General features: G+C 39.0%; 2 protein-coding genes across 5 annotated transcripts in view; both read right to left on the bottom strand.

The window, feature by feature from the left end:
• LOC132112783 (protein quaking-A) overlaps positions 1-20,402 on the bottom strand; it is a 77,197-nt gene extending 56,795 nt beyond the window's left edge. Inside the window, exon 1 of one of the 4 annotated variants that reach the window (XM_059520443.1) lies at positions 19,983-20,402. In XM_059520443.1, the coding sequence (XP_059376426.1) occupies positions 19,983-20,127 (145 nt within the window). In that variant the 5' untranslated portion in view covers positions 20,128-20,402. The remainder of the gene's footprint in view (positions 1-19,982) is intronic. The other 3 variants (XM_059520445.1, XM_059520442.1, XM_059520444.1) reach the window with 3 other exon arrangements.
• A 6,409-nt stretch (positions 20,403-26,811) lies between these two features.
• On the bottom strand, positions 26,812-141,178 carry LOC132112788 (parkin coregulated gene protein-like). The gene is made up of 5 exons (XM_059520450.1): positions 140,960-141,178; positions 113,195-113,329; positions 66,569-66,740; positions 64,692-64,841; positions 26,812-27,185 (listed from the first exon to the last, which is right to left on the bottom strand). Exons 1-5 carry the CDS (start codon positions 141,050-141,052, stop codon positions 27,025-27,027), a joined length of 711 nt encoding a protein of 236 aa, XP_059376433.1. The 5' UTR covers positions 141,053-141,178; the 3' UTR covers positions 26,812-27,024.
• Positions 141,179-144,179: the final 3,001 nt, after the last annotated feature.

Below are 144,179 nucleotides of genomic sequence, written 5' to 3'. Positions count from 1 at the left end.
GGGAATAGTGGCTGTGATATTTAAATGCACCAATATTGTTACAGTCAAGCAAATAAGTGTTTCAAATATTGGAACAAAAGTGTATAAACCTCAGCACAGTGAACAAGCCTTGGTTTCAAGGGTCTGAATTTCCCATTTCTCTTAAAAAACCCTTAATTGATAAGGAAGGGAGCATGTAGCGCAGCGAACAGCGAGAGTTTAAAGAAACGGTGATTCCGCTTGGTACTTTAGTAGATGTTACACAAAAGGATGGAGAGTGCTCAAAGCTCTTTAAGATTAAAATAAAAGAAAGAGGTGCTTGAGATGAAAGTCTGCTGATGTACAAGTTTTTCCACTTCGAAGCAATGCACTTCAGCTATCATAAAGCACAGCTAGTCTCTGCAGCCACAAGATTCCTGCTTAATGCATTCTTTGCTTTATTCAAGCTGCAAACAACTTTCTCAACAGACAATTCAATTCTGCACTTACATTCCAAACTGAGAAAAGAGGGGGCTCTTTTGGGGGAAAAGAAAGCAGGGCCTTTGGAAAGTGTGTACATTTCTTATCAAATGCCCACACCTCTTTTTGAAAGAGTAAAATCCTTTTCCTCCAAAACCAGAATTCAGTATATTTCACTGCTGACGGCCAGCAAGTAAAAATCCTTTCAGAAATGTTTGCTTCATGCATGAATTCTGTGAACTCAGCACTGCATTTTCATGTTTTGCCAGGGAGAATATTTTCCTGCAGCATTAATATGGCTCTTCTAGAGAAATATGCTGTGGAGTTTAAAGAGATGCAACAGCTTGTCAAAAATCAGGTGAAGGGAGCTTGTTTATACAGGTACAACATGCAAGAGATTTTCAATTTCCTTGAAGCATTCCAAATTTGATACTGCGAAGAAAAAAAAACATTACGTAAATATGCTATAAAAAATTCATACTGTGAATAATAAATTAAGTTCAGCATGTACAGGTTCTGGTCATATAATTAGAATATCAAAAAGTTGATTTCACTAATTCCATTCAATTCAGTATCTCAGAAAATTAGAATATTGTGAAAAGGTTCAATATTGCAGACACCTGATGCCACACTCTAATCAGCTAATTAACTCAAATCACCTGCAAAGGCCTTTAAATGGTCTCTCAGTCCAGTTATGTTAGCTACACAATCATGGGGAAGACTGCTGACTTGACAGTTGTCCAAAAGATGACCACTGACACCTTGCACAAGGGGGGCAAGACACAAAAGCTCATTACAAAAGAGGCTGGCTGTTCACAGAGCTCTGTGTCCAAGCACATTAATAGAGAGGCAAAGGGAAGGAAAAGATCTGCTAAAAAAAAAAAAAAAAAAAAAAAAAAAAAAGTGTACAAGCAATAGGAATAACCGCACCCTGGAGAGGATTGTGAAACAAAACCCATTCAAAAATGTGGGGGGGATTCACAAAGAGTGGACTGCAGCTGGAGTCAGTGCTTCAAGAACCACTACAGACAGACATATACAAGACAAGGGTTTCAGCTGTCACATTCTTTGTGTCAAGCCACTCTTGAACAACAGACAGCGTCAGAAGCATCCAGGAACTGACTGCTGCTGAGTGGTCCAAAGTTATGTTCTCTGATGAAAGTAAATTTTGCATTTCATTTGGAAATCAGGGTCCCAGAGTCTGGAGGAAGAGAGGAGAGGCACACAATCCACGATGCTTGAGGTCCAGTGTGAAGTTTCCACAGTCAGTGATGGTTTGGGGTGCCATGTCATCTGATGGTGTTGGTCCAGTGTGTTTTCTGAGGTCCAAGGTCAACGCAGCCGTATACCAGGAAGTTTTAGAGTACTTCATGCTTCCTGCTGCTGACTTTATGGAGATGCAAATTTCATTTTCCAACAGGACTTGGCCCCTGCACACAGTGCCAAAGCTACCAGTACCTAGTTTAAGGACCATGGTATCCCTTTTCTTAACTGGCCAGCAAACTCGCCTGACCTTAACCCCATAGAAAATCTATAGGGTATTGTGAAGAGGAAGATGCGATATACCAGACCCACGAATGCAGAAGAGCTGAAGGCCACTATCAGAGCAACCTGGGCTCTCATAACACCTTTTCAGTTGGCCAATATTTAAAAAAATCCTTTCTTTGTATTGGTCTTAAGTAATATTAAAATTTTATGAGATACTGAATTTAGGATTTTCCTTAGTTGTCAGTTATAATCATCAAAAAAAAAAAAAAAAAAAAAAAAAAATTGAAATATATCAGTCTGTGTGTAATGAATGAATATAATATACAAGTTTCACTTTTTGAATGGAATTAGTGAAATAAATCAACTTTTTGATTATATTCTAAATTATATGACCAGCACCTGTATGTGTGTCCATCCCAAGTGGCAACTTCCTGGTCTCTTTCTTGAAACCAACACGGAAGTGACTAAAACTGCAATTTATCAACTGGCCGCTAGAGGCTGGCCATAGACCCTCAATATTAAAATGCCCAACTTTACAGCAAAAAATATAGGGTTTCCAGCCTGGTACAAAAAGTGGTTCTGGTCTATATAGCTAATTTTGCCCTTCATGACAACTGTGACTCACCCTTTTAAATTATATTTAGGGTTAAAGTTCAGCATAATTAAGGGCATGGGCACTTGAGTGACGGTTGGATTGTCACTGCGGTCACCACCGTCAAGCTAAATGGGTGTGGTTTCAGCAACCAGCTCCCGCTTCTTTGGCCATTTTCGATTTGTCTGAGAGTGAGGTCTCAGCTGCGGGTGTGTCCGTTTTTAATTCGGCTCCCCTGTTAACAGGTTAGAGCTTGCAGACTGCCTGCGTGAGACGTGCGTCGACGGATCGATCCGCACGGAAAACGCGTGCATGCTAGAAATAGAACCGACGCCTATTTTTCACGCGACACGCAAGAGTGTTGGAAGTGTTTCCAGGCAAAATATAATAGGAAAATGTCATTTTGTACACAAATACATATTAATTCATGACATTTTGATGTTTGAAAGTCTATAGGTTGACAAATTCAAATGTAAATGTAATTTAAAAAATAAATAAATAATGATCGATTTTCAAATATTGCACCTGTCAAACAGTCTATTTTGCTGTCAATACTGTTAATGGTGTCCTTTATCAGTAGGCTTTATATTTATGCTCAACATGAAGTATAGATATTGTTGTTGTGAAGACAAGAGCCTGGTCTGTCGGCGGCCTCCCTCTATGTCACCTACGGCAGCAGAAGCGCGCCTGCGCAGCGTCAGGCACGGTTCTGGTGTGTAAAGACACAGAAAATGCGAGGCAGCCGCCACGCTACTGACACGCAGCAGAAACGCCACGATCACGCCACGCAGCCAGTGTGTCACCGGCCTGACGCGCTGATGGTGAAGATGGGGAGCTTTGAGCTTCAGAAATGCTCTTTAGAAATCTACGGGGACGTCATGGACACTACGCTCATGTTTTTATACAGTCTATGGTCCATCCCCACCAGGAAATAACTAGATACACTGTATAATAAAGAGTCATATCGATTCTAATTTTAACAGGGGTGAGAAAAGTAGTAAATGTAAGAAACTCAAGTATTGTCAGCGAGCAATGACTCGTCCCAGGGTTATAAACTTTTTTTTATTCCAGTTTCTCTACGTTAACTGACAAGAGGCCCAAAGTAAAAACTGCTCATAGAACCAGATTTTCACAGAGACTGTGTTCTGTAAATATTAGAGCTGAATTTCATACATAAACATTCATTATTTTGGGCAGCGCCTCGGCTCCCTGTCAGGAGGGGGAAAAAAGAATAAAGACCTCTGCTTCTGAGAAAAAGGAAGGGAGAGGTGAAAAAGTCAAACACAGAAGAAGAAAAATCTCTGTCTCTCTCATTCAGAGCTTACATGGTTGGGGCTGCCACACACCAACTCAAATGTAATCAGTTACCAGAGACCGAGCTACAACACTCCCACTGAATCCTACAACCTACAGAAAAGAATTTACTGAAAGGAATTTAACAACTCTGTTTCAAGTTTTCACTGAGTTTGAACATGACACATAAATCCTTAAAGGTTCACCCAACAACACTCATTACTTCGCCTCAGTTTGTACTTTGTAGGTTTTTGTTGTTGTTGTTGTTTTCTGTTTGACATTTCGAATAATGTTTTGGCTGCTTTTTTTTTTACTTAGATCATATGGACAAAAAAATTTAAATACTGAGCATTTTCTCAGTAACTACTTGTATGTGCACAGAAAATTAGGTTTGGAATATCTTGAAAGTGAGTAAATTACAACAGTGATTTCATTTTTGATTAAGCCATTCCATTATGTATTTATATTAGATGTTTTAGTGAAGAATTAATGCAATTGTTTTTTTTTATATAAATACTGAACAAGATCCAGGTCTGAATTCCAACACTCGAGTGCTCCTTGCACACAGTAATCGATTTGTGGGGGTTATGTCTGCAAAGTGTCACACTGTAATTGTTCGCCTCAATTCAGTGGAAGTGCTGGCCGATGCTGAAAGATTTCCTGGATGAGGAGCAGCATCAGTTCAGTGGAAAAGAGGTAGTGAAGGCAGAGGTGGGGGCTCTCAAATGAGCACACAATCACTGAACACTCTAGAATGCATGAGAGGCTGGTTAGTCAAGTTTACACACACCTACACACACACACCACTTCACTAAAATACCATTAAACACCAAGATTTGGAAGCATGCAAAAACTCACAAACAAGTCCCAGATTTTGATAGGAAAACAGAGTGCTTTGTTTTAAGCCAGGGACTGAATGGAAAAAGTGATGGATCCAAGTACTTCTGCAGTTCTCACCAGCCACGAGGAAGCACATCAGCTGTAGAAACTTCAACACGTCATCAGATGGGCAGGAGGTAGAGGGTAAAGGCATTTTAGAAATAGAAATCTATTTCAGAGAGAACCAACATGTCTGATAACAAACAGGTCACAAAGATTATTAGAGCTGAAACAACGAATCGATTTAATCGATTAAAATCGATTATTAAAATAGTTGTCAACTAATTTAGTCATCGATTCGTTGCTAAATAACTTTTATTTGCCGTAAGCGGCTCATTTCGTGCATATTTCAAATCTGCGGTGACCAAAGTGTGGCAGTAATGAGCCACCGGAGGTTTTACTCAGCCAGTACAACAGGAGAAGTAGCGAATAGCCAATAGCTGGCCTTGTTTTATGTCACGTGCTTCCCGAACAGCGTCTCTGCAGCCTTTAAAAAAAGAAGAGTAACCTGTAAACTCTGCACTACTGCATTGTTTAAGGGAACGTTCACATATCGCGTCTTTTGCGCGCTCAAGTTCGTTATTTCCAACACCGCACCGCATCGAGTTAAAAACATTTAAACTTTTCAGAATGCAGCAAGCGCACCGCGGGTCATGTGACAAGAACTAACCAATCAGCTTCATCCTTTCCCGTAACAACGTTAAAAGCTCAGTTAAGATGAAGGAACAGCTGATCATAGCTGTATATGGATTTCCATTTTGAAATAAATTTAGTAGCAGAGCTACTGCAAGCGATTTTTTGAGCTGCAAATCCATTTATCCTTTGCTGAAATTTCCGCGTCTTCAAGGAGAGAGCACGTCATGGTTGCTTAGCAAAGGCAGACGCCTCAGGGGCGCTTCTGCCTGAGCGCTTTGGAAAGGAGGAGAAAGCGGTGCGCCTAGCGTTTTCCACGCGTTTTTAGGCGCGATTTGTGAACGGCCCCTAAGACTTTCATTTGTGCAGATTCTCCAGTACAATGTTGTTTGCAAATGTTTAGTCGTAAAAGCTGATAACATTGCTTTTTAACAGTTAACATTTAAAGCTTTACAAACATGTTCTGTGATCAGTTTGTCGTTTACCAGTTCAAAATTCAGTCGTGCAGCCTAATTATTAGGTAAATGTAGATATTTGAAATGCACTTTTTTTTCTAAGTATTATTCACTGCTCTTTTTCACACAGCAGGTTTTTTTGTGTGTGTCCTATTTTTTTTTCTGGACAACCTTCTGATGGATTTTACTTTAAATTGTGAGTTCCATTCAGGTTTCATGCCATTGGCACTTTTTTTGAAGGATTGTTTACAATTTCACAGCAAAAGCTATAAAGCTTTTTCCCAGTAAATAATAAAATACAATGCACTGCAATTTTATTCTGTTTTATCCTTATTCTTCGTGAAAATATTTTCTGAAAGATTCCTTAATAAGCTTTGTTCGGGATGTTAAACTACTTTAGGAGCTCTAAGGACTGCCATGGTGAAAACATTATTTGAAATCTCCTTGTGAAATTTGCTAGAGTATGGGTCAGTGTTCTGATTGCAGAAGAGTTCGACAAAGGATTACTAACACAATAAAACAACTCCAGGTATATTTTTGATGAGGATATGACAGTGCAAAATGGTTAAAATCTCTTAAATCTATGCTGAATGATAAAGACCATTTATTAATAATTTACTTGGGGAAAAAATGGAAAAAACTAAAATATAAGTACATAAACCGATTAATCGATTAATCGTAAAAATAATCGACAGATTAATCGATTATCAAAATAATCGTTAGTTGCAGCCCTAAAGATTATACATATCCCTACCAACAACAACAGGTGTTTCGAAGTTATATGTAATCAGAAAGACTGAGGATTAAAAGATTAGAAAGCTGGACATTAGTGGAATGAATCTGATCCCTGACCTAACACACGCTCCGATCTCTCCTTCATCTCACTGCGCATTCCCAGGCTGTCCTGCTGCAGTCCGGGTTTCCGCAGAGCCATTATGAGGAGCTAAATTTAGCAGGGAGGCTTGTCACACTTGATGATATGGTGCAGGGTTATAGAGTAGAGCTGTTGGGGAGGGGGTGGGTTTGGGTTATCATTCAGGATGAGAGCACAACACAGTTACTGCGGTGGTTTAATGGCTGCCCGGCAGGGCGCAGGGTCTAGCCACAGCCTGTAGATTTCTTTTACACCCAACCCATACGCTGCACAGGGAATCCAACAGCTTCAAAGTCTATGGTTACAAGAAGAGGCTGGTTACAGCTGGTCTGTTGAGAAGCAGGTGAGTTCGGGACACGGAGGAACAAAAGAACTGACACAGCCCGACCGATCCAACCAAATACACATGAATGCACATTAGGGCTGAAACGATTCCTCGAGTAACTCAAGTAACTCGATTACAAAAAATGACTGAGGCAAATTCCTCTGCCTCGAAGCCTCTTCTTATTTATTTTAAATCTCACGTCAGGTTCTTTCGCAATGATTTTTTTTAATGTGACACAATGCGTTTACGTAACCCACAAAGGGGAGCGCTGCGTCCGAAATTCGCATTCTGTAAGGAGTCAGCAGTGTTTTGATTTGAGGGCACGGGCAAGCGTAAAGAGAACGTCGTGGCGTGTGTCCATTGCAAAATAGAGCTGCAATACCACAACTAGGGCCATATGATTTCCGCGATGCAGAAAACACGGAGGGAATATCCAGTCATAAAAACGGATTTTAAAGTTTAATGCAGAATGGCACGGAATTTGCCAAATGTTGAATGAATTAATCAAAAATAGGTCATTGCACTTACATCAAATCACGATATGGACTATTATCTGTAAATATAAGGCCGGGACAGTCTTTTTAAATATCCGTGTCTGTGTTTATGAATGTAGCAGTAGCGCTTCTTCCTTTATTAACACACACTGAAGCGCGCGTGACGCTCCGGTGATTTCAGCTTCCGCTGTCTCACTAAATAAGACGTGAACACACGAACAACATCTCCAGAACTGCTCTGACAGCCACTTCATGAGCATTTGACCTTTTGATTGGAGTAAAACTAGCGTCACATCACATACACAGAACTGTAAAGGTACGTCAACCCGTCAAAATAAAAGTCCGGTTAAAGACTATTGTTCAGCAGAATGTATATAGCCTACTACAAAAAAAAAAAAAGTTTTTTTTTTTTTAGGTTTAATCACACAACATTTTTTCCATGTTTTATTTTTAATAGTAAATCCCATTTGTTTACCAAAAAGTTAAGTTAATTTTCAATAATTAAAAGATGAATTAAATTAATGTTTTATGTGTTTAATGTGCATCTCAGAAAATGCTTCATTTAAAACCCCAACTGAATGGCACTTAATTCATCTGTCAACTTTATTGTCATTGTTCACAGTACAAGTACAGACAGAGAAACAATGGGTAATAATTAAATGTTTATTTTTGATGTATTCATTGAATTCTATGCATTTAAAAATATATATATATATTTTTTTTAAAAAGGAAACTTAGTTGTTCATTTTAAGAGACCCAGGAGTCTTATTTTCTCTTGCATAATTAATATTGCACTTTAATTAAGCAAAAGCACATTTTATCCGATTACTCTGTTAATCGATGGAATTTTTGGTAGAATACTCGATTACTAAAATATTTGATAGCTACAGCCCTAATGCACAAGCGTTTTTCCTGTATCACTATTCAGCAATGGTGCTGCTGTTGAATCACTGATGCAAAATAATTTAGTTTTTGGAGTTATTAGTTTGTAGTTTAAAATAAATTTGACTGAAGAGACACCATGACATGATACCAAATAAATAAATAGACAACACTGTGTGTCTATTGCATTATTTTTACTGGATGGATTTTACTTGTACTAAAATAATAAATTTTGGATTTAAAATAAATACAAATCTGTGGCTTTTTCATTAGGAAAAATGTCAACCAATACTTTTCTTTTTCTCAAAGTACAATGAGCAGACAGATCAATATGCTTCAAGGACTTCGTTCTCTCTCAGACTCTTACTCAAACACACACACAGTCAGAACAGATGTTTCTGGAATTAAACAGGTTGTAGTAGAGATAAGAGAAACTGATCATACGATTTAGAAATTTACAGATAATTCACTTAACTTGCCATATGAATTTCTGACTGTACGCCAACTGTGCACACATACTCGAACAAGGGAGCTTCAGCAGGATGTGGATCAGAGGAATAACAGGAAGTAAACAGAGGATGCTGAACTGGTGCAGAAAGAAAAAGCCATCCATGTTTTAACAGACCATCAACTGAGTGATCAAGACTTCCTGAGAGTGTGTGACTGTTCAGAAACCATGTTCAGATCAGTAACAGGCAACATGGAAAAAATATACTCATATCATGGTTTATACTGAAGACTAGTATGTAGATTCAGTTGGGCATTAATTATTTATTAATTCTTCAGGAATGCCTTCATTGACAGACCCCCCCCAACACACACACAGAGAATGCAGTAAACTTGCTAAACAATGACAGGAAGAACTGAATGACAAGCAGGAAGGAACCAGTCAGTAAATGTGCTTAGAGTAGATAACCAAACACCTCTTTCCATTTCCTCCTGGACCGGACACCTCCCTTATCCTCCTGAAACATGGCAACAAACTTGATTAGTATGACAAACAAAAAAAAAAAAAAAATCTAAATGGTCTTTGTTCCCTTTTTACATTAAAACTGAACTCATTCAAAGTTTTCTTTAAATAACTCACTGTGGTGTTGAAAACACCAGTATAAGCACTAATCGCTTGCTAGTGGTGTGAAGGAAAGCAGAACTGATTTGATTCTGTGGTTTGGGATCTGATGAGGTGGTGGTCAAAAGCTAGCCATGCAAAACTCGTCAGCATGCGTCTACATTGAACTAATCTTCCTTTTCATAATTTCTTTTTTCCTGTCCTCTAACAGTGCGAGATGGAGTGGCAAGGCTGCATTCCTCTGCTTTTAATTAGCAGGAAATGAGGGCAGCCAATGACAAGGACCATTTACACCAGTGAACGAGAGAGAAGAGAGAGAGTGAGATCTCAAGGTGCTAGTTTCACTATGCAAGTGATCTCATAAGTGATGCCTGGGGACACAGGATGGCAGAAAACACAAAGTGCCATCCTTCACAGGAGCAGTAATGACAGCAAAGCACTCTGGGTAATAGCACCACAACAACAGAAGCTCCTAGACAAGCCTGAGCACGACCGTGTGCGAGAGGAAGGAGACTGTCTGCCAGTCTTGAAGACAGGTTAAACCAATTTTATTAAATTAAAGAGCAAGATGGAAGTATATTATAGAATGTTTCTCACTCCGGCACTTTGATGGTTCAGTCTAATATTTAGGTTTACTGTGCCGCCCATGTCACTAGACGAAACCTCTACCAGGAACGATAAGGTAGATACTTATCAAGGAACTTTTCAGTCATGCAGTACAGATCAGCAGATGTGCAAAACCAGTTCATTGGCATTCTAAAGTGAAACTCTGCTTCAAAATCCAAGGACCAATCAGAGAACAGTGCAACCCGGAGGATCTGTAATTAAAATGAGGGTGCCTACGGCAACTAAGATAAAAACAAATATTTACAGAAATGCTGTGCATGTGTGTTAGAGAGTGGGAAAGAAACGTAAACTGATTGAAGCTCCAGCATTAGATGGACACCTGTAAGGTGGTCTTCACACACGTACATACACAGGCCAAAAATAAAAAGATTACAATTTTTTTTTTTTTATCATTTCGGTCAACCGCAAGCTTTCAGCTGATGGTCTTAAGGACAGGAACAGAAAGATGCAGAGAGAATGGAATGAAAGTGCAACATACTAAAAGCAGCATATTCTGTCTTTATTTTTGTGAAAACCATGACACATTTTGTTCAGAATTCTTTGATAAAACATTCAAACAATCATTTATTCTAAATTGAAACTTACATTTTAAATGTCTTTACAGTCACGTTTAATCAAAATAATGTATCCTCGCTGACTAATAATAGTAATTTAAAATCGTATTTTTGAAAAATCTCATACTGAGCCCAAGTTCTTTAACAGTACCGTATTTTTCAGACTATAAGTCGCACCTGAGTATAAGTCGCACCAGTCCAAAAATACATCATGATGAGGGAAAAAACATATATAAGTCGCACTTATTTAGAACCAAGAGAAAACATTACCATCTCCAGACGCGAGAGGGCGCTCTATGCTGCTCAGTGTAGACTACAGGAGAACTGAGCAGCAAAGAGCGCCCTCTCGCGGCAGTAGACAGTAATGTTTTCTCTTGGTTCATGTCAAATTAATTTTGATAAATAAGACGCACCTGACTATAAGTCGCAGGACCATCCAAACTATGAAAAAAAGTGCGACTTATAATCCGGAAAATACGGTAGTTCAAAATCCCTTACTATATAAAGGCATTTATTTATATTCATACATGTTATATGTATACATGCGGTTTACATTCTCAAATTTGTTGTGCTCTTCATAATAAATATCAATCCACTGAATCATACCAATGAGTTTTACAAAATTTTCCACCAATGCCATCACAATGTCAGACCTGTTTCTGAAAACCCCAAAAACAGCAACAGTTTAAAGAGAATCTTGCCAAGCTACCTGAATAACATCATTTTATTAGCACAATCATCTGAAGGTCTGTGGTTTGTTGTAGAGCTGAAACAACGAATCGATTTAATCGATAAAAATCGATTATTAAAATAGTTGTCAACTAATTTAGTCATCGATTCGTTGCTAAATAACTTTTATTTGCCGTAAGCGGCTCATTTCGTGCATATTTCAAATCTGCGGTGACCAAAGTGTGGCAGTAATGAGCCACCGGAGGTTTTACTCAGCCAGTACAGCAGGAGAAGTAGCGAATAGCCAATAGCTGGCCTCGTTTTATGTCACGTGCTTCCCGAACAGCGTCTCTGCAGCATTTAGCGGGATGTGGGAGACTGGGAGTACTTTACTTTGAGCCTTCAAAAAAGAAGAGTAACCTGTAAACTCTGCACTACTGAACTGTTTAAGGGGACGTTCACATATCGCGTCTTTTGCGCGCTCAAGTTCGTTATTTCCAACACAGCACCGCGTCGAGTTAAAAACATCTCAACTTTTCAGAATGCTGCAAGCGCATCGCGGGTCATGTGACAAGAACTAACCAATCAGCTTCATCCTTTCCCATAACAACATTTAAAGCTCAGTCAAGATGAAAGGAACAGCTGATCATAGTTGTATATGGATTTCCATTTTGAAATAAATTTAGTAGCAGAGCTACTTCAAGCGATTTTTTGAGCTGCAAATCCATTTATCCTTTGCTGAAATTTCCGCATCTTCAAGGAGAGAGCACGTCATGGTTGCTTAGCAAAGGCAGACGCCTCAGGGGCGCTTCTGCGCGAGCGCTTTGGAAAGAAGGAGAAAGCGGTGCGACTAGCGTTTTCCACGCGTTTTTAGGCACGATATGTTAACGGCCCCTTAGACTTTTATTTGTGCAGATTCTCCAGTACAATGTTGTTTGCAAATGTTTAGTCGTAAAAGCTGATAACATTGCTTTTTAACAGTTAACATTTAAAGCTTTACAAACATGTTCTGTGATCAGTTTGTCGTTTACCAGTTCATAATTCAGTCGTGCAGCCTAATTATGACTGAATGAGAGAGGTAAATGTTTAAAGATATTTGAAATGCACTTTTTTTCTAAGTATTCACTGCTCTTTTTCACACAGCAGGTTTTTTGTGTGTGACTGTCCAATTTTTTTTTTCTGGACAACCTTCTGATGGATTTTACTTTAAATTGTGAGTTCCATTCAGGTTTCATGCCATTGGCACTTTATTCGAAGGATTGTTTACAATTTCACAGCAAAAGCTATAAAGCTGTTTCCCAGTAAATAATAAAATACAATGCACTGCAATTTTATTCTGTTTTATCCTTATTCTTCGTGAAAATATGTTCTGAAAGATTCCTTAATAAGCTTCGTTCGGGATGTTAAACTACTTTAGGAGCTCTAAGGACTGCCATGGTGAAAACATTATTTTAAATCTCCTTGTGAAATTTGCTAGAGTATGGGTCAGTGTTCTGATTGCAGAAGAGTTCAACAAAAGGATTACTAACACAATAAAACAACTCCAGGTATATTTTTGATTAGGATATGACAGTGCAAAATGGTTAAAATCTCTTAAAAATCTATGCTGAAGGATAAAGACCATTTATTAATAATTTACTTGGGGGGAAAAATGGAAAAAACTAAAATATAAGTACATAAACCGATTAATCGATTAATCGTAAAAATAATCGACAGATTAATCGATTATCAAAATAATCGTTAGTTGCAGCCCTAGTTTGTTGCCACCATGTTAAAATAAAAACACAGGTTATCTATATACAACAGGTTGGCACAGTGTGCATCTGCAGCTGAATACGTGTTTAGATTGTGTTTATGGCTTCCTTTAACTGGAAGAGAATGCTTACACATTGGCGTATCATACTTATCTAAATTACTTCAGTTATAAAGACAAATTCATTTATGGTCATGATAAATTATCTGTGTGGCTACTGTTGTGAGGTTTGCGGAGCTCTTAATGAGTGAACGAATGCAAAGCCTCACACGCTCATCTTTGTGCTGATGACACCGGTGGTGTAAAAAGTCTCAAACAGGAAGCTTTAACCAAGGTCACATCTCATATGCCTGAGCAGTGATGTCATCTGTGTGCGAAAGGGTAATGTTGAACACACAGTGCTTCATTGTCCAAGCGCAGACACCCTGTGAAACCACTCACCCACCCCCTCCATGCAGGCTGACCTCATTCACAACACATTCTATTTGTCTTTCTATGTGTCTTTCCCTCTCTTTTCTGCCACCCTGTTCTGTTCGACCCTACCATCGCTCTCCGTGAACACAATCAATCTGTTGACCCCACTAGCACAGTAAGCCTTCTCACAAAGCCCAGTCGTGACATGGTCTTCCTCGTCCATGACGCGCTTTTGTTTTTTTACACATTTAAGAGCTAATTGAGCACAAATGCAGCAGCATAAGAAGGAGCTAGCAGACAAAGACAAATCTTTGTGTAGCGCGAAGGGATGGCAATGGCTTCTCTGTTGTGTTTGACGGGGATTGATGGAGGCCGATATAACATCCGCAGCAAAACAAATCTCTCTCTCCCGCTCTCCCTCTCTCACACACAGTTGGCTGTAGTGGAATGTTAAAATTACAACTGGTGACTAATGGCTCATTTCCACGGAGCAATAAGGTTCGGTACGGTACAGTACAGTATGCAATTATTTCCGTTTCTGCATGTTGCCAAAATAGCAAACCGTACCACTTTTTGGGTACCCCTCCGTTGGGATACCTAGCACAGCAAATGGTACCAAAAGGATGGAGCAAAACTCACTGCAGAATGTTGATTGGTTGAATTAGAATCGTCACATTTGCATGATACATGGGGATAAAGCGTCCTTCACATATAACAAAATATAATTTTAAAGAAAGTAGATACAATAACAAACAGGGCACTCAGTATTCTGGGAGGTTTGTGCGCACTGGCAATCATATTTTTAAATAAAGCCAGGGTAACCCTCATTTTACATACAGCACAGGGAAAATGACATGAATATGGCAGTGGGCAAATGCATAAAGCGCAGCACTAGTTTAAAGTTTAAAGCATCCAATTCACACAGACCTACTGTCACAGAGAACACGCGTTCATGCTGGTTACACATGCACACTTCACAAGATCTCACAGCTGGATTCGACTTAGTTTGAGAGGTTTGTGAAAATGTTCATTAGTCATTCAAAGATTTGTTTAAATTATATAGATGCGCATTTGCTTAATGCTGATGGCAAACAAGAAAGTATTATAATGTTTGCCTTTCTATAACTAGGTCTAATATAAAAGCAATCGTTATAATACTTTCTGTATACATTAATTCCTTTGTTTAACCGTTCTATCTGATTATTAGACAAAATAAAAGTCCCGCCTTGAACACATCGACTAAGGAGAAAAACTTATCGGCCTAGGCGATATATCGGACGACCACTACAGACAATAGCCATTTCTGACAGAGTGAACTGCAAGAACACTTCCTGTGTGTGTGAGCGTGTGTGAGAGAGAGAACTGTTTTAAATAAGAATGAACAAATTTTTTAATGGAATCAGTCTGACAACATTTGCTGTAGAAAATAGACAAATAACCCACTTATATCACAATGACATCTGCGTTCTTCCATGAGGTCTGGTGCATGGCTCAGTCTGATTGGTCCTCTGTTAGGCAACACTCAAAACAGACAGAGAGGGTGAAAAATCAACACATTGGTTTGGAGACTCCAACTTCTGCAGTAAAATAAAGCCTGCAGTGTTGCTGAGAGCAAATTGGAGGTGAATAGTTGAAATCACAAGGTGAGACAATCAAACAGAAGCACCTTTGGCCGAGGCCACGGTCCACGTAGATCAATTCAAGGACCATTTTCTAGCCCTTAAGAAATGATCATGATCATAATTACGCCAAATTAAAGCATTTAAAGAGACAGAACAAACATTAGACGGATTCAATTGCTTAATGAATGTGTGCGCTGAGGAATACCGCGGTCTGATTTTGTCAAACAATTCCTCTGTTGCTCAATTAGAGAGTGTAAGAACTAGAGAAAAATGCAAAGGCAAACACAGTGTCTCCAAGCTGCTGGTTGTAAAACGGAGAAAAACAGTGCAGAAAAGGCATGAAAGAGGAGTGTGAAGGGGTGTGGAGATATTTCAGGCAGTTGTGGAATGTGAAAGGGTGAGGCCCTTCCCCCGCTCCAGAAAGAGAGAGAGAGAGCGAGAATAAACACCAACCGCTCCTGGACAGATTTTCTTAACCACAGTAAAAAACTGCAGACACACATGCTATAAAGCATTACTTTTTGCTTTTCGGTTCTTACGAAAAGGACTCCTCCTCTTCCAAAAACACTGAATCAGTCTGTTCTTGTGCGAGCTGGCCCATCAAAGCCCTGCTGTTCTCCTACGGGAAGCACATGAGCGTGAGTGTAGTAAGGAAGTTAGGGACCGTGTCTGAGTCATTGAATCAGCTTCAGTCTATCACGCCCTCAGCTATGGTAGCCGAAAGAGAACTTGTGATCTGGTTCAACGAGAGCCAAAACAGTTCCAATTAAATAAATACTTCACTGCATACAAATGGAAAAGTTGTTGAAGGGTGTACACTGGTGTCTGTGTGGCATCAGACGGACAGCAGTGCTGGCAGGACAGAGTCTGATAAGAAACCCATGCACTCGTGTGAAAGACCCCTGATAAAGGGGCACAGCCTGACGCACACAGACATGACTTTATCAGGGGCCACACAAGGGCCAGTCCACACACACGCCACCACTGGGTGAAAATGAGCGAGACTCCTCTGTTCCCAGCGCTAACCCTGTCAACCTCTTCCTGCTATCCAATTTATCACCGCCCAGCAGGACACAGAAAATGAAAGAGAAACAAAGATAGAGAGAATAAAATTATCTGCACACACACTCTCCTGAAGCCTGGCTCAAGCAGAGTACCTGAGCTAATGGATCTAGCTAGCTAATTAAAGTAGATGTTGTAAGGGGTCCCATGGGTCCCAGCCTGTAAGAATCACCTCTTGTTAGCACCTGGAATGACCTCAGATATGAAAGCTGCATCTAAATGTTCTGAATTTAATGAAGAAATCACTTCTTGATCATCGATGTGGGGAATTGGTACTAGTGCACGGACCAAACAGAATCAAGATTTAATATTTATTCTAGAGGACTGTAAAATAAATTCAGCTACACTAATGAGAAAAAAAAAACAGGCCAGTAAGATATTTTTTGTTGTTGAAAAATAAATACTCATTTATTCAAGGATGCATTCAATTCAAAAGTAACAGTAAAGTAGCATCTAAAATGCTACGAAATATTTTTATTTTAAATAAATGCTTTTCTTTTAAACTTTACATTCATTCAGGAAAAAAAATGATTAAGCATCACAACTGTTTAGTGTGAAGCGACATTCAGCCAAGTATGGTGACCCATACTCAGAATTTGTGCTCTGCATTTAACCCATCCGAAATGCACACACACAGAGCAGTGAACACACACACACTGTGAGCACACACCCGGAGCAGTGGGCAGCCATTTATGCTGCGGCGCCCGGGGAGCAGTTGGGGGTTCGATGCCTTGCTCAAGGGCACCTAAGTCGTGGTATTGAGGGTGGAGAGAGAACTGTACATGCATTAAGAAATGCTTGAACATCAGTTTCTGAAGGATTGTGTGACACTGAAAACGGGAGTAAAGGCTGCAGAAAATTCAGCACATATTTCAGAGCTACCGAAAACAAACCATTTCAAGACTTGTATGACCGTGCGAAATCAAGATCTTTAACCTTGACTCGTTCCTTCCATCGTTGTGTCCATTTCTGAACACCGCCTGCATTGAGCTTTGGCACTGGACTCAGCTGCCACTGACTTATCAAAGACAGCTCTAAAAACACCCGCAGGGTCACCTCTGAAGATCACAAGCACGCTGCAAACCTGTCTTTCTCTCGTCAGCCTGACACACACATTCAAACAGTGCGGGGAGAGGGAGGGAGAACAGTTGTCTTGTGTGGGGAACAGAAAGGGTGATGAGGGAGATGTAAGGGTGTTGGTTTTCCTTTGCCATGACAACAGCTGCAAACACACGATCCAGTCAAGTTATGAGCGTTTGTGCACAGCTGTCATGAGAACTCTTACAAGATGACAACTGAGAGAGTGTTCCCACATTTCACCTCCAAACCTCCACACACACCATCTCTCTTTCATCCAGCAGAAAAATGTGAAGCTGCATTGAGACGCTATCAAGTCTGCGCTTTATTTACACATTGAACAATCCACAACAATAACAGTCATGGTTGATGAAATACCTAAAATACTATCGCCTGTCTATCCTTCTCAGCTCAATCTCTGATAATGCCTTTTTCAACTGATCTCGATTCTCTCTCTCTGATCTTAGATCAATGCAATACACATCCTTTCTAAAACTCGTGACAGACCAACACATCATTTTGTGATTATTCACATCAATAACATTCTCCGTCAGTTTGCAGAATAATATTGCACATTTTACATCCTCAAACATGTTTTTGGATTTTCACAAATATTATTCATTAAATATACATGTTAAAAATGGCATTATATCACCCTGCTGTCTAGACATCAGTATCAGGCATTTAAAGACCCATATCAATCTGATGTAAAGCAGAGGACAGGAGAGATAGCAGCCGCTGTGTGTAGCTGTAGAAATTTCCCTCCCTACGCATTAAGTCTGAGTATTTACCGTTACAAATACACGACTGGCCCACTTCACCCCGAGCTGCTCATTTGCATTGCCAAATCAGTATGCAAATTCAGCTGAGCGCAGCAGAGATTTTATACCTTGTCCAATCCATGTGTGTGTTCAAATAAATGCGTGTCAGAAGAAGAAAAAAAGGGATGAAGTTGTCCTCTGCGGTTTCAGCTCATTTTTGAGTGGATTGAGGAGAACAGATTACAGCAAGAGAAGAGCAAAGTTCAGGTAAACAGAGCAGAATGAGTCCAGATACACAAACATGAGGCTGTATCACTGCAGGAGGAACGAACACCTCGCTGTTTGGTGTCAGAGCACACAGCTTCATGAGAATTCTCTCATGGAGACACTAAAGGAGCAAGAAGACGACTTCTTAAGGTAACACATCTGTGCCATTTGCGTATATAAAGAGAAGAAAAAGCCCTACTGTAGATGTAAGAACTTCAATAGTTCGGTAGTTCAGTGTCTATGTACTAAAACTATAAGACATGAAAAAACAGTTTATTATATGTATATTATATTTAACTCTCCTGCCGTTCCAAAGCTAATCTAGACTTGCTTTTGTGAAACACAAGTGCATAATTTGAAAAAAATTGAAAAAAAAAGTGTTTTATTTTCATTTTTCACAAAATTTAAAATTTTGCAAGAACTATACCTTTAAAACGCGTTTTCTCCTATAATAGAACCCAACTAACAAACAAAAAATTTAATCCATATTTAACATGTAAAAAAATTAATAATAATAAGTCCCGACCTTGGCAGAGGTTCAGTTGTGCGTCTGGAAAAGTCAAAACCCAACCCGAAAAACCCCAATCTAAAGTGTGGTTTCTGAGGTTGTGTGTTGGAATGTGGAGTTGAGATCAGTCAAACCAAACTAGTTTATCGGGTGAATCACAGGGTGATTTAGCAACACCCTGGAAGAATACGAGCGCAAACAAAGCTGATAATGGATAACATTGCCGCAGATTTTGCGGCTGCTCGTCCCTCTTGTTTCAAGACAAACAGAGACGCGTGTTTGCATGTCAATAGCACGAGCTTTCGTGAACTTCATGCATCACCGTATCGGAACATAGAGAGGAGATTAGACAAATGCATTTTAGACAAACGGCGCGTGTAAATAAACGCACGACATGTGTAGAAATAGAAATAGAAATGGGTGACGGTACAGATACACAAGCTGCATTGAGAGAAACCCGCTGCATATCTGCCACGGACACTCTTTCTCCCTCACATGTTGCCAGGAAAAAAATGACGCTTTATACATTAAAGATATGTGGAATAAACCCGTAGTTTATGTTGTACTGTTGACACAGACGGGTATAGGCACTCTTGTGTGTGTCTCTCAAACTCTCGGACGCGTTCATGCCAAACTCAACCGAATGCCTCCAGGGGAAAAATCTTAATCTGCAAACAAACAGCTAATTGTTTTGATTAAATCCCTTGTGTTGAGTACATATATAGTATACCCGAGTAAATTAGCATATAATGAAGCGATTTCAATCGAAAAATAAACGATGTTTCTTGTGTGCAGCTAACGTTACTATTTTTGGCTAACGTCACTCACACCCAAATATAAGTTAGGAACCGTTGAAACGCCTAGTAATACGCGATTTACAGCACAAAATAAACATTTATAGAAAGAGTTAACTCTTAAAAGGTCTTATATTTGACGTTAAAGGTCTTATATTTGACGTTAAAGAAGTGAGAGTTGGTTAATTTGACGATGAGTAAAAGTTGTTGATTTAGCAGACTGCTAACAGCGCTAGCGACCCTCAGACACGAACTTACGAGAAAAAAAATACTTTTGAAATTTTGAAAATTGATTAAATACGGTGCAAAAGGGGTTAAACGTTTAGAACCAGACCCAAAACCGCAAGGGTAACCATAACCGTTGTTAAGAGTTTCTTTGGCTGAAGACAGATAGTTTGTGAAGTTGTGAAACACCACGCACACACTCGCGGTTCGGGCTTACACACACGTACCTTCGTCCAAGAGTCTCTCCAGGTGTGTGAAGATGCCGCACAGGTTCGGTAAACTCGTCATGAGCTTCTTCTCGTTCAATAACTGCATGAGATAGTCGGGACTCGGCCTCGGTCTCTCCTTCACCTCCATCTCCCCGACCATCATCTTTGCACGCAAACGATCACAATCCTTCCCCCCAAAAAGAAATAAAGAAAACACAAAAGAAAAAAATAACGGTGCAGATCAAATCCCTCGTTCCCCCTCCAGGCTGCGGCGACCCTCTCCAGATATAAGGGCTGATTTTAAGGTGCAGGCTCTCTCTTTCTTTCTCTTTCTCTCCCTTCGCTAGAGTCACGAGATATGAACTCGCTGGGTTCTCTTCGTTGTACTGAGCTCGCGCTACCGCTCCGGACTGAGGAACCTCCGAGAGCGCCAGACCCGCCTCGCGCGCATTGGCTGCATGTGCGACGAGGACGCACAGTGTGGCCAATCAGCGCATAGCTCTGGAGAGGCGGGGCTAGTGTTTTAACCACATGAATCAGCGCCTGAGATGATGGAAAGAGATCAGAGCCAATGGAATGCAGACTCGTGAACGCTAGGAGTCACCGATGATATATTGTGAAACGCTGTGACAACATGTCTGTGACAACAAGTGTTTTCCTTGTGTTTTGATGGGGCTTGGCATTTCATGGTGTGTTTCTTTTCATAATTAAATCGTTTTATGTGTGTTTTTGATTTGCACAGTCGGTTTTGCCTTGTAATGTGATTCATTGTTTTAGACTCGAATATACTTCACGCAAGTACGCGAATGTACGTTGCGTTCCAAAATGCGTGCAACTTCATTGCCGTATGTTTCTGGCCGTAGAATGTAAATGCAATTTTCAAAATATTCACTATACAACGATTTTATAAAAAATTGCCCAGTGATTCTCAGTCTTAGTGACTGGGAAATTATTCTCCTGTATTTATGACAAAGCTCATTTCAAACTTTTTTATTTAATTTTATTTAATTTAATTTTTTACATAAATTAAGAGTATTGGTATATTAAATTAATTTATCGTGATTGTGATTCCAGAGGTTTCAAGAACGCCATATTTTTTGTAATAAAAATAATAATACCGGTAATAAAAAATACTGTTAAAGGATTAGTTCTCCCAAAAATGAAGATTTGTCATTATATACTCACCTTTATGCTAATTTAACACCAAGTCTTCATGGTTTCTTCACTAGTTATGGATTTATTTTTATTATACTTTTATGAGGTTACTTTTATTTCATTAAGTAGATCAATCCAGTTTGTCATATGAAAATGAACCTTGGGCACTTTTTTAGATACAGCTATGTTTTTTGACCAATCTTGAGAATTCAAGCTGTTCACAATGAAGAGATTAAAAGGTCTAACATTTTAATGGTAAAAATGAATATAACATCTCCAATTATAGTTTCACATTCATTAGTATGGAAGACAAATTTGAACAGATGCTATATCAGCTTGGGACTTCATGCTCAGCTGAGGAGATATGATACACTCTCAGAAAAAAGGTATAAGCTGCTGGGACAGAGCCCTGTTGAAAGGTACCAATATGCCCATATGTATAGCATTTAGGTCTTAAATTTACTTGTTTAGTGGTAAATAAGGTACACTTTTGAAAAGGTACCACTACGGTGATTTTTCTTTTTTTTTCCTCCCAAAATGTATTTTATGATTCCAGAGTGATTGGTTCCAAATAATATCCAGATGCACATGAGCAAAAATGCTGAATGCAAGTTGCATTTTTACATGTATGGGAATGATCCAAGTGTTACAGACCTCCTCGTTTGTTCCATAAACAAATATTCCACATGATTCATCATCCTTTCTTTATTTAATCTCATTTTTCAGCTGCATCACTTTCTTAGTATAACAGAATGAAAAAAAATCACCAATTTCTGAAGGCAGCACAAAAGATTCAGCATTTATCTCGGTCTAAGATAAGAATCCTTTACTCTTATCAACACTGCCACATACATTTTCATTTTACGAGGCACCGCGTCTGAGACAGGCCACACGTGTCTGCGTGCTGATTGTGTGTGTGTGTGTTTTGTAGTGTGAGTATTAATCCCCGCCCAAACCCTGTATTTTCCTCCTCTATTAATAACACGGGTTTCATTCTACAATTAATCCAATTAACGACACTTTAGATAAAAAGTGAATATGAAATCGGGTGGTTGTGAAGCAGCAGAGACAGGAGGAAGATGGGGCTTCAGAGAGGGCATCAGTCATGATCCCGTGGTCAGCGCCAGCAGCTGATTAGAAAAGCAGTAGGTGGCATGACTGTGTCTGGAATATAACGCAAGCTCCCTCAAAGCACAGACACTCTTGAGTTATTTTGTCTGAAGAAAGCTTGAAGGCTTTGAGTATGAAAATAATACAAAAGCATAAAACAAAAGCAATTATGTGTGGGAGCAGGAACACCAGAGAGTGAAATCTGGGTCAATTGTGAAATAAAGAGAGAGAGAGAAATCATTGTTAAGGTGAGGCGAAGAGTGGGACTTTCTCAGAGTGTGTGCATGAGTGCCATTGAGTATTTATGGGAGTGAGTGTAAAAGCATGTAGAAACCTAACACATGCTGATGACTGTTAAATACACAAATTATTGTATGTGCCGGTCACATGTTGGGTGTTGTTTGTTGGACTGGGGCGCTGACAGCACTGATTGATCTTGTTCTCTCCACCCAGTATAATCCCACCGTGGGCCGCCACGTCATTCACGGCTCCCCAGGGGTCTGCAGTGAAGATTACAGCAAACTCACAGTCCTTCATCATTCACTCAGGGTCCGTGGCCTTTATACCTCACGTGCTGACACACAGTTTCTCCAAGACATACTTGAGTCAATGACACATAAGAATGTTCATGGTAAATCAAAAATATATTGTCAAGATCTTCTGAATATTCAGTCAAACCACAATGTATTCAGACATCTTCAACATTTCTCACATTATCACAGTTTATTCACTATAGTTTAGAAATTTTTATTTTTGGGTATAACATGACACAGTTTATTTTATTTTGCTATCCTCACTTACATAAATTAACTATAGTGTCCTGCACCCACTAGTACAAACAAAAAGGGAAAAAAAACATATCTGGTGTCTGAATAATTTTTGGTTTGACTTCCTATTTATGTTTGTTCCATTTCATTTTGAAACATGTTTCAATTGAATAGTTCTTGAAGAATTTTTTAATAAATATAAAAAGAAATTTAATTTTATGCTTATTCGTAAATAATGTTTAAAACACTCAGGGTAATTCAGAACTATTTTACATTTTGGCAAATTGGTTTGAAAATGTAGTAATATGTGCTTATGCTCCACTGAGGGCTAGGTTTAGGGGTTGACATTCATGCTTGCTTGCTTGTTTTCATTAAATTATGTTTAAATTATTTGAATTTAGTATTACATTAAATAATATTTCTTCCTTTTAATAACACTTAAAAAAAAAAGATTATATCAGCATAGTACTTATTTATACAAAATATAAATAAGTAAAAGCTTTAGAAAATGATACATCAACATTTATTTTGAGGCAGAATTGATATTTGTGATTAATCAAAGTAATTAAAATGGAATGCATTTCAAAGGACTTCACAGAACTGCTGTACATGCAGGTTTTAAAAGTACATTTTAAATTTCCAGGTGAATGTGTGTTTATGTGTGTTTGATTGGTTCTCACGGTGGTCAAAAGGATAAGGATGGTGCTTGTTTGTGTGTGTGCAGGGCAACGGCAGATGTGTTTTGGTCTGATAAGAGCGTCTGGCTGAGGTAGAGGAGGAGCGAGGATCAGACAGCAGAACCCCATCGATTCAGTGCTGGAGAGAGAGGAAGATCGCTCCAGTCTCCCGCCGAAAAACCATCGGCCTCCTGTGAGCCTTCTTCAAAACACACCATGCACTCACACGCTACACACCAGCACCACTTTAAAGAAACTCACTTTTCAAACAGTCCGATATTAGAAAAGACTGCTCAACGAAACAGCTCTATTCTGCTGCTTGGAGAAAGACAAAATGTTACATTTGTATAGATGTATAGCATTCACAGCCCATTTTACTGCAATAATCTGATGTATTTATTACAGAATCTTTATTTTATGAGTTTAAAATAGAGTGGGATTTGATTTGGTCCACAAGGGAAATAATTGGATGGTGAAAAGTGGCAGGGGTGGAGCAACTTGTTACATTTTGTAACATGTTTTTGTTTTCTTCACCACATCCTATAGGAGGCCTATAGTAGTCCAAATCAATGACGTTTTTGAGTCAAATTTTGGAATAAACACCAGAACTTCAGTCCGTTTTGTGGAGTGGTGGTCTGGGGTTGAGAGTTGTGGGGGGACACCTCGGAAATAAATCTCCATTGAGCTCAGGGCTCTGCACATGCTCACTGGCTGGCGTTGGGTTTCATGCGGCCCCTGGCAGATGCGCCGAACAAGAAGAATAGATCCCAGAGGGCTATTTATTCCTGCTGCTCCCTCCATCCCCTCTGCACTGTCGCTCCTAACAATCTGGCATTCTTACACTCTAATGTTTTCCCTTCCCTCTGCTCTCCCATCAACATCTCCATCCTTGTTTTATACCAATTTCATTCATCAATTCACCTGAGAGGCAATTAGAACCAAGCCAAATCAGGCAAATGAAAAGAACAGTTGATCAAAAAAAATTTCCCTCATGCTTTTCCAAACCTTTCTTCTTTAAAACAAATATGTCTCACTCTATTCTGTCCGCTCAAGAAAAGATGTACTGGGAACCCAGTGACTTTCAATGTAGGGGCAAAAAAAAAAAAAGAGTTCACACATTCTTAAAATATCTTTTTTTATGTCCCACAGAAGATAGAAAGTCTTACAGGTTTGAAAGAATAAGAGTGAGTAAATGATGACTGAAACTATTCCTCTCACCATCTCAGTTTCTCGGATTCGAGCTGGGACTCCAGGTTTCTTTATTGACCCCGATTGTTGCAGTAAAACTGATTTGAGGGCAAATCCGGCCTCAATTCCCTCTTGTGTCTGTTCAGAGCTGTAATTTACAGGCGTGTGATCAAATCCAGATTGAACTGAGTCCAAATGTTTCAGAAATCTCAGCTCACTGTAAACATCGGCTCATGGGACTCACTTTTAAAAACACACCAACACTGATTTTTTTCCCCTAGCAGCTGCTAAAAGAAATACTTTGGCAAAATGCTGCACATCCTTCATGTTACGGTATGTTCTTATGACGGCATGATCCACTAGCGTCAGAAAGGAATATATATGGGGCAATTATGGGGGCCTGGTGTCCAAAGAAGGACTCAGAGCCCTTCTAATAATCCCAGAAAGGAGGAGATCTACAGATGGCTGCTTAATCTGATTGTAAAAGCATTAAGTGAAAAGACTCAGAGGACATTATATGCTATAAAATCGCTATTTGGTGAAAGGAATAGACCAACACACACTCGAGGCTTCTGATTTCACAGGTAGGAAAAGATAGAGGCTGTTAAGCATGAGGGAAGCCCCCGACTGAGTGCGTGTGTGTGTATGCGCTCTGATAAATGAGCGTTTCATTCAGACATTGTGTTCTGGCACACAGCCTGCAGCTCATACAGGTTCATGGATTTTAAATCATGTGTCATGTGTTATTTTTATTTATCTCTAGGTCCCTTCAGGTCCCTTCCAGTGTGAGTGTAGATATGTGTGTATATGTAAGTGTGTATTCTTAGGAATAAACACCTTTAGAGCTAAGACCAGAGACTGTTAGTTCATCTATGTTAGCTTTTGGTAGGTTTTTTTCACCACTGCCAGAAAAAAAAGACTTAAAACATTTAAATATAAAACAGAAATATCCAACAAAGAGCTGACCTGAATAGACAGAGATAAAGAAAGCGAGAAGGAGATAAAGAAAGCAGGAGGCAGGGGTGTTGAAATCATCTGAAAAGTAGAAAGGCATATTAAAAAACTCAAAGCCTATAAAATGCCTAGTTTCCACGGATACACTCATATGAGATATTTTGAAAGCATAATAACTAAACTTCCTAATGTCAGACACTAGTGTTTGCCAATAAGGTTTATTAATTATAAAGAAAGTATTGTTGGCTATGAATATAAAACTGCATATTCTTGGCAAACATGACTTTTCTTCTCTTCTGAAGTTCTCATATAAATTGGTTTACTTTCTGTCAGTGGCTCAGCATACCAACCATGGCTTCTGAATATTAATTAAGTGATGATCACTCTGATTTGCTGAAAGATGAACACTGGAATGTGAACTCCAGCCAAAGTGGAAATATGCATTATTGTAATTATGGGAGCAAATTTATTCTGTTACAGTAGGTGCAACACCCCTGGTAGAAGAGATGAAAGGGGGAAAAAAGAGAGATTTCAGGTGATGAATGTTGGAAGGTGAGTGAACAGCCAGAGGGGAGTCTCAATATTTTTTTTTTGTTTTTACTTTTTATCAGGAACCACTGAGAAAATTGGAAGAAAAGGCAAGAATATGTTCATTATATCAGGAAAGAGAGCTACATTAGATCAGTGACCTTCTGAAAATGATCTGTAATTGGAAGAAAATTGTGCGGCAAGATGAAGCTTTTGGAGACAAGTAAAAGTTTTAGATGTGGTCGAAATTATATGATGAGATATATATAAATGCTCAAAATATAGATATATGAATTCTTACTCTGATATTAAGTCTTCAAAATCTAGATCATCATGATAACCATTCAATTTTGTTACATACAAAACATTGTTTCCTGTACCAGTGGCCAGCTTGTATTGGATATGTGCACATTTTCTGCCTTTCTCTTTTAATAATTCCTCACAGACTGAAAATGAAATGCAGGTTAGTTGCAGTCGAGAGATTTATTGGCCCCCAAGCTACCCGTGTCTGTTTTTCTTCACAGGAAATGTGTGTGTGTCTTCGCTGATACAGACCGCCGTTGTGCACAGACTCATATGCATTATGACTTTAATAAAGTCCAAAATTAGGTTTGTAACTTAAGGTGGGTGTGTTTACATGTTTTTATAAGACAAACTCTGTGAGTGAGCTCTCCTTTCCATTTAGTTGAGAAGGCAGGATTCATAGGTGGGCACCATGTATTTGATGTTGATGAAGGCGTCCTCGCCCCCGTAGCGTTCAAACACTTCTAGCGTCTCCTGAATCAGGTCTCCGATGTTCTCTCTCTTCTGCTGGCTGTAGTCAATACCGTCACCTGAGTTTTCTGCACACAACACAAACACATCGCATCACATTAGCACACTTTGTGATGTTTAAAAGTTTAAAGACCTAATAAAGTGTGGAAGACACACACGCAGAGAGAGAGAGAGAGAGAGAGAGAGAGAGAGATCTTCTGAAACCAGTAGATCTAATGAATGTTAAAGATATTCAGCAGGAGTGTGTGAACAAATCTCGAATAATTCATCAGGAGGAGGAATGTGTGTGTTTACTGGATGTTCTTGTGCATATCTCTGCCGCTCTCTGACATGACATTAGAGAAACCCATCAATCACTGGGTAAGCTACACCACACACACACACACACACACACACACACACAAATCAATATGTTCACACTCCTCCAGCATCACTACCTTCCAAACAAACTTCCTTCTGAGGTCACAGGCCCAATTACACCAGAAGTCTGAACACACACACGTGCACCTCTCTGTCTCTCTTGCCTGCTCATTAAAGGAAAGGATGACAGATGAAAAGAGAGCAGGTAAGTAGGGAGTCTCTCACTTCTAGCATGTGTGTTGTCTGTCTAAAGTCTCTGTAACTATATGCCTTCATCTGACAGACTTGTGGATCGTTTCCATGTTCTCCCTACACAACTCCCTCACACAGGTCTCAAAATGCACAGCCAGTCAAAATGGAGTTTTACTGATCCACACTTAAGGTCTGTTCAGACCAAGGTCCAGCACAAAGGTCTTTTGGCATTAAAATAGTACTGTCATGATTTACTAAAGACATGCAGTAAAGAATTAGTGCTCAGTAGGCATGGACACAGTTATTTTAGCACCTGCCCATCAGTGCTGTTCTGGAATGGAGCGTTCTCACGCTAATTTGCCCTGTTTAGTAAATCTGGCCCCAAGAATAACGATAAAGATAAAGACAGTTCTAAAATTGCTCTCAATGAGTTCACACCACAGCAACAATGATAAAGGCACAGAGAGGCACAGATTTTCTTCCAGCTGATGAAATGATGGCAACTGTAAATGATGACAGAAATTTCATTTTTGGGTGTACTATCCCTTTAAGGCTTCATGTGGCCCACCTGTTGACTAGACAAGTCAATTTGGATCTAAAAATAAATGCTACAGAGCACCCTATGTTGTCTGGACCCCAGACCATCATTTCCAAGGTGTGACCAACTGCCTGCTGTGGATCTGTAATGTTGTATCCCATCTGCCGCACAAATTCTGTGCTAACATGCTCAATTGGCTTGACTCATGGGCGACACCAGAGAAAGCTGCCAATCACACTGCAGGGCACTGCTTCATTTACACACCAGTACAACCCTCAAACACAGGAAAATAAAATCAACTCTGTCCGTTAATCCTGCCTTCAGGCATCCTACACTTTCTCTCCCTCTCACTCAGCATCTTTGTCAATCTATTTTCACCAGAGCAGGAGAAAGTAGGGGGTTAGAATGAGAGCCTGAACAGAAAAAAAAAATCCTCACCAGAGGCTTTTAAAGAAGTGAGGTATATGGAGAATGCTTTGAAGAGGTAGGAGAGCTTCATTTGCCAGCTGCGCATGAACTGCAAAGATATGCTTCTGTTTGGAATCATGTGGAGCCAGGCTTTCGATTCTACAGAGTTCAGGGGTAACGAGAAGTTCAAGCAGGAAGGAGGATTCAGCATCTTTCAGAAACCAAAATCATACCCATAACCCCCCAGATAGAGACTGCCTAAAAAAACTGAGAAAAACAAACAACACCTAAAAAACAAACATACCTATTTCTGTATCAGTGATTAAGATAAAAAAAAAATTCTCAGCCTCAGATGGCACATCCATGCACTGCTTAAGAACCCTCTGAGTACACTGAGAAAATAGCAAGAGCTTTCAGAAAAAGAATAAAAAAAATTACAATCTGGTTTATGCGATTTCTGGGAAACAAAGCACATAGATTTTTATCAATCTGCCAAGAACCAACATTGTGTTTACAAGTTCCCATGCAGGCTGCAACAAAGAGCATTTCTGAGCAATAATTAGTGACTGAATTTGCCAAAGTTTACAAGGTTCATAGCATCCAATCTTTGAATAAGTTTTGCTGGACACTGCTACAGACTTGTGCATTCTGTTTTGTTCTCTTTGTTATATCACATTTCCTTGGGACCAAGGAATGATTCCTAAAGGTAAAAAAATATATACACTATATAATGATAAATATATCATTCGAAAGGCAAGGGTGAGTAAGATTTTATGTTTAGAGAGAAATTATTTGTTTTTATCCTGTTCAAAGTTATATTTAATTTATCAAAACAGTAAAAACTATAATATTGAGAAATATTAATACAATTTAAAATAAATTATATCTTCAGGGTCACCGAAATCATTCTGAATATGCTTTATATACTGAATATGCTTTAAGATGATTTTATTGCTCAAGAAACAATTCATATTATTATTAATGTTGAAAACAGTAAAAAAAAAGATTATTATTATTTCCTTGCTGAAAAAAAAATGTTTTCTGATACCAAATTTTTGAATGGAAATGTATTGAAAAACATAATTGTGAGAGATAAATTAACATAATAACTGAAGTCACATTGAGATAAAGGTATATAAAAAATTGCACAAATGTGATGAATAAAGTTGTAATTGTTAGGGAAAAAGTCATATTGTGGGATATGACTTTTTCATATAATCTGATATTATCTTTCAAGCTTCTATACATTTCAGATTTACTAATAATTAAAAAAAAAATCTTGGCCACATGAAATGGTCAGACAGTCACTTTCTGTGTAAGTGGGCAGTTCGGCCAGATAAAGTTGCAATATGGACCAGACATTAGTCACAATCTGGCAACGCACATACATTTAAATTTGAATCTGTTTGTGAACTAGGGTAATGTGATTTTGTCTTGAACAAATATTTATCTTTACATTTCTCAGTAAAAATGTTAATCATGAGGAAATCCACTTCCATCTGTGAGACTGTCTGTACTCTTCCTCTCTCTCTCTCTCTCTCTCTCTCTCTCTCTCTCTCTCATTTGTTCATTTTGAGTGTGAGAAGAGTTTCAAACGCTGTGTCTTTTCCGCCCCCCCCCACTTCAACTCCTTTTCCACACCTCTATTCTTACACCATACTCCATTCTTTCTCTCTTACTCTTTCCTCTTCACTTCTAAGCAGACAGGTTGGCGTCGAGAGGGTTGTCACGCCACGGCACAGTCTACACAACTAATCCTTCTCTCTTTCTCACTCTCTCGCTGGACGTGTTCAGGGCTGGACGTCTACACTGGGGCAGCAGCTGGAGAACTGATGGTTCTTGTGTTTGAGTTTAAACTGGACTGATCCACACACAGTGTGTTGATATTGGATTTCACTCCCATTAACAGCCGACAGGGTGTAAAGAGAGTACAAACAGTACAACACTGTGAGGCAAAAGGACCAAGAGAACTCCCGTCCTGCCAGAATGAACACAGTTCAGATCACTGTTCATCACAAAAACCTAATTGGAAAAAAAAATCTGCTTTAATTTAAAAAAAAAAGTCAGTAAAATGAATGTGTGTGTAACAGATGATGAGAGAATGTGTGTCATACACACCCACACACACATCAACATCACTAACTCAGCACTACATCATCTCTGTCTCTGTCATCTCTATCATTAGCTCCTTATTAGCAGATGATGTAGCTCACACATACTGTCCATTCTAATAAACACCTGTTGTTCTTTAAACACTCAACATATGCTTAAACATACACTAGCTAGCTCTGACGTACACATCACAAGCCACTACACCTTACTGTACTCATACACACACACACATACACCCATAAAGCAAGAAACAAAGATGTCAAATTAGAGCTCACCCTAAATAACACATAAAATGTTCTATTTTTTCTTTTCTTTAAATGTTCTCAGCGTTTCCTCTCACAGGTCCTGACCTTGTGTGAGCTCTGCTAATGGTGCTAGCGTTAATATTCATGTCCAACAGCTTGATGAAATGTACCTTTGTACTGTGAACAGGTGTGCATATGTGAATAGCTCATTTACAACTCATAATGGCTGTATGAGCAATTGTTCATGCAATGACAGTACTTTAATTTGTTTGAATTATTTGTTTCTCAATGCAGAAAAAGAGAACAGTTGGGCCCTGGAAGAAAAAAAAGACCTTTTTCCTTTCCTTCTTTTTTCTTTTTTTGGATTACACACTGATTTTGCTAAACACATCATATATCTATCTGTCTATTATGTAATGATAAAACTATACAAATAATTGTTTTGATATAGCACAACAAAACAGCCAACAAAAGGGCAAAAGACAGAATGAGACAATGACCTGGCAGTAAAGAAAGAGGTGCTGTGTAAAGATGGCGTCTTGAGTAATCAGTGGTGTTATATAGAAGCAGATTAGTCTCAAATATAATTCACGCAAAAAACACGATTCACACATGCGTAGACAATTTCACATGCATGAAACCTAATTCACGTACACACAAAAAAAAAATCACGTGCGTGAAAAAAAAATATATTCACAAAAAGCAATTCACAAGCGCAAAATAAAATTATATATTTATAAAATACATTTCACAAATGCAAAAAACTATTTGTAGATATACAACTGTGAACAAAAAACTTTGAATGTTTAAAATGTACGAGTGTCTGAATGTACGAATCGTCATTTACTACGAATCCACTCGGATTTGTGTGTGTGTGTTTTTGAGACTTTCCTGGCAGAGCTCTCTTCCCACGTGGGTGTGTCGTACTCTTTAGCCAATCAGATGCGAGCTTACCATTCAACCAATCATATCATAAGCCACTGAGTGCATTCAAGGAGCACGATTCTGCGCACCTTTTGCGCAATATGGATTCATTAGAACGGAAATTAAGCCTTTACATCAGTAATCCAGCATGGCGAATGAAGAACGGGAAGCACGGGTAAGAGTTTAGTTTATTTCATAAAAGTCTGAGTTTACACATTTTATCATTTACACATTCAATCAAGACAGTTTTTCTAGTTAGAAAACTAGTTAGAAAAAAATACAGTTGTAACAGGACAGTTGTACAGTAATTATAAATTAAACTGCAATCAGGATAGTAAAAAGAAAGACCTGTAAAGACAAAAGTAACATTTTGAGAGTTGTGAAATTATAATTCTAAATAATAATGTTTTATTAATTGATGTCTGTTAGGTCAGTGTGTACTTACAGTAATACATTTTAAAACATGTAGCCTAGTCATTGTTAACCACTACGTTGAAGCAATGTAGTTCGATCAAGATAAACAACATCACATATTTAGAAACGTTGTTTAATTTGTAAATATATTGTCTGTACATTGAAATTAATTTTCCATACAATAAAAAAAACATGAACAGTAAACATTTCCTTTGTAATCGCTTTTATTTAAAAAAAAACCTAGAATTTATTAGTTTTCGATGGAAACGTAGAAGACAGATGCTGTCTTCAACGCACTGTTCTTCTTTTATGTACTGCAGGCTAATATGCGTGCCAACTCGTTTCATTCATTCCATAATATATATTATAAATATGCTTAACTGGCTGAAATCAGAGAAACTGTCAAGTCGGACATCTTATGATAAAGTTGTTAGTCAGGAGGAGAGGGGCCAAGAGAGAGTGAGGATTTGGAGGCAACAGAGACGAAGAGAATAGAGAAAGAAAATGAGGAAATCTTGAGGAAATCTCTCTCTCGCTGCAGGCTGAGCGACTTTTGCGCTGCACTCGAAAAGTTCCAGATGCATCCTCTTTCATTTTATTTTATGTTTGAGCCTATGCTCTTTGCAACTTAATTATGTTGTGGATCGTGTGTAGGTTATTTATTGTCGCGCTTGAAAAGTTTCAGATTGATCCTCGTTTTTATTTATTTTATATATTTCGGAGCTTATTCTCTTTAATGATGTGGATCGTTTGTAACTTCATTGCAATTTAATTCAATGTACTGTCGTTCTAATTTCCATAACCGTTATGTTATGCAGCGGTTCCCAAACTTTTTTTCCTGTGCTCCCCCTTCTATGTCCCAACCGGGTTGGCGCACCCCCAATCCCCACTTAAAAAAAACGCAACAAAGCTGTCTTTTATCACCATATAAAGAGTCATGAACAAAGAACATCAACAAAGTTTCAATATAATGCAACAAAGCACAAGCTTCCACTTTTAAGAGGACGAGTGACAGACACAGGCTCAGTAACAGAAAGCACGGTTATTTTCAGCCGCATAAAAGAAACAATATGCTAGGCCTATTAAATGACCATGGAGCTAGCAGCAGCATCATCTTAACCTGCGGCCCGTCACGAATTCAAATGCGTCCCACAATGCTGAACACAATTAATTTTTTTTTCAGTTTTACAATTATTATTATTTTTTACATTAATTTAAACATTTACTTAAGAAATATAAGCTATAGCCTAATGTTTTTTTATAAATAATGTTTCATATATTATTTTCAGACATGAGCAGACCTACTCACATAACATTACTCATTTAACGAATACATACAAGCGCCCACTTTGGCAGAATTCAATCAACAGCCATTAGTTCGGTAAAATTGAGCGTCATAATGGACAAATTTGTTTTTAAGGGAGAAAAAAAAGAAATGTGAAAAATGCCAGCGAATGAACATGTATAAAAAATAATAGTCGCAGTATCAGTAGTGAAGGAGAGTGCTGGATTTTCGGTTTGCCCCGCATTTTACTTGAAGTTCAGGCAAATGGGAACACCATATATTACATAGCAATCATCCTTAATTGAAGAAATGTGGCAAAACATCTCTGGAGAGAACCTTATATTATTAAATTCGAATGTGCTTTCCATATTTGGATCAACATAGGCTACATTTGTGAATGCACATTTTCTGCAATGTCGCGTCAAGTCATGCTCCCGTGCGCGTCTTACAGACTGCATCTTAAGCCATATGTTAAACTTTCCGCGTCAGTGGGGAGACCGTTATGGACTGCTAGGTAGGCGTGACGTAATCATCGTCATGGGAGAGTGTGTGCGGAGGCTCTGAGAGGACGAACGCGTACCTCCCATTTTTTTATGACCGCGCGGACAGGTGCGCGTGGTCAGTAGGCTTCAAAAGCACAATTGCACATGTGGAGGCAGTGTGAAGAAGCCCATTGCTACTCGAACCTGTGCAATCCGCTTGCACTTGGACTTGGACCATAGTGCGGCCCAGTGGAAAAAAAGGTTGAGAACCACTATAACATATATAGTTACAAATTAAACAACGTTTCTAAATATGTGATGTTGTTTATCTTGATCGAACTACATTGCTTCAACGTAGTGGTTAACAATGACTAGGCTACATGTTTTAAAATGTATTACTGTAAGAAAGTACACACTGACCTAACAGACATCAATTTATAAAACAAGATTATTTAGAATTATAATTTCACAACTCTCAAAATGTTACTTTTGTCTTTACAGGTCTTTCTTTTTACTATCCTGATTGCAGTTTAATTTATAATTACTGTACAACTGTCCTGTTACAACTGTATTTTTTTCTAACTAGTTTTCTAACTAGAAAAACTGTCTTGATTGAATGTGTAAATGATAAAATGTGTAAACTCAGACTTTTATTAAATAAACTAAACTCTTACCCGTGCTTCCCGTTCTTCATTCGCCATGCTGGATTACTGATGTAAAGCCTTAATTTCCGTTCTAATTAATCCATATTGCGCAAAAGGTGCGCAGAATCGTGCTTCTTGAATGCACTCAGTGGCTTATGATATGATTGGTTGAATGGTAAGCTCGCATCTGATTGGCTAAAGAGTACGACAGACCCATGTGGGAAGAGAGCTCTGCCAGGAATGTCTCAAAAACACACACACAAATCCGAGTGGATTCGTAGTAAATGACGATTCGTACATTCAAACACTTGTACATTTTAAACATTCAAAGGTTTTTGTGCACAGTTGTATATCTACAAATTGTTTTTTGCATTTGTGAAACGTATTTTCTAAATATATAATTTTATTTTGCGCATGTGAATTGCTTTTTGTGAATATATTTTTTTTTTCACGCACGTGAATTTTTTTTGTGTGTACGTGAATTAGGTTTCATGCATGTGAAATTGTCTATGCATGTGTGAATCGTGTTTTTTGCGTGAATTATATTTGAGACTAATCTGCTTCCATAGTGTTAAGCTTCCCAGAAAATGAGCTGTTTAGGCTGAAATACACACAGACACACATCCAGACAGAAATGGGGAAATGTTCTACATGTAAAATGAGTGCTGAGAGATTCTCATGAGCTGCTTTTTATGAAAGATGAGCTGGGGGCCCAAGACAGCTGGGAATCAGAGGAATTTCTCTATGAAAATAAAGAAAGGTTTTAAACCCAGATTTATGCTGGGAAGAAAGGGGGGATATTTCATGTTAGTCTAGTCATTGACCTGGCTACAGCTTTTGCAGACAAAACTTCAACTACAGTCCAGATCTTCGGGCATTAAGATGAACACACTCCAGGAAGTCTCAGACTGATATAACATGTATATGTGAACAGTCCAAATGTTCTCAGGCCACCATAAAAGGATGTTTTGGGGTCTGTTGTAGTGACCTGTTGCATTCAGAAAATGACTGTGGTTGCACCATGGTATAGTGATGGTTATATGGTTACTATGCTCGTGTACCACAATATTTACCATGGTTATGATGACTGGCCAACTATTGTGGTATGTGTTTATTGTTGTATAATATTGTTTTGTTGTGTATTTGATTTCCAAGGTGACTTCCATAATTGTTCAAATTGTAAATTTGTTCACCAAACTAAATTAAATTGAAGCATTTGACATAAATGCATGACATGCTATATCCTACTCTCAAACATATTTATTTCACACTTTTAACAAAAACTTACATAAAGCTTGCAAATTAAACAAATAAGTTTGATTTAATAGCTCTGATACAATCAAACCATGTTTATATTTTCCTCATCAACAAACCCAGTTTGTTTCAGTTCCATATATTATCTAAGTAATTATTGCTTGTTCCACAGGAAGTTGTTTTATTATAACGCTCATATTGTTTAACTGAAAACATTCCATTATTCTCACAGTGAACAGATTATGCTCATTCATTAATTTTAATAAATGCTGTTTCTTACCCGTTTCGTTTATGAATGACTGACAAATATGCATCAAATTAACTGTATTGAGTGCAGGTGTATATTTATGTTAAAACTGTTTCAATCAAATTGATGGAAATTGTATAAGCAATTCAAATACTTATATCTTAAATTCAGGGCCTAAATACTTTTGAGTGTATTTGGTTTGAGAAAAAAAAATCAATCAAAAATGTAAAACAACTAAAACAAAAAACAATCAGTTCTAGGGATTCAATATTTCCTTATAAAATAATTTCTTTGTTGCCCATTTATAGTCTATATCAGCCTCTAGTATTTAGCAACTGGGACTGCCTAATAAATGATGGCATCACATATCCCAGCATGCTACATTCAGAGTGGTTAGCCAATCACAAAAGAAGGAAGTCACATATGAATGTTTTAAAGGTACAGCAGCAAAGCCAACTGAGAAAAGATCAGTGAAAGAGAGAGAAAAGGTCATATAAAACTAGATTATGACAATCAGACTAACATTACAAGTGGAGTTCTGATAAAAATAAATTGAAAGTGTAGAAAATGGACACTTTAAGCACTTTCCAGTTAAATTGTATATTTTTGCTGAGATGTAATAAATACTAAAATGTCCAACTTTTACTGTCCCCGTGTTTGCTGTGATTGGTATTTCCTTACAGTGATCAGTTAACTGCATGTCATGCTAATGAATTAATGGTCTGGAGCACTTCTGAATGTCTCCTCGTGTGTCCACGAGTTAAACTGCTCTCTGCTCCCTCCATTAGTGGGATGAAGAGCCTTTAGACAGAGTATCTGATCCGTCTCTCCACTCCTCTATCTCCCTCATGGGGCTTATTAGCATTCCAATCCATTCCACTCCGGGGGTTTTCATTGGTGGAGGTTATTCATTTCTTTAATATGATTGGCTGTGGGGGGAAAGGGAGGGCGGGAAAGGAAACCATGGCCTGTCAGAGTGATTAAATGCATAGCCCAACCATGACACCAGCGCTCTGATGAGCTTTCACTTTCTCTGTCTTTCTTTCTCTCCCTCTTACTAAAATCCAAAGCTATGTGACACAAAATGTTCGGAGGGTTTGTGTTCTGTCTCTCACTGGTACAAGAAGAGGTGCAGCTTTCCAGTAAATGAGTGTTTTATGGGTCTTCAGGCAGGAGCTCAGTGTGTTTATGGACAACACACCTCCTTAACCAGCAGAGTTTAAGAGTGCTATTTACATAAAGCCCAGTGTGTGTATGTGTGTGGGGTTCTTGTATAAATTATAATTAGTGTTCTGTAAAAAGAGCAGCTTTCCAGGACCACATAGGGAATCATGAGAAATAAGGTAGCTTCTGAGATCAAAACAACCTACTGTGTTAAACCAAGTCAAAACAAACCTGTTACACTGACAGCTGACACATCACTTGATAGATTAGAGATTAGATGTTTTTGTTCCCATTCAAGCGGAGCAGATTCCAGATTCCCAAAGCAAGAAAACTGCTAAAACATTCCATCTTTCATTCTGTGCGAGCATGTTTGAGAGTTATTGAACCGTGTCGGAGTCTTTAGCGCATATGTTGGTTTATTGCTAGCAGATGTCCTTTTTTTTTAAAGGAAGAGGAAACTGAGGTTACATTGAAGTTTTCTGTAAGCTAGGGTAGTACTAAGTCTGTCAGCCTACATTTAGTTCCAAGAAAGTTCATGTCATGTCCCAAATCCGACTTAGTTTCTTACGAGGAACACAAAAGTAGATATTAAGCAGAATGTTAACATGAGGAAAAGAAAAGTACATGTTCAGAACAATTTTAAACACGCTCGTAACATGAAAATGAATTTCCACAAGACATGAAAACAATGCTGTTAGATGTCAGTATTGTCAAAACATTCATCGCTGGCATCATTGAATTCTGAATTCTTTTATAAATTCTGAATTCATTTTTAGTGCCTAGTTGACAATGTGACAAAAAATGGAGCACTATTCTCTTGAGCCCAGCTAAAACTCTGTGCTGAACCAATCCTATTCACTTTTCAACTCTAAAAGTCATTACATAAATACAGACATGTTAAATAAGTTCACTTACTCAAATATTGTAAAATAAGTGTTAAAAATAAATATAGTGAGAGAGAGAGACCACTGGAAAGAAGCAAAAAGCATTACAGTAAGACAAAGAGAGCCATAAAGAAAGGAAGAGAGAGAGAGAGTCCTGTGTCGGGATGTGTTTTTTCACTCCGTCCCACATGACTACCTTCCTCATCAGTGGTGTAGTGGTAAAGGAATAGCCTCTCGCTGCTCACCTCATTACCGTCTGTACACATGACATAGACTCACATCTCCCTCTCTCTCCTCCCTCAGGGTGGATGCTTAAATGACAGCTATTAGCCAAACACAGTGCTATTTGTTTTCATGTTTCCTGGCCCCGTGCTATCTGACATGATTCTATTTGTGCCTGCAGTGTTACACTGCATGTGTGATGACTGATGGGGCACCAGGCAGAGCTGGTTTTGCTTGGCTGCTAAACTGGGGCATTCGTGGAGATGGAGGGGCACAGGACACTGCTATAACTCATTCATCATATGGAGAGATGGCGAGAAAGACAATTTATAGATTCCATTTTGAGGAAATATTGTAATTTGTACAGGCAAACTAATAAAACTCTTTGATTTGATTTGGACTCTAGTGAGAGAGAGAAAGGGATGCATCCTGGTACCAAAAAGAGGCTCACAAGCATGGTACACCCCAACAGATAAGGGGTCTATCAAAATGAAACTGTATTTTCATTCAAATATCATTAAATATGTATATACTACCACTCAAAAGTTTGTGGTCAGCTAATTTTTTAATATACATTTTTTAAAGAAATTAATACTTCTATTCAGTTTAAGTGTATTGGAAGTAAAATCAAGTGTATTAGAAGTACAAAGTAATGCAATGTAAATATATTACAATATAATATGATAATTAAGTGATATTTACACATTATATTAAAAATTACTTTACTTTTATTATTGTTGGCTTAATAATAATGGAGACAATGCATATACATTTATATAATAATGTAGAGAAAAAACATTAAAGTTACTTGCTGAAGCACATTTTTACTTACAACCAACACTTGGAAAATGTTCATTTTGGCCCCTGTCTAGAGATTTCTAGTCTAGGCTCCCACTTTCCCCACATCATTTATACATTAAAACCAGTTTTTATGACCACATTGAAAAAAATTATCCAGTGTAGAGTAAACAGCAGAGCTTTCCAGAGTAAAGACTGACCTCTGTAACTCTCTCAGGGGTCACATAACTAAAGTAGCTGTCATTTCATGCTATCTAAAAAAAGTGTTTTTAGTAGGTGTGCTTTATGAGTGTAATCAGAGCTGCAGCATTAAACAAAAGACTGAATAAGTCTTAAAATAATTTATTACATCAGTCAGAATGAGAGCAAGAGAGACAGATGGGCCACCAGAGGCTACCACACACTTCCTCACTCTATCTCTCTCATTCACTTCAATTACCCATCTCTCTCTTTCATTCTGTTTGTCTTTTTCTTACATCACACTCTGCTCTTGTCATGTAAGTGTATGAGAGCAAGTAGGTGCAGGTTGTGTGGGGGACTTGTGTTAAACTCTACTAAAGGCACTATTATATCCCAGGGGTTGATTTTTATGAAAACTAATAGATTATTTACTTATTTGTTATTTGAAAGTCACATTAAAACAGTATACCATGCTTTATACCATCCATCAAATTACAATTGTCCCACAGTCGTGGCATCATCTACTCAACATGACCATTAATGTCATGAGTTTAATCAGTGTGTTAAATGTGACGTGCAAAGAAAGTGAAGAAACATTGCAGCAAATATCACCTGTCAACCAACTCGCAAGATGAAATTGTGTCATATTACAGAAATGTCTTACAATTTTGTTTAAATGTGTATTTAAGGTATATAAAAATGTTAGAAAATGAGCCTTAGCAAGTAAAAGGAATCTGACATTTTTATTATGGTAATGTTTAAAATGTCATCATCATTGGTAGTGAATAAAATATTGAATAGAAGCACCAATTTCTTTGGAAACAGAAATGAGAAAAGTAAACAAAGGTAATAAAAAGACGAAACCTCATCGCTGTTCATAAAATGATCCTCTCCATCAACGACACCAGACAGAAGCAGTGGATAATGTAAGAGACACAGAAAGAGAAACTGCATTGATAGAAATTAGAGGAAGAGAAGGAGGACTGAAAAAAAACAGACAACATTCTTACGATAGAGTAAACTAAATACAACATGCTCTACAAAACACACATAAGGGTGAGGTTATCAGTGTGTTTAAGGAACAGCACACAGAAAATATCTCTTCCAACTGACAGATGTCCAGCACAGGCTCATTGCAAAATTGCTAAATTATGTTGCTTTTTGCATGTTTTGCAACACTTTTAAATTGAAATGTCCAGAGGCAGTAAAAAGTGTGTTTGTTTTATTACATTAGTTGTACATATTGTTACAGTTCAGAAATTCAATGTCCAGAGAGTGTCGCTAAACGATTACTTCTCTATTGCATTTGAAAATAATGTACTACCGTCACTAAACAAAAAACAGTAGTTTAAACAAAAGCAAATGTGAAAAATAATTCAAACGCATTTACTGAAGAAACAATGCCATTTTAACTTACTACAAAGTCTTTGAGCTCTTTTATCAGGTGAGCTACTGAGCATGTTTACTATGCTGGAAAAGCTAGTTATGTAATGCAAATGTCAAAATGTATTAGTTTACAAATCATGCAGCATTGCAAAAGTTTGTTGAGGACATTGCATAAAAATAAATCTTTATAAATCAATAATGTTTAATGATATTTATGGGAAAAGGAATAAAACCTGCTGTTTTATTGCCACTAGTGTTCTCTAGTGTTAATTTAGGCCCGAAACTGCAGTAAGTGTATGTATAGGTAAGTTTGTAGATTTTTTTTTTTTTTTTTTTATGTAGGTAGAGGCACATTTTCCAATGTGATTATGTTGCAATGCCATAGGAATTGTGAGATATGAAATTTTTCTGTTTGGATGCAAAATCTATCTGTCAGGCATTTTGTGTTTGATTTTGAGAAAATTTGCAGAATGGCTAAATTATCACTAAAAGCACTTTTAAAGGGATAGTCCACTCAGAAATGAACATTCTTTCATCATTTATTCATTCAAGCAGGTTTGAAACAACTTGAGGGTGAATAAATGATGACAGAATTTTCATTTTTGGGTAAACATTCCTTTAAGCAAGATGACAACAGATTAAAAGTATACATAAACGCAAAACACATAACAGCATGCCTCAGTTTGTGTTTGTGCATGTAAGTGTATGACTGCATCAACCAATCATGTCCAAACTGAGATAAATGGTGCAAACCAAGACTATTTACTTATTTATTGTGTATCTGAGTGTGCTCAGAGCATTAGTTACATATATATATATATATATATATATATATATATATATATATATATATAAAAGATTCTTTGAATTAACTACATTTTTTAAGGTAAGTGTTTGCAATCAATTTATTTCTAGCTACATTTAAATAAACAGATTTAGTTGACTAACTTTTGACTTTTTTATTTTATTTAAATGAAGCTAAAATAAATTTAAATTTTAAATTTAAATTTAAATTTAAATTTAAATAAAACTAATTTGTATAATTTTTTCTGTGTAAGGCAGCACAACATTTTCAACATTAATGTTAATAAGAAATGTTCATGCGCTTCATGACTTCTGAATGGCACAGTAATTACATTTTATATTAAAGAGGTCATATGATACGATTTAAATTTATATTCTTTTTGGAGTGTTACCAGCTCTTGGTGCATAAAGAAGATCTGTAAAGTTGCAAAGACTTAAGTCTAAAATCCAAAGAGATATTCTTTATCAAAGTTAAGACTCTGCCACGTCCCCTAAAACGGCTCATACAAACATCCCCCACATGTCTACGTCACTATGTGGAAATATTTGTGTGTGTATATATATATATATATATATATATATACATATATATATATATATATAAAATCTCACTGACTGCAAACCTTTGAACAGTAGTGCAAATATCAACACAGAAAAAAAAATTCTCAGGGAATGAATAGCCTAATCAGTCAAAATATGCATTTATTAATGCTTTGTTGCAGCTTGTGTTGAACTAATAAAAATTCCTCTGATTTGTTACTGTGTTGAATGTGTGTAAGTGGCAATTCAGTAAATTCTCCTGTTCATTCCATTTCAGCATCCTGTGAAGTGTTGCCAATTCAAATTCCAGCTCATGAATTGAAAGCAAATTTTGCTTATCCCCACTGCCATACCATAAATCTTTCAAAGGAACAAACCAGATAAAATGGTAAACCTGAAGTTGTCCCAGCAGAGGCTTGTGTGAGTGTTATTTTCAGCAGTTGTTCTGTCCATGTCAGTTAATAATGCATTTTTGTTACACTATAAAGTTAAGCTGGCTAATCCCCTTTTCCCTGAGAAGAAGAAAGAATGTGTGTAAGTTTTGTTTTGTAATGAATCTGGGGCTGTCATCAGTATTCACAATGTGGTACAATCAGTATTCACACTGTAAGCTTGTCAGAGCTGTTTTTCATGAGTGGAGAGTATCCTAAAGGAGCAAAGCTGCTTTTGACCTGATAAGCTCATTTGAATTCCACATTAATTACTCAAGTACCCTCTAACTCTTTAATGAGACCTCACAGCGAGAGCAAGAGAAAGAGAGAACGAAACGGGAAAGGCGGAGGTAAAAAAGAGATGGTGAAAAAAGGGAGAGAGGGATGGTAAATTAGCCTGCCCGCCTCCAAGCATTTTCTCCGACTTGTCAAGGCTAAACTGAGGGCAGCAGGGAGTGGGGTCCAATGTGTCAGAATCTCCGTGGCAACCAATCCCTCAGCCTCCCTTCTGCACACACACACACAAACACACACACACACACACACACACACACACACACACACACACACACACACAAACACACACACACGTGTGTGAAGCTGCATCCAACTGTGCCCAGGCTGGTGTATGGTTTGAATCTTTGGCCAGATTGCATCTTTTATAGCCATAGACAATTTATGACACATTTCTTCTAATTTTTTTCCCCTCTTCAGACGTTGCTGCTCTTATCTCTTCTCTCCTGTTTCAGCTCAGCTCTCGCTCCACTTGAGCCTAAAAACTACATCTCCCACAACCCTCCTGTGGATTCTTTGTGATTTTATAATGCACTTAAAAAAGATTTGCCTGCTGCTTGAACAAATGAACAAAGCTACATCTCAAATTTCACAACTTAATTACATCATATTCAATCCACATTTACTTAATCATTTTGTGTTGACAACTAAAACTCCAGTATGTTTCTTGTTGCCAGCATGTTTTGGGAACATAAATGTAAGACAGTAATGTCCGAACAGTTTCTTCTTGCTTTATCATATATGTAATAGATTGTATAAATTGTACGTATGCTGTTGCTAGTACATTTTAATACTAACGCTTAATAAAATAAGCTGGAAGAACATAATATAATTAAGGCTTTAAAATGCCATTAATAAATAAATGTAGCCTTGGTGAACATAAGAGACTTCGTTCAAAAAAAATTAAACTGTAGTGCACTTCAGTAATGTGATATAAAAATAGAGGCTTTTGTGGTACGGCCTCCTCGTACCCCTCTAAACCCTCAAGCTCCAAACACAAGTTCCAAATTTAGCAGCAGCCTAAACCATGACCACTGCATTTAGACCTAAACACACATGCACATTTTACAAAGGCACACACACACTGAAACTGTAGTGAAATGCACTGGGGAGTCTGGGAGACTCGCTTCATGAGTTCCTGTGACGTCTGTTTACAGCTTCAGTCGGTTTTTAGCTCTTCCTTGTTATTTCTGTACAGTGTGTACATGTGACATGTGCTTTTTGTGTATGTTGAGTCTTTAGCTTAACTAGAACTAATCATTTTGACATCCACATATGGTCTTGAAAGCACAAAAACAGGCTTTTTGAAAATTCTCCCAGCATGCATCTCTCCCATTCTGCTAAACATTACTCATTAAATCTGGCATACGGAAGATGTGCAATCTATCCGCAGTCTTTTCCCTCTCTTTTCTTTTTGAAATCTCTCAAAGGCGAATCCAAAAGTGATGAAACGTCTTCATTCCACTGAACTTTGTTTAGAACGAACAGACATGCCGAGCAGGAAATGATCCGTTAAACAGCCATGGGCCGCTACACACAGAAATCATTAAAACCCAGGGAAAAGAGCAGAAAGTACTTAACAGACAGTTATAGAGGGCCCGATTACAGAGCAGGAGGGCCCTGGCCTCAATTAGAGCCTGAATATATATGTAGTCTGGACTCTAATGAAAATGGAGCCTTGTGCCAGCCGTAATTTCCCCTATTGAGCAGATACAGGCATTTGAAATCACAGGATTAATCTGTTCTCTCTCTCTCGGAGAAAAAGAGGCAAGCGTTTCGCTCTCTCTCCCTCCCTCCTTCCCTCTCTACCGCTCTCGTCCTTTGCTTTCATAAAACTGTTACCTGCAGCCATTGCTGAGACATCCACTGGGGAGTAGATGGTTAGACCTGAATACTAATGACCCTAAAGCATGAATAGCAATTGTGTGTTTATCTTTGCTCTTTAAACAACATTCCCAATCAATTGTGTGTGTGTGTGTGTGTGTGTGTGTGTGTGTGTGTGTGTGTGTGTGTGTGTGAACATGTAGACTGGCACAGATTTCATGAGCTTCTCAAAAAGGTTTTATAGGTTATGAAACAGAATTTCAGTTGTGTTTGATAATTCATGCGAGTCAAATGCTGTTTCACAACACTGAGTCATTTGTTTGTGGAAGAAATAATATTTTTTTCCTTTTTTTAAAATCTCTGATTTTTTTTGTAACATTACAAATGCCCTTATTGTAACTTCTGATACATTTGTTTCCTTGCTGAATAAAGGTATTAATTTATTTGAATAATAATTAAAAAATCTCATCTTTTGTAATGGCAGTATATACTGTATATAGTATATATTTAAGTAATACATATTCATTTTTAAATATTAAACATGTTAATTATGTCACAATTAACACATTCTTTTCTTTTTTTAGCCAATCTGTTGTAGATTTGCTGGTGCCCTTGGGATCATAGTCCTGTTGCATCACCCAATTTTGGCCAGGCATTAGCTGTCAGATGGGTGGCCTTAGATTTGACTCTAGAATACTTTAATACACAAAGGAATTCATGGTCGATTCAATGAATGCGAGGTGCCCATGTCCTTGGCTACAAAACAAGCCCAAAAACATCAGCCCTCCACCAGCATGTGTAACTTTTGATATGAGGTGTTTGTGCTGAGAGGTGTTTGTGCTGATACACTCTTTACATTTTCACCAAACGTGGTATTGTGCATTATGCCGAAACAACTTCACTTTTTTCCCCGTCTGTCCAAAGGACATTGTTCTAGAAGTCTTACGGTTTGTTCAGATGCAACTTTGCGAGCCTAAACCGTGCTGCCGTGTTTTTTAGATAGAAGAGACTTTCTTCTGGCAAGCCTGCCAAACATACCATACTTATCCTATATTTTTCTAATTGTACTGTCATGGACTTTAGAATTTAACATGTTAACTGAGTCCTGTAGAGTTTAATGTGAAGTTGTTAGGTTGTCCGCCATTACTAATGGCTATAAACAGCCAATATGTTAATAATAGGCATGCTAATAAGCAACAAGTTAATAATGAGAATTGGTCCCTAAACTAAAGTGTTACCCCAGAAATTCTCTAATCGATTCTGAATGGAACACATCCGTGTACAGTTGCACACATAAAGTCCGTGAAGGAGATAATAGTCTGGATTGTACACACAAGGCCTCTATTCAAACTGTTTTTCACACTCATGACAAAAATATTGGTTCTTCCATTCTGGGGAAGCTGTCCAGAAAATGCAACAGCTGCAGAAATAGGATATTTCATTACAGCACGAGAATGTGTGTAATAGCGGAAACTGGCGATGGGATGAGAGAGGAAGATGGGAGAAGTGAGAAGGCAGAAAATGAAAGAATGGCGGCGGGGGTGGAAGACAGAATCCCCCCCAAACCCTCTGCTGCATTTCATGTTTCATTGAGGCTTTCCATCTGTTTCACTGCTTCAATTGAAAAGCCGTCATACAACTTGATTTAAATCCAATCGGTTAGAGTGGCATCTGTGAGTGTATGCTGTGCTTTCCCAGGAAAACAAAATACATTTCAGACACGACAGTCATCCACAGATAAATCTGTGAACCAATATTTCTTACAGTAACACACATCCTTTAACTTACTAAATCTAAATAAGGACAAGATATATTATTTTAATATGAAGTTAATTGTAATCACAATAAACCCTCAAACCTAGATAAAGATACTAAAATAAAATGTTTCAAATTTAAATTTCACACACACACAAAACAAACAATTAACAAGCCAGGAATTTAGGAAATGTCCATCTTGGCATGGAATTGTTGGACTTGGATACTTTCTCTACTGACTGTATTGCATTTTCTCCTTTCAGTTCTCAGTATCAGATGAGATCTGTTTACTCTAATCAGAGCTGAGGTTCAGCCCTATTACTCACCGAAATCAAATCAGCCTGTAAACACAGCAGTACAGTACCTCATAAATGGCAGTGTGTTTAATTATGTTAGTTTGTTTGTGAACGTACAGATGCTGTCTCAACTTTCATGCAGCCACATATGGCGTTGATTAATTAATCTCTCCCTCTCCCGTTCTCTCTGTAATTTCCTCATTCTTCCTGTGCTTAACATCTGTCAAGAGAATCTGAACCCTTATCTGAGAACTTCAATACAAGATGGCACATGGACATGGATGGCACCATTGCTGAGCACGGGTAAAGTTGGGCAAGCGTGCAAACTAACATACTGTTTGCGTTTCCTGCCAGAAGCAGATTTTCTGGAGTATCCTTTCAAAGTCTAAGTGCAGAATAAACAAAACTACAACAGATGTCCAACGCAAGGAAAGATGGCCAAAATGGACCGTCTCTCCAATTGATCCATTTATCATGAAAATGATCAGTTCAGTGAAAAGCTCAGATGGAAGCACACACAGCCTGAGGGAGTTTGGCTGATTATTGAGTCATTCGAGTGTTTGAAACAACAGGAGTTCCCACCGCTCCCAACGAGAGTTTCCCGTCAAACTGAGACTGTGAGCCAGAGGAGTTTAATCAAATCTCCGTTCAGGTCCACATCTGGAATCAGGAGTAGTTCTGCATTTCATTTTCTCAATCTCATCTCTAAATAAGTTTAACCTTGTTCTCGTTCTACATTCTTTTTCTACACCATACACGAATGTCTCTAATTCCTCCATTTTCAGTATCTTTTAAACATTCATTAGATATATGAGTTTCATTTGGTAATAAAGATCCCACAGACTTGTAAGCAACCACATAGTAACCTCATAACAAACTCATCACGCCAAAAAACCTTGGCAACCAGCCATGAAAGAATCTTAGGCTTGCACAAGCCAGAAACAAATCTTACTTCACCCTCAGGGCTCAGTTTGTGGTCAGGTCAGTAGTTTAGATTTTGAATTTGCCCTGTAAATTTTATCAATGCAACAATACAATTTTTGTTTTATTTTTATAAATGTAAAATTTGTATTCATTTACATTTTTAATTTCATATTTAGAATCTTAAACTGATTATTTTAAATATTTTTGCATATTAATAATTGAATTTATATTACCATTAAACTTTTTAATGTTTATGAAAGAAGTCTTATGCTTGCATTTATTTGATCAAAAATACCAGTAATATTGTTACAATTAAAAACACTTTTTTCATATATTTTGAAATGCAATTTATTCCTGTGAAGGCAAAGCTGAATTTTCAGCAGCCATTACTTCAGTGTAACATGATCCTTCATATGATAATATGTTGATTTTGTAAAATTCTATTAAATATAGGTATTTCTATTTTTACTTATTTCTATACACTTTTTTTCACACATATGAACGTTGCTGACATGTATGCAGTTATTATAAATAAACAGGAAACTCCAAGACAGCAGTTATTATTATATTAAAATGTATAATATAATATCATAATTTTCGGTCCATTCCTACTGATGCTACTAAGTCATCCAATCACAAGTGATTCTTGCTAATTTAAAAAACAAAACAAAAAATAATAATAATAATATATAGTAGCCACCAGTTAGGTCATTTTAGCTGACAATTTAAAAAGTCAACAAGCATAATTGACAATAACAGCATTTGATCAGCTGAACAAACATTAGGCTAGGTTAGATTAGCATTTAGGTATGTGCTAATATTCACCCTCTATACTGTACACAGAGGTAGATCATTACTTGCTGATAATATTTACAGAGCCTGTACATTCCAAATAAATGTTTTCCCTCTCTCTCTCATAGTTTGCAATACTCCAGGTTTAATGAGCTCACAGTAGTCTCTGATTATAAACGTCTCCTGCATGTTCAAACCTCAGCCATGCACTGTAGAGAGAAAGTGTGTGTGTGTGTGTGTGTGTGTGTGTGTGTGTGTGTGTGTGTGTGTGTGTGTGTGTGTGTGTGTGTGTGTGTGTGAGATAACTTCATTTTTAAATGGAATCATGATTGAAGAAATATCAAGTGAAAAAAAATCAATGACGATATTCTCTGAAAGATTTGAGGCGGAGTGGGAAAATGTCAAAGTCGACGGCTAATGAAGGGAAATAAGTTAGATAAATTATTTAAAGGTTGTCATTAAAAATGTCCAGAATGAACAGAGGGTTGATACTAGAAAGGTCAGAGCGATGAAGGAGAGATTCATTAACCTCAGTCCACCTCAACCATGCAATTATCACTGCCACTGATCTCTCTCTTGTCCTCTCTCTCACTCTATAAAGTGTTACAGCAAAAAAAAAAAAAAAAAACAGCTCAGATTGCTTCTCAAAGAGAAACCTTAACTACTAAAACGACTGTCCCATCCTCTTCTCTTCTTCATCATACCAGAAACAAACTAGCCTTGACCATTCCACATTGGTCTCTTTAGCAAAGAGGTCCTCCATCTTGAGGTTCTCCATCAACACTGGTTGGTTTTAGAAGGAAGAAAGGGAGTATAGAAAGTATTTTATTTGCCATTCAACCCACTCCCTCTTACTTTCTTAACTCTCAGGGGTTAGTCTTGCATGCATGTGAGAGTGTTTTATGTCTGGATCAAATTGGAAAGGTTTGGGGAGGTGTTCCCAGTGCAGGAATGTTCTCTAGCATTCCTGCTCTGCCCAGGGATTTGGGCTCTAATTGCCAGGCTGTTCTGCTAATTCTTCATTTGTGGGTCAGGGGCCAGCTGTGGACCTCTGGGCATTAAGCTCCGATCAGCCCTCACCAGGCCAGACACATTCTTAGGAAATTCTTGTTTTTATTCTAATCTTTTTTGTTGTTGTTGCCCAGTGTCTTTTTTACTTTCTCTCTCTCACACACAGAGGATACAGGAAATGAAAGTGAAACACAGGATGGGTGGGACATTCTACACATTTGAGTCATGTATCTATTGTTTTTGTTAAAAAAAAAAAAAAGGGTCCAATCTTAACAAACTTTTTTGCCTTGGAAACCATTCTCTTTTGTTGGTCTAACAACATATTTGCATTACTATTTTTTACATTCTATGCCAGAGCACAAACAAAAGTACAAAAAAAAAATGAATGAAGATTAAAAAAAGTGCAATGTTTAAGCCTGGTTTAAATTTAGTAACAGAGATACATACATGGGAGATATCTTCCTCTCACTACTTCCTATATGAAATGAAGATTAATATTCAACTGCAAGCCTAATTTGTCTAATTTCTCTGCTTTAATGCTAAGTCAGAATGCTTGAATCACACCACACTGCTGTGTGACAGATGAAGGATTCATGCTGATATCAAATGAGATCTTTCACAGCTCCACCAGAGGTCTGGTCATCAAAGCACAATCTGAGACTCATGCACCAGCTTCTGAAGACTGTCCTTATCATACACACTCAGATTGAAAACTCATCTTGATGTATTTAGATCAGATTCCTGTGAGAGTTGCACAAAGGTGAGATATTAATTGGCTGTAATCTGTGTGATTGAGGATACAAGATGAGAACAAGAACACTGAACATTAAACTTCTCTAGTACAATCTGCTCTACCAAAACCTAATTCCTGACAAAGAGGCTCTTCTGAAACACAGACAGCTTAATTTTCCTGCATCTTTAGATATAGGGGGGGGGGGGGGCAATTCCGTAAAAAAGAGTAAATAAATAAATCCATGATGCTAGACACAGTGAGAGAAATATTAAATATAAAAGTATTTTTTCAGTACTGAGAAGCATAAAATAAAATAAAATCAAATAAAATAAAAAAGTGCTATAGAGATAAATAAAATAAAAATCAGAATGCACTAATTGTCAGGATCCTGTCCTGACAGTCTTTTTTGTCTTATCTTTGGTTAATGTGTATTTTTTTTGTTGTTGTTGTGCCTGAACACATGGCTGTGTCTTTGTTTGTGTTGGCCATGTGCTCCTCTTGTCCTGCCTCCCCGTTTTCAATTACCACACCCCCTTGTTTAGTCTTATTTGTCTATTGTATTAACCTGATCATCGTGTGCTCTGCTCCCTTTATATTGTGCTCATTTCCCTCTTGTCTTTGTTGGTTAGTTTTGTGTGAGCGTCATGTGCATTCTCCTTGCTTGTGTCTTATTGGAGTTTGCGTGTCAGTGTTTTGCATCTGGTCTGGTTTTGTCCACCCCCACACAATAAATTATAGTTTTTTTTTGTTCCTGAATTAAGTAAATAGCCTAGTTTTAGTCTTGAGGTTCAGCTCTTTATTTTTTTAGTTCTTAAACCTTTTGGTTTGGTCCCTTTTTATAAAATTTTCTAGTTATCAGCAAGGTCGCCGTCTTGTCTTTTTTATTTTGTTTGTAGTTCTAGACCTTTTATTCTGAGCTTTTTCCCTTTTTGTTTTCATAGGTCTCAGTTTTTTATTTCTAGAATTGATTTTATTACTTTGTTGTTTCACTTTCAATTTTCTTTCTTGTTTATCCTCCCTAGTCATTGTTTTGCAAGGTCTTGTCTTTGTGTGTGTCTGTCAAGTTGGTTCCTGTCCTGCTTCCCGAGTCCACCCTGGTCGCTGAGTCTTCTGACCTGGCAGGCATTTCTGTGCTTTAAGTGTTCCCATCTCCTAGGCCTAGCCTGTGGTTCCTTGAGGTGCTACCTAGTCTCCTTTTGCCGCGAGTCAGAACCTATCCCATCTCAACTTGCCTGTTGTCTGCCCTAGCCTATTGTGTGGACTGTCTTCCTGCCTTGTCCTCTTGTGTTCTCATTTTGTTCTTGTGTTTCCCCTGTTCATTCTGCATCTGGGTCCTCCCTCGCCAAACCGTGACACTAATGTGGTGAAGTTGTAAAATATATGAACTGTACATAGTCTTAATGGAATATAACAGTATTTGCAAGTAATATTTGGAAACGTACATTTTATCTCTTTTATTACTATTATTACTTTTTTATATATAGTTATATTTAATGGGTCACACTATGTGCAGTGAGAGGAATGATCTTGAGGTGCTCTTATGAGAGAAAGAGTGAAAAGCTTGTGCACCCCTGTGAATACCCAAATGCTTCTGTGAAGCAAAACAAGATGTAAACATGCAAAGATGTGATCTGTTTCGGCTGTCCATTTGCCATGGGATTTTAATAGCAGGTGTGAACAGGGCCTATCTACTCCAGTCACTATTAGAGAGTCAAGCTCAGTTCTCAGCAAGGGTCGTGCTTTCAGCAAGTCTGGCGAGGGATCGGCAGTCTATTAAACCAAACTCTGCTCAACTCAGAAACAGAATCCACGGCATGAAGTCAATCCAGCTGATTAACGGAGTCCCTGCTGCAGAGTACAGCTAGACGGAAAACTCACAAATCTAATCTAGAGACCTCAACCCTGTGGATGAGATGCTATTTGCATTGAAATAGAACCATCTTCAGCTGCCTGCTGTTAGGAGTTTGTGTGTACGTGTGTGTCTGGGTCTCAGGTGGTAGTGAATGAAGAAGCATTGGACTGGAGGGCTAACACTGAATTAAGGATACACACAGGTGCTGTAGAGTGGAAATGGAGTCTGGATAGTAGCTGCACAGATTTAAAAGCTTTGTCACATGAGACACTGTGTATGTGTGTGTGTGTGTGTGTGTGTGGGGGGGGTTTGTGCAATTGCGTACATATGATAGTACAGGCACAGATGGCGTTGTCAGTGGTGACCGATGTGTTTACTAGCTTACCACAGGAACAGAAGTCATCTATCATGGAGTATTGTGTTTCTGTTTGGTTGTGTGTATTACTGTATATATGTGTGTGTAATTCTCTAGTGTGCTCATGGATATGCTGCATCATGAGACTCAACATTTTAGTAAAGACACTATGGGGATATGTCATAAACCCTTGCTTTCAAGTATAATTGAACTAATCAAATAGAGTTTGGTTTGTTTGATACCTTTGACAAAATTAAATCTACTACTTTTCAAAAGTTGGGGGTCGGCATGTTTTTTTTTAAAAAGAAATTAAAAATTATAAAGCAAGGTTACACTAAAATGATCAAAAGTGGCAGTAAAGTGAGAGTAAATACATTATTATACAATGATTTCTATTTAAAATAAATACTGTTCTTTTGAACTTTATATTCACCAATTTCTGGAGAATCCTGGAAAAATACATTACTGTTTCCACAAAAGAAAATATTAAGCAGCACAACTGTTTTCAACACTCACAATCATATGTAACATTGCTTGAGCAACAATTCAGCATATTAGAATGATTTCTGAAGGATAATGTGACACTAAAGACTGGAGTAATGGCTGCTGAAAATGCAACTTTGCCATAATAGGAATGAATCTCATTTAAAATTTTAATTAAAATAGAAAACATTATTTTAATTTGTAATAATATTTCATGCTATTACAGTTTATACTGTATTTTGAGCAAACAAATGTAGACATGGTGAGCAGAAAATACTTTTTAAAAAAAAATGAAAATATTTTAGCGACCCCAAACTTTTAAAGAGTAGTATAAATTCAAAGACTATATGCACACACCCACATACTGAGTTGGTTCAGGTGTGGAACATTTTGCCCTCTAGAACAGATGGTTTTACTTCTCACCACATATGGAGGCAGGTCTGGTCAGGTGTCAGTACTACTCTCTCTCTCTTTCTCAATAAGAGTGTGATGGTGTGATCAGCTGCTCTTGGGTCACAGGAGATTTTTTACTGTGTCTGCATCAGCACATAAACTGCTGCCATCCCATCACTCCCTACTACTTTACAGTCGTGGCCAAAAGTTTTGAGAATTACATTAATATTAGTTTTCAAAACGTTTGCTGCTAAACTGCTTTTAGATCTTTGTTTCAGTTGTTTCTGTGATGTACTGAAATATAATTACAAGCACTTCATACGTTTCAAAGGCTTTTATCGACAATTACATGACATTTATGCAAAGAGTCAGTATTTGCAGTGTTGGCCCTTCTTTTTCAGGACCTCTGCAATTCGACTGGGCATGCTCTCAATCAACTTCTGGGCCAAATCCTGACTGATAGCAACCCATTCTTTCATAATCACTTCTTGGAGTTTGTCAGAATTAGTGGGTTTTTGTTTGTTCACCCGCCTCTTGAGGATTGACCACAAGTTCTCAATGGGATTAAGATCTGGGGAGTGTCCAGGCCATGGACCCAAAATTTCAACATTCTGGTCCCCGAGCCACTTAGTTATCACTTTTGCCTTATGGCACGGTGCTCCATCGTGCTGGAAAATGCATTGTCGTTCACCAAACTGTTGTTGGATTGTTGGAAGAAGTTGCTGTTTGAGGGTGTTTTGGTACCATTCTTTATTCATGGCTGTGTTTTAGGGCAGAATTGTTAGTGAGCCCACTCCCTTGGATGAGAAGCAACCCCACACATGAAGGGTGTCAGGATGCTTTACTGTTGGCATGACACAGGACTGATGGTAGCGCTCACCTTTTCTTCTCCGGGCAAGCCTTTTTCCAGATGCCCCAAACAATCGGAAAGGGGCTTCATCGGAGAATATGACTTTGCCCCAGTCCTCAGCAGTCCATTCACTATACTTTCTGCAGAAGATCAATCTGTCCCTGATGTTTTTTTTTTGAGAGAAGTGGCTTCTTTGCTGCCCTTCTTGACACCAGGCCATCTTCCAAAAGTCTTCGCCTCACTGTGCGTGCAGATGCGCTCACACCTGCCTGCTGCCATTCCTGAGCAAGCTCTGCACTGGTGGCACTCCGATCCCGCAGCTGAATCCTCTTTAGGAGACGATCCTGGCACTTGCTGGACTTTCTTGGACGCCCTGAAGCCTTCTTTACAAGAATTGAACCTCTTTCCTTGAAGTTCTTGATGATCCTATAAATTGCTGATTTAGGTGCAATCTTAGTAGCCACAATATCCTTGCCTGTAAAGCCATTTTTATGCAACGCAATGATGGCTGCACGCGTTTATTTGCAGGTCACCATGGTTAACAATGAAAGAACAATGATTTCAAGCATCACCCTCCTTTTAACATGTCAAGTCTGCCATTCTAACCCAATCAGCCTGACATAATGATCTCCAGCCTTGTGCTCGTCAACATTCTCACCTGAGTTAACAAGACGATTACTGAAATGATCTCAGCAGGTCCTTTAATGACAGCAATGTGTGTGTGTGTGTGTGTGTGTGTGTGCGCTTGTTTTTGTGACATATCAGGACACAACTCTGTATAATGACATGGGTATGACACAGGTATTAGAAGGAGAGGGTGACTTATGAGGACATAACCCATGTTCCCATTTTTCAAAACGCTTATAAACCATACAGAATTAGTTTTTTTTTGAGAAAGTAAAAATGCACAAAGTTTCCTGTGAGGGTTAGGTGTAGGGTTGGTGTAGGGCCATAGAATATACAGTTTGTACAGTATAAAAACCATTACGCCTATGGGATATCCCCACTTTTCACAAAAACAAATGTGTGTGTGTGTGATTTAGAATACATTTGTCCAAATTATAAAAAATGTATTAAAATAAATTAATAAAAATAAATAACATTTTTAAAATACACAATTCAATTACATGATAATAAAACATAGTTATTAATAAATAATTTTACCAGAGGCCAGGTTCTCTCTCTCTCTCTCTCTCTCTCTCTCTCTCTCTCTCTCTCTCTCTCTCTTTCTCTGTCTCTCTCTCTCACACACACACACATATACTCAAAAGAAAAAAGAAGAATGCAGAGATTTATATAATAGACTTTATATTATAGTAGTGCATGCCTCTGTGGGCCTCCATGTGTGCCATTATGAAATTTAAGTCCTTGTACTGTTTTTTTGTGCAAATTATTGTTTTCAAACAAGGTTTCTCACAGCCTCAGATCCAAGTTCAAGTCAATGGATATGCAAATGGACTATTTAAAATACCGCCCATTCATTTAGCTCATGAAAGCACTAACTATTACACCACATATTTGAGTGTGCATGGAAGCAGCGTCAGAAGTATGTGCTCATACGTATGCATCCCTTATGAGGAACACTGCAGGCACATTCATATCTGTGAGAAGATCAGATGAAGACAGAAGCAGCAGTGTTGGTGCTCTGAATCAGGAATCTCAGCTCAAAAGGTGTCTCAAAAATAAGCTGCATTAACATAGCTGAAAACTTTAGGATAAAAGCACAACAGATGATGGCAGATCACGGATTAATACAAACACAGATCGAAAGTCTTAAAGCTGCACAGTGTTGGGAAGGTTACTTTGGAAATGTAATAGGTTACAGATTACAAGTTACCCTGTTTAAAATGTAATAGTAGTGTAACTTTTTCAATTACTTTATTAAAGTAATGTAACTAATTACTTTTGAGTACTTTTTGATTACTTTTCTAAATTTGTGAAAATTAAAGAATAATAAATAAAAGCATATACATGAACTTAAATACAGTTATCTAATAAGCATGTGACATATTCTGTGTAATAAACTCCTGAAACATTGGTGTCTCTTTGTATATGATGATAGTTTTCTCAAAATAAGTAAAATGCACATGAAGTGACAGAGCAGTTCTAGAAATTATGTTTATGTGCTCGTGTACTCCTACAGTATATTGAGATGGCAGAGGTTGAAAACACTGCGAGCTTCAGTAGGCCAATGTGTAGTAAATGAAACCATGTCTTTGCCATTAATTTACAGGAGGGGCGGACTGGGAAAAAAATTCAGACTGGAAAATTCAAACTCATACAAACAAATTCATGGACAAAACTATTTTTTTGTATGGACCTGACATAAAAAAAGGTTTAAATCTTTAATTTGGGGACATGCAAAATAATTTAAAGTTCTCTCCTGAACTGCACCTTCACTTCTATTTTTCTCTTCAGTCTCTTTATTTTGCCCTGTTATCCATCTCTGTCATGACTTTAATACTCAAGATTGAACAAAACTATACTTTACAATACAATACTCTACAATACTACAATATCTTTATAGAAAAATCCTAATACTGTACACGAGTCATGTTTTTCCCTTACAAAAAATTACCATGCTTTTATTAGCCTATATAAAATAACCTTGTTTTGTTTTTTTGCAAATGGATTTGTATTTATTTTTAAATAAATACATTTGTAAAATAATTTTACATTTTTGGTAACCACAGTTAAACAATAGTAACCATTTTCTCTGGATTTATAGTTAAATATTAAAATGTTAATTTTCGTAAGGGTTGTGTTGTTGTCTGTCGTAGCTCCCCCTAAACCTATAAAAAAAATCTGAATTTTTTTTCAGCTAAATTCCTACTATAACATTACAACAGATAATAATGATGTCCTTTATATAGTATTTTGAGTGATGACTGATGAGCAACGTGCTGCTGCTTGATTAATTAAATAAAAAAACAAAGACAAAAAAGCATCTTTACAGATGAAACGGACCTGAAACCCTGAACAGTAGTTCTGCTTCTCTGCTCCAGCTGTGCGCTTCCACAGTCCTCTCTCTCTCTCGCATTGATTACTCTGAGTCTGATCCAAACTGTTTGGCGGAGGCACGGAGAGCGCGCGAGTCATGACTAACACTTCATGACTTATTAGAGATTTAATTATCAAATGGCGGATTCGCAAATGATCGCTTTAGTATACAATAATGATATTAAATAGTGGGGTAAAATCGGCTGCCAGGCCACCGGGAATTGTCCCGGTTCTCCCGGTGTCCAGTCCGCGCCTGATTTCCACAGACACGCAGAATGTGCAAATCATATATTGCATTTTTGGGGCTTAATATTCACAGACTAGTCGATGTCATGTTTTGATTCAAGTGTACTGACCTACTTTTGATTTAGTCATCCAAAATGTGGCATATTCCGTCCGCGTTAGGCATTCCGTTTTTATGACTGGATTCTACGAACCAGACTGTGTTTCCGCATCCCGGAAATTATTAGGGCGGTATGTCTCAGAATAGTCAGTGCAATTTGGGAAAGAAATCAGTTAAATCTGTATGTGGATGTGTGTAAATATTCAAATGTAATCCCCTTTGTAATCGTTAAAAATTTCATAAGTAACTGTAATTTAATTACTCATTTTTTCGTAGTAACTGTAACTAATTACAGTTACAATAATTTTGTAATTAAATTACGTAACGCCGTTACATGTAACTAGTTACTCCCCAACACTGAAGCTGCAGGAGAGATCAATAGAAAGAGCAAAAGAAAGTGAATGAGCCCAATCGCTCATTTTTAAAAGACCACAGCATTCAAGTCAGTGTTTGAATGTCTAATACACATAATTGCTAATACAGAGAATATTTAATGCACACACATGAACTCCATCATGAACTAACTGCATGCCCAGATAAAATGCCTGTCAGATCACTGGACAACTCAGAGCCCTTAAGTTTGATACTTCTAGATTACTAGAATATTTCTAGAATAATATCAACTAGATGAATTTAAATTAGCAGTTAACAGTTAGCAAACACACTTATTAAACTCACAAAACAGCTTAGCTACTCAGTTCAGAAACGGAATCTCAAATTCTGAATTGTACTCACTAGCTATTGGCAGGAAAAGGAGAAAAAAGGAAAACTAAAGCAGGCAAAACAGAAAATGAACTATAAAAATGAAACCAAAAGTGTGCATAGGCCTAGTTGTTACTTTAATTTTATGGTCGATATCAAAATTACACACTATTTTGTCTAAATAATAAATAAATAAATCTTCTTACCAATTTTAGGGGCTACAAGGGAATTTAAGCGTCACAATATTATATTGTAAAGTGTGAAAAAGTGAAGTTCATTTTGAGATTTGATAAAGACGTAACAGTGTTATTAAATCATTAGTTTAAATCATTAAATAACTTTAAAAGAGGTTAATTTAACTTTTAGATGGCAAAGGCGATCGAAATTTACAAACAGAAAATGTGCATGAACAATTTAATATCCAATTTCAGTCAATATTTATCCAATATGATACAATACTCATAAAATACCCTCTGTGAAGTCTTCCATGGACAGTGTCTCACAAAAGAAAGAGAAATAAAAAAAGGAAATTAAATTAAATTCAGAGACAAAAAACAGAGTAAGAGAAATAAAGGCAGAAACACAGGTGGATGAGGTCATGTGTGTGTATGTGAGCAATAGGCTGATGTATGCAGAGACAGGCAGGTACTCATGAGTCCGGGCTTTTATCAATGGACCTTTAAATTTGAGCCGCTGCTCGGCAGGAAACCTGAGGGGTCCGTCTCATATTTGATTGATTCGAAGCCCCCAGCATAATCCACACCATATGCTTTTATGCATATATATATATATATATATATATATATATATATATATATATATATATATATATATATATATATATATATATATAAATGCAATTTATATGTACAGTAAAATATATAAATTGACTGGCTGTGTTAAAGCAGCATCATTAAGGGCTGTGAGGCATGCTGAGACAGGTCAGGTGTGCACAGGGATAATCGTACGCATGAGGGTGGGCTTGGCAGAGCTGTTCTCTTCTCTCTGGGGGCAGCAGTGGCTGAGATGATGAATTCATCACTGCTGTAAGAGTCCTGCAGGAGACCAGATTGGCTCAAATCCCCCATGAGAGGAAGACACGTGACATAGACGGGAAAATTACGAGCTCATAGGGAGCGGGGTATGAAACTTTTATTGTATTGCTTTGTGATTGTGCGAGCATGTTCTTATGAATATACTTTTTACAGGAGAAGAGGGTATCGTATCAGCAGTGATAAACAAAGTCTCTCAAAAACATGGACTAGCACTTGATATGATAGCAATATGGGCGGATGTTCTCTAGTGAACAAGTATAGGCATACACACACACACACACACACACACACAAGCACACTACAGTCTAGGGATTTGCAAACTGGGGTATGGGGATATCCAGGGGGTCACAAATAGGGGTAATAATAGTATAATATAAATATATATATATATATATATATATATATATGCACTCACAAAATTCTATAAATTAATTATAATTATTATTCTAATTATTTTTATTTAATAACATTTGTTTTCCCAGCATATTAGAATGCACAATTCCACTCTGATTTTTAAAGACTAGTCAGAAACTGTGAAAATAATCAAGTATTTTTACTTTTTTAATTGACTATCATAGATTTATTGTCAAAGTAATAGAAGGTAAATATTTTACAAATATTTATAATATTTGTATATTTTAAAGTATAAATGACTCTTGATACATATATGGCCTTTATAATTTAGGAAAGAGTTCCCTCGCAAAAGGGCCATTTATTGTGGCCTTGAAAAACCTTGGACTAGCCATATACATTTCAACACCAGGCCATGCAATTTTAAACAGTCCTGTTCTTGTCTTTACCAAAAATTCACTTGTGACTTCTGTCTTAATGTATTAAATTCCTTCTCAGAGTTGCATCATTGCCACCTCACTATATATGTTACTGTGTGTGTGTGTTTGTGCTTATCAGACTCATCTGCATTCCCAGCAGGAAGATTCATAGGACCAAAAAGAGTGTATCACAGCAGGTCTGGTGCAGATTAATGTGGAAAGCAGACTAACAGCTCAAAGATAAAGCAGGCCAATAAAAAGACACACACACACACACACACACACACACACACACACGCATGCAGGGAACAGGAGTGAAGCAGAGGCTAACGGCAGAACAGTTCGGGGTCGTTAAGCATCATTAGCGGGACATTTGTTCAGACACATTTGTCAGGAAGCGTCCTGCTAAGCAGGGAGTGTGTTCTCCTCAAGGAGTGTGTACTGGACAGAGGCAAGCAGGCAGGAAATTAAGTTACTGCCGTGTGTGTGTGTGTGTGTGTGTGTGTGTGTGTGTGTAATCTACTGCATGATTGAGCAGATCTGTCCCTCGTAAGAGACGTCACCATGTTTGATTAACAACAAGAATCATCCCAGCCGGAAAACAACAGAAGCGTGTAAACTGCATCTGTGATTCGCATGCATTTAGAGTTCCCGCATTTTCAGTAGTTTGAAGTACAGCAGCACACAAACACGCACTAACACAAGTGAAAATGCTGCAGGCTAATCAGGAGGTAAATCAAGTTTACCTGAGGCCCAAGTGACCACAAAAGTCTTAGAAACCCATAGAAAGTGAAAAAACACAGCAAGATATCAGTGCTACATATTGATTGAAGGGGTTAAACTTCCAGACTCTTAATGATTTAAACAGAGTGGAATAACATTAGGAAAACGCATACAGAAATAGTTCATTTATAACTACTCCAGGGTCAAGGAGTTCTGCCTAGAACAAATTTACCACAAATTTTATTTTTAAAGGAACTGTCTAACCAAAAATTGCAAGGTTTATGTAGCTCTTAATGCCAGGATCAGGGGTTTGATTCCTAGAGAACATAAACTGACAAAATGTATAATTTACCGTAAGCCGCTTTGAACAAAAGGATGTAAAAATTTCCATAGAAATTGGATTCTGGATAATTAATTATTATAAAGCTTAAAAAAATAATTGAGAAACATTTACATATTATAATATAATATAATATAATATAATATAATATAATATAATATAATATAATATAATATAATATAATATAATATAATATAATATAATATAATATAATATAATATAATCACGATGAAATCACGAGTTAAAAGTTCAAAACATTCAATTCACACGGACCGACCATCACACAGAGAACACGCGATCATGCTGGATAAAAATGCACACTTCACAAGATCTCACAGCTGGAGTTTGCAAGGTTTCGGAAATTAAATGTTCATATATTGGTCGACCACTAATTTTTAGCCCAGCTTCAATAAACTGCAAGTCTCCAAACATCTCTCTCTATCTCATACAATCAGACTACTTAACTATGCCACAGAACTAAAAGTTTTTTTTTAAATCTGCAGATAAAAATAGCAACTGCTCATTTCCAAATTCACAAGATGCACTGTGTTTTGTAGTGCCTTACAACCAAAGCAAACCAATTTAACCAGTCCTGATCTTGACTTGTAAACCAGGCATTAAACACTTAAGAGACTTTTCCTACCGCTAATTCACAGAGGAGATTAATATGGAGCCTGGAGCTAATGAGAGAAGCTTTCTCAGCTCCTCCAGTGCTCCTACTTTCGCTCAAAAAACAACATTAGCAGATAATGTAACGGAATTAAGAAGACAAAAGATTCAAATTGGATATTGATCAGAGGAGTGAGGTGCCAGCATTTCGGCTGCTTAAGCCCGTGATGAGGTGATTGATCCACAATGCTTGTCCTCACGTCTGAAGATGTCTGGCAGGTCTATAGTCTGCCTGACAAAGGCAATGAATGGAAGCGTGAACTGGTCCGAAACCAGGACACAATGAATACAGAATGCTCATCAGGCCTCAGGACCATGTTTAAAAGGATGAAAGACATCAGATGACAAAGAGACATGCGCGTAATTTGCACGGGGGTTACGGGGGTCATGACCCCCCCAAAAATCAGATCCAGCTAATATAACCCCCCCAATATCATCACATCATTCAGATTAAAATAGATATGAAATATTCAGAATGAATACTTTTGTTCATTTTCTTTATTAATTTCATTTGCCAGCAAGAAAGATAGTATCATATTTTAAATAATCTGTAATGTACCCCCCGCCCACCGCACCGATTTGGTATTACCAAAGTCTCTGGTATTACCCAACCCGCTTTCAGTACCAAGTTTGTTCACTATTTTGCGCAGTCGATGGGATGAATGGTTGGAGAAAGCTGACGGAAAGATGAAAAGGACACTGAAAGGCAGCCAGACAACGATTTTTCATTGTTTGTCGACACCAGCCAAAAAAAAAGAAAAAAGAAAAAAAAAGAAAACGAAAAATCCTGACCAAACGGAGGTACCCTTAAGTTAGCTGTTAAGTTAGCTCAGCGTTTCTCAAAGTGTGGGGAATAGAAACATGACAAACAGGTTTTGTGCCCATCTTTTTAATTCCTTTATTTATTGACCATACACTCAAAACAAAGACACATTTAAATGTAAGCCTTGACGTTACTTAACCTCTTCACACGTAAGTTTAAAAGTATTTCAAGGCTACCGTTATTGATCGTAGTATCGCTTTATGGTTCCCATGGAGACGCGCCATTCATTGCTTGTCACACCGTAGCCACAATAGTGCTGAATGACTGATGATCTGCTTTTATTTCCTTTTTTATTCAAAATTTCACAAATGTGTTAGCTATAGCAGGATATATCTGATATTTCGATTGTCAAATATGTGCAAGTGGATGTGTTTTGTTGTTCAAACACCTTTATAACGATCGCATTACTTGAGCTGTATGCGCAACGTATTTTAGGTATCTATCTTATTAAAATACCTAAAAAAATACGTACATTATTAGGAATTTACCACCTCTGGTTCAATTTGAGATTATTTTTATTTTTGTTTGTTTGTTTGTTTTTTTGTTGTTCTTTTTGCATGGATTTTGCAAAGTGTCAAAATGAATCAAAGCACAACTAGGTTAATGTTAGTCCACACTTGTATTGATGTTATCAGAGGCTAAATGCAAACACAATTATTATTATTTTTTAATCTAATTTTGAGTCTTATTTCATGCAAAGTGATAATATAATTGCACTTTCATTTTCTTTATTTGAAAATTTTTAATGCTGTTATTTGATGTTAAGTTTTTAAAATGTGATGTTAATAAAATACATTTTAACAGTTAAACTTAAAGCCTAGTTTATTAACATTTTGTTGGGGTGATTGGGGACAGGTGGGGCTCGAAACCCTTTCCTACCTCTGAAGTGGGGAATGGCAGAAAAGTTTGAGAAACACTGAGTTAGCTGATGATTTGTTTTGTTGACTGGAGTTGGCTAGCTAGATGTTCGTTTGCCAGTGTCCTATGAGGTAAAGCCAGAGGGTGCCAGGGACTGTGTAGAACCAATGTCACTGAATTGTAACTGCTGTTTGCTCCAATACAGTCACCCGTTTTGGGGGGGATTGCATAATTAAATTATGCAAATTAGCATGTTACCTTTTACACAAGAAAATAATACAATAAATTAATAAATAAATAAATATGCCGCGAGTTTAACCCCCCCAATGGTAGACCCAAAGTTACGCCCTTGCAAAGAGACACAAATATAACTACACAATCAATAGAAATGCAGTCGCCAGATGATGTAGATTCTTGTATTGGCATGTAGAAAGTCGGCATAAATGTTCAGTAATGATGTAGAATGTTCAATAAGAGTGACTCAGAGCAGTGCCAAAGTCTGCTGATCTGAGACCAGCTTTAAAGATCACAGCTGAAGGCTTGGATCCTGAAAAACAAGCACTGATCTCCAGCAAGACAAGGGCCGCAGGGATCAATGCAAAATCAATGTTAATTGTTAGTGTTTTTCTATGTGGGCAGGTCAGAGATAAAAATTTTTTTTTAAAAAGTTAAACGTAAAACCAAGCAGCAGAAAAAGCACTGAATGTAGTCTTAAAAAACATACTATAGAAATAAAAATTGCTGTTCTATAAAAACAATAAGTCACTTTTCCAAGGCACTCCTCTGTGTATTGTGCATAAAACCATCCCTTTTGAGACCACCATTTGTTTGTTTTTACACAGTCTTGAGAGATTTGTTGATTAAAAATACTTCTGATTCAAATTAGTCTGATTCAAAGGGGAATAGAAGGGTGAATCCTAACTGGATGAGAGGAGGAGCAGGGGACAAAGGAGGGTAATTAGCTACTGAGCAACACTAAAGCAGCTGATACTAATGAAGGACCTTATGTGTGGGTGCTGTGATAGGTGTCACATCCCTATAAGGGGGTTTGAGGAACAGCTGAAGAGTCAGCTGACACGAGCTTGACTAACATGACCTGCCAGAACTAACGCTACACTTGATATACACAGTATATATTTCACAAAAGTGATTTCAAAAGCTAAAAAAACTTTTATAAAAACCAAAAGCAGTTACAGATTTCTATCAGTTGCTTACTGTTCATGTTCTTGAAGATGTTCAGGATGGGGAGGATCTGTCTGTAGTATGGGACCAGCGCCTCACCCACCATATCTGCTGATACAACCAAGTGCTGCAGAACCTTCAGCGTGGTGCAGATGACCTGCCTGCTCCTCGTGTTGAGAGCATCTGCAGACAACACAGAGAGATGAAGAAAACAAGAAAAAGGTCCAAAAACATTTTGAAGTCAGGAATATTTTTGCCATTTTACAACCCTGATTGTAAACAACACTCCCTTTTCTCCATCCAAAGTTGAAAAATCACTTCCTTCACAGGCTCTGTATGCTGGGAAGAAAGCATCAATTCAATACTACAAAAAAAACATTCATCTGCAACCGGCATGATATCCCATATTCCTGTGGTTCAATGGTTAGTGAAAAGAATGACAGACCATTTGAAAGAAGCAGTTTCATTCATAAATATCTATTTTTCCATATGATTTGACTTCTACTGAGAAATAAGCTTTTGTTGTCATTAAATATATATTTGGTTACCCCTTGAATTATCAAAGATCATTGATGTTATGGTGCATTTAAAGCCTGTCTGAACAAGGTATAAGAGTGGCAGCTGTACACTGTACTTTACCAATCACCTCCACTTACTTTCTGCTATCTTATATCTGTATAACACACTATGAAATTCTAAGTACCAAACAAACAGTTTTCAATCAGTGAGACATTTGCACCAAAGGAGTGTTCAGTAATATGTGGTGTGTGACGCATCTGGAGTGAAGATCTGTTTCTAAATCTCTCTAAATAAAGGAACCGTTAATTCCTCCCTAATATTAGTCTCTAAAAATGAACGACCTCACATACCTTTTCCTTCTCTAAATACCACAGGAGCACAACATTAAGACACTTCAGTAATTGCGTTAGTTTAACTCCTGCAGCCATTCCTGTGAGAGAGGGAAGAAAAAGATCCATCCATCTATCTATCTTGCAATCAAGAAGAAGAATTGTTTCATTTAATCATCCCGCAGGAGCTCATTTATTCTTGATTCTGGGCTTCGATTTGACCAGTGCACACCTTTGCTGTGTGTAGGGTCAGTATTTGTTGTGTTTTTCCCCCCTCCAGTTAGCTTAATCCATTCCTTCTTCTATCCATGATGCTAAGTTCTGCCTGAAAGAAGCTTATTTTGTCAGTAAGATGTACCTTGTATGTATAATACCATTTTTTTAAAACTGGAAGACAAACAAAAATTAACCAATAAAAACTTGCATTGTAAAAAATAATAATAATAATAATTATAACAAACAGTTCAGACTTCTATATTACATAAACATAAAAGGGGTCTTTTTGCTTTGCTGGAAAAACATTTGAGTGTTTTTCACAAACAAATGAATAACAAAAATGATATTATATAATTTAAACAGGATCGTAAGAACCCCTGGCAAAAAATAAAGCACCAATGCCCAATATTGCTCTCATCACACTGGATTCTCCTTCAAACTGTTGAGCTCTTCACATGCCTTTGGCCAAACTCCAGCTGTGATATGCATTTTCAGCATTTCAAGGTTTGCTTCTTACCACCTTTCTATAAGCCAGATTTATGGAGAGTGACTGCTTTAGAGTTTTGGAAGATAGCCTCTTGGAGGCCTCCCTTAATACTGTAATATTATTACTAATTTAATGCCATTTTTAGTTTCTCTTTCGCAAGCTGAATGCTTCTCCTATTCTTCCTTTCCTTTCAGTTGAAGTGCATACTCTGTAGGACAGACTGACCCCCATTGAAAGATTTTGTGACTTACAAAAAAAAAGAAATTATAATAATAATAATAATTAGTTACTTTGGACAGTAATTAGTATATTGGACAGGAAGAGCATTAGGGAGTAGATCTCATCCCAATGACACTCACTTTTGATGGGTATGATGAGCTGTGGAATAACAGGCAGGATCTTACTGCCACCATGCTCCAGCATGTCATGGATGCCTTGTCGAGCGAAGAACTCATAGGGGTGAACTGTCTCGCACAGTCCGTCAAAGAACAGGGGGAGGTAGTGATGGTAATCCAGTTTTTCGATCTCCACCTGTTTAAAACACACATGCATACAGGGTCAGCGTTATTTAAAGTGTGTCTGTTCACTATAAAATGTAGGAGCTGCTTCAAATGAGTGGAAGGCCAAAGGGTTTGTGTGTTTTTAAATAACCCCTCTTTGCGTCTGTGCTTTTATTAGACTCAACAAACACTCATAAGCCCCAAGCCGCATAAAGAGCAGCCCCTGTTTTAGTGCCCCTTAGCATGCCAGCACATATTCTGGAGGGGAGACTGGGGGGACAGCTGTTCAGGGGCTTAGAACACTCAAACATGTGACTTCCTGTTGGGTCACACATTCACACCTGTTTTGCTTGGTTTATGAGGATTGAAACATGAATAGACAAGGCCTGTTTCATGTCCTTGAGTATTTGACATACAGTCACACACATTACTGCCTGATTCTTTTCTTCTTTCTGTCACATGTCCGCAGTAGGTTTCATGATATTGTGATTTTTTTAATTGGTCATTTGTCATTTTTTTCCAATCTGAATTCCCTATTATAACTAAATGTATCTATTATATTAGAGTGGTTTATATGAAAGATGTATAGGTCTATTATATTCATAGGAAAGTTTTAAAACAAAATTTTTTGTAAACAAACAACACACACACACACACACACACACACACACAGGCATAGTGTGGATTCAGAACATGAAAAACAAGAGGAGACACATGCAGCTAACCACAGACAGATGTCTCACATCACTGGGGTGATGTCTGTGGAACACAACCTCTGCCTGTAGCATTAATCACTGGAACACTGCGAGTGTATGAGTAGGAGGGTCAGCTTTTGTCTACATTGTGAGTACTAAATGTTCCAACATGGATATTAAAACACTATTATTGTGGGGACCAGGTCATGAAAATGGCTTTACTAAATAATGTATTAATGACAAGATAAACATCCAAAAAGTATTCTGTGGGAAATAGGTTTAAGATTAGAGTGAAACGCATATAATTAACTCAGAAGACAAAAGAAGTCAAAAAGCTCTGCCATGATAGAAAACAAACGTGCATGGTTGAGCAGATCTCCAAGGAAATTTATAAGGCTGTGTTGACCACAAATGCATGTGCACCTGATGTGGGTTCTAAAGGGATATTTTTATTAGTTATTGTGAATTCAGTGCCAACACGTACACTTATTATAACCAAGCATGCTGAACCACCTGTACAAAACTCACACCCCTGCAGGGAAAGAGTCAGAGTCAGTGAATACGTAAAATTTTATAAGATTTAAATGTGACTAGTGTTTTAGCACATCTGATCTCTTCTGGACGCTGATTCCAGCTGCGGGCGGCATAGTAACTAAAGGCGGACTCCCCTTGTTTTGTGTGAACCCTTGGTATTTCTAACTGAGTCTATCCTAATGATCTGAGTGCTCTTTTAGGTTTATATTCAGTGAACATATCTGCAATATATCCGCTCCTAGGTCATTGAGTGATTTATACACGAGTAAAAGTACTTTAAAATCAATCCTAAAAGTAACTGGAAGCCAGTGTAAGGACCTGAGGACTGGTGTGATATGCTCAGATTTTCTGGTTCTAGTCAGAATCCTGGCAGCAGCATTCTGGATAAGCTGCAGCTGTCTAATTGTCTTTTTGGGAAGGCCGGTGAGGAGCCCATTACAATAGTCCACCCTACTGGTGATAAAGGCATGAACAAGTTTCTCCAAGTCTTGACTGGAAACAAAACATCTAAGTCTTGCAATGTTTTTAGATGATAGTATGCTGATTTAGTTACTGCTTTGACATTACTACTGAAACTAAGGTCTGTCTCCAGAATCACACCAAGATTCCTGACTTGATTTTTAGTTGTTTGACCCCTAGAGTCAAGGTATGCATTCACCTTGAAAACATCATCTTTGTTTCCAAATGCAATAACTTCAGTTTTTTCCTTGTTTAAACTGAAGAAAGTTCTGGCACATCCAACTATTAATTTCACCAATACATTGGCAGAGGGAGTAAATGGGGCTGTAGTCATTTGGAGATAATGCTAGGTAAATCTAGGTATCATCAGCATAGCAATTTGGTTCTTTCTCATTATTTGACTTAGTGGGAGCATATACAGGCTAAACAAGAGCGGTGCATGAATTGACCCTTGTGGGACTCCGCATGTCATGGATGTCCACTTAGACTTATGCTTTCCTAGACTCACATAATAGCCTCTCCATTCTAAGTATGACCTGAACCATTTGAGTACCATCGCAGAAATCCAAACCCAGTTTTCCAGTCTCTCTAGTAGTATGTTATGATCGACAGTGTCAAACGCAGCTCTGAGATCTAGCAATACCAGCACTGATATTTTGCCAGAGTCAGAATTTAAGCGAATATCATTTATTATCTTAATGAGTGCTGTCTCTGTGCTGTGATGCGGTCGAAAACCAGATTGAAAATTGTCTAGGTATCCATTTGAGTTTAAGTATTTGTTCAGCTGACTAAAAACAACCTTTTCTATAATTTTGCCTATAAAAGGAAGATTAGATATTGGTCTATAATTGCTCAAAATGGTGTTATCAAGATTGCTCTTTTTCAAGAGAGGCTTAATAACTGCAGTTTTCAGGGAGTTTGGAAATGTCCCAGAAAGAAGTGATGCATTCACCACTTCTAAGAGATCTGCTTCTAAACAATTTGGCGAACTTTTGAAAAAAGACATTGTATCTTTTTGATATTGTGGCCAAATCTGTCTGACCTCTGCATTTCTTGAGGATGTGCCAATCGCCTTCCTGATTCCTTCCTGATTGTCTTTTCATAGTCTGAACTGCTGTTGTTTATTAAAATAAGTTACATTAAAATAGAATACACCTCTTGTCACTTGTCACTATATCTTCCAGAAGAACATACTTAATAAAACCTGCCTGCTTACTAATTAACATTTTAATAAAATGCTTTATGTTTTCTTATTCTATAGTAGGTCTAACCAATTTTTAAAAGCAATAAGGCACTAAAGGCCATCTTGTGGCATCATGCCTAACAAACCCCTTCAGGCCTGTTTCACAACACACACAAAAGCAGTGTGTTTTCATATTTCTACACATATTAAAACATCACAGTATTCAAACAGCCTGTGTTCACTAATCCAATAAATTCCACTTCCTGTCAATCATTTTCCATTTCAATATCCTGTGGGGTGTGGCAAATTTAAATCAAATTCACACACGTGAACAGAAAGACAGCCAGTTCTTAAAAACTGAACTGTGCTCGCTCCTGGTGTGTGAGAACTTGTCCTTTAAAAGGATTTTGATAGCTCTCACATCTATTTGTGTAACATATTGATTTAGAGCAGCCGGGGATGTTAAAGGAAAGACAAATAATTTGTCACTGGTGCAAAAACAAAGAAATATGAGAAGCATCACGCATGCTGCGAATGTGACATACATAAACCACAGAATGAGACTGAACGGCTCAATAGAGACACCACTGGTAAGGTATTTGAAGTAAATAAAACAAATATTGTTTTATAGTGAAACAGAGAATTATTTCTGACTCTTACAAAAATCGAAGCCCATTCTTTACCATTTACCCATGATTCAATTTGCGGTCTATACAAAAGAAAAGGGTGAAATGTCAAGTGGGATTTGAAAAGAGCGAATCTGATCATAAGTGGTCAGTGAAACAGAGACCAGGGTCATCCCATATCGGTTGCTATGAGGACAGCAAAGATTTCAGTGGCAAATAAGTGAGCATTGAAATTACAGGTATAGGGAAAAAGGCAAATATGGGAGTCAGTGAATAATGAAAAGTGCTGGTCTCGCTGAAAGAGTTTCTGTTGAATGGATGCAATTATGATCCTTTTGGAAGCCATTAAAACTGTAACTGCCCATGAGCAGAGTTGTTGAAAGCTCTTAATGCCTGACAGATTGGGCAGAAAGACAGCCAGGTGCGGTTTGAGCTTGTATGGCTGCAGTGGAACGGATGAGGCAGAGCCGAAACTAACAGCCAGCACTCCAGACACACTCTGGCATTGAGGTGAGACATAAGGCTTGATGTGAATGCCAGCAGCACATTTCTCCTAGCATGCCGGGCACAAAGACACCTGTAGGGGGAAATGGCCAACCCGTGGTGTCTATCATGAAGATGAATGACCAAACTGGCTGCTTGATTTTATATCATCCCTAGAAGAGGAAGAGGTACTCGCTGCAGACAGGAGGAACTCAAGGACACTCAAAGGACCTTGTGAGTTCCCTATGCCAAGCGGGACGAGTGAGATGGTACTAAAAGCAATACAGGCATGCTCTCAACAAATACTACATACATTTCCAAGTTGAACAGTCAGCTTGACACACATTTTGACAGTTTGAAATGTGCCATCCATGTACAAGAGGAGGCAAAAATTCAAAGCAATGTCCTGGTTATGAGAGTGTGACCTGTGAGTGAAAAATGTCATTGCATTTCAGGAAACTACAGAGGGAGGAAAATAACTTGACGTCCTCTCTTTGCCAGGCTGTCGCAGTAAGATAGAGGAGCGGTTTTTCTGGCATGAGAGGAGGGGGGAGTATACATTTTCAGGCTCATTCTGCAAGGATGTTTTTTTGTTTTTTGGAGATGGCTGTGATGAAGTCACCTGCTGACACACGGGGCATATGTGGCACAGTAAGGGCTTCATCTGTCCAAATGCTATATATGGCTATATATGCAGGAAAGATACATATTTTTGAATTTTAAAAAAGTTTTTCAAGTAAAGAAATCTTATAATATAATAACACTAATAATAATAATAATAACAATAGCTGCTATTATTAAAAAATCATGCCTGTTAAATTATTTAATTAACATATGTAATTAAAAAATGTGTATGTATAATATTTAATACAAGTATTCTTGTCTTGTTATATGTGCAAATGTCTAAAATTTGAAAACAAAATACATTTACTTGAGAAGTGAATTATGCAGATTTGTTTTATGAAAACAAGAACAAATATCTACCAATGTCAACTTAATTCAACTTAAACCAACCTAATTCAAAGAGAAAACAAGTTCACTTATAGATGTTTGCTCTTGTTTAAAGCATTAATTTTGTTCAGTTTCTCATAAAATATGACTTCATAATGTATTTAGATTTTAGGATGTTTACATATTTATACTGGAAAACAAAGCAAAATAAATAATTATATATAATATATATAATATAAATAAGTGAGCATTGAAATTACTGGAAAACAAAGCAAAATAAATAAATATATATAATATATATAATATAAATAAGTGAGCATTTAAATTACAGGTACAGGGAAAAAGGATATATATATATATAATTTTTTTTTTTTTTTTTGCAGTTTGTAAGATTTAATTCTTTGACTTTATGAAAGTAAGACTTTCTACTTTTTAAGGACTTAATCTGTGAAAGTGTTAAGACCCACAGAAAACCTGTATAAAATAATAATATAATATAATATAATATAATATAATATAATATAATATAATATAATATAATATAATATAATATAATATAATATAATATAATATAATATATTTTTGTTCTGCAATCATGAGCAGGATGATAAAAGAAAACCATATAACATAGGAGAGGCAAAATTTTCTGCTCCTCCAGTCACCTAAGATAAAAAAAAAATCCAAAGCTTGTGTGTGTATCATTTGGCCCGGATAACAGCAATGCTGTATGACTCACACCCAGCTTTCCATCACCAAACAAACACACATTTTCCTGTACTTAAGCTAATGTCAGGAGAAACCACTGGCGGTGGTGCTGAGGAGCTCCAGGATGGTGACGGACTGTAACAGCAGTGCTCCAGAGCAGACAGGCTGGAGTTGCAGCCGTGGGGCTGTGAGAGGCGGGAGAGAGTTGACAGCTTTTGTCAGGAAACTCAGTGAGTGGCCAGCAGACGGAGATGAGCTTGTCTCTGATGGGTTTATTGAAAAAGCTGCAGGCGCAAACTGCTTGAGCCAACATGGCTCTACAACACTCACAATACATAGACATGAATTGCCTTATTTCTCATTCTGCTTAAAGTCTCTTTTAACTCTCTTTTCTTCAGACATTAAATACATTCAGCAGGAGGAAGAGCAGAGACAGAGAAATAAATAAAAAAAAAACATGAACCATGTTCAAAAAAAGAACCATGGTCTAGTACATATACCCCAACATACTGAACTGGTCTGTAAAGACCCATACTCACCAGTTGCAGAAAACAATTATTTATGTACTGTATATCTATGTTTTTTTTTTTCTAAAAAAAAACAACAACATTCAATTCAATAAATGAAATAATGTTAAAAAAATAAAATGTCAACTAAAATAAATTATTAAACACAATAATACAATAAAATAATACAATTATATTTATTTATAAAATTGTATAAAATGTCTGTAAAAAGTTCAATGTTGTGTTTTTTTTTTAGAAAGCAAGTAAAATTACAACTTTCAATGAGAGGGCCAAACAGAACAGGAGGCAGATGTGAAACTGCTGTGGATGAGTGATTGAGAAGTGAAGTGCACATTTGAGAGCTGTATGCAAAACACTGCTGCCCCAGGCAACTGCCTATATTACCTATGCCGGGATCTGGCACTTGAGCTGGTACTCATATGCAATGTGAGTTTGAATATGGTTGAACATATTTCTTAGCCTTCTCTCTCTCCATCATTTTCTGTCACCTCTCTATCTTTGTAAGTGGAGCTTCTCTAGCTAAATTGCTCAATGCATGAGTTTGAAACACAGTTAGCAATGGCTGGTAAAACCAAACTTTTTCTCCTCTATAGTAACTAATGCCAATCCTGTCTAGAGTCAGGAGGAAGATGAAGAAAATAGGGTGTGGAGAGAGGTGGAAGTGGAATTCACTTTTGGGCTTTGCTAATCACTTTTGGGCTTAGGGAAAGATTGGCAGAAATGGAAAAGGAGCGAGTTAATGAGAAAATATGAGGATTCTTGTGAGGCCTTTGAATGAAATATGGTTGATATTCTCTGTGTGCGGTGGAGACAGGGCTGTCTGTCATTAGCACTCTGAGGGCAGAGAATCTAGGCTAAGTGTTCAGGCCATTTCTGTTGCCTTTCCAACTGACTGCATAGATATGAGGATTTCACAGCCTATTACACATGATAATTGGAGAACATATTGAATTGGAGGCAATTTTCTCTTCTTCTTTGTATGCATAAATGTTTACAGTATTCACAGTAAAGGCTTGTCTGGAAGCATGTGACAGAGCATGCTAGATGACGGATCCAGTTACGTATCCAATATTTGTTTCAATAAATGTGCTTGGCACTCTGTCAAATAATACAAAATAAAAAATGGCATAATAGAGAAGGCTATTTAAATGATGAATGTTTTGTTTACATGGTTTATTAGCAATTCCCGGCATGCAGTGATATTCAATAACAGCACTTCACTAAAAGCGCACCTTTATCTCATTTCATTGTTGCCACTTCTCCATATCAATCAACAAAGTGAAAAGGAACAAGTGAAAGAGAAAAGAGATATGCGGACAAAAATGAGAGAATAGGTAAACATTTGTATTAAGCTGAAAACAATTTCCCAATTTTGACTTAAAAAGTCTAACAATAGTCAGTAGTCAATAGTCTAACAACATATGAAGCACAGCTCACAGAGAAGTCACTTTCAAACCAAGCAGCTTTCTGTTGGTCAAAGCAAAGAATGAACTGAAATCTTTCACCCTCACACAAAATTACGAAACACATGGAATCCTATTGAAATTATTGGATTTTGTCTGCAAAAATTCCCCAAATGTGAATGGACTTTAAGACAAGAAACTAGGCTTTCTGAACAGCTAGCTTTGAGTTTAAATCACATGTTTAATGGCTCTAAATCATTGTCCAGTACAGATAAGGGATGCTGATCCCTGGCTGAGGTGGAACAGTCATAAAACACAAGAAATGAAAAGAAAGATGGGAAGACATGAAAGATAGAATAAAATATTAAGTGCTTATTAAATCTCATCATCACATCCATCTGTCATTATAATCAGACGTAATCATGGCTGTCTGTCTGCTGACACACACATCTGTACAACTGACAGCACTCTCATTGCTTCTGGGTTGTCTTTATATGAGAGAGAGACAGGGAGACCAAAGACACATAAACCTAGTTATCAAAAAATTTAAAGCACAGAGATTTGACCAGCACAGAAGATATGTCTCCTTTTAATGTTACGTGTATTGTGAGCAAACTGCTAATGTAGCTACAAACAAAATTACCACTTTAAAACCTAGTGAGCTGCCTTACATAGGGCATCATAGCCAGAGCCGTTAAGAAACAGAGTTGTTACACTCTCAAAGACTTCCAGAGAAACTGAGGAATGTGAAAGTAAAGCGTGTCATGGAGCAGCCAATAGTTCCAGATTTAAACCCCTTCATTTCAGTGTTTCCCATGGACACTTGTTTATAAATTAAAGAAATTACTGCATTTTTTGACATTTCAATGCATTAGTTGACCTTTAGGAAATCTGGACAGTACTGGTATTTTATGAAGTGCATTAAAGTTAATGTTTATCATTAGATAATAGACAGTTATATTATAATTGCAGTTAGATAATGTGAGAAACACCTTTATAGCAACCACAACCAGATGCTAGCTGTCAAGTTTTTTGTATTTCTGCAATCATCCTCTTACTGTAGGCATTTCACTGTATGCATTTGGTTGCTTTGTGTTTTTAAACATTATTTTAAACTTTTTTCGTTGGGTTATATTCTGTATTTGCATACCCTTTTTAATATTCACTTATGTTGTATGCTTACGTGAATATTAGGGTGTACCTGAATGTCCCTGATGAATCGTAATTTTCGAATCTTGCTAATAGATGACTAATAGTCGATTCATTTGTTTGGGGACAGGGCAAAATACATTACCAAGAGTTAAGTCATTCGATAGTCATAAAACTTACATTAACACAAAGGAGAAAATGTGTAACAGACACCTCACAGATACAAATGAGGTAAATAATGTTTTATGTTTTGATTAAAAATAGTTAACATTAAACATCAGCAAAAACTAAGAATTTACCATATTTCAACATTTTCAACATATTTTACAATATTGCTCTCATTATAATGTTATGTATATGACAGTAGTTATTAAAGTGTAAGTTCACTTCAAAATGAAAATTAGCCCATAAATTACTCACCCTCAAGGCATCATAGGTGTATATGACTTTCTTCTTTCAGACAAATCCAGTCGGAGTTATATTTAAAATTGTTTAATGGCGGGTGTTGCAGTGCATCAGTCCAAAAGAAGTAAGGCTGTCAACGAATATTCTAAATTCGAATATATATTCGAATAGTTTTTAAAAAACGAATTTCGAAGGTGAAAATTAATTTTCGAATAAAAAAAAAAAAATGTGGAAAAAACGCCCGCGGTAGTAGAGGCGTGGCTGTCTGCTTTGCAAGTGGTCGCGCTAGCGCGCCTGAGGATTCAGGAACAGGTCACAGCCTCACAGGAGTCGCACTGTCTGGCACAGCATCACTGCTGAAAGTTGACGCGTCTTCATGGAAGATGACAGCAAGTGCAGAGCCCAACTCGACCGCAGCAGAGAAAGCGAGGTAAAATTGTTGACCCGCGAGATAAAGTTGTATGCAAGCTATTCAAGATACAGTTAGCATACCATTCAACCATGAGGTCACATCTCAAAAATGTGCACCCAAATGAGCATGGCATAATGTGTGGAACTCCAGCTAAACAGTCACGTCTTGACACTTAACGTTACTTTGCATCGCCCGCCACAAGCTCTTTGTCTGCAACACGACAAGAGGCCATAACGGATCAATTAATTTCGTTCATTTGTAAGGACATGAGACCGATCAGTGTCGTGGATGGGGCAGGCTTCGGGGAGTTCTGTCAAGCGAAATGGATCCGAGGTTTGATTATTTATCGTTTCATGTCAAGGAAAAGTTCCATGTTTACCACAGCACAGCTCGCTCGGAGCATTCAATGCCAGTTCTATATGCTGTAAAACTTCAATTAATATTAATAATATTTGTTTCATTCACTGAATGAAGCCTGCTATATTTGGGACAGAATTCGCGACCTTAAATTGCTTGCACAAAACTCTTGATCAGCACTGAAAAATTTGTTTGTTCATTTAAACCGTTATGCGCAGAGAGGGTGAGAGACCGTGAGGTCTGCAGTCTTGGCCATTAGTTGATTTCCTTGTTTTTTTGTAGGTAATACGTTGTCAAATATGTTTAAACTTAAATAGACTACCTATACAAGTAGTTATGTCTCTTTGTTTTATTTTGTCCTGTTATTGACGTAATGCGCATCACTGACAACATGCGCCACCAGATGTTCGAATAGTTCGAATGTTCGTGTTTTTTTTAGAGGGAATATTCGAACGTCATTTTTGAGCAATTTTGACAGCCCTAAAAAGAAGTTAAATAAAAAGCACCCATTCATTAAAAAAATTACTCATACAGCTCCATGGGTGAACAAAGGCCCCCTGTAGTGAATCAATGCATTTTTGTAAGAAAAATATCTATATTCAAAACATAATAATCACTTTAATCTAGCTTGCGCCAACAGTTGTACATATATATATATATATATAGGTGTATCTCAAAAAATTTGAATATCATGGAAAATATCTTTATTTTTGTAATTTAATAAAAAAAAGCTAACTTTCTTATATTCTAGATTCATTGCACACAAACTGAAATACTTCAAGAGTTTTTTGTTTTAATTCTGATGGTTATGACTTACATCTTAGGAAAATAAAAAATTCAGTATTTCAAATACAGTATGAGGCAATCAGCCTGTGGCACTGCTGAGAAGTTATTAAAGCCCAGGTTGCTTTGATAGCGGCCTTCAGCTCCTCTGTATTGTTTGTCAGATGTTACTTATCTTCCTCTTCACAATACCCCATAGATTTTCTGTGAGGTTCAGGTCAGGCATGTTGGCTGGCAAATCAAGAACAGTAATATCATGGTCAGCAAACCACTTGGAAGTTCAAGACTGGTTCAAGAGTGGCTTGGTTCTAGGAATTTGGTTCTGGTGAAGTGTAGAGCATATGCTTGGGTTGAGAACTTGCTTAAAGTTGTTTTAATACAAAATAAGAGAATAAATTGTTGGGGCATGCCATGGGTGTATCATCCATCTTCTGGCTAACTCCTAACAATAAGAGCTAAATTTACCTTGTTTAGTATGTGTTGTAGATAGCAGCTGTGTCACAAAATCTTAATAAATCAATCAAATAAAATAAATCAATTCATTTATGGACAGTGGTTCCACATAATGGAAACATGTTATCTTTACTAAAATACTTTAGTTCGGATGATCTTGATTGATTCAAGTTATTTGGACATGATTGATGAAGTTTACTCAATTCAGCTTAGTTCATCATACATTATGTATTTGAGTAGAGATAACATGTTTCATGTTTTACATAGTTACATCCTGTACCCTCACCAAGGCTGCCTTTATTCGAGCAAAAATACACATTTAAAAATAATAGTAATAATAATAATAATAATTTCAATAGAGTTTGATGTAGAATGTTGCTAGCCTAACAGTGAGTAATAGTAAATAACCATTAACCACCATTTTTTGAGGCTTTTCATTATTGAATAAAATCTTAATAATTTTCTCAACATTTTTCTCTCCTCATTTGCTATCTAGGATTTAGAGTAAATATATGCTCTTTTAGTTGCCATGGTTGCTATGGAAAGAAACCAATTGCCCCAAGTATAAATTTAAATGCAATCATCACTTCATTCCTGATTAGGTCTGAGTTCATTAGCAACACTCTCTTTAGCAAAAAATAAATAAATAAATTAGCCTTTGCTCGGGCATTAGCAATGAAGACATTCAGAGGCTGGTTTAGTGCTTACAGGCACATAGGTATACTGAGTTTTCAGTTCTGTTCTCTACCTGTAAGGATGTTCTTAATAAGTCTCGGACTAGAACCGCCTGGAGACTCTAGCCAAAGCCATTACACATGCTGATCTGATTGCCTTCATTCATTATTAAATCAAAATGCTGTGTGGCCTTCATGTCGGCAACTTTATGAGACTTTAAAATTTAAACACTTGAAAACTGACTGGTAATTCTGACTAAACCATCCAGTAAAAGGGGCAGTAAGCGCTATGCCCATTCCACTCCCAGATGCTACTGATGTTAACACTTCAAACACAACCTGCCCCTGTCAACGATAGCTCAGAGACTAATTAAACTAAGCACAATGCTGACCAATTATACACAAAACAAGCTCGTTAGAGCAATGTAAGCTTGTTTTATTAATAACCCCATTTATTACCAAAATCAAATCACTTGTATCTGTAAACATCAAAGAGATACAACTGTGACATAAATTTTATATATTTATATATTTCTATACACACACAAAATACTTTGTATACAATCTGTTTTATATAGATTTACAGTAGTATGCTACATGACAGCATTGACTACAATGCTGTTAATGTTTACAAAATACTATACAATTAAACCATGAAAAAAATATATACTACCATTCAAAAGTTAGTAAGTCAATAACATGTGATTTCAAATAAATGCTTTTCTTTTAAATCTTCTATTGATCAAAGGTTTATGGCAAAAGAAAACACCAGTCCTTATCACAGTGGCTCTAGTCATGAAGCAGCAGAAAATGCCATTTGGAACAAGCCATATCTCACAAAAGACAGATCAAATGTTCTCCCCAATAAATGTTTTAAACCTTGTTGATAATGCCACTTTTCATCTGCAACACTCACTGTAAATGAATGACTTCCGATTGGCTATTTGTGTGACCGCCCCTTTAGTCTGACCGCTTTAAATAGGCCTCAATTAGCAGTTTTAATGAGCAGATGAGTGAGAGTGCAGCTGCAGGCAGAGCCTCAGAGAGACCTGCTCTCCACCACTCCAGATTGGCCAGACGGTGGCTGGCAGCAGCAGGGTGAACACCGCTGTGCCCAGTGCTCAATCTGCACTCAATCTGGACTCAGCTGCTCTTAATGCCCCTTTATTAGACTCTTTCTTTCTTCTTGTATGTCTGTCTCTACCCCTCTTCCTAATGTCTCTAGGCTCTTTTGCAAGGTTTTAATTAAATCAAACATCAGAAAATAAGTTTTCTGACAGATGTTTGTTTATGCTAATGTGTCAGAAGAGCTCTCTGTTGTACCGCTCTCTGGCGACACCTCAGCTGCTAGAAAATGTAACGCTGACACGCACAAAAAGAGCCAGCGAAAATGTCTAATATCCTATAAAAAAATACATCCTACAAGCACAATGGTTTCTCAACAAGACTGATTCAGAGAATGTATGATTCTGCAGAAAATGATGACACACAAAATCATTTTGGTATTATGAGAGCTATAATTTTTTATACTGTATAAAAACCGAAATGACAGCACGGAGAGCCACGTTGTGCCTTATTTCCCACAGATCTGTGCTCTCTTCTTCCACGCCACATAAAGCCCTCAATGTTCCTACAGGCACACACATGATGCTGTTACTCCTTCATTTCCCCTCTCTCTATCTTTGTCTGTTATTTATTGCATTTTATGCCACAAAGTAAAGAGAGTTAAGGAGAAAGTAGCCAGATGAATCAAATGCATATATTATACTGTCATACTGTATATCAGATGTAGAAAAGAAAGTAGTTTTACATTTACCTTCATAACACACAGGCTAGACCTATAAAGAGAGCACATGCCAGACATGCCACATATGCATACTTTTATTACCTCTGATTAATTGTCTATTCATTTTCTAACAGGGGAACAGGGGATATTGAAAACAGGAACAAGCTGTGATGGATCTGGTAGCTCAAAAGCACAAGACGTGAAGACCATTCCTCATAAAATTGCTCTCTTCCACTCACAAGGTGTGTCTATGTGTGTGTATGCTGCAGTGATCCACAGATAGCTGTGATTGTAAAAGACTACCATTCCGCACACTGTCAGTTTACTAATGGCTGCCACAACCTTGATTCATTATTATCAAAGATCTGTTTCCAGAGTGCTGGCATGGGAAAAATTATCACTTAAAAGTGCAAACAAATGCAAACGCAGAGAGAACATCAGAGACATCTGGGAGACAACGGCTTCAACACGAATAAAACAACAGCTATGGATGTGTGAAATTATTAGTAACTTTATGCTAATCAGGAGAATGTGAAGGATAAATGCACAGTTTGAGATGTCACATGTGATACTGCCAAGAAAGAGCAATAACTAAGCAACATTGCCTACATCACACAAGCACTAAAATGACAGCATGTGAAAACACCCAACAGGGAACAATTCCTGCGTCTTCAACCATAAAATGATGGCTTTGATAATCTGCTTGGTCAGGCAAGCTTTAATGATTTGGTCATTTGGATATGATTAGTCCACTATCAGCAATAAACAAGCTACAAACATATAGCTGACTGCAGCAGAGCCGTAACGCTTTTGTACACTTGTAAATCTGAGCCTGTTCAATACAGAGCATGATGTGTATAAAAACATGCACCTGCACACGTACCACAGACATCTATTGTTTTTAACTACAGCAGCAGTTCTAAATTCCAGTCCTCGCGCCCCCCAGCTCTGAATATTTTGCATGTCTCCCTTAACACACCTTGTGCTTGTTAGACGTGAGCTCCGTGCATGAACGGTGTTCCAATTGACATGGTCCCTACACAGTGTTCATTGCTCCTGCTCAGGATCAGCTTATAAACAGCTCAGGACCAGCTTAAACCAGCTGCCATGCTTCAAAACATACCTAACCAGCATATGCTTTTTTTTTCCACATGGAACACAGAAATATAATTTTTGGATGCCTCCTTGCTGTGGCACTGCCTACATAGACAGCCTTCTCAGAAGGATCCTAACTAAAATGACCATTATGTGGTGCTCTACATTAGGCAGTAAACTCATGTATCAAACAAATAGCAAATTAACTCTCAATCGAATCCAAAGTTTGTAGTTAACATGATGCTAAAAACATACACTTTTTGGTATTAAAGAATGAGTATATTTAAATTCAACTTTCTTTTGCATATTCCACCATCTTTTTCCACCAAGCTCTTTGACATTTTCCTCAAATTATACAAAAGGCAATATATAGTCTTAAATTGTGCCTTAAAATGCTGACTACACTGTCAACTCACTACATTTCAAACAGAGCTACTGTCGTGCCTTGGGTGCTTGTAGTCCTTTTGCAGCAACACTCCTTGGGGCCGTTGGCTAGGAGGTAAGTTGTCACAGGGAATTCTCCAGACCCATAGTTGGAAGAACAATGTGGATAGCGCTTCAGCACACCGACAGACAAAAAATGTGTCTGAACAGAAAGACCTAGATTAGGAGCCAAAAATCAGTCTGTGGGGAGGAAGAGGAAGATCTCTTGAGTTTGCATCTCACTCCAGGTGAAGCTCATCTCCTCTCATGTATAGCTCTCACGTGAAAGTATTAGTTAGTTGCAAGCCTGAGACCGATGCAGGCTCTGAAACCTTAATGTACCCACAAACTCCTCTACTACAGCTTCCATCTTCATTTTCTCACACACCCTCCCTCTCTCTCTCTCTCTCTCTCTCTCTCTCTCTCTCTCTCTCTCTAGGACACATACAGAGAGTTCTCTTTGTACTGATCTGTAATGGTACAGCTATACTGCTCACAGGGAGTCATACACATTTAAAGTTATTACAACTGATGATGATGATGTGTGTGTGTGTGTGTTTGTGTGTGTGTGTGTGTGTGTGTGTGTGTGTGTGTGTGTGTGTGTGTGTGTGTGTGTGTGTGTGTGTGTGTGTGTGTGTGTGAATGCCCACACCTCATTTCACAAGAGAGCTTGACTCTTTCACCCCTCCTGCAGATATGAGGCGTGTTATGTTCTAAAAGGCTGTTTGAGGACAGAGGGTGGTTTGTACTCTTAAAGACTGCAGCGTTTTCAAACCCTGTGTTTTCATTGCTATAGTCTCACACACATACCTGTTTAACTGGTCTTGCACATATAACAGATTCTGTTATGTTTTTCTTTCACACAACACAGGGAGAATGTGTGCAATGTGCATGTTAAAAGTTTGGGGTCATTAAGATTTGTAAGATTTTTTACTCTCTTGTGCTTACCAATGCTGAATTACTTTGATAAAAAATGCAGTAAAAACTGTAACATAAGGAAATATTAATACAATCTAAAATGATTTCTACTTTAGTGGAAGTAAGTTTAATTTTCAGCAGCCATTACTCTAGACTTCATCTTTGATTAATATAACATTTAAAAACATTTATTTAAAATAAAAATCTTAGATTTACATTGAAAGAGGACCTTGAGGCATATCAATGCATATCAGCAAATGCATAGTAACACCATAAAACATCTTAGCACTTTAGCACGAATTTTTGCACAGTCAAGTGCCACAAAAAGTATAGTTTGCTTGCAAATCTATTATGACAATATTGCAAAATCATCACATAATCTCTGTCTTTCTGTCTAAGAGCTATCTACATTCAGGGGTCAGTGTGGTGTGTGTGTGTTTGGGATGTCCTTAATTGCATTCAAAGTCCCATCAGAGATCCAGCAACAGTAGGGTGCTGAAGCACACTCGCTCGCATTAGTTGTTTGAGGATTTAAAAGAGGCAGAAAAGATTATGGTCATTTGCAGAGTCCTGATGGTGTGTGGAGAGGGGTAAAGTTTAGTTTAAAAAGCTTCTCAGTAGGAAACAGGGCTGACAAACCAAAAGCATGAAATTAAAAATGTCCTCAGCAATAACAAATGCAGCTTATGAGCAGACTCGCAGTTTGCAGTGTTTACAGTACACTCACATCTAAAAGAATGGCGTACATGAATATTTATGAAGTGTTTTCGAAGTCAAGCCTCAACTCTTCACATTCAGACATGTGCATGACAAATACAGAAATGATTATCTTACCAGGCTGTGTTAAACTGTCTAAGGCGTACAGACAGACAAACAATAGCAATAAGAACAGCAATAAAGACACCAATAACGGCAAGAGCCTGCATTAGGTCTGGAGGAAATCGCTGGAAGGGTTGATAAACACTTGGATGCAGGGTTCAGATTTAACAACAAAAATGCGTGAAATGTGTGTAAAGTAAATAAAATGGTATTGTATATTGTGTATTATGGTATTATTGTGTAAAATGGTATTTGCCAGTTGGCCAATAATGTTATTACACTGCAACGCAATACATGGTTTAAGTTGTGTTTTAAAAATGATAGTCTAACTCTTGCTTGGCTAATGTAGGGACCTTAATATGTCCACATACCGTAAACCCACTCCTTTTTATGCTGAAGTATAATAAAGACAAAAAGCATTAGAGACATGATTTGTTTCAGACCAAATGCACATGTTTGTTAATGTCATTTCACTTTGTATTTGAAGCCAACTGAATCTTTAGTGATTAATGATTATGTCGAAGTTGCATAAAAATATTGCTCCCTTTGCTTCCAAAGATGCTATTTTTCTGAAATCCATTGATAAAACTGGCTGAGTACTGGTACAACTTATAAAAATAAAAAAAATCAATCATTTAATTCAACCAGATATGCTTTATTTCCTTGGCAGTAAAAAAGCAATATTGTGTATTTGGAAAGATTGATTTCTGTAGCAAGAGAATGTACACAAAAAAAGATACCAAACTAAAATGGATAAAAAGGCTTGATGATCTATAATCTGATCTATCTATAATTATATAAATATAACTTTTTGGTGAAGTGAGCTTAAAAGAAACAGTCCTGTTGACTAAGCTAGGACCTGAAATCACTGTGCTTAAAACACAACATTTGAACAAATTCTTGATCTTCACTCATTTATATTATTCTCATTGTGAGGACAAACAGGGCTTACAGAGAAAATAATATAGGTACTATAAGGGGCTGAAAAAATAACCAAATACGTCTTTAAAGAATAACAGGTGGTAAGGATAATTTATGGCTAGTACAGTCAGTTTTCTCAATTCACTCACCATTGGGAAGTTTTGCAAAAAGTTACATTTGCACTGGATGTATTCATCCAGAAATAAGTCTAAAGCACTAAAGGTCATCTAATCCAGCTCTGGGCCTTCTGATTTCAGTAAGTACATTCCTCTCATGCAGGCTGCTGCCTCAGAGGGAAAGGTTATCCTCGTTAGCCAGATTAAACCTTTAAATGCCCTGTCATGGGCTTAATCGATGGGCCACTTCATTGCTCTGCTGTATCGATCTATGTCGTCAGGGGGTCTGCCTCAGCACGGGGTTATAACACAGCAGGCAGGGATGCTGTCAAACCCCTCTGGAGACCAAACACCCACACATCTACACAGGACACAGGACACAGCATCTGTCTGAGCTTTCCAGGCAAAGAGAAAGAGGTCAAAAATGTAAAGAGTCTGAGTGAGAGAGATATGGACAGAGAGAGAGAGAGAAGAAAACCAAACACAGCAGAAACCTCTCACCTTTGGCTGGTATGTTGGATGCTGAGATCTTTGCCAGCATAGCTGATAAAGCACAGAAACAAACTACCTTGAATCAGATGGTACTGTAGATAGGGATTCGGACTGTACTATATGTTTACAAACACGAGAAAAAAATCCAATAACACAGTTTAATCTAAAGCAATATACTGTATGTGCAAGAGATCAGCATCTGTTCACAGTTTTCTCAGTGCTGTATGTGATCTGAAAGGACTTTCTGAACTTTCTCAATTCAGACTCACAGTCATAACTTAACTAGTTACCCAGAGCATCTTCCATTCATCTGTTCAAGCCATCTAGAATGGTGATAAATGTTACAAACACGCCAGGTTCCACCTCCACACAATCATAGCACACACCCTCACCTGAATACTAGATCACCACCACCTGTTCCTCATCACCCACTCATCAGCGCTGCACCATAAAAGCCACACACACGCACTCAGTCTTCATCCGGTCACGTTCGCGACAAGATCATTCCTGTATGCTTACTATAAGGACTAACTCCTCTTCTACTCTCTCTCCAAGGATTATCTCCGAAGGACCCAGTTTCCCGAAGTGCGTGTGTGTGGTCACCGATCCCTCCAAGAAGTCACAGCCTTACCTGCACGGATCCAAACTCCCATTCACTCCTCACTACCTGCTCCTCTGCTTGTGTCTTTAAATAAACATCTTCATCTGTTACTCCTCAGCTTCCCGAGTGATCCGTAACAGATGACCGGACCAGCACCGACAGGCACAAGTATGAGCCTCACGGACCCTTTTTAAGATCTGGTAGATGCACTCTGTCGAACACTCATGTCAGCCCCAGCATCTCCACCACCAGCGAGCACTTCCGCCGATCCTGTCATCACTCCTTCACCTGCCGTGCACGCCAGTCCCATGGCCAGGCCGGCGCCTTACTCTGGCTCGGCGGAGGAATGCAGCGGTTTCCTGCTTCAGTGTTCACTGGTCCTGGAGATGCAACCGCACTTATATCCAACGGACCGCTCTAAGGTAGCCTTTATCATTTCCCAATTGCAAGGCAAAGCACTACTGTGGGCAGATTCACTCTGGACTCAAAATAACCCAGTTATCCATTCTTATTCTAGCTTCATCGACCATTTCCGAGAAGTTTTCGCCAGACCTGCCTGGGATTATTCGATAGGTGAGAAGCTGTACAATTTAAAACAAGGGAAAATGTCTGTCAATGAATATGCCTTGCAGTTCAGAACTCTGGCGGCCTCCAGTGGATGGAACGAACATGCTTTGCTAACGACCTACCGTCAAGGAACCCCGAGTGCGGTTGCATCTCGCTGCATACGAGGATACCATCGGCCTCTAGGGATTCATCCAGCTGTCCATCCGCTTCGCCCTCGTATGCAGTCGTGCTTAGAAGAGCACCAGGGCCAGGCGCATTCCTCCACTCCACTCTGCCGACCAGAGAACGTCAGCTCCCCAGAACCAGCCAGCAAACCAATGATGGTTGACTCCTACCGCCTCACTATGGCGGAGCGTCAAAGATGGCTGGCCCAGAATCTATGCCTTTACTGTGCAGCTCTGGGGCATACCATAGCTGTGTGCCCCATCCGTCCTCTTCGTCCCATGGTGAGTGCCATTCTCCCTTCACGATACCAAATGAAACCACTCACCACTGTTGTGACACTTACTGCCGCTGATGTATCTCTTCCAGTTTCCGCCCTCCTCGATTCTGGGTCAGCCGGCAACTTCATCTCCGGCGCCCTCTGCCGTCAGCTCAAGCTCCCTACTACGGCCACGCCTGCCGCTTACCAGATCCACACAATCACCGGCAAGCCGTTGAGCAAGAAATGCATACGTCACTGTGTGGGTCCCATCTCCCTCCAAACTGGACTCCTGCACCATGAGGAAATCAATCTGGTTCTGGAGGATTCCACCGCTGACGTCATCCTAGGGCGCCCATGGCTGGAGCAGCACAACCCCGTTATCTCCTGGAAGACAAGAGGGATCCTGAAGTGGGGCGAGGCTTGTTTTCAATCATGCATCTCCGGTTGCCCTATTCCAGTTGAACATCCCACCCCCGAACCACTACCAGTCTACTCCACCTCTATCGAGAGCCCTGTCGAGAACCAATTCCTCAGTGCTACACCCCCTTCCAAGCCTTCCAAGCCCTCAAGCAAGCCTTCACGACCGCCCCACTCCTAGTACATCTGGACCCCGATCGACCCATTGTGGTGGAAGTGGACGCCTCGACCACCGGAGTGGGAGCGGTCCTTTCCCAGCAGCAGGGGACTCCCAGTCGCCTCCATCCATGTGCCCTCTTCTCCAGGAAACTCAACCCGGCGGAGGTAAACCATGACATCGGGAATCGGGAATTGCTAGCGATCAAACTTGCCCTGGAGGAATGGAGACATTGGCTAGAGGGAGCCAAACACCCGTTTCAAGTTCTCACTGACCACAAGAACCTGGAATACCTTAGAGCAGCCAAGAGACTCAACCCCAGACAGGCCCGCTGGGTGTTTTTCTTCACCCGCTTCCAATTTACCATCTCTTACCGCCCAGGGGTAAAGAACGTGAAGGCCGATGCTCTGTCCAGATGTTAAGATCCCGAGGAAAAATCAGAAAATAAATAAATGCAGATCACTAATGAACATGTACTAATTTGACATGTAATTATAAGATGAAGGTTTATGAAAATATTTCTAAAATTATACAGATATATGGGGTAAATAAATGCACAATATTGACAAAGTGTAGCTAATATAAAGTATATTTTGAGTAACAGCAACAAGAAATTTATTTTAATTCAGCAATGATATATTAAATTAATCAAAAGTGACTGTAAAGATGAATGGAATTGAAATGAATAAAATGTTAATAGAAAGATTTATATTTCAAATAAATGCTGTTTTATTGCACATCCTCTATTGCATTTTCTACTAAATAGTTATTTAAGCAGCACAACTGCTTAACGATATTTTTAACATCGACAATAATAAGAAAGGTTATTTGAACTCAAATCAGCATATTAGAATTATTTCTGTAGGATCATGTGACACTGAAGACTTGAGAAATTGACAATAAAAAATTTCCTTTTCCATTTCAAGAATAAATTACATTTTAAAATATACTGAAATAAAAAGCAGTTATTTTATATTGTAATAATATTTCTCAATATTACTGTTTTACTGCATTTAATACAATTTATGCAGCTTCGGTGAGCATGCAAGACACTTTTTTTCAAAACACAGAAATTCTTACCGATTCCAAACTTTTGAAAAGTAGTGCATATCTACAGTTCATATTTTGAATATATATTTATGTATTTATGCATAGACAAAAAAATGACAGAGAATCAATCCATTTCAAAGGCAATGAGACGAACAAAGCTCAGATGATTGAACATATGCATTTCCTCTAGATAAACCTAACTGCAGCTGAGCTCTTTGCAAAGCCAGACCCAGACTTCAGAGGCAATGCAGTGAGGAGGAACCAGGCGGTGGAGAAAAACTCCACTGATGTGTCATTTTGCTCTTAATCAGAATATAAATGATGAGGAGGAAGAAAAGGCTCCTGTGTGTGTGTGCTCCAGACACCTGCTCGGCTCTTCAGGAGAAAGGGATTGTGGAGGAAGTGTAAGGGAATGTGAGCACATTAAATGCTGTGAATGAAGCACTTTTCCTCACTGAATGGACTAAAAAGCTCAGTTGTGCTCTTTTTCTCTCTCTCTATCGGTCATTCATATTCAACATCTCTCTCACCTCTGATAAAAGGACTGTAATATCACAGAACTAATGCAAGCATTCATTTACAAAACTCTGAAATTTGACCTCATGCAGACAGCTATTTCTGGCAGTAGCCAGAAAAGCATTTAGTTCACTTTAATCTCAACCTCACTTGCATCAAATCTAATGTACCAAGAGAATAAACAGCAATTACTAAGCACATGCACTTGGGGTATGCCATATACATATCACTCCAGGAAATAAATAAATAAACAAACAAACATCTACTAAACCTAATCCATATCTCAAAAAAGGTGACATTTTAGATTACTTTTTATAAAATCATATTATGCAAATAAATACAGGAACAGGAACTTTAGGAACGGCTGTTTGACAGACTTTCTAAGGTACAGCTAATCCAAAGTTGAAAATACTTGTTCCATTACAACACACTAAAATTGTAAATAGTTTGTATGCTGTGAATTTAGGTACCACAATATTATAATGTAAAATTTCACTATTCATTATTTATCTATTATCTATTATGGTGATTAAATATTTAAAATAAATAAATAAATAATCCTTTAAAAAATCCTTTGTGTTCTACAAAGGAAAATAAATAATTATTAAAGATATATTTAACTAATAAATTTAACACAGAAGACTGTGTAAATAATGTTCATGTTTAGAGGTACCAACTCTCATATATCACGTTAAAGAAACATACTTGAAACTTCCTTGAAGTATTCAACAGAATAGAGCCAAATTGTGTTAAAGTGCAAAAGGCCTAACAGTTAGGCATCTCAGTGAGTAACAGTCTGCACTATTTACAGATAGAACAATAAAGTCAGTACAGAATTTATTAGGAGCTGTAATTGATTTGACTGAAGCTCTGCTATGTTCAGTCTATTTGTGGGACACTGGTTTGAACTTTTCTCTTTGGATTTCCACCTTTTCTATATTACTGCCATTTGCATTTGTCCTCGCCCTGCCCTCTGACGGTAAATGAGCTGAGCAGTGTCCTCAGCCCCGGTGCCTTTATTAAAATCACATCTGCATGAAGACATGAGGACGGGACTGCAGACACGACTGTCAGGTGGACGGGCTGTCAGAGTCGGGCATAGGAAGGGTCAACCTGTCTTCATTTAGCACGCGACTCCAAATAATACAGCACTTCATCTCACCTCTAACTGTCAGGGGAGGGAATGGGAGAAAGATGCTAAGCAGAATGGCGGAACAGCCATGGCTCAGGACCAGAACATTTGTGTCCACTTAGGAAGTGATTTAGCGTCTCTTGAGCAGTGGTGCTGCCGCAGACCTCTGCCTTTGGGGGTGGGTAACAACAAGAGTTCTCACGTGAGACTCATACCCTGCAATGCGCACTCTTGCCTGGGCCAAGGGTCATTTATCGTGAAAGCCATTACGGTTATTAAAGTGCTCAGACAGGAAGATGAAAGGGCTGCTCATGACTCAGAGGTGGCACTGGAGATGCTGGACTATAGCACTGACGTTCATTGAGACAGAGCAATAGATAAGATGGCAAACACACTCAATCCCCTACCAACCAATCAATTGCAACTCTGATTGCCCACCACTTCCAATAAATACCCTAATTCAGCCCAACTCCATTCCATCCTACTTTGATTCTCTAATATGCACCATTTGGCTCCAGCTTAATTTCATTAAAGCAAAAATTTACTCATAGGTTGTTTTATTGCTATTATTTGCAGACGGAAAGCAATACTACAATGTTTCTCATAATGGAGTCTCCCTCAGTGTGCCCATTTCTTATAAACGCCATTGCCCCCCAGACTGACAGATTGCATTGAATTTTGTCATAAATAAAAGCCCTGACAAAGAGCCATTATGAAAGGTCATTAAGATTGTGGAAAATGGAAGCCATTTCTCCGAGCGGGGGAGAAGGCGGGCCAGCTCTGAGGACTGAATGAACACTTTGCTTCTAATTTTCCTCGAACAAATTCGAGCTCCAGGGTTTCCTGTCATCCCATTAGAGACCAGAGAGAGTGAAAAATGATTTCTTCTGGTGCTCTGAAGCCGCTGCGCATCAGAAATTAAACCGAATCAGGTGTGACATCAAGTAACCACTCTTTAGCTAGTCACCCCTACTCTGATCAAAGATGAAGAAATCGAGGATGACCAACGGACGCGTTCGAGCACTTCAAAGTATCGGATGCAACTTCAAAGTGTCTGGTTCACAGAGATACACAATTTAACATAAATACTGTATCATGCAGGAAGTCTAACTAAAAAATGCTGTGAGTTCACAGCAGGGGTTTGTAGATTCAAAAAAATAGTTGAAAACGAAGATAGGAAAACTGAGGAGTACAGAATGGTTAATAATGTTAGGCTTGACTACGGCGTGTGAAACCTTGCAGGTTGTCGGATGCCAATAGACCCCCTCAAAAGCGACCGTGACCGCGTGTCAGCAGAAAACATTTGCAGTGCTGATGAACTGAAGTCAGAAAAAGCATCAAGGATGTGCGGACATCAAAAACAGTTGTTTAGTAGGGATAAACCTGGCATTTCAGGTATGGAGTAACAGATTGTATTCACAGTTCTCAGAGCTTCCCAGGCTAACACAATTTCCACGAGAGGAAAACAGGCCACTTGCACACAGCCTTAATGCCCATTCAAACCAAGCACGATAACTATAAAGATAATGATGAAGATATAGTTCTAAAAATCGTTCTCAATATTAAAGAATAGCAGAGTTCATACCACATCTATAACAATAAAGACACAGGGAAACGATATCGTTGGAATCACTTTCAGAATGATGGAATCACTTTCAGACTAAAGGGATGATCACACTGGACTTTCATTCCATTGAACTCTATTCATACGTATGTAAATTAGTGAGAATGGAAACAAAAACTCACATAAAGAAGTTTTGCATTTTGCTTTGCTCCAAAGTAAAAAAAAAATGTATGATGAATTTATGCACTTTATTTTGCTTCAAAATCTTGACCACTCTTCACTGCAATTATAAAGCTTGGAAATGGCAAGGCATTTTTTAAATGTAACTGTAATGTGATTGTATTTGTCTGAAAGAAGAAAGTCTTATACACCTAGAATGACTTGAGGGTAAGTAAATCATGGGGTCATTATCATTTTTGGGTGAATTAACCCTAAGACATGTGACCAGCAGAGGCATGATACATCATGTTGTGGCCTCTTAGCTCAGGAGTGTCCAATCCTGCTCCTGGAGGGCCAATGGCTCCAACCAGCAACAAACTTGCCTGAAGTTCCTAGCGAGTCTGAAGACCTTGATTAGGTGGTGCATGTTTCATTATCGTCCTTTGGATGAGACGTTAAACCAAGGTCCTGACTCTCTGTGGTCATTCAAAATCCCAGGGAAGAGAAGAGGTGTGACCTCGGCATCCTGGCCAAATTTGCCCATTGGCCTCTGACCATCATGGCCTTCTAACAATCCCAACCTGTCCTCCAACCAATACGCTTGTATAGGTCGTTTGTCCAAATCCCTGAAATACGACCCATCAGAGCGTATACTACAATTGCGCCTCTATCGGCAAAAGGTTGTTTTCATATTAATGTTTTGTACTCTTTTATTTGCCCTCTGGTTTGTGTTTCGTGTAGCTCAGTTAGTAGATTATTGTGTTATACCTTGATATGTAATCATGCTATCATGGGTTCGATCCCAGGGAATGGACGTGCACGAAAATGTATATGCTCAATAAATCATAATTTAGCATGATTTCTGTGAGGGTTAGGGGTGGGGTTAGGTGTGGTCATTCGAACGAATAAACCACCTAGTAAAATATGTAGGAAATACTGTGAGATCGGTGTAAAACGCCACACATTGCATTTAAATAAACGTGCGTTTTGATTGGTAATGACGTTATACGTCAATTCATGACGACAGACGCAACGCGATACTGTCATTATTTTTACGCCCGCTAGAGGGTGCTTAACTTTAAAACGTAAATATAGGTCGTAATAAATGCTTGCACAAACGACCTATATGGTCGTTTTTTTGTTGGAGGATAGGCTCAACAATCCCCATATCTGCTGATTGGCTTCATCACTCAATGAAACTGTCTCCTCTCCACCAGTAAGTTGGTGTGTGGTGGGCGTTATGGCGCAATATGACCGCCATCGCATTATCCAGGGGGATGCTGCACACTGGTGGTGGATGAGGAGATGATAATGTAAAGTGCTTTGAGTGCTTAGAAAAGCACTATATAAATGTAAGGAATTATTATTATTATTATTATCATTATTATGGTTGGAGCTAAACTCCATTTGTTTTTGTTGTGAACATCAGTGAGAATTTGTGCTCCATTCCCCCTTTATATCCTTCTCAAAACAAAAAAAACACAGTCCCACAATGTGTATTAAGCTCAGTGAATGAAATGTAATGAAAAATGTATTAATTGACCCAATATTTGTGTATGCCTAGCAAAGCAACATGCTAACAGCACACTGTACTGAAATCAACTACAGTCAAGTTTTCTGAGTTCCTGCCTTTGGAGAGCATTTCATATCATACACTAACAAGTTTCCATTTCCATGTCGCTGCCTAGGAGTTCACTAGGTTTTGGAACAGAGCTATTGGGTGGGGGGTTTTGCTGCAGAGATAATGGAAAAACACACAGAGGCTGTTCAAACCTCCTGTGAACAGGTCTGTGGGGGGTCTGTGTCTCACACACTGTAAGCAGTATTGAGGGGGTCTTACACACACACACTGTAAGGTGTGAGGGGGGGGGGGGTCTGTCTCTCAGAGGACGTTTGTGACAAAGAGAAAAATATGCTGATTTGTGGAATTTAAGGGAGGAGACAAACACAACAGCTCAGCACTTTTAGGATCCTGCCAACCTCTCTGCCTAATGCTGGTGACAACCAAACACACACACTCTTACATTAAGACACACAAAACAAACATTTACTGTACAGCCACACAGAGTGATACAAACTCACACGTACACTGGCCATAGACAGAGGTGCTCTGGGGCTGTAATAAGATTTAGTCACAGTGCTGGGTCAGTTCTCAGCCATATTGGGGTCACAGATGTGGTTGTCACCTTGGCCCCTCATCCATAATTCAGTGTTTTAATATAGCGCCACCTCCTCTGCCCCGCTCTTGAGGGCTTACAAGCCACCACCCGCATCTCTCCCTCTGTTTCTTCCCTCAACCTCGTTTTCCTTTTGTTTTGTCTTTTTTCCCTGACACAGGCTGACAGTAGCTGTCCATTTGTTGAGAGCAGTTGGTGTGTAAAAAGGTGTTTGATAGCCGGTAGTACGTCGCGTCGTTCTCTGGCCTACACAGCCGTTCTGCCTCTTATGCACGATGAGAACAAAGCAAGGTGACACTTTGACGACATCCTTCGCTAGTCTCCTCTATCACTCTTGCATTATCACAAAAGAAGGAAAAGAGAGACGTACACAGTCAGCAACCCCTCCCCTCTCTCTCCTCTGTCCCCTCTCTCTATCCATCTTTATTTCTCCTCTTTCCTGCATGTTTGCGTGTGTTAGGTGGGGAGATAAGTACTCAGGGGCAGGATCATCAGTTTTGATGTAGCGACTCAAAGCCACATCCATCAGGACACAAAGGCCGTCAGACCCCATAATGGAGAAAAGTGTGACAAAATCATTAATGAGCTTTACAATGTGACCTAGACGGAAATTCAGTGGCATCCACTCAGGATGTGATGGATCTATACAGCTGCTAATGTAAGTAATCAAGGGTAGGGTGGTGCAGTGAACAAATCTGGGATGGAAAGCAAAAGGTTGAAGGTTCATGGAAAACCATGTTCTTCTAATGATCTGGAACAAATTCAAATGAGCTTTAAACATGACTAAGCACATATTCATTGTCTACAATGTTTATTAATCATAAAAATGAAAAAAAATGTGTGTGTTATTTAAAGAGATAATTATTGATAAACCCAACAATTAAAAAAAAAAACTTCTGCAATAATTTACTCAGCCAAAAATGAATGCATTTCTTTCTTCAGCAAAACACAAAAGATATTTTGTCCAAGAGAAAGACAACGATCAAAGTGTGCATATCCAAAAGGCCAAATCTCAATGTGGGTGCTCAACCACAAAAAACTGCACACAGAAAAATCTAAGTAGGCACACTAAAACATTAAACATTAAACAGAAAAACATTTAAAAAGTTTAGACATTTTGAGTTTAAAAGCTCTTCATCAGAGGTCCAAGACAAATAACTGTTTTATCTAATGAAAGTCATTGGGGTCCAACATTGTAAAATATTGTCTTTCATTTTACAAATAAAAACAGTTGAAACATTCTTCAAAGATCTATTTTTGTGTTCCGCATACAGGTTTGAATGACACACACTCAGAAAAAAGGTACCAAGCTGTCACTAGGGGAGTACCCTAAGTTACGAAAGCTAAAAGATACAGCCTTGTACCTTATTTAACCTAAATGTTATATATTAGGACCTTAAAAGTATACTATTGCTTTAAAAGTACATATTAGTACCTAAAGTTTACATATAAGTAAAATTTGAGAGGGTACCACCCCAGTAATAGTTTTTTTACCTCTTCTCTGAGTGCAGGAGAGTGAGTAAAGAATGGAAGAATGATCCCTCTCAGCCAAACATACACAAATAACAGATCTTGTCCAAATATCAGATTCAGGCATGCCTCAGTACCTCTGTATATTCCGTATGGCATTTTTCAGTTTTCAGACACAGCCTGAACCTCAGTCTGAACCAACCCTACAATCACATCCCCCACACAATAGCCAAACCGCCAGAAGATCAGTCACTTTTCTGCGTATGTCTGGGGTTCTCAGAGCTCCCCAGAGCACCAGAAATAGGCCGGTGATTGTGCCTAATCTCACCTACCTTTAAATGTCATTTGAGTCAGAAAGAGAAGGAGAGTGAGAAAGAAAGAGATAGGGTGGCGGGGCTACAACCTACCTACTCACACTGCCATCAGAAATTAGTGTCAGGTGGGAGTGGGACCTACTGAGCCTAGAGAGATAATATTATATATATTTAACTTTTCATTCAGCATGGTTTTGCCATAGCTTTCATTATCTTTATGAATACATTCACGGGATAAACAGAAATTCATCTGTAATCGCAAACTGATGGGTACATACTGTCAATAAGGAGTAAAGTAGAGTTGTATATTAATACTAAATCTACACGATGGATGGATATAGATGGATGGATATAGAGGTGGATGGATGAACTGATGGATGAAGACAGGAAATGGATGGATGGATGGATGGATGGATGGATGGAGACAGGTAAATGGATGGATGATGCGTGACGGACGGACAGATGGATAATGAGAAAATGAATGCAAGAATGGAGAATAGCAGGTAGACAGACTGATAGACAAGTGAATGAATGGATAGATGAATGAGTGGAGACATGCAGGTAGATATACAGTACAGGTGGATGGATGAAATGATAGATGACGACAAGAAATGGATGGGTGAATGTAAATACAATTAAATACTGTAAAGAAGGGAGAAAGAAAGAAGTATAAGAAACAGAATTAAAGATGATTTTTGTGACCTACCAGCCTCAAAATGGATGGCGCATTCACCGGCTTGCTTTTCTACTCAACGTCTAAGGTAATTGCGCCAGTTTAAAGTAAATTTTAGCCTGTGATATTATTTATACAAATTAATATCTTTTTATTGAATGAAGTTACATATATATATATATATATATATATATATATATATATATATGCGAATTACGCATTTGGGCTAAATGCGTCACGCATTTTGCGTCATTCACTTCGCCTTCGCGAATTCGTCCATAAATTTGCGTCTTTGCATTAACTTTGTATGTAATCTACTTGCGCGAAGAATTACATTCGCGTTTGGTTACACCATTATGCTAACAGTTATATTTATACCATAATCATTTTATTATTCTGTCAGAGAGAACCTTAAAGATTATCTGTGTTGGTCTAGTAAGATTATTTTGCTGTTACAGTGTGTAGGCTTATACCTATATTTCATAATGTTTCTGAACATTAACTATTATTGTTTGCATCAATTGCTGGTGACAAAGTCACAATTGGAGGTTGGATGATCAGTGTTGAAAGCCACATCATGTGAAGGCATCCAGGAAAGCTTCATCACAGAGCTTGCTGCAGTTTCTGCCAGCTACTGTCTTCAACTTACAAAACCAAGAGAAATCTACAAGGACATTGGAGTTTGTTCAAAGATATTGTTTGATTTTTTGCCCCTCACCCAGCTTTGTTCAGAAATAATTATCTATTTTTACCTAGCATCCCACCTCTCTCTTTCTTTATTTCTCTCAGACATATAGGACCCCAATTAATCTCTCTTGTCTGAGCAATTTGTGTTCAAGTAATATTAAGTTGTTTTCAATTGTAGAATGTAATTTTAAATCATTAGCTTCTAGCAGTGTTACAATGTTAAGATCACATTCTACTAGTGGTCGACCGATATTGTTTTATTGGCAGCTGATGCCGATGCCGATATCTTGGAATGCAGGGGGGCCGATATAAAGCCGATATAATCTTTTTTTTTTTAGATATATATACGTATATATATATATACTGTATATATTTAAGAAATTTGAAATAAATTAACAATGAATTAAAAAATAAATGTGTAAAATAAACATACTTATACTTTAGATGACAAAGTATTTTTCACAAATAAATAAATATGTAATAAAAATATAATTAAAAAGGAAGCAAACACTGTAACCAACAGGGCACTCAGTATTCTGGGAAGTTTGTGTGCACTGGGAATCATATTTTTCAAATAAAACCAGGGTAACACTCATTTTACATACAGTACACATCTGTATTAGACAGAACTGTTAACAACGACAGTAAACAAGAGGGAGATGTGAACTGTGTGAACAGCCGCTCTCAGCTCCATCAAAGTAAAAGTCCCGCCTCAAACACATCGGCCAAGCAGAAAAACATATCGGCCGATGTCGACCACAACATTCTATCATATTTTAATAACTTTTATAGTAATAAAAAGCTTATGAAATTACATTTGGAATACTAAAATAACAGTGTAATGACAGTAAATACTGTAAAGCTTGTATGCACGGTACAGTACTGTTATATTTTTTACAGTAATAATTGTTGCAGATTACTGTAGAATAACAGCTTTATGCTGGCAAATGTAGCTACCAGTAGTTTACTGTAATTTAACAGTGAAATTTTTAACAGTGGAAGTAGACTAGTAGAATGACAGATCGACAGTTCAGTATGCTTTGTTCAGTATGAGAGTACAGATGGAACAGCAAGTAGAGGGTGCATGCAAGGACAGAGACCGTCCGAGCAGTTACAAAGAGAGAAAGACAATCAGAGAGACTGTAGACAGAGAGAACAGCTGTAGGGTGACTACAGAGCTGCAGGGAGACAGGAACAGCCAGAGAGACAGTCAGTCATCATCTGAGCAGCTGCAGGGAGTGAGAAGGTCAGATCAGTTGCAGAGAGTTACAGAGCAGCCGTTTGGGAGACTGACAGAGGAAGAAGCCAGATAGAGATGTGGCCAGGGAGGTGGTGTCGCTACACCTGGGAGACAAGAACAGCCCTGTGGGTGTCTGAATTTGAATATGAATGTCTTTCCTGATTCACAACAAGGGCAGTGACAAGGGCACTTTCATCTGCGGCGGGCGGATCGTATAGTGCATTAATCACAGGGACGTTCGAGCACCTCCACCAATCCAAACACACGGACCTTGAGGTTACAAGAAAGACATTAGGGCCGCCTATCCTCTTAAAAGAGGGGGAAGAAAAAGCTTTCAAGGTAATGAAATTCCGCCATAAGTTAAATAAAAGACTTGTGGGGACAGGCCTGTGCGAAAATATACTTAAAAAAAAAAGTCAGGGTAGATTAAATTGGATTTCTTCCCCTCCACCACCCCTCCACCCATCCTTTCTTTTAAATTAGGTTTAAGTGCGTGTGTGGCGTATTTCTTCTTTCTCAGGATAACAGCATTACCGTCCAGAATGAATAGAATCATTTCCAAACCAATTAACCTCTGACAGAATGGATGAGTGGACAGGAATGAGAGCAAGTGAGGAGAGAGAGTGTGTGCAGAAGAGAGAGAGGCTGATATCTTTGAGGAAAAAAATAAGAAAAAGGGGAAAAGCTTTGCACAAGGGGACGTAGTGAGTGACAGGGGTCTTAGATAGTGATGGGACCAGCATGACAGCAACAGTTAGACAGCGGCGTGAGGTAGAAGGGGGTAGAATATCAAATAGCTACCTCCCCCCAGTCAGTTTCCCCTCCGCCAGCCACAGTGCGCTGCTAGCATTAGTATTTGACATTAGTGTGCGCCCTGCTCATTCTCTATGCTGAGGGGTGTTTGGCATCCAGCTGCTATGGCTCCATTTAGTTAATTAAAGGCTCCATTTAGATCTGCAGCCTGCTGGCTATGAGCATGTCAATCAATAGCAGCTCTGTGGCTCACGGTGGGGCAGAATGACTGATCCAACACCCCCCAGCCCTGATGTGTCTCGCTCCTTCGGCCAAAGTCTGGGCTCTCAAAGACGCCCATCTTTAAGTTCAAATACATCAATGACTGCTACTCACCCAGCTTCCATATTTCTCCTTATAAATAACATGGACAGACTCTCTTTATTTAGGGCTGGAAGCAGAGAGAGAGCTGGAAAGAGCATCATCAGTAATTCAGAAAACACAATTTTCTGACTTCCCAGCATTTCACATCATTTTACCTTTGCGTTAAACCCCAGTAGATCTGGAGCACTGTTGCCACAAAAATATTGTTTCAGTTTGAAGATTCTGACATTCAAATCTTCAAATGCTCTTTTGTAAATTACCCACAATGCCTTGCTGGAGTTATTCCAGGCCATTACATTAGGGAGGTCTACGAGCAAATATACAGTGGTTGATCGATAAAACACATTTTTACTAGCAGCCCATAAGTAAAATTAATTAAGTGCTTACTCTCCATTCTCAAGAGAGTGATCTTTTATTTTAATTCCTCTCTTTTTTTTTTTTCGCCCCCCTTGGATAATTGCGGTTAGTCTGCATGACTAGTTACAGACTACAGCGGGAGATAAAGTGTTAAGCAGGGGGTTCAAGGTTTGGTTGGTTAGCATCGGCTGTTACTGTCTTCACCATAAATTACATGGTAATGCATTGTTTTTACAAAACACAAGAATTTGACAGCATTTTACAGTAAAATCAAATAAATGTGATGTTAAACCATTTACATTGTTTCACTTCTTTTGTGTTCTGCAGAAGCATGAAAATCATACAGGTTTGGAACAATATGAGAATGAACAAATGAGGACTTTTTTTGCTATCTGTTTCCTTTGACGTCAAAGCCCAGGATAGTCACTAATGCTGCCATCAGCTAATCAAAGCATTATTTTCATGCAGAGTGACTAATCACATGGCATTCACGGCTCAGGTGATTGACTCAAAAAAATGTTCGGAACTTAGCACCAATGCCAAAGATTTCATTAGCATTTGGAAACGGCACTGAAAATATGCTTGGGCCTTTATTCATATCAACTATCTCATGTTGAAAGGCAAACGGATGTTATTGGATGGCCTGATCTTTCTACAGCTCAGAATTAAAAAAACAAACAGTACAAACATCTACGCAGGCAACTACCAATGACAGGGTGTTTTTGCAAAGAGATTGAAGGCATCCGGAAGGAGCTGCTCTTCTATTTTCTCTGTATTTAAACAAGTGTATGTGTCCTGCAGGTCTATAATGAGGTTGCTCCTGGATTTCAAAGTGGACCGGATTAACTCCTGAGAGTAATACCTCTCCTTGGACGGGTCATATAGCTGTCAGGAGAGGGTCTGTGCTTGCATAAGGTACCGCCCATTAAAATGCTAATGTGCAGATGGAGATAACATAGAGGGGAAATAAAAACACGCCACCTCAGCGCTGTGTCTGCAGTGTTACACATACTGACACACACTTACACATACAGGTCTTCTCCTCCCCCTCCTCCTGACATAATTCAATCAGGGGATTGAATGGATGAGATCGCTTACCCTCTACATTTCCTGAAGCACTTGATCAGATTAATTGATTGTCCCCCACCCTCCCCAGCCAGCAGCATGATAGTAGGAATCAAGTTTACATTGATGTTTGCTATGAAATGCTTCTTCGATTTTACACCCATGTCAAATTTCAAAGCAAAAATAAATAAAAAAATGGTGTATAGGCAGAGAAAAAAGTAGAACTGATAAAGGTGAAGGATGGCATGGATGGATGGACAACTTGATCTTATTCAGAAGAGCCTGTGGTCTGAATCATGAATCAAATTACTCGTATAAGCCGTTAAAAAGGCTAAAAAAAAAAGGTATGAGTTACTGATTTGAATCAGTTTAATGAATCAATCACTGTCGGAATCAGTTCTTGACTTACTCACTGAGCCACAAGTCATCAACAACAAAAGAAAGCAGGCTACTAAAAGAATACATAAAATAATCATTAAGGTGCCAGAAGTGAAAAACAGAATCATAAATAGAATCATTAAATTCTTTACAGGCTTGTTCACACCAACACAAATGTTCAGCACAAAAACACTGTCAATTCAATGTCAAAAGGTTTTTTTTGCAGTTCAATGGAAAAGAAAGATTAGAACACATCTGTCTAAAACTAAAAAATCAGTTGCATTAACAGCATGCAAATGTTTGTGTGGGTCTAAACAGATTCATTAACAGCCACTAATTCATATTTAAAATGTTTATCGCACCAAATTTTCACACTGAATATTCATTTTGTGAAGAAACCTTACAGCTAGTTCACATTGCCCCAAAAATAATTTTTTAACTCAACCTGTTTATTCAGTGTTTGTTGGGTCTTGGGAAGCTTGAACAGTCCAGTGTAATTTTCCAAAAATGCTGATGCAATATGACGTCATTGCTAATCATTGTCATTGTGATGACATAACAGTTCCTGTCCACTCCATAGAACCAAATGAACAGAAGATACAGGCTTTTAATCTGCAACTTTGTAAATGTAATAAAGCATGAAAAAAATATGTGCTGTGTATTTAGCATTAAATAATAAAATGTGAGCATGCAGAAAGACTGGTTTGCTGGGGATCTGCCAGATCCTCATCTCTATCAGTGACCACAACATCAGATACCTCTCTTTTGATGGAGATACCTGCCCTGGGAAACACTTTGGAACACCATAAAATTGATGGACTCTTCTGATAGCAGCAGGACCATGTGCAAGAGATGCACAGACACAAAGAGAGAGAAAAAGAGTGAGAGAGAATGAGAGAGACCTCCTGCTTACTCTTATCAGTCTTGTGCACATTTTCTTAACACACCACATGTCAGAGCTTTAACTGCGGAGACAGCACGGGTGAGAACTGTGAGGACTTGTAGAAAAAAACTAAAAATATCAGTTCTCTACTTCACATCTCTGTGCATTCAAATGCTGTCCTTGACATTTAAACAGCAGTGTCTGTTCTTATACATCAACACACACATACACCTTCTCCCTGAATACACACACCTGAATGCTCACACATGTGCAAAAGTTTTAAACTCAATTTTTAAAGATGCAAACGCACACAGTATCACACAAAAGGGCCTTCTTCTAAAGGACCATGTTTACCATGAAGTGGAAATACAGGGAGTTATGGAGGAAAAGTAAAAGGGGGAACACTTTAAAACGGCTGCAGGAATGCACTGCTGCTCCCTGCTGCACAGAGAGGGGGATACACAGAAGAGGAGACGAGATGAGATGAGATAAAAAGAGACATAGATATAGATATTAAAAGATACTGATTTAAATGTAAGGAAATGTCATCATTGATCATCCCTGGTGTAAATAAGGGGTCAATGACAAAGAAAAGAAGAAAAAAAATTAAATTGAGTTTAAATCTTAATTTTTTCAAATTCTTTGACTCTATTGTCTTCAAAAGAAAGTTATGAATTTTTCAAGAAGCGTTTACATTTAATAATTCTAAATGCCATGTGGTAAAACCATCAAATAAAAAGTAACATTTTCCAACTCTGAAAGCATTTGCATGCACATCTTAATCAGTGTAAAAACATATTTTTCATGGTGTTTTTATACAAATATAATTAATTATTAATTCATGAATATCCTTATTTAAATATTACGATTTGAAGAATCGCACCACTTGACATTTTACATGCCAAACAAACCTAGCTTTTTGTCATAAAAAGGAAAAAATATGTGATATTTTAAGAAACCTTTTGACCTTGACCTCATTTTCATCTTTCTTTTTTCTTTATTATAACATCAGGACAATTGTACCACCCTGATATTTTATTTCAGGGTGTCATATGTCATATCATTGATCCAATGAAATATCTGCATTATTAAATCACCTGGACAAAAACAACAACAACCAAAAAGACTCTTTCACAGCTTTTGCTCCCTCTCTTTTGCGAGGATTGATCTGGTCACTGCATCTATTGCCCCAAAGGTTCCTCTGTGCTTTCACAGCTGTGCCCACATACTTCATTTAATAAACTAGCCTTTCATTCACGCATGCACTGCTTCCACTTACACCTAACATACACCTAATGAAACACTTCTAAATGGTCTCAACCCAAGCATGACCTCTAAGTGACCTAAGTGACCGCATATATTAGAGGGGTCGCTGAGGGCACGGTTTTACTCACGCATATGTGTATCATATTTACAGAGCGAAGGCGTGTAAATACTGTGTGTGAAAAGCAGAATCAAATCAACAGCGGCATGAGAAGGAAAATCAATAGGCATTACAGATGCATTAGATGTGACAGTTACAATTTCATACACCACTTCCCGTCAGCTCCCAGCAATTCCATAACAACACAAAGAAAAAGAGACATTATTTTTCCAAAAGAATAGGAAAATTCATTTTGAAATTAGCTTTTAATAATTCATGTCAAGGCTTTCAGAGTTTTTCCAACCAGGAAAAAATAGAAATACACATGAAGTAGAGAGAGGTAAGTTGTGCTTGTCAGGCACTGTACTGATTCCTCTGAATTAGTGCGCAGACTGTAAGTTAACACCGATAATACTACTGCCGACCTTCATGAAATAAACACTATGTCTAACCAGCAGGCACACACAAAGACTCATGACAGTCTGCTATCAGGTCAACCACAGCTATAAGCTGTATCACTAAACAACTGTAGTGCAGAGGGGACAATGAGCATCACTCTGATTGATCAGAGCTCTTTCTATTTTTAAAGCATAATACTCACTCACATACAAACACATACTTTGTGTTTTCTATTAAGATGGGAATTTTGTTCACATATACAGGTCAGTACTGTTCCGAGGTTTTAGGCCACTAGTATTTTCACCAACTAAAAAATAGTTTAAAACCATTTATTTCTATCTTTAGCTGTAGAGAAATATCAGTTTACATTTCCAAACATGCATTTTTTGATTACATGTAATAATACAGTGAGATTTTTGTTTTTACAAAGAGTCTGACATCAGCCAGTGTGCCACACAGAGATCTGATCTCACCATTACCATCACCATCATCTCCAAAATGCTTCAAGAAATCGTACTCGGTTACTAAACGTAACCTCGGTTCTCTCTAGAAGAGCGAACGAGTACTGCGTCTTAGCTAAGACGCTACGGGAAAAGTCTCTTTTCACGAAATACTGAAGCAAAAAATTATCCTTAATTTTGTATTTTTGTAAAGCGCATTTGCAGCAGTACACAGCCATAGGCGAGACGGCTCGTTCGCTCATTGGCTTGTTCTGCGGCAACTGCACAGCCTATCGAGCGCGGGCTGATGCAACATCAGACCAATAAGGGCGCTTCGCGCCCTTCTTGCCACTTCCCGCCGAAACGGGTGTGGCCCAACCTATAAAAGGAGCTCGAAAAGGCTGACTCACCTGATTTATTTCATCGCCGAAGCGAACCAGAGTGAATCGTACGCACGGCAGAGAACGCAGTACTCGTTCGCTCTTCTAGAGAGAACCGAGGTTACGTTTAGTAACCGAGTACGTTCTCTTACGAGAGCTCTCTCGTACTGCGTCTTAGCTAAGACGCTACGGGAACCCGATGTAAAACGCCGTGCGCGCAGGGATCACACACCGATAAACCTGAAGCAACGCCCAGGATTTACAGTGCACAGTCACCTGAGGGACTCACAGAGAGTCCGGGACAGAAAAAAGGGGGAAAAACCCTCCGTCCCATATCTAGCAGCATCCGTAGATGCGGCAATATGACATCACACAGCCGAGGCAAGGCCTGACCAATGTGGCAATGCGGGTCTTACGCAATACTGCCCATATAACAGTCGGCAGCGCCTAGCGCTCATGAATTCAGAATTCCCCTCAGGGCCCTGATTCTTCTATACCGACAGCAGCCTTGCTTGCAAGGCGGGAACCTCCAGGTTATAGAACCTGATAAATGTAGACGGCGAGGCCCAACCCGCCGCCATACATATATCCTGCAAGGAGATCCCAGTAGACCACGCCCACGACGAGGCGACGCCTCTTGTGGAGTGTGCTCTGACGCCCAACGGGCACTGAAGGCCCCTGGAAGCGTAAGCTAACGCTATGGCGTCAACTATCCATCTGGATAGAGTCTGTCTCGAAACAGCCATTCCTTTGGAACGTCCACCGAACGAGACAAATAGCTGCTCCGTCTGCCGAGAGGCAGCAGAGCGAGACACATAAGCTCTTAAAACCCTGACAGGGCAAAGAAGACTCGAGTCTCCATCCTCCCCTGACACCGGCAGGGCAGACAGGGCAATAACCTGAGCCCGAAACGGTGTGTTGAGGGATTTCGGCACATAACCGTGCCTAGGTTTGAGTATGACCCTTGAGTCATTGGGCCCAAACTCCAAGCACGACTGGCTCACCGAGAGCGCGTGCAAATCACCCACACGCTTCACAGAAGCGAGAGCCAACAAGAATACTGTCTTGAACGACAGATGCTGAAGGCTAACCGATTGGATAGGCTCAAAAGGGGGACCCTTCAAGGCCTCCAAAACCGCCGCGAGGTCCCACATAGGGACTGACGGATGTCTGGGAGGATTCAGCCTCCTAGCTCCTCTGAGGAACCGGATGACTAAATCGTTCCTTCCTATTGACTGACCGGACGCCGTTTCAGAAAACGCCGCGATGGCCGCCACATAAACTTTGAGCGTGGATGGGGCTCTGCCCTTATCCAACAGCTCCTGTAGGAAGGAGAGGACCTCCGTCACCTCACAACTAAGGGGTGAATAACCTCGAGCTGTGCACCAGCTGGAGAACACCGACCACTTCGAGGCATACAGACGTCGTGTCGACGGAGCTCTAGCCTGAGTGATGGTATTTAGCACTCCCCCTGCGAGATCAGCGGGTAACCGTTGAGTGCCCATACATGGAGGGACCACAACTCCGGTCGAGGGTGCCAAATCGAGCCCCTGGCCTGCGAGAGGAGATCTCTCCTCAACGGTACCGGCCATGGGGCGACATCTGCTAATTGCATCAAATCTGGGAACCATGGATGGTTCTTCCAAAGAGGTGCCACAAGCAGTATTGAACATCTCGTTTCTCTCACCCGTTCTATCACCTGCGGAAGGAGGGAGACGGGAGGGAACGCATAAAGCGGGCAGCACGGCCATTTCCGTGACAGCGCGCTTTCGTTCTTGGAAAAGAATGTGGGGCAGTGAGCGTTTCCGTGGGACGCAAAGAGGTCCACCTCCGCCATGCCAAATCTCTCCCACAACAGCCGAACTGTTTGCGGGTGTAGAGACCATTCTCCCGTAGGGACATTGCCTCTGGACAGCCTGTCTGGACCCAGATTCTGCAGTCCAGGCACATGCACCGCTCTCAGCGAGCGCACGTTGCGTTGAGCCCAAATCAGGAGGCGTTCCGTCAGCCTGTACAGGTTTCGGGACCCGAGACCGCCCTGGCGATTTATGTAGGACACCACGGACATGTTGTCCGAACGGACTACGACGTGGTGATCCTTGATATGGGGACAAAAGCGCGTCAGCGCATTCTCCACTGCCAGCATTTCCAGGCAGTTGATATGATGGAGCTTTTCCCGTTCTGACCATAGGCCAAAGGACGGTCTGCCTTCGAGCAGCGCTCCCCATCCCGAAGTGGAGGCGTCCGTCGACACCATTTTCACACTCGGGGAAGTCCCCAGGCTTACACCTGATCGGTACCAGCCGTTCGCTGTCCAAGGTGCTAGAGCCGCAACACAGCTCTGATCGACCTTGAAATGCAGCCGGCCAGACGCCCACGCTCTGCGCGGCACCCGAGCCTTCAGCCAGAACTGCAGGGGGCGCATGCGGAGCAGGCCCAGCCGCAGAACCGGAGATGCTGAGGCCATGAAACCCAGCATCTTTTGACAGTGTTTGAGCGACACAGTCGCGCCACAGCGGAAAGAACTCGCTGCACGCTGAATGCCCATCGCGCGCTGTGGTGACAGCCGCGCCGTCATGGAACACGAGTTCAGAACTATACCCAGAAACAGGATCGTCTGACTGGGGTTCAGCGAACTCTTCACCCAATTGACACTGAGGCCGAGCTTCTCGAGGTGATCGAGTAAAACGGCTCTGTGGTCCATGAGCTCCGCTCATGACCGGGCCAGAACCAGCCAGTCGTCCAAATAATTCAGCACTCGTGTGCCTCTGAGTCTAAGAGGAGCGAGCGCTGCATCCATGCACCTCGTAAGCGTACGAGGAGCTACGGACAAGCCGAATGGCAGGACTGCAAACTGGTATGCCTGGCCCTCGAAGGCGAATCTCAAATATCGCCTGTGGTTTGACGCTATCTGTATTTGAAAATACGCGTCCTTCAGATCTATTGACATGAACCAGTCCCCTCTGCGAATCTGCGCGAGGAGCTTCCTGGTCGTGAACATTTTGAAACTGTGTTTCATCAATGCCCGTTCAGCTGTCTTAGATCCAGTATGGGCCGGAGACCCCCGTCTCTCTTGGGCACCAGAAAGTATCTGCTGTACAGCCCCCCCTCGCTTTGAGACACAGGCTCTACAGCCCCTTTGCTCAACAGTTTTGATATTTCGGCCCGAAGTATGTGTGCTACTTCTGTTTTGACCGTAGTTTCGACGCGCGCTGAAAAGCACGGTGGGCGTCGAGAAAACTGTAGCGAGTAGCCTCTCTTTATAATGCCTAGCACCCAATCCGAAACCCCTGGAAGCACTGACCATGCATCTGCATGAATGGCTAAGGGCTGGATGCGAAACGCGCTCTGTTGACTGGGCAACGGCGGCGCTCGAGTGTGCTGCGCATCTGAGGCGGGGAGCGCGCTGATCACAGCGGGCAGATCACTCTTCCTCGACCCCGTTCCGGCGCTTAACCGACTGGAGGGAGGCTGAGCGGGTCCCGTGGGACTCGATATATCTGCGAGTAACCGTGGGCTGCATGTGTGCACTTTTACCACTTTCAACTCGCTGTCTGCCTGTGCAGAATGTACGTGCACGGGTCTCATTTTTACAGAAGCCCCGCGCCGTATGTGACATAGTGTATGTGGGCACTGGGAAGTGGGCACGTTTACTATGCGGCGCGCTCGACCGATCTGTGTCGATCTTATGTGCGCTAGCCCTGTGTGCAGGGCTGTGCTTACATGTGGAGATGGGCACTGGGTAGTGGGCATCGTCACTGCATTTATAGCACCATCGGCCGTGGCCGGACGAGCATGCATGGGTTTCGTTTTTACAGAAACCACATGACGTGTGTGACATAGTAATTGTGGGCACTGAGGGGTGGGCACGTTTACTATGCAGTGTGCGCGACCGACTTGAGTCGACATTATGGGCGCAGGCCCTGTGTGCAGGGCTATGCTTACATGTGGAGATGGGCACTGAGGAGTGGGCATCGTCACTACATTTATAGCACCATCGGCCGTGGCCGGACGAACGTGCACGGGTTTCGTTTTTACAGAAACCACATGACGCGTGTGACATAGTGATTGTGGGCACTGAGGAGTGGGCACATCTACTATGTAGTGCGCGTGATCGACTTGAGTCGCTTTTATAGGCGCGAGCCCTGTGTGAAGGGCTGTGCTTATATGCGGAGATGGGCACTGAGCAGTGGGCATCGTCACTACATTTATAGCACCATCGGCCGTGGTCGGGACACCAGAAATTACACCTTTTTCGGGAAATATCTGGGTAGCCGTGATAACGGTTTTCGTGTGCAGGCAAGCGGGCAACCGTACAGGCTTGCGCATTGCAAACAACGCTGAAACAGTCACAATCTCTGGAAACTGAAACAGCGGCGCGCTTCGGTGACAGCCCGGCCGCAGCGGAACTCGTACACCGGCGCTTCGATGAAGCAGCCATCGTGTGTAGTGCCGACGCAGCGTCATGCAGCATGCGTAGATGGCTTTCCCAGGATGGCTTCGGGGCTCCCGGCCTCACCGTAATCCTCTGCCGCGGTCCCCGCGGCGCGGGGCGACGGCCAGTAGAGCGAGAACGGGGGTCTCGAGCTGCGTTGCTGAAGCTGTTGTGATAACGGCTTTTGTGTGCAGGCAAGCGGGCAACTGTGCAGGCTTGCGCATTGCAGAAAACGCTGAGACAGTCACAATTCCTGGAACTGAAACAGCGGCGCGCTTGGGTGAGAGCTCGGCCACAGCGGAACTCGTACACCTGCGCTTCGATGAAGCAGCCATCGTTAGTAGTGCCGACGCAGCGTCACACAGGAGGCTTTAGATGGCAACACTGCTTTTGCCGCCGTCCAGCAGAGGGCGGACAAAGGTGCGTCGCTATCGCCTGTTCCACCGGCGGAAGTGAGTGGTAGTTCCTGTTTTTAGCATCATCAGTGTGGAGAATGCTAGTGAGACAGACGAACGAGTTCGTGCTGAATATGGAGCGTTCCAAGCCTTCGCCACCTCTTCGTGAAGCTCAGGAAGAAATGAGGCGGGCTTTGAGAAGTACGCTCATCCGAAAGGGAAATACCATCCAGCCGGGAACGAGAGGGGGGGGCGCTGGTGCAAACCACTCGCGGCCGAGACACATCGCGGCCAACACGAGCATTCGCCCCGGCTCCTTCTCGATGTCAGCTCGTCTGCTGGGCTTCTGAGCAGAAGGCGCGAGATCCTCGGAGCTCGCCCAGCCATCACTGCCCGAAGCCAGCAGAGAGCGCGTGTCCTCTTCCCCCGACGCGGCCCTGAGATCGACTTCCTCGGACGACGCGCCGGCAAACAGCGGGCGCTGCCCACCGGGAAGCGATGCAGGGGGGGGCCGGTGAAGCAGGGCGAACCGGCGAGCTCGGTTGAGCTGAAGACGGTTCCGGAATCCGCTGGAAGCGATGCTTTTACGGCGCCTCAGCGCAGCGGAGAATGCAGGCTCAGAGAAAAAGGCCAGGCGAGTCCTCAGAGTCACCATGGCAACAGCTCGCAGTGGGGGCATCCGCCGTCAGCGAGCGAGCGCTGCATGATCTTCACCCAGGCAGGAGACACAGATGACGTACCGGTCTCCCTCGCTGAGTGGGGCTCTGACGAGCCGCAGGAAGGCATCTTAAAAAAGACGCGAGCTCTTTTACGAGTGTGTGTCGCAGGGCGAACACACACACACACATAAAGAACAGCTTGTATATAACAGGATTGAAAGGATATAGGCGCCGGATAGCGCAGCAGGAACGGCAATGGAAGGCGGCGATGCCAGCAGCTTCAGAATGGCTCGTCCTGCTGATGTGCTTTCTCAGACGGCGCTTGCTTCCTCCGTGATCCAGCGATGCGTGAGCTTCGCTGAAGAGATGAAAAATCAGGTGAGTCAGCCTTTTCGAGCTCCTTTTATAGGTTGGGCCACACCCGTTTCGGCGGGAAGTGGCAAGAAGGGCGCGAAGCGCCCTTATTGGTCTGATGTTGCATCAGCCCGCGCTCGATAGGCTGTGCAGTTGCCGCAGAACAAGCCAATGAGCGAACGAGCCGTCTCGCCTATGGCTGTGTACTGCTGCAAATGCGCTTTACAAAAATACAAAATTAAGGATAATTTTTTGCTTCAGTATTTCGTGAAAAGAGACTTTTCCCGTAGCGTCTTAGCTAAGACGCAGTACGAGAGAGCTCTCGTAAGAGAACCAATCTACAAAGCTACCTGAAAACCTAAACAGTGTATCGAGGGCAGAAGCTGCTTCAAACGTAAAGGAAGGTCACACCAAATGTTGCTTTAACTTAGTTAATAGAAGTTAATTGATGAATAAAATGTATTTATGACCAGGGTTCTTATTCAGAATTTTTATTCTTATTCAGAATTCTTATTCTGTTTTTTGAAAAGAACTGGAACCATGAGCAATTTCTAAGTTTCGGTTCCGAAAACTGTTCTGGTGCAACATGTGACCAAGTGCACGTGAGCAGGCTTGCACCGGTGTTCTGATGATTCGCCGTTTCCCGTAAAGGATTTCACAAACCGAATAACAGAAACACCGCCCTGCCTCTTTGATTACTGAGCACATTGTTTCCAATGACGCGCACTCCACAGACTCTCGCAGTGCATAATGTCTTTAACTGCCGAACACATGTTTCCCACGTCTGTACGCGCACTCGCGCCTTTGGTAACTGCACGTTGGTTTGTCTGACTGTGCATGTACCAGCAGCGCACAGCACCTGCCGCCACTAAATTACATTATATTTGTCCCGTATTGTTATTAATATACATACTGACTTCAACTTGGACCACTAAATAAATAGACTGCTATTGTTATGTAAGTATGAGGGCTAGATTATTTAGTGTACAGGTCATTTCAAGAGTGATAAACAAAGTGATAGGAAATATTTATTTTCATGCATTTTAAATGTGGAAACCACTCATTGCACCTGACTGCATTGTTATTTGTAAAATAGGGGCTTTATGGAGAGTGTATATACATGGTTATAAGTATAACAGTTTATAGTCCATTCATTTAGGGAAATGAACAAGTGTCTTAGCCCTCAAGGGACTATTTGGTCAACCAGCTTATTCCTGCTTGAAAACCAAAATGTTATTGTTAGTGTAAAAAACATCAACATTGAAGCACATGCTGATTGATGGACTAGCATTACTCAACATTACTTACTACCTTCCAGCAACACTACATTCAATAAAGGTAAAATTGTAAAAAAAAAAAAAGAATAATAGTTCATTTAAATGCGAATCGGAAATGTGAAAATGTGTATACTGTAATATACATTGAATTTTGTCATTGCCAACCTTTAAATTAAGTTGACAGTAAGTAACGAACAGTATTTAGCATTGAGTAGTTGAGTATTGTGCATTTTTCCTTACCACTATTTTTTAATAGTTGTTTAATGACTGGATGATGATGAGATCAGAACTCTGTGTGGAGCTTTGGCTGTTGTCAGACTCCTTTTGCAAAAAAAATCTCACTGGATTATTGGATTATACTGGATTATTAATGGCAAAATGAATGTTTGGAAATTTAAACTGATATTTGCTACTGACACACTATGCAAAAGATAGAAATAACTGACTTTAAATTATTTTTTAGATGGTGAAAATACTGGAGGCCTAAGACTTTTGCACCATCGTACTATACATATATATATATATATATATATATATATATATATATATATAAAAATTCTGTGCTTACATTTTCATTAATAGGTCAATGATGTGTTTTTTTTTTATGCATCTATTAACTTATTTTGACACTTACAGTATATATGTATTGGAAAAAGTTGCTTTGTCACAATATGTTTATGGGAAATATTATATTCAAGCCACATTCAGTTGAATCATATAGCTTACTGCCAAGAACAGTCTACTTCAGGAAATTAGTATATACAGTACACTGTAAATGACAAGTAAAGAAATCAATCACAGTTTGTTTTGTATGTGAATAGCTATATCTACAAAGCCCCTTTCACACTGCATGTCGGACCCGGCATATTGCCGGAACATTGCCAGGTCGCCATCTGTGTGAAAGCAAACACGTCCCGGGATTGATTCCTGCATTGAACCCGGGTCGGGGACCTAGTAACATTGCCGGATTCAATCCCGGGAAGAGCGCTGTGTGAACAAAAGCCAGATCTAATGCCATGTCGAAGTGATGACGCACGTTATCGCGCGACTCTTTTACCGGCTGTTTTGAAGGAAGATCAACGTTCGCGACAAAAAAATATGTGCAAACTGTAATGAAGCAGAGATCAGTTAGTTCCTCACTTTCCGCGCTGACGCCGAGATCGTTTGCTTGCTTCAGTGAAAGTATAACGTGCCTAACGTTTTCGACTCATACATTACACGTCACGCCCTGATGTCACGTGTCATTATGGGATCTTTACGGGTTGTGTGTGAAAGCACGCACATATCCCGGGTAATCACTGGCAGTGTGAAAGTTCAAAATCTAGCGACCCGGGAACAATTGCTGGAACAATTTACCCGTGTATTTGCTGGAATGGCAGTGTGAAAGGGGCTCAAGTGATGTGTAAGGAAAGCTGCAAATATATTGCACTACAAAGACAGCAGAGCAAAAGTTAGCTTTTAAAATACCTTCCATGCAATGCGGTTGCCTTTAGAGTCATGTTCCAGTGCGATGGGAAAGTCTCCACGCTCGTAGAACTTACGGAAGGCTGTGGGTTTAGCTGGCCTCTCTCTGAAAGCCCCTGCAGCTGGAGGCCCCACCACCTACAGAACACAAAGAGAGAAAGCCTGTTAGATGTTGTGTCATCAGAGTGAATGGCAGTCTGAAAACCATCACAGAAAATGAAATGCTTTTGATCCTCTTTCATTCCAATGTAAATCTGCCAAGCTACAAACCATCAATTATTCACAATGTCTGCCTCATATAATTCAAATCTAGCAGTTCACACAAAGTACATATTAGCAGTATAAATAAACTGGTGCATTCACCACAACATACAAGATCGTGACAAGCTAAAGAAAATGAAATGAGTGTTGTTTATTCGGGAACACATCTGAACGCGTGAAGGCCCCAGCAGGGAGAATGTGGCAGCCCGGGGCTTTGCTCTAGGCTTTGGCATTAAACTCTGACTTTATCTGAATAAAATCATGCAGAGAGTCACCCAGTGATGCTGTTTTGCTTAATTGCTAGGGTTGTTCAAATTTAAATTAATGCATAAAGCTAATAGTTAACAAACAACTATGCTAATGTGTTTATACGAGAAGCATGATTTTGGGCACATTAATACATATCATAAAATGCTTTACATATCTTCTCTGTGGTCACAACAAAGTTTATTTGCAGGAATGAATCAATGTCTGTATGAAAAATAGACGTTGGCCCTACTATCCTGAATTTGTGGTTGACAGTCTTGTTATAAACATGAATTATGGACACTAGCTGTTTAACTCATTGGTGTAAGTTGATTTTGAGCTCACTGAATCAGTGAGTTGAACTTGAAAATTAATCAGTCAAGTCCAATACATGAACAGTTATAACCAAAAGCAAAAATAAAAGACACTTTCAAACCAAGCAGCCTTCTGTCAGTCAACATGGCAAATCTGTTGCACATAGGAGATATATGCATAGGAGAAAAAAATTCTCACATAAAATTTGAGAAAGCATGGATTCCTACTGAAATGACTACATTACTACACAGTAAGTAGACTAATGACTACCAAGAATGTGTTTTTGCATTCCGCTGCACTGATTACCCATTGTTTTTTCTACTGTAAAAACTGTGACTGTTGCATTCAGGTCTTTTGCAGCATCTCATGCATAATACAACATTCTAAAAATGTGGCGCTCAAGTTCAACTTTCAAAATATCTTTGTTGTTAATTTTTTGTTCAACTACCCTGTGTCTCACAATTTTAACATCAAAACACATTTTGTGTGAATAGCTCTTTAAGCTGCTCTGATCAAACTGAAACCAAAACTGATCAAGCAAAAATATCAGATTGAAAAGATCTCAAAAGAATTATTCATTGACTTCTCTCAGAAACTTTCATAAACATTCCAAGAACAATTAGGGAAGTTGTCACCATTTTTCAACAAATAACGACTTTGATCTGTTTCTCTCACAAAACTTTTGTATAACTTCAGAAGATGAATAATGATTGGAATAATGACTATTCATTTTTGGGCTGAATTTTCTGAACATTTATATTCATATTCAATAGCCTCAAAGACGCCTATGATAAGATTTCAATCATTTATTTAGATGGCAGCAGAATCTTAACAGATAACATTCAGCCTGTGATGGACGGGCAGGAAGTAAATGTTCTCCAGACAGTGATGGTCAAGTGAGCACTTCCTGTGAGTGAAAGGAGATGATGACAGCAGAGTCCATTCTATCTGCTGTTAAACCAAGAACACACACACTCATCAGGGGAATGAGTTGTGAGTCCTCAGCCATCTCTTTCTATGAAAGCTGTGTTTCAATCACTGGAAACCGCTCTACCTCAGAGAGCGAGCAGCTCATTAATCCTCAGGCTGACTTCACATTGGAGATGGTGTAATTCCATGAAGGTGATCAATCACCTGCCCAAGCTGAGGCCACATCTCTCTCGCTCTCTTTGGGCTCCTAAACTGCTTCTGAGAGCCTCTGATGGATGCTCGGTGAGGGGCTGCAGCTCTCCGCTTGGGCAGGTGAAACCCACATTAACATTCGCACTGCCCTCTCTTGCCTCCTATTCTCACAGGACACACTCCCCTGACAATATCATTCAATTTTTTATAATGTGTGTGTGTGTGGCTGGTGACTCACCAGGTTTAGAAGAAAAAACAGAGGCTGCTCTGATAAGGTCAGACTTCACACAACCGCTGCAGGCAACTAAATTACCTCTCTTTATTCATGAAGCATTCACCTCCACACTCCACACATATACTCACCAATCCACCCACTAACACACATACACACACAACCTAAAGGGAGGGTCCCTTAGAAAAATCACCCAAGCACAAAAATATCAGAGTACGTGATGGCTCATCTGTTTATCTATTTATCTGAAACGAGTGGTACAATTCACTGCAGAAGAAAATGGGGAAATATGGGCATACAGTAAGTTGTTTGAAATGGTATAAATGTGCACAAAACCATATAGGCTTTTCCCTCATTTTGCAACTTTATCTCCAACATAATTTTCCAAATTATACGACACAGATGGACATTACACAATGTTTACACTGAAAGTGTGAGAATTTTAATGAGAACAACAGCCTTCTGTGATGGTGATAAAACTCTGAAATAACACTAATGTCTGGTTTATTCAAAGAGGACATCTGAATTCACCTTTCTTCAACTTTTTTTATTAGTGACATGCTAAACATACACTTCTGTTCAAAAATGTAGGGTCTGTAAGAGTTTTTTTTTTTTTAAAGAAATTTGTACTTTTATTCAGCAATGTGATGCGTTCTAATAAAAGTTTTTTTTTACTTTCTATTTATAAAAAAAAAACTTTTAAAAAAAATGAAAAAAATGTGTAAGTTTCTACAAAAATATTAAGCAGCACAACTATATTCAACATTGTTAATAATACGCATATCAGTTTGATTTCTGAAGGATTGTGAGACACTGAAGATTGGAGTAATGACTGCTGAAAATTCAGCTTTCCTATCACAGAACTAAAGTACACTTGGTATTAGTATTTCACAATATTAGTATAATTTATATATATATATATATATATATATATTTTTTTTTTTTTTTTTTTTTTTTTTATCAAATAAATGCAGTGTTGGTGAGCTTAGACTTCTTTCAAAAACATGAAATCATACCCAGCCCACATTTTTTAAGGCTAGTGTAGTTTTAACATAAGATATAAGCTAATATATTTACATTTGCTGTTTGTTAAACAAATGCAGCAAACTAGGTGTGTTATAATTGCCTTTAGCCTATTAGTTATCAAATTTGTGTAAGCAAAATCTGACATTTTTATATTCTTCTCTCCTCGTCTTTCCTTTTTGGGGGGAGAATAGGAAATAAGCAAATGAGAGAAATTGATTTTTTTTTTTTTCGCCATCAGGGGAACTTGAGCCTAAAGTCGTGCTTAGAGCTTGATTTAACACTCCTCCCCGACAGTAGCCTGCTGAATGCTAGTGAGTGTGTTGCCCCTGTGAGGAGACAGAGCTCAACTGAGTCACTCCTGATTCTGATGAAAAATGACAGCACATGGGCAAAGACGCCAACGCTCACTGTGGAGAACAAAAGGGAATTAGGGATGAAAAAAACATCATGTGTTCAATTATGAAGAAGAGTCAAAGATAAAAAGCTTGAAAATGGCCACACAATGCTGATTTTCTTCAGACTGCTACTAACTCTTGTACAAAACCTAAACAAATTAATTTTGACTGCAGCAGGGCAGCACATTGTACAACAAAGCAACCAGCTTTCAGTCTTAATATAGCTGATCATACAGTACATAAAGATCACAAACATTTCCACAGCTCTACAAAACACAAATGCAAGAAAGCAAAGTCGTAGTAAAAATATCCTCTTTCAACAACCCTCATCTGCATTTTTTTAGCTTTCCTAGTAAAACTGTCCTCCATAATCTTAAAATCCTATAAGCATCACCTTCACTCAGTGTTGCCACAAACATTCACAGAAAATGAAGATGTTGTTTTAATAGTCTTAATCTAAACCTGGATGAGCCATGTGCTGAAGGAAAAGCGCTAAAACATTTTAATAATACATCTGTCGTTCCAATTTGTACCAGACTGAGTCTTTAAGGTCCATAAGTTTACCACACGGTACACTGGCATGAGAAATTAACAAAGGCTCAAGGCAGAAATGCCACTTTAAGTGATAATATTGTCCCAGATATTTCAAATGTGGGAGTAAAATGAGCAAAGAAAATATATATATATGCTATTCTAGGTCTCTTCTATTCTATCTTGTTATATTATGCCTCTGAACACACCATAGTGATCTTTAGCAGGTGATATAACTAAATGCCAGTCAATATGAATAAAGCAGGTGATATAACTAAATGCACATTCATTCTTCTTCTGTTGTGTCGCTTTGTACATGAATGTAGTAGTGAACACTCTAAATGAATTAGAGGACATTATTATGTTTCACACACTAGAAGCAGTGTTGGTGTTTGGATAAATAAAGTTTGTAGCTCTTTGTGTTACACACACACACACACATCTTTTTGCTGAGCCAGCTCAATGAATCAAGCACATTGATCTTGCCACACTTTAAATTTACTGACATAATCAGTAATCAGACCTGCATCTATTCAGGACTGTGCAGACCAATTTAACAGCACTCTAAAGAATAACACCTGTGATTGTGAACCATCAGACACATTCTATCAGCACATTCACTGCAATCTACAAAGGCATCTGGACACCTTTAAGAGGATGTGTGTAAGCTTAGAGATTTTTTGACTGTTGGTCAGCAGTTCTGTTCAGATTGTTGGTTTTTTATTGGAACGCCATGAGATTATCAAACCAGAGCTGCATTCATCATCACAATAAGCTCATAATGTTTGTCACCTTCAGCAGAGATGACAAGATACTGCATCTTTTGGCTGACAAGCACTGAAGGCAACATCCCACTGCTGATTTCAAGCTTAACAGCCACCACAAGTTTCATCAGGTGACAAAAAAGATCACATTTGATTATGCATGTATGAATTTATGTGCGACATTCACACAAAAAATAAAACAGCTGGCACACTTTTCACAAACATATACACACACCTGGAACCTCTTGCTGAGATCCAGGGCATATCTAAAGCAGCTGAGAGGGATTTCATCTACATTCTCTGTACACAATTAAAAATAATAAACAAAAATGACTTGTCATTAAAACTGAGTTCAATGCACTTTTGTGAATCAGAAATTTATGTTACAGTAGTTTTAGCTTTTAGTCAGGTTTTATTTTAAATTTGTCACCACAATCTGGTCATCTACTGTATAATTACAGGAAAGGATGATTATATTCCTTAGACAACTGTTTCACGTCATTAAAAAATGAGCTAGAGCTATTCTATTAATTTTTTCATTTAGCTATCTAAATGCTCTATTGTTGATTCCATTGAACTGCTGATCTGTGGTTTTTGCTTGAGTAATCAGAACAATTAATTGCCAAGGACCAACATCTCAGAAAGCCTAATCATCAAATCTACTGTATCTGCAATTGTTTTAGAGCTAGCCTTAGTAATTAAAACATCAGGGGCGTTTTCTCAGAAGACAATGGAAGCAGAGCAAAAAGAAGAAAAAAAAAACACTGAATGACAAAATAATTGATTGTAGCAAAAAAGAGAGAGAGAGAGAGAAATAGAGAACAAATGCAATTTAAATTAAAGCTGCAAGCAGCGATGAAAGGGCCCTCCCACTCGGGCTCACCACCACCCGGTGCCCATAGGAGGAACAGTGAACGTTGGGCCATATGCTTATAAAACAGTAAATATTTGTGCCACATTTCCTGCTGCCAACAGGTGGCGCTATGATTATAACTGAATATCGACATGTAAATGTCTTCAGGCCAGGACTCTTACCAAACATGCAAAGTTTCGGGCAGATCAGACAAGTCATGTTTAAGTTAGTATAAAATAAGTAATTTCCTGTTGCCAGCAGGAGGCGCTATACTTATAATTGAATATTGCCCTTTAGTTGTGTTCAGGCTATTACTCTTATAAAACATGTGATGTTTGGGTCAGATTGGGAATTGTATGCATGAGTTACAACAACTTCCTGTTTTATAGTATTAATATCATCATTTTGCACATACTAAGTGTTGCTAGAATGTTTGAAAATATTTCTAGCATGATTAGCACACAATGGCATATTTTTCTGTGTTGCAAAAAAAATTACACTTCCTGTTGCCAGCAGGTGGCGCTATGACTATAACCAAATATGGGCATGTTGATTTATTTAGGACAGGACCCTTGTCAAACGTGTGAAGTTTGGGGCAGATTGGACATTGCTTGCCTGAGTTACAGCATCTTCCTTTTTCACTGGATTAGTAGCATGCTTTAGCACTTAGCTAAGTGTTGCTAGCATGTATTAGTATGTATCTAGTATGTTGCCAGCCTATTTAACACTTGTTGATGCTTATTAATATGTTCCTAGGAGTCTGTAACAGTGTTAACCATGTCACTTCCTGTTATCAGCAGGTGGCGCTATGACTATAACTGAATTTGGTCATGGGGGTTTATTCAGAACAGAACACCTATCACATGTGTGAAGTTTGGGGTAGATCGGACATTGCTTGCCTGAGTTACAGCAACTTCCTTTTTCACTACATTAGTAGCATGCTTTAGCACTTAGCTAAGTGTTGCTAGCATGTATTAGTATGTATCTAGTATGTTGCCAGCCTATTTAACACTTGTTGATGCTTATTAATATGTTCCTAGGAGTCTGTAACAGTGTTAACCATGTCACTTCCTGTTACCAGCAGGTGGCGCTATGACTATAACTGAATTTGGTCATGGGTGTTTATTCAGGACAGAACACCTATCACACGTGTGAAGTTTGGGGAAGATCGGACATTGCTTGCCTGAGTTACAGCAACTTCCTTTTTCACTGCCTTAGTAGAATGCTTTAACACTTAGCTAAGTGTTGCTAGCATGTTTTATTATGTTTCTAGCATGTTGTCAGCCTATTTAACACTTTTTGACACTTTTTAATTTGTTCCTAGGAGTCCATAACAGTGTTAACCTTGTCACTTCCTGTTACCAGCTGGTGGCGCTATGACTATAACTGAATTTGGTCATGGGTGTTTGTTCAGAACAGAACACCTATCACACGTGTGAAGTTTGGGGAAGATCGGACATTGCTTGTCTGAGTTACAGCAACTTCCTTTTTCACTACATTAGTAGCACGCTTTAGCACTTAGCTAAGTGTTGTTAGCATGTATTAGTATCAGAGGTGGGACCAAGTCACACATGTGCAAGTCTCAAGTAAGTCTCAAGTCTTAACCTTCAAGTCTCAAGTAAGTCCCAAGTATTTTTTTCTTGGGCAAGTCAAGTCAAGTCAAGTCACAAGTTATGTCAAGTCAAGTCAAGTCAAGTCCTGTAGTAAGTCAAGTCAAGTCCAAGTCAAGTCACCTTATTATTGTAATTTTACCTGCAGAATCTGATCTTAATAAAGTTAAAAGACAAGATATATATTAACAGTAAATTAAAATAATTTGGATTTGCATTGTAAATACTCATGTTCAGTAAAATACATCATGGAATCAAACAAAATTGTAACTTCATAAAATTATTTATTTTTCACTTCTGCCAACAGAAATGTTTTACATTTTCAACATTGAGTCCATAAAACAAATAACAGATAAACATCCAACAGACTCCTCTCTGAACACCCCCCCCCCTCCCCTCTCTCTCTCTCTCTCTCTCTCTCTCTCTCTCTCTCAAACGACGTGACGTGACATGACATGACATTCGGCCAGGTATGGTGACCCATACTCAGAATTCGTGCTCTGCATTTAACCCATCTGAAGTGCACACACACAGAGCAGTGAACACACACACACACTGTGAACACACACCCGAAGCAGTGGGCAGCCATATGCTTTGGCGCCCAGGGAGCAGTTGGGGGTTCGATGCCTTGCTCGAGGGCACCTAAGTCATGGTATTGAAGGTGGAGAGAGAACTGTACATGCACTCCCCCCACCCACAATTCCTGCCGGCCCGAGACTCGAACTCACAACCCTTCGATTGCAAGTCCGACTCTAACCATTAGGCCACAACTTCCCCTCAAACACAGTTTACATACAACATTAAACTTTCTTACATTTCTCCTCTCTCTCTCTCTCTCTCTCTCTCTCTCTCTCTCTCTCTCAAGTTCAAGTTCAAGTTGCTTTATTGGCATGACATTTGAGTTACAGTATTGCCAAATTTAGCATTTAGATACAGAATAAAATATGATTACAATAAAATACAATAAAAATAGCAGCAGCAGATAATATTTCTAATATTAATAATAGTAATTATATAGAATTAAGAATATAAAATAAAACAGTTGAATACAATAAATTATCCCTTTCGTATGGTGTGTATGGTGTATAAATATTTAGCAGCTATTGTGACTGCCGTCTCATTCTCTCCAAGTATATAGAGTAGTTTCTCTGAGTCATTTAGAGACAAGAATGAAGGATTCAAAGCTTCAAACTGTGGGAAGAATGTTTCTCTTGTAGCGCTGTATTTGGGACAGACAAGAAGGAAGTGTTTCTCATCCTCTGTTTGATTCAGCTCACAGTTTTTGCACAGTCTCTCTTCTCTCGGTAGCCAGGATCTTTTATGTCTACCAATCTCTATTTCCAAATCATGATCACTGAGTCGATATTTTGAAAGGATTTGTCTTTCTTTTAATTGCTTAAGTGATAAGTAATTTGCCAGTTTTGTGGTTCTGTTTAGGGCCGAATAACACTGGAGTTTGGTTTGGAGCTCAAATTCATTTTTTTTATTTTTCATCATAATTATACTTCAGATTTTTGTCAATTAGTTTCTGAATGTTGGGGTTGTGATTGGAGTCAGACTCAGTTTGGGTTTCCTTCATCAGGTGAAGCACGAGTGTGTTTCTCTCTCTCTCTCTCTCTCTCTCACACACACACACACACACACACACACACACACAATCTCTCTCTCAGAGCACATCCGTAAGTCATTACCTCTATTACAAGGTATTGCACTTGCAAAATATAAGATTCGAGAGTCTTGTCTGCAAGCCGAGCACGATGTGGCCTATCCCACCATGTATGCGCCACCGGTATGCGTGCTCATAATGGAAGCAACGCGGTCGCGACGCGCTCGACGCCTCAGGGGCGCAACTGCCCGAGCGCTTTGGAAACAATGAGAAAGCGGCGCGACTAGCGATTTCCACGCGTTTTTAGGCGCGAATTATTGACGACAAAAGCGATGACCCTCAGTACCCCTCAAGCTGAGATGTTGATGTGATGTGATATCTGATCTAAGTGGGCGTGGTCTGCGTAAGGTAGAGAGGGCATGACTGATGATGTCATGACATAACAACGCGATTCTCAGCCTGCGCTCAAGCTGAGTAATCAATTTTATTTTTTTACAATAATTTATATATTTTATATTCAAACTGAAAACATAATGTGATTAACACTCAAGTCATTCAAGTCATCCTGTCTCAAGTCAAGTCAAGTCCCGAGTCTTTAACTTCCAAGTCCGAGTCATGTCTCAGGTATTTTATTTTTTGTCAAGTCAAGTCACAAGTCATAAAAATAGCGACTCGAGTCGACTCGAGTCCAAGTCACCAAGTCACAAGTCCCCATGTCTGATTAGTATGTATCTAGTATGTTGCTAGCCTATTTAACACTTGTTGATGCTTTTTAATATGTTCCTAGGAGTCCATAACAGTTTTAACCTTGTCACTTCCTGGGACCAGCAGGTAGCGCTATGACTATAACTGAATTTGGTCATGGGGGTTTGTCCAGGGCAGAACACCTATCACACATGTGAAGTTTGGGGAAGATTGGACATTGCTTGCCTGAGTTACAGCAACTTCCTTTTTCACTACATTAGTAGCATGCTTTAACAATTAGCTAAGTGTTGCTAGTATGTATTAGTATGTATCTAGCATGATGCCAGCTTATTTAACACTTGTTGACACTTTTTAATATGTTCCTAGGAGTCCATAAGAGTGTAAACCATGTAACTTCCTGTTACCAGCAGGTGGCGCTATGACTATAACTGAATTTGGTCATGGGTGTTTGTTCAGAACAGAACACCTATCACATGTGTGAAGTTTGGGGAAGATTGGACATTGCTTGCCTGAGTTACAGCAACTTCCTTTTTCACTACATTAGTAGCATGCTTTAGCACTTAGCTAAGTGTTGCTAGCATGTATTAGTATGTATCTAGTATGTTGCCAGCCTATTTAACACTTGTTGATGCTTATTAATATGTTCCTAGGAGTCTGTAACAGTGTTAACCATGTCACTTCCTGTTACCAGCAGGTGGCGCTATGACTATAACTGAATTTGGTCATGGGGGTTTGTCCAGGACAGAACACCTATCACATGTGTGAAGTTTGGGGTAGATCGGACATTGCTTGCCTGAGTTACAGCAACTTCCTTTTTCACTACATTAGTAGCATGCTTTAACACTTAGCTAAGTGTAGCTAGCATGTATTAGTATGTATCTAGTATGTTGCCAGCCTATTTAGCACTTGTTGATGCTTATTAATATGTTCCTAGGAGTCTGTAACAGTGTTAACCATGTCACTTCCTGTTACCAGCAGGTGGCGCTATGACTATTACTGAATTTGGTCATGGGTGTTTATTCAGGACAGAACACCTATCACACGTGTGAAGTTTGGGGAAGATCGGACATTGCTTGCCTTAGTTACAGCAACTTCCTTTTTCACTGCCTTAGTAGAATGCTTTAACACTTAGCTAAGTGTTGCTAGCATGTTTTATTATGTTTCTAGCATGTTGTCAGCCTATTTAACACTTTTTGACACTTTTTAATTTGTTAATAGGAGTCCATAACAGTGTTAACCTTGTCACTTCCTGTTACCAGCTGGTGGCGCTATGACTATAACTGAATTTGGTCATGGGTGTTTGTTCAGAACAGAACACCTATCACACGTGTGAAGTTTGGGGAAGATCGGACATTGCTTGCCTGAGTTACAGCAACTTCCTTTTTCACTACATTAGTAGCATGCTTTAGCACTTAGCTAAGTGTTGCTAGCATGTATTAGTATGTATCTAGTATGTTGCTAGCCTATTTAACACTTGTTGATGCTTTTTAATATGTTCCTAGGAGTCCATAACAGTGTTAACCTTGTCACTTCCTGTGACCAGCAGGTAGCGCTATGACTATAACTGAATTTGGTCATGGGGGTTTGTCCAAGACAGAACACCTATCACACCTGTGAAGTTTGGGGAAGATCGGACATTGCTTGCCTGAGTTACAGCAACTTCCTTTTTCACTACATTAGTAGCATGCTTTAGCACTTAGCTAAGTGTTGCTAGTATGTATTAGTATGTATCTAGCATGATGCCAGCTTATTTAACACTTGTTGACACTTTTTAATATGTTCCTAGGAGTCCATAAGAGTGTAAACCATGTAACTTCCTGTTACCAGCAGGTGGCGCTATGACTATAACTGAATTTGGTCATGGGTGTTTGTTCAGAACAGAACACCTATCACACGTGTGAAGTTTGGGGAAGATTGGACATTGCTTGCCTGAGTTACAGCAACTTCCTTTTTCACTACATTAGTAGCATGCTTTAGCACTTAGCTAAGTGTTGCTAGCATGTATTAGTATGTATCTAGTATGTTGCCAGCCTATTTAACACTTGTTGATGCTTTTAAATATGTTCCTAGGAGTCCATAACAGTGTTAACCTTGTCACTTCCTGTGACCAGCAGGTAACGCTATGACTATAACTGAATTTGGTCATGAGGGTTTGTCCAGGACAGAACACCTATCACACCTGTGAAGTTTGGGGAAGATCGGACATTGCTTGCCTGAGTAACAGCAACTTCCTTTTTCACTACATAAGTAGCATGCTTTAGCACTTAGCTAAGTGTTGCTAGTATGTATTAGTATGTATCTAGCATGATGCCAGCTTATTTAACACTTGTTGACACTTTTTAATATGTTCCTAGGAGTCCATAAGAGTGTTAATTATGTAACTTCCTGTTACCAGCAGGTGGCGCTATGACTATTACTGAATTTGGTCATGGGTGTTTGTTCAGGACAGAACACCTATCACACGTGTGAAGTTTGGGGAAGATTGGACATTGCTTGCCTGAGTTACAGCAACTTCCTGTTTCATGGCGAAACATCAAACTTTGTCAGGCCGCCAGGGACACACCCCTTGACGAAAACTCAAAACCTTCGCAATTTAACATCACAAAGGTCTTATGATGACCCTCACTAAATTTGAAGACAATCCGACTAAAACTGTAGGAGGAGTTCGTCAAAGTACGAGGCATGGAAATGGCAAAAACTGCACAAAAATCGTACAGGAAATTCAAAATAACTTACTTCCTGTTGGGTTTTGGATTTTGTACCAAGAGACTTTTTTGGAGATAATGGTGTGTTACATGTGTGTACCGATTTTCGTGCATGTACGTGAAACGTAGCTCAAAGCACTCCGTTGAAATATAACAGGTGGCGCTATTGAGCCATTTTGCCACACCCACTTCTGAAATCTATATCAGATGTAAATTTCCTGAGTTTTGGAGCATGTTTAGGCCCTCAAAAATGAGCAATTCCAATAGGGTCCTCGCATTGCAGTGCTCGGGCCCTAATTAAAGCTGCAAGCAGCGATGAACGGGCCCTCGCACCCGGGCTCACCGGCAGCGAGTGGCTTTAGTATAAAGGTGAACGTTGAGAAATATGCATTTAAAGTCATAAATATAAGTGGAATAAATCAAAGTATATTCCATATATGTGCCAATCTTCCTGTTGCCAGCAGGTGGCACTATCATTATAATGGAATATTGGCCTTCAGGTGTGTTCAGGCCAGGACTCTTATCAATCATGTGAAGTTCGGGGAAGATCAAACATTTTATGCCTGAGTTACAACAACTTCTCTTGCTGTGGCGAGACATCAAATTTTGTCATGGCGCCATGGACACGCCCTTTAACAAAAACTCAAGATCTCCACAATTTAACCTTGCACAGGTGCCTTTAGATTAGACTGACCACAAAAAATACATTAATGTCAAAACATTTCTAGGAGTAGTTTGTCGCAGCATAAAATATGTAATTTCCTGTTGCCAGCAGGTGGCGCTATGACTATAACTGAATATGGGCATGTAGATCTGGTTAGGTCAGGAGTCTTATCAACCATTTGAATTTTGGGGCAGATTGGACGTTGTATGTCTGAGTTACAGCAACTTCCTTTTTCATGGCGAAACATCGAAATTTGTCAGGCCGCCATGGACATGCCCTTTAACGAAACCTCAAGATCTTCGCAATTTAACATCGCAAAGGGCTTTAGATTACACTGACCAAGTTTGGTTTTGATCTGAATAAATCTCTAGGAGGAGTTCGTTAAAGTACAACCCCTGGAAATGGCAAAAACAACACAAATTTTGCAGAGAAAATTCAAAATAACCGACTTCTTGTTGGGATTCGGATTTCATACCAAGAGACTTTCTTGTAGGTATTGGTGTGTTACATGTGTGTACCGATTTTCGTACATGTACATGAAACATAGCTCGAGGCGCACTCCGTTGAAAGTGTATAGGTGGCGCTATCTAGCCATTTTGCCACACCCGATGGAATATTGGCCTTCAGATCTGTTCAGGCCAGGACTCTTATCACACATGTGAAGTTTGGGGAAGATCGGACATTTTATGCCTGAGTTCTAACGTCTTTTATTCCCATGGCGAGACATCGAACTTCGTCACGGCGCCATGGACACGCCTTTTAACGAAAACTCAAGATCTTCACAACTGAACTTCGAACAGGCTTTTATATTAGACTGACCACAAAAAAGACATTGATGTCATAAAATTTCTAGGAGTAGTTCGTCAAAGTGTAAAATATGTCACTTCCTGTTGCCAATAGGTGGCGCTGTGACTATAACTGAATGTGGGCATGTCAATCTGTTCAGGTTCGGAGTCTTATCAAACATGTGAAGTTTGGGGCAGATTGGACATTGTATGTCTGAGTTACAGCAACTTTATTTTTCATGGCGAATCATCGAAATTCGCCAGGCCACCACAGACACACCCTTTGATGAAAACTCAAGATCTTCACAATTTAACATTGCAAAGGCCTTTAGATTAATTTGGTTTGCACAAAATTTGATCATTATATTAAAAATATCCGACTTCCTGTTGGGTTTAGAATTTTGCTCCAAGAGTCTTTTTTGTAGGTATTGGTGTGTTACATTTGTGTGCCAATTTTCGGGCATGTACGTGAAACATAGCTGGAAGGCTGTTGATTTTCTTAGTATAGGTGGCGCTGTTGAGCCATTTTGCCAAACCCTCTTCTGAATCCTATATTAGACGAACATTTTCACCAGTTTTGACGCGTGTGCAAAGTTTCACGACTTTTTGAGCATGTTTAAGCCCTCAAAAATGTGATTCATTTTGGAGAAGAAGAAGAACCGGAATAATAATAATAAATGGAGCAGATACAATAGGGTCCTCACACCATCGGTGTTCGGGCCCTAATAAACGGAGCAATTCCAATAGGGTCCTCGCACTGCAGTGCTTGGGCCCTAATTATGTTCCATACATCACATTTCTCTAAAGTAACACTCGAGTTAAAGGTGCAGTGTGTAAATATTTGCGGCATCTAGTGGTGAGATTGCGAATTGCAGCCAACGGCTCAGTCCTCCGCTCAACCCTCCCTTTAGAGAAGCTACAGTGGCCAACACAGGTAAAGATGTCATTGGTAAAACAGCAGAGAGCAATGAGATTTCTTTACAAAGTTAAATTAAGGAATTATATTTATTCTATTCAATAAATCGATGTTAATGTACTTGTTCATCATTGTGTCAGTGTTTTATTCGCAAGAACAACAAAGTTACGAAACACGCCCTGTAGAGCAGCTCGTCCGTTTAGGGCTACTGTAGAAACATGATGGCGACTTCCGAGTAACCAAACCAAAACCAAAATCACAATTCCTAATCAAAGTAGACAATATTAGAGAAGAGGGACATTCCCTTATAAATATACACAAAGACTGCTCTTAAGAAGAGAAAGTCAGCACTGCAGTGTTCAAAGTCTGAAAGATAAAACACATGTTAAAAGATTCAAAGAAACAAAAACATTTTGTGAAGAAAAGAATGTATTCAAAGAAAAGAGATTAATCAATAAAATATGTTTTTCTTTTTTGGCTGCCTTGTACGGTTGATGGTTGAAACTAACATTACTTATATTTATTTTATTTAATTTAGAACAAATTTGAATTAGAAAAATATAAATTCCACACAATTCTCAATATAACATAATCACAAAAAATTGCAATTGCTATGAATTATCTGTCAGATAATCATGGAAACATTTGTATCATGGGTGTAACCTAGGCTATGGGTTACAGACAGAGTGCTGCTAGCTAATGTGGTGCAACTGTTACAGTTGGCTGGAAACCATGAGCCAGTGAACTATCCAGCAATACACTTAACTTAAGGTTTCTCAACAAGGACTGTCCCTGTAATAACTGTACAGTAAGTCAATTTGAATTAAATCGTCTGTCACAAGCATCACCCAAAAAAGGAAAAGGGTTCAGATGGAGTAATCACATAATGCATCCTATTGTTATTTATTTGTTTAACTAGTCTCTTCTTTAGCTGATCCAATTCATTTAGGACTCCCAATAGCCCACGCTTCCCAAGAGGTCAGGTCAACATAATGGCAATGTACTTCTTATAGATTTTTAAAGAAGAACGTCAGAGAAAGGACATTGTGCAGCATATTGGCATGATGTGACTTTTCTAGAGTGTATTGATTTCCTTCTAGCCATGATTCCTCCTGTGCTAACAGCATCTAGACGGTCACAAGGCCTTGAGAGATATTAGTCCATGACACCTGGATCATTCTATGGCTATGACCCTGAATCAGATTCAAGGGCACTCTTTGTCGTACTGTCATATTGAATCGAATTCACCATCTGCTAAATCCTCATGTATCCATCTTCAGGCTTCAACAGGCTCATCTCACTCAAACTCTGCATTTCCTTTTGCTCATGATTGTTTCATTTGTTTTTCACTCGTTGGTCTACTTCCAATTTTTCTCCCTCCAGGATCCTATTTGCTTTCGAACCTACAACAAATCGGTTTGATTTATTTTTTTCAACGTAGAATTTATTTTCAAATTTTTATTCTGAAAAGGTGACATTGATATTTTCCCTTCCTGCCAAACGGTTGTAAGTCTTATCTCAAGAGCAACTAGCATATGTTACGTATTGATTGTCTTTTGTCTGCAACGCACTAACCGCTATTGACAAACACATCCAATCATACTTTCCTAAGCTTGCTATCCATAAAGACAAAGAATCGAACCCCAATCATGGGTCACAGATTCTATCTAACAGCTTTATCTGAGTCATGCTCTAACTCTCACTATTTCCTTTTTATCCCGTGTCCCTCATATCAGCCTGATCTTGGGCATCGACGTCACTCTTACTGAGATACCAAACCTGTTGAAAACTCACATTCATCTATGACTGTAATTTTACTCATACAAAGCCTAGGGTATTAGAAGGAAGTTAGAAGGCAGACACTTTGTATGTTTAGCTGCAAAAGTTGTTACTGCTGTTATAAAAAATGCACCTCGGATGTATCGTGAAACAATGAGAACAAGAGAAGAACAGTGATGGACAGCAATGTTTTTACTGAATAACTAGTTAGTCATGTGACAAACATCAGAGTTAAATAGATTATGGAAAAAGCATATATCAACTATTACATTCTGAAAAATATGTTTAAATATAGCCTAGATGGCATTTTAACAGAGAACTTAATTTAAAGAGGCAACGTCTTCCAGAGTACCACTTTTAGTCAACACCACAGAAAAGGTCACAGAGAGCCAGAGATTGACATGCACAAACATTCTTCTGAGTTCTGCCCATTATCCATTCATCTTTAAAGCAGCTTTTCAAAACAAGGTGCTTTTGGAGATAAACTATAAAGTGCAAAAGAATCCACAGCTATCTCATTTTAAAGTAAGAAAGCATTTGGAAGTTAGCGTGCATATGCAGCCTCTAAAGTATTAATCCACAGTTTCATGTTGCTGTTTGAAATGTGAAATGCACAAGAAAAGTGCCCAGGGAAAGGGGAGAAAGGTGAAAAATTATGCAGGCAATAACATTTCCAGATGCTATGTGTTCCGTCAAGGCCCTTAGGAGCAGAGAGGGTGTTTGATCAATAGAGCATCAGTGCTGAGATGCAGCCCTGCCATTTTTCCATCAGACTTGACAAGCGGATGGATGGATGGACAGACAGAAGAATAGAGACAGATAAATAAATGGACAGATGGATGGATGCATCGATGGGAACACAAATGGATAGCTACATGGATGGACGGATGGACAGATGTACAGATGAAAAGACGGATGGATGAATGGATGGATGGTTGGGTGGAAAGATGGAGACAGACAGCCACATGAATGGATGTATGGATGATACAGGTGCACGGATGAATGGATGGACGGACGTGCAGACGGACGGACAGATGGATGGATGAATGGATGGATGGATGGAGACAGATGGTACATGGATGGATGAACGGACAGATGGATGGATGGAAGGTACATGAATGGGTGAATGGATGAAAGGAAGGATTGATGGATGGATAGATGAATGGAGACAGTTACATGGATGGATGGATTGAGATAGACAGGTACATCGATAGTACAAGATAGACAGGTACATTGATAGTACAGGTGAATGGATGGACAGATGGATGGATGGATGGATGGTTGGACAGTACAGCTAACTGGATGGATGGAAAGATGGAAGGATGGATGGATAAATTAATGGAGACAAACAAGAACATGGATTAATGAATTGATGGATAGAGACAGAAGGTACATGAATGGAAGGAAACAGTCAGATAAACAGATGAATGGACGGATTGATAGATTAATGAATGAATAAATGAATGAATGAATGAATGAATGAATGAATGAATGAATGAATGAATGAATGAATAAATGAATGAAGCTCTGAAATAAACTGCTAACAAAAGGATTGTCACTGATTGGACCATGTAGGAACATCTACTGCTCCCTGTATGGATTTTTACTCTATTTCTTTCCCTTCTGTCCTCCAGAAATGCCTTTCATTAGTTACTTCTTTACGTTGACTGCCCCCTTGCATGGAAAGGGTGATGCTTTTCCCACTTTAAAAGTAGGTGAAGACCTCCACGTGAAAAAAATAAAATGCTCTTCTACCCATCCTCTGTGGCAGGATAAATGGGAAAGAAGATGGTGATGCGAGGCCTGATATTGATTCAGTTTCTATGGCCACAAATACTTGGCAGCATAATAAGCCTGTGTGCTTCAAGATTCACAGCTTTTAAGGCATTAAATGGCCTTGCTGTTATCAGCAAATCATGCTGCTCACCACACAGACTGGCTATTCATCAGCGACCACAGGAAAAGACCAGAGAGAGGTAGACTAATAGATTTAGAGGCAGATCTCAGCCCAGTGGTGTGTGCTGAAGCGATGCTAAATGTCCAGGAATGTAAGTAGCTGGGTTATGGACAGCCCTTGATGGGGGCTTTGTTTATGACCTACAGAAAGTAATGAAGTAGCTGTCTGTCCGAGAGTGTAGGTGCATGACTGCCCAGTAGGGCTGTCAACGAATATTCTAAATTCGAATATGTATTCGAATTGTTTAAAAAAAATGAATTTCGAAGGTGAAAATTAATATTCCAATAAAAAACAAATGTGGTAGAAAAAAGGCCCGCGGTAGTAGAGGCGTGGTTGTCTGCTTTGCGAGTGGGCGCGCTAGCGCGCCTTAGGGTTCAGGAACAGGTCACAGCCTCACAGGAGTCGCACTGTCTGGCACAGCATCACTGCTGAAAGTTGAGCGTCTTCATGGAAGATGGCAGCAAGTGCAGAGCCCAACTCGACCGCAGCAGAGAAAATGAGGTAAAATTGTTGACCCGCGAGATTGTTGTATGCAAGCTATTTAAGATACAGTTAGCATACCATTCGACAACTAGCAACATGAGGTCACATCTAAAAAATGTGCACCCAAATGAGCATGGCATAATGTGTGGAACTCCAGCTAAACAGTCACATCTTGACACTTAACGTTACTTTGCATCGCCCGCCGCAAGCTCTTTGTCTGCAACACGACATGAGACCATAACGGATAAAATAATTTCGTTCGTTTGTAAGGACATGAGACCGATCAGTATCGCGGATGAGGCACGCTTCGGGGAGTTCTGTCAAGCAATGGATCCGAGGTGATTATTTATCGTTTCATGTCAAGGAAAAGTTCCATGTTTACCACAGCACATCTCGCTCGGGGGATTCAATGTCAGTTCTATATGCTGTAAAACTTCAATTAATATTAATATTTGTTTCAATCACTGAATGAAGCCTGCTATATTTGGCACAACAGTCGCGACTTTAAATTGCTTGCACAAAAATGTGTTTGTTCATTTAAACCATTATGCGCAGAGAACGTGAGGGTGAGAGAGCTTGAGGTCAGCAGTCTTGGCCATTAGTTGATTTCCTTGTTTTTGTGTAGGTAATACGTTGTCATGTATGTTTAAACTTAAATAGACTATCTATACAAGTAGTTATGTCTCTTTGTGTTATTTTTGCCTGTTATTGACGTAATGCGCGTCATTGACAACATGCGCAACCAGATGTTCGAATAGTTCGAATATTCGTGTATTTTTTAGAGGGAATATTCGAATGTCAATTTTGAGCAATTTTGACAGCCCTACTGCCCAGTCAGCCAATGACATAACAGACAGAATTTTTATGAGAAAAAAGTTCCATAAGACCAAATAATATGTCTAATGATCTAATGAGCTTAAAAGGTAGCGAAGCAAGTATCTACTGGCTATAATGCTTAATTTAGTAGAAATTAAATTTACTTATGAAATAAATAATAAAAAAACTAATAAATAAAACACGCATGTGTTTAATTTTATACATCATACTGGGACAAAAAAGTAACAGTATTAAGTTTAATAGTAGTTGGTAGTCTGATGTTAACAAAAAAGATGAGTATGGAAAGATGAAAATGGGAAGTATGTTTTTTCTCTTTGATAAGCCCATATTTTATCTTTAATTATTTGAGATTATATGGGTAACTGTCAATTCATAATTTGCATTTAGCACTGTTTTAGCCTTCTGTCTGCGATGCTATAAAGTAGATAAAATTTCAAAAGGGGAGAGCAGGAACATAAAGAAGGTCAAAAGCTTAGGCCCCATTTCGGACCTCCTGACTGCAACTATATTCCTCTCATCCTATCAGAGCATAATCTGTGACTAAATTTTGGGTCAAGACCCACCAGTTGAGAACCACTCCTCTAGATGTAACAAACAAGGCTCTTTAAATAAATGTAGGCTACGCTTGTAAATTCATACTCTCCTCTTTGAGACCTACAGAACTTAACACACTCTTGACAGTGCAGCCTTCCAGAATGCACAAATATAAAAAAGCACTCCTCTACCAAACCCTCCCGTTCACAACAGGCTGTTACGGCCCTTGGCCTGTTTTTGCTTGTTCTCTTGCTCCTCCTCTATATCAGACTTGATTGCTGTCACCTGAGAATGGTGTTTAAATAGGAGATTGTATGGATGGGGTTTGTTCTACTGTCGAGGTCAGAAATCTTTCTCGTTGTTATTTTTTGCATGATAATATCTTGATGAGAAAATGGACGCCGCAGTTTGAGGGTTTTGTTGGTGATCCGATTTATCAAGTGGTGATTGTTTTGCAGCTTTCTCATGATCAATCTGGACAAATGGGTGTCAGGAAGACGCATGACCGGGTTTTGCGGTATTTTTTTTGGCCTTGCTTGAAAAAGGATGTGTCCGCATATATTAAGTCGTGTCACACCTGTCAGTTGACTAGTAAGCTTTGAGTATCATGCTCAAAGCTAAGGTGTTTTGGAGGGGTTTCACCAAATGCTTAAGTCCATGTTGCGTTCATTGTGTGTTCAGATGCAGGGTGATTTGGGAAGAGGCTTTACCGTGGATGTTGCTGGCTGCTTAGAGAGGTAATCCAAGAAAGTACAGGTTTTAGCCCTAATGATTTGATTTTTAGTCATAAAGTGCGGGGTCCCCTGGCTCTTTTTCAGGACAACTGGAAGGAAGCTCAGCCACCAACTAACCTACTGGACTTTGTGAATGGGTTCAGGTATAGGCTCTATATGTCCCAGGAGGTGGCTAGGAAAAACTTGGCTAAGACACAAACTAAGATGAAGAAACATTATGATGGTCAGACTGAGCACAGAGAGTTTCTCCCAGGTGACCAGGTTTTAGCTCTTTTGCCTATAATTACTTCTCCATGGCAAGCAAAATTTTCGTGACCATTTTCTGTATTAAAGAAGCTCTCTGAACAAAACTATTTAGTTTCTACTCCAGCTCGTAGGACAAAAGCTCGGCTCTGTCATGTTAATCTTTTGAAGCCTTATGTTTCGCGTGAGTCGTTTGGGAATCGGGGGGGGGTTAAAGTTGTCCAAAACTCATCCTGTTTGTTTGGCTAGGTCCTCTTCTTCAGTTGTAGGGGAGGTGGAGGATTTAGCAGAGCCTGATGAGGTCATGATGTCTGGTCGGCTGAAAAATAAGGAAGCTTTGGATAAATTGGAAAGCGTTTTGGGTCATCTAGAGTCATGTCAGCAGACACAGTTGGTTAGGCTGATAAGAAGTTTTCCTTACCCATTTGGAGATACGCCATGTACAACGCTATTAAAGCATGATTTAGATGTGGGGGAGGCAAAGCCAATTGGGCAAAGATTATATCCTGTTCACCCAGAAAAGCGTAAAAACTTGGAGGCTGAGATTAAGTACATGATTTAGAATAAGATAGCAGTTCCCTCTGACTTTAGTTGGGCGTCACCCTGTCTCTTGGTCCCAAGAGTGCGTACTAAAGTGTGTGCAATTGATGACTTTCCATCACCAATGACAAAGGAGCTTATGAGATTTCTTGGTATGGTGGGCTACTACAGGTGTTTCTGTAGGAATTTCTCTACAGTGGTCGCACCTTTAACTGATCTTCTGAGAGGAAAAGCCAAGTATGTGTGGTCTCTGGTATGCCAGCAGTCTTTTGAGAGGGTTAAAGCGCTAATCTCTCATGCTTTGGTTCTAGTGGCTCCTCGATGGGATCGTGAATTTCATCTGGAGGTGGATGCCAGCATGGTGGGGGCTGGTGCAGTGTTACTGCAGAAGGATGATGGGGGGATTAACAAACCTGTATGTTTCTTTTTGAAGAAGTGTAATCGTCATCAGTTAAACTACTCTGTCATAGAAAAAGAAATGCTTGCGCTTATTTGGGCGTTGCAGCATTTTAGTGTGTATCTGGGCTCTGGTCCAGTGGTAGTTTTCTCTGACCATAATCCACTAACTTTTCTTAGCACTTTACAGACTCCTAACCAACGGTTGATGCGCTGGGCTCTTCATCTCCAGTCTTACACCTTAGACATTCGGCATATCAAGGGGTGGGACAATGTGGTGGCAGACGCATTGTCCCGGTCACCAATGTGTTAGGTAAGATATGCCTACCCTAGAAAATTGTATCATGAGATACTGGTAGCTGGAGGGTACCTTTATGGGTCCCTGTCTTGTTGCTGTCACCTGAGAATGGTGTTTAAATAGGAGATTCACTGCTGGATTCGGGGCTCTCTTCCTGCTCCGTTCCTGTGGCTAAAAGCTTAAACGCTGCTCTGTTGACCTGTTCAGGTCCATGCCTCGCTCGGGATGCAAGCATTCTTCACTGATGCACATTTGAGTTTAAGTTTTTGCCTTTTGTTACACAACACTTGCACTCATACACATCATACATCAATGCATTTGCCTTACACTACTGATATTGACATTCACACACCCCATATTTGGATTTTGTTGTTTAAACCGTGTTGGATACACAATAAATTTATGTTTTGTACCGCTTGTTTGTGGCATGGTCTCCTATCGCTTGTTATGGCTCTGAGTTAGTCATAACACAGGCATCAAAGTAAACACTCCCTGGCTGTGTCAGTCATTAATTTACACCGCGAACAGACATAAATGAAGGAGAATGCAGAATAACATGAAAAAATATTCCACTCTGTCCCTTTCTCTTTCTGGTGCAATCACTAACAGTAATGAAAGGCATCGTGTATTCGGTAAGATAGTGCTCGAAGATGAACTGCTGGTGAGTTTGACAGGAAATGTATGTGTATGTAGATCTTTCTCATTTTTTGAAAATCTGTGTGTGCACATGGAAGTGCACACGCCACAGACTGGATGACACATTTTGTTTAACGAATTTTCCTCTGTGTTGCATATCTAAGCAGAAGGAGAGGTATGGGAGATATTAAAGTATCCAGTGATGAGCTTGCCAGCAGAGAGAGAATGTGATGGTTGGATGAATCAGCCTCTGACTCTTCTACCTTTTACACACATGATGAACAACACGCCTCTAAATGTTTAATGCAGCCAGCAGGATATGTGTGCTGCTGTGTCAATATGCTGTGGATTAGCAGCTTTGAAAGTAGAACCACATCGATTTGTAGATAACGATAATATGCTCTATTAACAGACAGCAAGTTATTCCTGCCATGTGTCACATTCATCTAGCACATTTACATGGAAAAACAATACTTCTGTGTGAACGGCCTCTTACTCACCCTCATGTTTCAAATCCAAACCCATATCATCTTGTTCCATGGAACACAAAATTAGCCTGCTGGTCATGTTTTTTGCAAGCAATTAAAATGAATGGGGAGCTTTTAAGCTGCAAAAAAGACTTAAAAGCACCATAAAATATCTTAATGTATCCCAAAAACAAAACAAGAATAAAAGAAATAGTTTTTTAAAAAATCCTTGTTTATTTCTTCAAAATAGAGCAAATGTGTCCTATTTTATGGTGCACTTTTGTCACTGGCCACTATCTACCTTTGTTGTACCCACTTTTTTTCAATGCAGAAGTAAGCTATTTCCTGTCCAGGTGCAGGACATCTGATCCATTGTCCACTATAAATAACTAGAGGAATAACAGTAAATGTAAGACAGTAAATGTCAGTAAACTTTTTGACCTTAAATGTAACAATATTTTACCATCAAAACTATCCTCATGACAACTTTGCTAGAGGTGAAGCGTGAGGAAAACTGCACAGTGCAAAACATTTGCACCTTCTGAGCAGGAAAATAAGCAAAATAAAACAGCTGTTTAGCTTTAGGAAAGACTTATTATTTAAATTTAAGAGTAAGCTGGTTGTCACACTGATGTGAGTTGATGGCTATAATGAGGAACAGTCATAAATTAACAGACATGCCCTCAACAACACCCAGCATCTCCTGTGAGGAACCACAGTCTAGATCACAACCTTAATTAGCACATAGGGGAAATTTAGGTCAGTTTAAGCACAGGAGTGAGGGTTTAGCCATGAGTTAAGGAGGGTAATTAATTAGTCACATGCAGATGCTAAACAGGCTCATTAGTGAAAGTAACTGTGGGCTAAAGGACGTTTGTGTGTCTGTGCATGTGTTAATAGTTTTGAACATAAAGACGCAAAATAAATGAACACAATCTATGTTGTGAAATAGCTCATTTCATGGTGTGTGGATGAAGCCTAACAAACGCAGTTTATGAAGGACAAAAAAACTGAATGTAAATTATATAAAATCATGTCAGATTATTTCTCTAAATCCATCTATATTGCCTTATGTTTTAAAATGCTCCTCTCAACTACTGCAGAGATTTAGTCTAAAATAAGAAAATACTATCTTTCAACAGGCGATAAGAGCTGCCAGTTTAAACTGATGGGCTTTTATACTTGTTACGGGCATCTAATACATCTTCATCTCTGGCCAACTCAAAGACGCTATCAAGAGACGGGCCTATTTTAGGCAATTACAGCGCAGCCTGCACTGATGGGGGTGATGTTGTGGGCCACGATGAGAATGATGGGTAACTGTCAGCTGTGTGGTGAAAAATGGGATCCACATTATGTTGAAATAAATGTCTAAAGCAAGCAGAAAGTCCATTTTGCAGTGACTGTTTGTTTTGTAGATGCTAGTATATGTGCAAAAAAAGAGAGGGAGATAGAGAAAAAGGAAATACAGAAGAATGTACAGTAGTACATCCAGGACAATGCTCCAAATCATGACTAACTATAACAAATTAGAAAATATCCACTTTATAGATAAATAAAATACAAATAAATCAATGCATGGGAATGATGCATCTTCATGAATACAAAAAAAGGCATGTTCTCAATGTATGAATCAATTCATGGGGAAGTCGTGAAATCACTTATGACCTGTGTTAATAAATGTAACTGAAACGTTGTGTATGAAACAGATCAGAAACTGTTTTTAAAACAGTAGGACATTAAACCAGCACAAGCATGTTAGAACAGAAACTACACCATTAAAGTGTAAGTTCACCCAAAAAAGATTTTAATAATCATATAATCAGCGTTGTTTACGTTCGGCATGTGTGATTTCTCTTGAATGTAAACAACACTGATTATGTTGATTACGTTCTGGGGTTAAGGGCGCACATGCTTTGTGGTACTCTCCAAAATGGCGGTAACTTGGGGAGAACTATTGTTGGATAAATTGTTATTTTTGTTTTCTTTGTGCACAAAATGTTTTCTCGTAGCTTCAAAAAATTAAAGTTGAGCCACTGATGTCCCATGGACAGTTTTATTGATTTCCTTTATACTTTTCTTGAACTGGGAATATTGTAGTATTGTGTTGCTGTCTATGCAGGGCCAGAAAGTTCTCAGATTTCATAAAAAAAATTCTTAATTTGTGTTCGCCTCACAAACAATAACAGTCCATTTTTTTATATAATTTTTATAGCGGTTACTTAATACTGACTATAGCGTGAGCAAATATCATTCAAGCGTGGGCTGTGAAGTACATATTGGTTGGATAGACTGAACCATAGACTGTGAACAAATACACCCACTTTACTAAACAAGTCTGAACAAGAACAAGAATAAAATGATTGAACAGGCATATCTACTAGTAAATGAATGGAATGAACAATCTATTTTCATGACCATCAAAACTACATTCACAACAAGGCAAATTAATGATTCATTAACAAAAGATATTTGCCTTGTCCAAATACCCACACTTGATGGTCTTGGCACTTGAGAGCACATTCATGCAACAGGAAGTAAGTGCCCATGACTGTCCAGATCTTAAAAACACCAAAGCGCAGTGCCCTTAACACACTAAATCCAGAGTGGTATTCGAGGCTTAAGTGATTCCCATCATGCATCATGTCAGAGGTCATGGGAACCTTTGCAATGTAAGTTGAATATTAATAATAATAAGCTATTACATATAATTTGGTAGTAAATAAAAAAGTGCTACACGTTTTATTGCAATTACAGATTAGTATATTTATTTTGTACAACATTTGGAAAATTTGAAGCACCACAAATTAAAATTATGTTATGGGGACTACTGAACAGACATTTAGAAGTTGATTTTAAAATGCAAAGTATTTCAAATTTAAATAAAGCTATGTAAACACTTGCATTTTTACAATATTATCATTGTGTCCTATCAGGTAATGAAAAGTATTTGTGGTCTTCATCCTCACTTGAACACTTGGGCCAAATACAGTAAATACGTCATAGAAGAAGTCAAGTGGTCAAGTGAAAAGACCGCGAGTGTGTTATGAATATGTTTGATAATTATGGGAATCTTTTAACTTATGAACAATTCATGTGAATCCACAGTTTCCCCATGCATTTTAAGAAATTTAATTCAGTCATTAAAGCTATTCCTCCTACTCTTGTTCATCTTGTTAAAAGTCATATTCACTATAACTCTAAAATAACAAACATATTTGAACTGTTTTCCGAAAACAAAATAAAATAACGCCTAGAGGAAAATTCTTTTGGAACTCTATTATTGATAATAATAATTTGAAGACTGCTTGGTTAATCACCTTTAAATATTGTAACAATAACAAAACGAAAGAAATACATTTTAAAATTGTGCATACCATCTACCCTGTTAAATCAATAATTTCAAGATATTCTGATATTGATGTTGTATGCTCATTTTGTAAAAAATGAGAAAGAGGAGTTAAGACATTGTTTTTTTTTTATTGTGAAATAAAAAAAATGTTCTCTTTAAAGGATATTACTGTGTACTTTGAATTTCAATTCAATTTTAACAAGACTTGAATACATTGTGAATTTATTTATATTGGGGGCAATATTTTATATACATAAACAAAAATGCCTAAATTCATCCACAATATTTAAGGTGTTTTTAGTGGAATTTGATTTTTTATATCTTCTTTGAAATTGTTAAAAAACAAAAAGTCATTAACATGTTTAAAATATTATGACATTATTTTCATATACCGTTACTCATTAATGTCACACTTTGTACTGCACTGACTGTCTTATGCTATGTTCTGTTTGTTATTTTTTCTATTCTCAATAAAAAAAAATTAAGCGAGGATGCTGGATAAGGGAATTCACTTGTAACCAACCACAGGCGTGATGATAGTAAACAGAGTTAAAAGAATCGAATAATTAGGATGAATCAATCATTTGACTCGTTTGATGCAGACGAAAAATATAGCTTGACACACTAATAAAGCCTACTTTGCGCAAGTATTATTTATGGTTGCTTGAAATACTGTGTGTAATTATACTATGTTTATTATCAATATATTTTGGTATTAGTTTAACTTAAGAAATCACTACAACATTTCAAAACAAATCAACGTACGTTACACTCACCACTGAATTCTTCATGGTGGATTTCACAGTAAACCCCTCCGTTTTCAGTTCTCCTTTAGCCAAAGGATGAAATGTTCTCATTTTCGTACACATTGCAGACTAAACACAGTTTCAACTAAAAAAAAGAGCAATACAAATTGAAAGACTACAATTGCAGGTTGAACCCTTTTTTAACTCGATGGCGTTGCATTAGTGCTTGTCTGTTTGTGTTGCCATGAGGACGCGCTGCGGTTGCTATGGAGGGTAAAAACAAACCCGGATGTTCATCTCGCTATGGAACAACTCGCGATCAGTAGTCGTTTATCAAACGTCATTAAAAACGCAAGGGACATGGGAAATTATAGTGTAGCAAAATGCTAATCAATACGGGAGAGCATTATTATGTTCCAGTGATATATGTGAGTGCATGAGGCATATATTTTCTCTGCACATCTAACTTTTATTCAGTTTAATTAGATTTTGTTTTTCCAATAAATATTTAAGGGTTTTGGGTTTGGCTCACCTTTAGTTGTAAAAGTATACACGTGAGACTAGTGAAACAGCAAATATGTGTCTGTTCAGGGACAATTTTAATGACTCAGAGTAAACTATGCTGTGGTTCTCAATCTTTTTGACAATATAACTTTTGTCATTTAATTTAACATGCTTTGATATTTATGATATTTATTTTGATATTTGCTTTGATACTAATTGAATAATATTTTTGACATTTCAGTGAAACAAAATAAACAGCTTTTTGTACATGACCATTATACCCAATGAAAAATAAAGAAAAAAATACCTAATTGTTTAGTTTTTTTTCCCTCAAGTTACATTTTAAAAATATGAATAGGCTGTGTTTATTATTCAATTTAGTAAATATTATAATTATTCATATTTAAATAATATAATAAATCAATATAAACATTATTTTAAATCCTTTAAGGTAATCTTTTTGGCCACTTTAAGGGGTCATATGATGTTGCTAAAAAGAACATTATTTTGTGTATTTGGTGTAATGAAATGTGTTTATGCGGTTTAAGGTTCAAAAAACATTATTTTCCACATAATTATTGTTTCTCCTCTGTTCCCCACCTTTCTGAAACAAATCGTTTTTCACAAAGCTCATCGGTCTGAAGAGCAAGGTGTGCTCTGATTGGCCAGCTATCCAGTGCTTTGTGATTGCCCAAATGCCTCAAGAGTGTGATGATTTGTGATTGATTTTTGCATCAAGTGGGGACATAATTACTGATTGTAATGACTTATACTGTCTTTTTAGGCATTGAATTGCGTACCGCGCTGTGTAAACATAAAACCATGTCTGTATTTGTGATTGGCTAGACTGAGGAATGGCTGGGGGCTAAAATTAGGAACGGCTGGCAGATTTGACGAAGGGGCGGTCAGGGGCTTGCAGCATTTACATGTGATGACCCCGGACTGGACTCCGCATCATCCATGGTGAAGGCAGATCTGGTGATCCACAGTGCAAAGTTGATGTATTTACTCAGCAACCTTCCTCTTTTGGAAGGCCAAACAAAGTAGTTTCGCTTTCACAATGGAACACACAGCGTCTATACGACATGGGGCTGACGGCAGCAGAGAGAATAAAAGGTACCGCTTTCTTTGGGCGGCGTAATGCAAATATTCACACACATTGACATAGACATGTGGGGGCATGTTAGAACGAGCCATTTTAGTGGGGTGTGGATGAGTCTTAACATTAATAAAGAATATATCTTTGGATTTGAGACTTTAGTCTTTGCAATCTTCTTTATGCACCAAGAGACCATCTTTATGCACAAGTGTAACACTCCAAAGAGAAAGGAAAAATTCCATCATATGACCCCTTTAAAAGTTTCCTGATGCCTCTAGTGGTTGGGAAACACTGTCGTGGTCACCTTAGGGAAAAGCATTCCCAGTTACCCGCCTCAGTGACGGCACTGTGTCCGTCCTGAATCATATGCTTAAGCAGTGATGCTGTATCCTACAGGTTTACTAGCACATTGTCTGCTAAATCTAGAGAGAATTTCACTGCACTAAATCATTCCACTATAAGAGTTTGGCACTTTTAATCTCTGGTGTGTCTTTGCCTCTGGACTCTTCGCAGCAGTAGGCTACAGTAATTAATCTTCAGTGTGGTGTGCAAGCAGTTTCTCTGAAAACTCCTATTTGGTTTTTATGACTCCTCCGAGGAAGAAAAAAGCTGTGTATGTGTGTGTTTGAGGGGAAATATTTGCAAGGTTATTCTCCTATTAGAGCCATTTGTGATCATTTTTTTAATGCATCAAAAACACATTTTACAATACAATCTAATGCTAACACACCCTAAAGAAATCAATTAACGGTGTTATTTATAGTTATCCACCATATGTGTTTGCCTGTCTCATCAAAACGAAAATACAGTGGACAGTTTCACATATTTTTTACTGTTATCATGCTGTTTTTCCATATGACACCGCTAAAAAAACTGCCCTCAGACACAAACCATTAGATGCTGAGTGCGTGGGCCTCATTTATGCCATTCTCTTGGCACTAATGATGTGTATGTGTGTGAGACCCGTTTTGATATGCCAAGGTCTCAGTCCCACTGCCTCCACCGCACACACATGATATGTGTGTAATGAGTAAACAGCAGACCTTCATCTTCATCATCACGGCCTCCGTTTGTGTTTGATGTGTGTCTCATTTGGCCATTTCTCTCAGGGCTGATGCGGCATCCACTGACACAGGCAGCAATTAGACAGCGATCACCAGAAAGTTTGGTACTGCAGGACCATTAAAAGAGGAAAATGCACGCCTCGGAGTAACAGAAGCTGGGCTGGACACACACAACACAACCAACAGGATTTATCAGATATGCCAATCAGCATCCCCCAAATGGCCCATTAGGGCTGCGGGTTCGAGCTCCTCTGCAGGACAGCCACAGATATGACACATCAGCAACTTGACTCGGTCAGGAAATAAAACTGTAACAAAAAGAAAACCGGATGGTGAACAATGCATCTGAGAGTACATATATGTGTATTGTCACAAAAAGTAATCAGCATTAGAGTTTGCTTCAGATTCAAGGAGCACGTACTGTAGCAATACTCTCTCATGCTTGGTTTTATTGTTTGTGTACTTGTCTTCTACTTTCCGCTTGCGTTTCGTTGTTGTGTTGTGAGAGTGTGCTAATAATTCAGTTGTGTATCATTTTATGGTGAATATCTGCACTAGTGCATGATCAAATACCAAAGAGTTC

This window comes from Carassius carassius, chromosome 32 (assembly GCF_963082965.1).
Source record: "Carassius carassius chromosome 32, fCarCar2.1, whole genome shotgun sequence".
Classification (NCBI taxonomy): Eukaryota; Metazoa; Chordata; class Actinopteri; order Cypriniformes; family Cyprinidae; genus Carassius; species Carassius carassius.
Note: the sequence above shows the minus strand (reverse complement) of the source record. Positions and strands in the feature narration are given on the sequence as shown.

Excerpts from the sequence above, each read along its gene's own strand:
- LOC132112788 (XM_059520450.1), bottom strand. The coding sequence starts at position 141,052 with ATGTGTACGAAAATGAGAACATTTCATCCTTTGGCTAAAGGAGAACTG. Across the intron at positions 113,330-140,959 it reads CCACCATGAAGAATTCAGTG|GTGGTGGGGCCTCCAGCTGC; the intron begins GTGAGTGTAACG and ends TGTGTTCTGTAG. Across the intron at positions 66,741-113,194 it reads GCAACCGCATTGCATGGAAG|GTGGAGATCGAAAAACTGGA; the intron begins GTATTTTAAAAG and ends TGTTTTAAACAG.